Source organism: Copadichromis virginalis, linkage group LG23, assembly GCF_057382275.1.
Source record: "Copadichromis virginalis isolate Kocher_CV1m ecotype Utaka linkage group LG23, C_Virginalis_male_GT1.1, whole genome shotgun sequence".
Taxonomy (NCBI): Eukaryota; Metazoa; Chordata; class Actinopteri; order Cichliformes; family Cichlidae; genus Copadichromis; species Copadichromis virginalis.
In genome coordinates, this window is record NC_140639.1 from 45823664 (window position 1) to 45964929 (window position 141266).

At 42.8% G+C, this 141266-nt stretch overlaps 4 protein-coding genes and 25 non-coding genes across 32 annotated transcripts; 2 read left to right on the forward strand and 27 right to left on the reverse strand.

Annotated features, from left to right (window-relative positions):
* Positions 1–418: 418 nt before the first annotated feature.
* On the reverse strand, positions 419–32796 carry LOC146681736 (copper-transporting ATPase 2-like). Of its 3 annotated transcripts, XR_014918174.1 has the most exons (7): positions 32279–32796; positions 30144–30365; positions 29904–30067; positions 29630–29791; positions 29448–29540; positions 24912–24967; positions 23931–24744 (listed from the first exon to the last, which is right to left on the reverse strand). XR_014918174.1 is itself a non-coding variant. In XM_085449316.1 (6 exons), exons 1-5 carry the CDS (start codon positions 32727–32729, stop codon positions 29472–29474), a joined length of 1068 nt encoding a protein of 355 aa, XP_085305442.1. In that variant the 5' UTR covers positions 32730–32796; the 3' UTR covers positions 419–961; positions 29448–29471. The 3 variants fall into 3 exon arrangements, 2 of the variants coding, with proteins under 2 accessions (XP_085305442.1, XP_085305441.1); XM_085449316.1 differs by lacking the exons at positions 23931–24744; positions 24912–24967 and adding an exon at positions 419–961; XM_085449315.1 differs by lacking the exons at positions 23931–24744; positions 24912–24967 and adding an exon at positions 26881–27365.
* On the forward strand, positions 557–1788 carry LOC146681737 (interferon-induced protein 44-like). Its single transcript, XM_085449324.1, has 4 exons — positions 557–655; positions 748–919; positions 1051–1151; positions 1347–1788. The coding sequence occupies exons 1-4, from the start codon at positions 572–574 to the stop codon at positions 1521–1523; spliced, it is 534 nt and encodes a 177-aa protein (XP_085305450.1). The 5' UTR covers positions 557–571; the 3' UTR covers positions 1524–1788.
* Positions 32797–36809: 4013 nt separating the features above from the next.
* Positions 36810–36881, reverse strand: trnam-cau (transfer RNA methionine (anticodon CAU)). Its single transcript has one exon. It is a non-coding gene; the product is annotated as a tRNA-Met (tRNA).
* Positions 36882–36887: 6 nt separating this feature from the next.
* Positions 36888–36960, reverse strand: trnar-ccu (transfer RNA arginine (anticodon CCU)). Its single transcript has one exon. It is a non-coding gene; the product is annotated as a tRNA-Arg (tRNA).
* Positions 36961–37637: 677 nt separating this feature from the next.
* On the reverse strand, positions 37638–37709 carry trnam-cau (transfer RNA methionine (anticodon CAU)). The gene has a single exon. It is a non-coding gene; the product is annotated as a tRNA-Met (tRNA).
* Positions 37710–37715: 6 nt separating this feature from the next.
* trnar-ccu (transfer RNA arginine (anticodon CCU)) lies at positions 37716–37788 on the reverse strand. The gene has a single exon. It is a non-coding gene; the product is annotated as a tRNA-Arg (tRNA).
* A 3961-nt stretch (positions 37789–41749) lies between these two features.
* trnar-ccu (transfer RNA arginine (anticodon CCU)) lies at positions 41750–41822 on the reverse strand. The gene has a single exon. It is a non-coding gene; the product is annotated as a tRNA-Arg (tRNA).
* A 755-nt stretch (positions 41823–42577) lies between these two features.
* trnar-ccu (transfer RNA arginine (anticodon CCU)) lies at positions 42578–42650 on the reverse strand. Its single transcript has one exon. It is a non-coding gene; the product is annotated as a tRNA-Arg (tRNA).
* Positions 42651–43399: 749 nt separating this feature from the next.
* Positions 43400–43472, reverse strand: trnar-ccu (transfer RNA arginine (anticodon CCU)). The gene has a single exon. It is a non-coding gene; the product is annotated as a tRNA-Arg (tRNA).
* Positions 43473–44227: 755 nt separating this feature from the next.
* On the reverse strand, positions 44228–44300 carry trnar-ccu (transfer RNA arginine (anticodon CCU)). The gene has a single exon. It is a non-coding gene; the product is annotated as a tRNA-Arg (tRNA).
* Positions 44301–49083: 4783 nt separating this feature from the next.
* On the reverse strand, positions 49084–49156 carry trnar-ccu (transfer RNA arginine (anticodon CCU)). The gene has a single exon. It is a non-coding gene; the product is annotated as a tRNA-Arg (tRNA).
* A 753-nt stretch (positions 49157–49909) lies between these two features.
* On the reverse strand, positions 49910–49982 carry trnar-ccu (transfer RNA arginine (anticodon CCU)). Its single transcript has one exon. It is a non-coding gene; the product is annotated as a tRNA-Arg (tRNA).
* A 755-nt stretch (positions 49983–50737) lies between these two features.
* On the reverse strand, positions 50738–50810 carry trnar-ccu (transfer RNA arginine (anticodon CCU)). Its single transcript has one exon. It is a non-coding gene; the product is annotated as a tRNA-Arg (tRNA).
* A 749-nt stretch (positions 50811–51559) lies between these two features.
* trnar-ccu (transfer RNA arginine (anticodon CCU)) lies at positions 51560–51632 on the reverse strand. The gene has a single exon. It is a non-coding gene; the product is annotated as a tRNA-Arg (tRNA).
* Positions 51633–52387: 755 nt separating this feature from the next.
* trnar-ccu (transfer RNA arginine (anticodon CCU)) lies at positions 52388–52460 on the reverse strand. The gene has a single exon. It is a non-coding gene; the product is annotated as a tRNA-Arg (tRNA).
* A 3961-nt stretch (positions 52461–56421) lies between these two features.
* On the reverse strand, positions 56422–56494 carry trnar-ccu (transfer RNA arginine (anticodon CCU)). Its single transcript has one exon. It is a non-coding gene; the product is annotated as a tRNA-Arg (tRNA).
* A 753-nt stretch (positions 56495–57247) lies between these two features.
* Positions 57248–57320, reverse strand: trnar-ccu (transfer RNA arginine (anticodon CCU)). Its single transcript has one exon. It is a non-coding gene; the product is annotated as a tRNA-Arg (tRNA).
* A 755-nt stretch (positions 57321–58075) lies between these two features.
* On the reverse strand, positions 58076–58148 carry trnar-ccu (transfer RNA arginine (anticodon CCU)). The gene has a single exon. It is a non-coding gene; the product is annotated as a tRNA-Arg (tRNA).
* Positions 58149–58897: 749 nt separating this feature from the next.
* trnar-ccu (transfer RNA arginine (anticodon CCU)) lies at positions 58898–58970 on the reverse strand. The gene has a single exon. It is a non-coding gene; the product is annotated as a tRNA-Arg (tRNA).
* A 755-nt stretch (positions 58971–59725) lies between these two features.
* On the reverse strand, positions 59726–59798 carry trnar-ccu (transfer RNA arginine (anticodon CCU)). The gene has a single exon. It is a non-coding gene; the product is annotated as a tRNA-Arg (tRNA).
* A 3961-nt stretch (positions 59799–63759) lies between these two features.
* trnar-ccu (transfer RNA arginine (anticodon CCU)) lies at positions 63760–63832 on the reverse strand. Its single transcript has one exon. It is a non-coding gene; the product is annotated as a tRNA-Arg (tRNA).
* Positions 63833–64587: 755 nt separating this feature from the next.
* trnar-ccu (transfer RNA arginine (anticodon CCU)) lies at positions 64588–64660 on the reverse strand. Its single transcript has one exon. It is a non-coding gene; the product is annotated as a tRNA-Arg (tRNA).
* Positions 64661–65408: 748 nt separating this feature from the next.
* trnar-ccu (transfer RNA arginine (anticodon CCU)) lies at positions 65409–65481 on the reverse strand. The gene has a single exon. It is a non-coding gene; the product is annotated as a tRNA-Arg (tRNA).
* Positions 65482–66236: 755 nt separating this feature from the next.
* On the reverse strand, positions 66237–66309 carry trnar-ccu (transfer RNA arginine (anticodon CCU)). The gene has a single exon. It is a non-coding gene; the product is annotated as a tRNA-Arg (tRNA).
* Positions 66310–67058: 749 nt separating this feature from the next.
* Positions 67059–67131, reverse strand: trnar-ccu (transfer RNA arginine (anticodon CCU)). Its single transcript has one exon. It is a non-coding gene; the product is annotated as a tRNA-Arg (tRNA).
* Positions 67132–67886: 755 nt separating this feature from the next.
* On the reverse strand, positions 67887–67959 carry trnar-ccu (transfer RNA arginine (anticodon CCU)). The gene has a single exon. It is a non-coding gene; the product is annotated as a tRNA-Arg (tRNA).
* Positions 67960–68714: 755 nt separating this feature from the next.
* Positions 68715–68787, reverse strand: trnar-ccu (transfer RNA arginine (anticodon CCU)). The gene has a single exon. It is a non-coding gene; the product is annotated as a tRNA-Arg (tRNA).
* Positions 68788–91693: 22906 nt separating this feature from the next.
* On the reverse strand, positions 91694–111592 carry LOC146681763 (rho guanine nucleotide exchange factor 7-like). 2 transcript variants are annotated; one of them, XM_085448249.1, is made up of 22 exons: positions 111140–111592; positions 109706–109789; positions 106172–106256; positions 105914–106038; positions 105523–105727; positions 103701–103792; positions 102437–102531; positions 101840–101935; positions 100956–101078; positions 100714–100852; positions 100480–100539; positions 100055–100201; positions 99673–99759; positions 99456–99534; positions 98112–98242; positions 97775–97996; positions 97523–97616; positions 96857–96946; positions 96293–96451; positions 94703–94799; positions 94356–94410; positions 91694–93725 (listed from the first exon to the last, which is right to left on the reverse strand). In XM_085448249.1, exons 1-22 carry the CDS (start codon positions 111302–111304, stop codon positions 93603–93605), a joined length of 2553 nt encoding a protein of 850 aa, XP_085304375.1. In that variant the 5' UTR covers positions 111305–111592; the 3' UTR covers positions 91694–93602. The 2 variants fall into 2 exon arrangements, with proteins under 2 accessions (XP_085304375.1, XP_085304376.1); XM_085448250.1 differs by lacking the exon at positions 96293–96451.
* Positions 111593–119728: 8136 nt separating this feature from the next.
* LOC146681764 (protein-tyrosine kinase 2-beta-like) lies at positions 119729–140299 on the forward strand. The gene is made up of 30 exons (XM_085448705.1): positions 119729–119972; positions 120069–120400; positions 120804–120982; positions 121539–121626; positions 121699–121778; positions 121867–121929; positions 122337–122391; positions 122486–122626; positions 122850–122921; positions 123101–123202; positions 123537–123651; positions 124217–124256; positions 124521–124552; positions 124653–124700; positions 127021–127115; positions 127268–127349; positions 128799–128899; positions 128988–129103; positions 129343–129443; positions 129563–129652; positions 133807–134011; positions 134112–134217; positions 134631–134678; positions 135122–135241; positions 135408–135440; positions 136271–136295; positions 136542–136576; positions 136701–136835; positions 139423–139503; positions 139800–140299. Exons 2-30 carry the CDS (start codon positions 120197–120199, stop codon positions 140046–140048), a joined length of 2841 nt encoding a protein of 946 aa, XP_085304831.1. The 5' UTR covers positions 119729–119972; positions 120069–120196; the 3' UTR covers positions 140049–140299.
* The last annotated feature ends 967 nt before the right edge of the window (positions 140300–141266 follow it).

Genomic DNA, 141266 nt, shown 5'->3' on the forward strand with positions numbered 1-141266 from the left:
ATATTAGATTACACACAGGTGCACTCTATTTAGTCATTAGCACTCATCAGGCATGTCTATGGGCAACTGACTGCACTCAGACCAAAGGGGGCTGAATAATTACGCACACCCCACTTTGCAGTTATTTATTTGTAAAAATGTTTGGAATCATGTATGATTTTTGTTCCACTTCTCACGTGTGCACCACTTTGTGTTGGTCTTTCACCTGGAATTCCAATAACATTGATTCATGTTTGTGGCTGTAATGTGACAAAATGTGGGAAAGTTCAAGGGGGCTGAATACTTTTGCAAGCCACAGTATCTATTCTTATGGCATTTGCTGTTAGAGCATTACATGAAAAAACAGATTTTCTAGCACTACACACTGCAGTGGTAACTGCCATATAGACACTGAACTAGAAAAAGTAAGATAGTAGGTACAACTAGACTGTAAATTATTTGGTAAACTTTTTAGGGTCTCTAGTATCCTGAACTAATGTAACAACACTACATTTTTTATTTACAGTTCAGGACATATAAAATTCAGTAAGGAGAGCCAGGAACGTTTTACCCTTTTGTCTTCAATGACACCATGGGCCTTCAGTCCAGTGACAAAGGAATTCATGTGGAAGACATCAAACTTGCCATTAGAGGACATGTAAACGAAGATTACAGGGTATGAAATCTTCATTCAGATGCTTGTACACAGTGCTGTGATACAGAAACTGTATCATGCAAAAAGGTTTCAGTGACTTTGCTTTTTTCCAGTTCAATCCCACATCTCCGTTGCCTGAAACAAATTCCAGCTACAACAGTTTTCCCACTTTAGATGACAAAGTCCACATTCTGGTTTTAGTTATTCCTGCTGACACAGTGAGCATAATGAATGATGAAACTGTCAGGAAGATGAAAGATGTCAGATCAGCAGCTCGTGACAAAGGTGAGAGCAGTTGTCGTTCATATGATGTACAATTTCAAATACCTGAAAAACATGAGATAAGAATTAATCAACATACTTTATTAATCCCTAAGAAATTATGTAATTGATTGCATTGGTTTCTGTATTGGCAGGGATCCCACAAATAGCTATCATGACTAAAATTGATGAAGCCTGTCCTGAAGTCAAAAAAGACATAAAGAACGTCTACAAGAGCAAGTACTTGAATAAGCAGGTGAAGTAACTTTCATGCATATGTAGACAGTTTACACATGAATATAACATCTCTAATTTAGCTGTACATTTCAGTATATTTGTACAGAAACCTCAGCTGGAATCAGTACAAATAATTCAAGAAGTAATTTATAATTATGTCACTAGTGCAACAATACAGTTTCAGTTTTTAAAATGTAATTTTGTTTAAACTTAGATGGAAACAGTGAGCATGAACCTGGGTATTCCACTGAACTGCATCTTCCTCGTGAAGAACTACCACACAGAGATTGAGACGGAGAACGATGTGGATTCACTTATACTGAGTGTACTGAAAAAGATCATTGACTATGGAGAGGACTACCTGAATGACCAGGATGATCCTGACCTATAATCAGTGTGTGAGGGGGATAGAAAATGAAAATGTTATACAAAAAAGTCACACAAAAAGTTAATTTCATGAGAAATCTAATCCTACTGAATTTTTGTCTTGTTCTTGTTTTCTTTAACTTATTTTCTTTTGCAAATTAAATCCAAATAACCTTCCTGGAAAATCAATACAGCTACTTTTTGTTCTTTACTGTATAATCAAAAATGTTAACTGCAGGAAGAATGACAGATATATGCATGTAACCTGTTGTCTGCTGTGTAACTCAAATAAATCATTGTAAGGCTGTCCTCTGTGAATCAGTGCATTAACACAGTGAATCCTAATTTTGCTAAGAAAATTAAAAAGCTAAAAAGATACACATGCACAGATGGAAGGTAAATGGAGGTGTGCTGATTTTGGTGGTGGTGACTGTGATCTGTTGAGTTGATTTCTTGTTTTCTGAACTGTAATTACATCTGCATCTTCTGCATCCACACCCATTTTCACACCTTGGCTCGTGTGATTAGGTAGAGGATCAATAAGGGGTCTGTTGGCTTAAAATCTGGGACCTTTACAAATGTTGACATATTACACGTGACTAACATAAACGCAACAGTTGTGTCACAAATAAACATCTTACTTTTCTAACAACATATAAAATACAAATTGCATGCTGCATTAACTTGAAGGGGTTAATCAAAACACATCTTGCAGTGCACACTCTTTAACCACAGCTGGAAAACTTCACTGCTGTCAGGAGCCTGGGTCTCCTGACCCAGCGTTTTTAGTTCTTTGTGATTCTTGTATTTTGTACTTGTGTGATTTATTCTATGGTTTCTAGCTTTGATCCCTTGCCCTTCATGTTTCTCTGTGCCCCCTCTGTTCTGTGTACGTCTGTGTCTTTGCATGTTTGAGCTTCTTGTTTTCTGTCACTCTGCAGTGGCGTGTCTAGAAAATTTTTGTTGGGGGGGCCAGGTAGGGGCACAGATTTGGAGAAGGGTGGCAGATGTAATTGTCAGATAATGTTTAAAAAAAATTCTACCAACCGTTAACCATAATTCAATAACCCTATAAACCTAATAACCAAATGCGCTTTTAACTCTTATTAGAATGAGATTTTAACCACTACGGTGCAAAGTTTTTAGATACTGCGTTGATAAAGTACAAGAGATACAATCAGTCAGTGTTTATTCAGCAGTCAAGGACATCAATATTTGCATAGTATTTTTACTGACATGTAGTGCACATATGTTTTGGGCAAAAACATTTTTTAATATTAAAATACGAACATTTTAACATACAATTGGCAAATTAGCCAATGCCAATGCAAAACCAATGCCTATTAAAAAAAGAAGATAATCTTCTCACAAACTGGTGTTTGATTTTGAAACAGGAAAAAAGTGGGGAAACAACTGAAAAGACTAACATTTGAATAACACCTGAAAGCAAGTAAATACTTTCTATGCTGCCTTATGGTAAACTTTGGTAATATTGATGTATAAAGAACAACACTGGCTGATGATGAAATACAGTCAGCTGGCATGGTGACACTGCCAGTATTAACCTGCAGGGCTGGACTGGGACAAAAAATTGGGCATTTTCACTACAGACCAGCTCACCAGGTATTAAAGCCATAAAGCCTTTGAATGAAAACAAACGCTGTTGTGACAGTGATGTACACTGTCTTTTTGGTATATGTATGATCTCTATACATTTTACGTCAGATAAAAACTTTGTTCGCAAGATTCAGATAATTATTTAATAAAAGCTAAATATTTGAAATGAGAATAAGAAAGAAAAGTATTTCTTTGTGCCCCCCTCTCCCTGTTAATGCCCTACCTGGCCCCCTGGCAACACTTTGCTAGATCCGCCCCTGCACAGTTACCAGCTGTCAGCTACTTAGAAAAAGGATGCTGGTGTTATTTGTCTCTCAGAAACAGTTCATAACTTCCCTTCAACTCATTCATGTCACCTAAAAGGTAAACCTGTTTCTCCATCACTGTTCTGCTCTGATGATTCAGTAAGGACATCTCCTGGTTTCATCTTCATGTTTCCCTCTCACCACATATACGACCCATAGTAAGACCACATCTGGATCCCCTTCAGTTCGCTTATCAGCCTCGTCTCGGAACTGAGGACGCCATCATCTACCTGCTCAATCGTGTCTACACCCATCTGGACCAGCCGGCGAGCACTGTGAGGGTCATGTTTTTTGACTTTTCCAGTGCTTTCAACACCATCAGGCCGACCCTCCTGGGTGATAAGTTAGCAGCGATGCAGGTGGATGCTTCTCTGGTGTCCTGGATTGTTGATTACCTGACAGGAAGACCACAATATGTACGTCTCCCACAGTGTGTGTCTGACAAGGTGATTAGCAACACAGGGGCACCACAGGGGACTGTCCTCTCCCCCTTCCTCTTCACCCTCTTCACCACAGACTTCAGCCACTGCACAGAGACCTGCCATCTTCAGAAGTTTTCTGATGACTCTGCGGTGGTTGGATGCATCAGCAGGGATGATGAGACAGAGTACCGGGCTGTGGTCGACTCCTTTGTCACGTGGTGTGAGCAGAATCATCTGCAGCTCAACGTGGCAAAGACCAAGGAACTGATCGTGGACTTCAGGAAGACCAGGAAACACTTGACCCCTGTTTCAATCCAGGGGGTCAGTGTTGACATTGTGGAGGACTATAAATACCTTGGAGTACACATTGACAATAAACTGGACTGGGCTAAAAACACCACAGCACTTTACAGGAAGGGCCAGAGTCGTCTCTATTTTTTGAGGCGACTGAGGTCTTTCAACATCTGCCAGAAAATGCTGAGGATTTTCTATGAGTCTGTTGTGGCCAGTGCGATCCTCTATGCTGTTGCATGCTGGGGGAGCAGGCTGAGGGTCGCAGATGCCAACAGACTTAATAAACTGATCCGTAAGGCCAGCAATGTTGTGGGGATGGAGCTGGACTCCCTCAAGGTGGTGTCGGAGAGGCGGATGCTGTCCAAGATAAAGACAATGTTGGATAACACCTCCCACCCACTCCATGACATGCTGGTCAGTCACAGGAGCACGTTCAGTGAGAGACTGAGATTACCGAAAAGCACCACTGAACGACACAGGAAATCATTCCTGCCTGTGGCCATCTCCCTGTACAATGCATCCACTTAACACACTGTTTGCTGCTACAGCTACACATGTTTCTTTTCCAACTATTTATTTATAAGTGACTTATGTATGTATGTATGTATATATATGTATATATTGTACTATTCTTAGTTAGCGTATTGTCTGTCTTGTCTTAATGTTGGTTTAAAATGGAGCACTGTAACAAAAAATAATTTCCCCCAGGGATCAATAAAGTATTCTGATTCTGATTCTGATACAAACCGATATCATGACCAGCAGCTTTACAGCTGTGGCTCCAGCAAACATCAGCTGATACTAGAAATTAATATTAAATAAATTCTAACAACAGCTGATCAAGCTTAAACGTGCTGCTGTTGTTTAGCGTGACATCCGCTGGTTTCCTGTTTCTGGCGCAAAGTGGGAGATAAATAAACAAGAGAGAAAAGCCGATCAGCTGATCATTGATCAGTTTCATGATCAAAGTAGCAACAGAAGAGGGAGGGAGGGGGGGGGGGGATAAGAGAAGAGGCAGCTGTGCAGCGTAAAGACAGAATAACTCCAGCTTTTTGTCTTTTCCCATTCTAGCTAAAGTACGGGACAAACTGTGTCTCTTCTCAGCTCAATACAAAACACATAATATTTTCTCTGAATGAGGGACCATTCCATTTTTTAAGGAGCCGTTGGCAACTCTACTAACTAACCTTATGAATAAAATAAAGTTCACTATCAGTAACATCATAGCAACAGAACAGCTGTATAGAAACTCCTTCATGCTAGCTCACGCAGTACGAGTTATTGTAACTGACTGTAAAAAGTCAGCACAACGAAAATAAACTCCACCTAAACTTGGTTTATATCTGACCCAGATAGACTGCAGGTCATAACTTCTTACCTGAAGTTCAGTTCACCGCCTCCGGCCTCTGCTCCTCCTGCCTTTCCATCATCCACCTGCCAGCGTGTTGCATCTGCTGGCCTCCACCACTTGCTAATGTTACTGAATCTGTGGAAGCTCCGCAATAGCCACCACCAAACAATTGAATTATTTTTACACATCTCCCAGCATCTGGCCAATCCACCACCTTTCAGTGTTTATACTGTTACGGGGAAAAAATGAAAAAAAAACCCATTGGCCCATAAAAACGAAAAATCACCATCGGCCCACCGGGCAAATGCCCAGTATGCCCGATGGCCAGTCCAACTATGTCCTCTGGGCTGGAGGGTGGCGGATTAAAAGCTTTGGTGCATTACCGTGAGGCGAAGGCCATCCATCACAGCTTTTTTGGGTTAGATAAATGAAAACTATGTTTTTGTAATAATTCCTGTGACTCCTCCTGCTTTTTCAACTCAGCCCATCACACGTCTATGTCTCTCCTTGTTTCGTCTTTTATTATGAAAGGGTTGTGTTTCCATGTTCAGTGTGTTTCATTTTGCTTCCCCTGTGGTGTCAGGTTCATTTGTGTCAGCTGTGTTTCCACTTCCCCTTTTATTTTCTGTGTATTTAAGTCTGCTGTCTTCCTCTGGTCAGTGCTGGTGTGTCTGTTTTCCTCCGTTCACGTTATTCCGGGTTTCAGGTTATCTCCTGATTCTGTTTAGGTCCATGTTCATGTTCATGTTTTTTCATCAGAGTTTCTCGCATGCACCTCCTCGGATTCATGTTCATGTTTTTCCTGTCATAGTTGTCATAGTCATACTGAGTTATTCCCAGTGTAGGTTTTAGTTTTAGTTGTCGCCCCTGTTTGCTGGGCCTTGTTTTGTGTTCATGTTTTTTCAACCTAATAAATGGTTTGCTTTTTGTTAAGATTCAGTTCCATCTCTCCCTTGTCTGCTTCCGGGTTCATATTGCAATCACATCAGCCACCGTGACAATAAACTTATTTTGATTTTTAACTTTCTTTATTTTTTCAACAATATTATGTATATATAAACGTTTTGCATCTTACAATATAAAGCCTGGATCCTGCACATATTGCACTTTGAACTTTAACTGTGTTGTCTGTTTATTGGAGATTGTACTACTTGAATTCATTATCCTGGTGATATAACACATTAATTCTCCATTTGGAATCAATATAGTATATAATACAGACATCTGTTTGGCACTATATGAAGAGAATTAAATAAAATTTGAATAAAAATGATATTAACTGTATTTATACATTTTCTTTTTTTGGATGAGACACTGTCAGTGTGCTGTTATATAACTCAGGTATTTTTAAGGCCCAGTGGCGTGTCCAGCGGGGTGGCCTGGGGGGGCACAGGCCACCCCCCCAACCAGACTGGCCACCCCAAAGGCAAAACAATAAAATTCAATCAAATATCAAATGTCCGATTATGTTTTCACGGTGAAGTTCAGATATCCGAGTGTAAGTGAATGCAGCATCGGCTTCTGCGCTATGTGCATCACGTTAGCAAAGGTAGGAGAGCCAAGCACGAAAGACGGCACCGCAGGAAACAATTTTTCGGTGAAAGAAAATGAGGACAGAATAAATGTCTCGGTAAGTAATATTAAGTTTGTTGAGTTTAGTAAACTTCGGTGAAATTAGAATACCAAGGAAAAAATAACACTTATTATTGCAGCCGTCGAATATTTCAGGCAGTATGCTACTGAGGGGAGCTAACATAAGAGTTATGAGTTATAAGATATAATCTAAGTCGTAACATTGCTGTATGGAGCTGCAGATTTGGTTGCAGGTTAACATACCTGGACTGGCCATCGGGCATACCGGGCATATGCCTGGTGACTTATTTTTTTTTGTAAGGGCATGAACAATGAGAGGTGGTGGATTGGCCAGATGCAGGTCGATGTGTAAAAATAACTCAGTTGTTTGGTGGTGGCTATGGCGGGGCTTCCACAGAGGCCAGCAGGTGGATGAGGGAAGGGGAGGCAGGAGAAGAGACCCGAGGCAGCCGCCAGTCCGAGTGTCAGGTGAACTGAACTTCAGGTAAGAAGTTATGACCTGCAGTCTATCTGGGTCAGATATAAACCAAGTTTAGGTGGAGTTTATTTTCGTTGTGCTGACTTTTTACTGTCAGTTGCAATAACTCGTACTGCGTTCTAGCCAGCTTGACGGAGTTTTTATACAGCTGTTCTGTTGCTATGATGTTACTGATAGTGAACTTTATTTTATTCATAAGGTTAGTTAGTAGAGTTGCCAATGGCTCCTTAAAAAATGGAATGGTCCCTCATTCAGAGAAAATATTACACGTTTCGTATTGAGCTGAGAAGAGACGCAGTTTGTCCCGGACTTTAGCTAGAATGGGAAAAGACACAAAGCTGGAGTTATTCTGTCATTACGCTGCACAGCTGCCTCTTCTCACATTCTCTCCCCCTCCCTCTCCTGTTGAAACTGATCAATGATCAGCTGATCGGCTTTTCTCTCTTGTTTATTTATTGCCCACTTTGCACCAGAAAGAGAAAACCAGCGGATGTCGCGCTAAACAACAGCAGCACGTTTAAGCTTGATCAGCTGTTGTTAGAATTTATTTAATATTAATTTCTAGTATCAGCTGATGTTTGCTGGAGCCACAGCTGTAAAGCTGCTGGTCATGATGTCGGTTTGGATATGTGGTGAGAGGGAAACATGAAGATGAAACCAGGAGATGTCCTTACTGAATCATCAGAGCAGAACAGTGATGGAGAAACAGGTTTACCTTTTAGGTGACATGAATGAGTTGAAGGGAAGTTATGAACTGTTTCTGAGAGACAAATAACACCAGCATCCTTTTTCTAAGTAGCTGACAGCTGGTAACTGTGCAGGGGCGGATCTAGCAAAGTGTTGCCAGGGGGCCAGGTAGGGCATTAACAGGGAGAGGGGGGCACAAAGAAATACTTTTCTTTCTTATTCTCATTTCAAATATTTAGCTTTTATTAAATAATTATCTGAATCTTGCGAACAAAGTTTTTATCTGACGTAAAATGTATAGAGATCATACATATACCAAAAAGACAGTGTACATCGCTGTCACAACAGCGTTTGTTTTCATTCAAAGGCTTTATGGCTTTAATACCTGGTGGGCTGGTCTGTAGTGAAAATGCCCAATTTTTTGTCCCAGTCCAGCCCTGCAGGTTAATACTGGCAGTGTCACCATGCCAGCTGACTGTATTTCATCATCAGCCAGTGTTGTTCTTTATACATCAATATTACCAAAGTTTACCATAAGGCAGCATAGAAAGTATTTACTTGCTTTCAGGTGTTATTCAAATGTTAGTCTTTTCATTTGTTTCCACACTTTTTTCCTGTTTCAAAATCAAACACCAGTTTGTGAGAAGATTATCTTCTTTTTTTAATAGGCATTGGTTTTGCATTGGCATTGGCTAATTTGCCAATTGTATGTTAAAATGTTCGTATTTTAATATTCAAAAATGTTTTTGCCCAAAACATATGTGCACTACATGTCAGTAAAAATACTATGCAAATATTGATGTCCTTGACTGCTGAATAAACACTGACTGATTGTATCTCTTGTACTTTATCAACGCAGTATCTAAAAACTTTGCACCGTAGTGGTTAAAATCTCATTCTAATAAGAGTTAAAAGCGCATTTGGTTATTAGGTTTATAGGGTTATTGAATTATGGTTAACGGTTGGTAGAATTGTTTTTAACATTATCTGACAATTACATCTGCCACCCTTCTCCAAATCTGTGCCCCTACCTGGCCCCCCCAACAAAAGATTTCTAGACACGCCACTGCTCGTTTATGGAGGGTGCAAAATGCGGCAGCTTGTGTTTTAACTGGCACTCGAAGGTTTGAGCACATCTCCCCTATTTTGGCTTCACTTCACTGGCTGCCCATTTCTTTTGGCATTCATTTTAAAATTCTTTTATTTGCCTTTAAAGCTCTCCATGACCTAGCTGCATCTTAACTCTCTGAGCTGCCACAGTCTTATAAACCCACCCGCTGTCTCAGGTCAGCTGATCAGCTGTTCCTGAATGTTCCCAGGACTGAGCGCAAACTTAGAGGACATCGTGCTTTTGCTGTAGCATCTCTGAAACTGTGACACGATCTGCCTTTAGAGATTAGACAGGCTTCTTCTCTGCCTGTTCTTAAATCACTCCTGAAAACTCATCTCTTCACCCTGACCTTTGACACCTTGTAAGATGTTGGTTTTTAGTTTGAGTTTTTTAGTTTATTTTTGCTGTTTTATCTTGTTTTTAAATATAGGGCTGTTTAAATTTTTTATGTATTATGTATTTTATTTTTTTACTGTTATGTTTTATTCTATTGTTCTTAACTCATTTACTGTACAGCACTTTGGTTTTGTCCTGGGTATTTTAAAGTGCTTTCTCAATAAAGATGGATTGGATTGGACTGGAAGATAAACACTTTAGTTTGCAGTACTGTGGTGAGTTCACAGTAAAGCACTGTGTTGGACTGGCGCACAGTGATTGTGGCGTTCATGGTCAGTGTTAGGTTACCTTAGAGCTGGGCGATATAAGATTTTTTCATATCACGATATGTTTTTTTCATTTCAGGCGATAACGATATATATCACGATATAAGCCAAATAACTATATTTGTAAGATTTAAATGTGCCGTTGCTCACAAGTAAAATGTGAAATAATCAGCAGCTTGTTTTTATTTAAATATTTATTTCCCATAATAAGTTCAACAGGGTAGATGTACTTAAGGAACATGAGACTTTTTCAGATAAATAAAGGCAAATATTGCAAACTACACAAAAGGCAGCCGTTAAAGCGTTTAAGTTTCAAAATAGAACAAACGAAACAGACGACTAAATTGTCAATTCCACTTAGAAACAAAATATTAATTCTAAAAATAAATCTTAGTTTGTTTTACAGAAGAACAGACAAAACTCACTAACTTTTGTCAATATCAAATAAACTGAGAACTAAAAGGAAATTCTCAATCTGTCCTTGTTGTATAGCTTAGCTTTTCAAACAGTTGTAACAGTTACTTTAGTCTGACAAAAGCCGAATGACGAATTAGCGCTTCCAGTCAGAGACTGAGGCTACGTCCACACGTACACGGGTATTTTTGAAAACGGAGATTTTCAGTTTTCGTTTTAAAAAATAATCCCGTCCACACATAAAGGAAGAAATGAAGGAAAACGCTGCTATGAACATGCCAAAGCAGCAGGTGGCGCTAGATTCCTAACCATGCAGAAATGTTGGCCAATCTGGGGCCTGTTCTTCGTACGTCGCTTACTACATCCAAGATCAAATGACACATCCAAGACCAAACCATCCCGCTAACCGTGAGCTCGCTAATCCGGTTCCCCGAACACGCCTGCTGTTGACGATTAGTACAGCTGGACGCAGTAATGTGACATCACTGGGTGTCGTAAAAGGGGCTACGCATCGATAGTAGAAACATTGATCGGCAACCCGCTGATTGGTCGGCGAAAATGTCGAAGGGGCGTGCTCGGTATTTTCCGGCAGCAGAGCAAGAACTCATGAGTGAGGGATTTCAGGAGTTTCAGAGTTTAATTAAAACGCAAGAGAACACTGCAAAGGCTGCAAAAGCAAGGAGAGAGGGCTGGCAGAAAGTTGCTGACAAATCCAACTCGTAGGTAATTTAATAATAATACTAATAATAATGGATTGGGTTCATATAGCGCTTTCCAAGGCACCCAAAGCGCTTTACGATACCACTATTCATTCACTCCCACATTCACACACTGGTGGAGGCAGCTACGGTTGTAGCCAGGCTGCCATATCGCGCCATCGGCCCCTCTGGCCAACACCAGTAGGCGGTAGGGTAGATCTATCATATGACACTATATTGTCCAATATCATATGGCATTATATTATATTATAATATGTTATATTATATCCCCTTTCACATTAGAGCCACAACAGGACCCACAAGAACATGGGAACAAGTAAAAGTGGAATACAGGAGTATTCTACAGAATGGTAATATTTATCTCTTAGATTGCTTTTCGTCTCTTGGCAAGGTAATACTGGCCTGTAATACTCTGTTAGTTTGTTCATAACAGCAACCAAGAAAAGGGCAGAGGAAAAAAAGACAGGTGGTGGTCCTGCACCCCCTCGTCAACAAGTTGGTTAAGTAAATAATACCCTCACGGGAATATCGATATCTCTCAATGAGCACACTGTCGCGCTGAGCTAAAGGATCCTGTCTATCCCGCAATATACGCTGGATTCTGAGGACTCTCCTTATCAATCTTGCACCTTCCGCAATGGGTGGCTCGCGTATACGGACAGGACATGGCTGCGACAGGCTTCCCAAATCCACTTTCGCTTTTATAGCCGTGGTCTCTCATCTTGATTACACGAAGTAATTTACAATTACTACTCTGAAATATGAATTACATCTGTAATAATCACATACATGTAATAGAATGTTAATAGTTCATTTCCCTTTTTTAGGAAATGACCTGTATGTATCTGTGTGACATCATTAAAAGGATCAAGTGCTGCATTATCTTTAGTTACATTGATGTTATTTATTTATGGTGAAACAGTGGTGGAATATCGCTGTTGCTTTCGTATAAATGAAGCGGACATACCTGCGTGGCCGCGATCTAATCCTGTTTACATAAAGTAAACCTGCTCCCCAGCAGGTTTACGCTTACGGCTCTGTTGCTAATGACAGCAAGTCCCGGATGAGCTTCGGGGAACCGAACGATCCGGGATCACGCGAAATCGTCAACAATCTAATCCAGCTAACTTACTTAGCGAGGTACGAAGAACAGGCCCCTGAAGTCTAGAAGCCTCGGTGGGAAAAAGTAAACAAAGCTGGGGCATAGAAGCAGAACCGAGTCGTATGTGTGGAGGGACAGTAACTGTGTGTATATGTAAGCATTTAAACACTGCAGAGAGTAGAATTAACAGTAACAGTATTGTAGAAATTCATTTCACCGAAACAATAACGTGGCGCACAGTGTGACGTCAAAAAATGCGCACACCTTTGACGCTGCGTTTTCTCCGTTTTTCTAGTCCACACGTAAATGCAAAAACAGAGTTTTCAAAAATCTTCGTTTTCAGTGACCAAAAACGCCGTTTACGTGTGGACGAAAGGTGCAAACGCATAGAAAAATCTGCGTTTTCAAAAATACCCGGGTACGTGTGAACGTAGCGCATGCACCAGTTTATTGTATTTCCAGACTTGCTTTCGGCACAATTTACAGTGCACGCTACTCTGTTTTTTGTCAGACTTGAAATAGCCGAAATACCTTCACACTACGGAACTTCTATGGCTCTTCTGTTCGACAATCTCTCCGGCATTGGAACCATCATCTGTTTTTTCTTCGGTCACGCTCGGTTGATTTTTCTAGTCGGCACACTCATTTCCTCCATTACCCGGGGGGTACGGTGGCTGGCTGCTTCCTAAACAAATACACATGTGCGGCTTGGCACTTGTGCTGTACGTAACAAGTCACGTGACGTGACGCTGCGGCTGTGATTGGTTCGGCTCTGCGCTACTTAATTTGGATTGGCTGTTCTCTTTTTTTTTAAGAGGACAAGAGCGGCGAGGTCTATCGCGATAGTTTAATTTTTCTATCGAGAAAAAGTTATATCGCGGTACATATCGTTATCGTTCTATCGCCCAGCTCTAGGTTACCTCAAGTACAGTGGATTCATTTGCATTTAAGCTGATGATGCTTAGATTAAGTCATCAAATTTCACCTTTATATCAGCTGTATAAGACAATTCTCAGGATACCGTTAGTGTAGGAAATGGAAAGACAACCAAGATATCTGTGAAACGTCTGCTTACATCTTGAATTCAGCTCCGGCGTATGTGGTAAGTTGTTAATGAGTGACTTTAATTTATTCTTTCTTCAGATGTGGCTATACACTCTACTGAGAATAAGCATACTGTCACGATATGAGTGGATCTTCAAAATAGACATCAAAATAGTTCATGGAGAAAATAAGTAGAAAAAGTAAAGATCTTATTAGGAATAATACTGTTTGGATAATTATAACCATCATAAGCAACCGAATTATCTCAACATGTATATGCTCAAAAATTAATTTATTACTACAAACACGTATTTAATTATCAACACAAGGAAAGTCAACAGTTTCTAGAACTCCAACAGGGGCAGGACTTGGAGGTACTGGGATTTCAGGAGGCAGCAGAATGGTACACTGGTCAGTGTCATTATTATTGACCGGTGATGGTGGATGGCCTTGGGGGGAGCTGAGAGGTAACTCAGACCTCTTATCTTCAGGACACGGAAAGCAAACATACTTCTTTTCAGCAGCTGGAGACTTAGAGACATCCCAAGTCATCAGCCTCATGCGTTTAGGCTGAGGCAAAGGTTCCTCTTCATCCTCCACAGAAAAAACAGCAGAATATCTGCGCTTTCTGCCCAGACCTAACTCTGCAATGGGTGGAGGTGTCAGAGGCAGAGGAGACATTAAAAAGGCCAAATCATCATCCAGGGATGAACAATCATATTTAAAATCTGGATGCATGATCTTGTCTGTGTCCTTTGACTGAAAGCTGGCATCAGCAGGTGGTGGACTTGAAGAAACTGGAACATCAGAACTCATCAGCCTCATGCGTTTAAGCATCAAATGTTCCTCTTCATCCTCCACAGAAAAAACAGCAGAATATCTGCGCTTTCTGCAGAGACGTAACTCTGCAGTGGGTGGAGGTCTCGGAGGCAGAGGAACATCAGTAGGACACATGAAAAACGCCACTTCATCATCCAGGGATGAACGATCATTTTTCAAATCTGGATGAATGATCTTGTTTGTGTCCTTTGAATGAAAGCTGTCATCAGCAGGTGGAGGAACTGAAGAAACTGGAACATCAGAACTCATCAGCCTCATGCGTTTAGGCATCAAATGTTCCTCTTCATCATTAACAGAAAAAACAGCAGAATATCTGCGCTTTCTGCAGAGACGTAACTCTGCAGTGGGTGGAGGTCTCGGAGGCAGAGGAACATCAGTAGGAAACATGAAAAACGCCACTTCATCATCCAGGGATGAACGATCATTTTTCAAATCTGGGTGAATGATCTTGTTTGTGTCCTTTGAATGAAAGCTGGCATCAGCAGGTGGTGGACTTGGGAGCTCACATGCAGGTGCACTGATAGGTCTGAACATGAAAGCGGGAACTTCATTGTCCAGAGCACAACGGTCTGCATCGGATGAGTGTGGGAGCTTCTCCTTTGCCTGTGGAGGAAGCAGACTTTGAGCCAAAGGGATCTCGTGTTGCAGAGGAACATTCAAGTCATCTGACGTTTTGCTCTGTTACATATTATTGTTGTTGTTGTTGGATTTTTCTTTAAAAATTCACACGATTTAATGTTTAGAAACAGACACAGTGAAGGGTAACTTACCACAGCTCGAGCCATTTTAGGCGTCTGTCAAGGCAAAGACGCAGGATTTGGTTTCTCTGTGTAAGATTACAGGACAGTTGTCAGTTTCATTTTCAAGTCAGTTGGATAAATTCATATCAAACTTCTCAAACTGTATCATTAAAGCATTGTTTAGGTGGACAAATATGAAAGATATGAAGATAAAAACAGTAACAGCTGGCAATCAAGGGAAAACAACCTTATGAAAAAGGTCTTAATCATTATTGTTTAAAAGTAAATCTTTCAGTCCTTACTTCAGTGATTGTTTGAAGTCTCTGTGCTTGTTGTCAGTCGCAGATTTGTGTAAAATAGTTGCAGTTTGTGAATAAAGTTTGCAGGAGCTCCAAGGTTTGTCTGTTCAGTACCAAAGTAATGAGGAGACTGAGTGCAGGTTTGGAATCCTCAGTGACAGAAGAATGCAGCAATGTTTGAATTTGAATTTGTTATTGTTTTATTAACAACAACTACCAGGATCATGCCATAGCAACACAGTGATGCCCAGTCAAATGTCAGGTACAAGGGATAGCCCACATACACATCCAACAGCACAGTAAAGCAATGGGCACCAATGCCACCAGTCAGGCCTTAACAGTGGCGTGTCTAGAAAATTTTTGTTAGGGGGCCAGGTAGGGGCACAGATTTGGAGAAGGGTGCCAGATGTAATTGGCAGATAATGTTTAAAAAAAATTCTACCAACCGTTAACCATAATTCAATAACCCTATAAACCTAATAACCGAATGCGCTTTTAACTCTTATTACAATGAGATTTTAACCACTACGGTGCAAAGTTTTTAGATACTTCGTTGATAAAGTACAAGAGATACAATCAGTCAGTGTTTATTCAGCAGTCAAGGACATCAATATTTGCATAGTATTTTTACTGACATGTAGTGCACATATGTTTTGGGCAAAAACATTTTTGAATATTAAAATACGAACATTTGTAACAAACAATTGACAAATTAGCCAATGCCAATGCAAAACCAATGCCTATTAAAAAAAGAAGATAATCTTCTCACAAACTGAAGTTTGATTTTGAAACAGGAAAAAGTGGGGAAACAACTGAAAAGACTAACATTTGAATAACACCTGAAAGCAAGTAAATACTTTATATGCTGCCTTATGGTAAACTTTGGTAATATTGATGTATAAAGAACAACACTGGCTGATGATGAAATACAGTCAGCTGGCATGGTGACACTGCCAGTATTAACCTGCAGGGCTGGACTGGGACAAAAAAATTGGGCATTTTCACTACAGACCAGCCCACCAGGTATTAAAGCCATAAAGCCTTTGAATGAAAACAAATGCTGTTGTGACAGTCCCATATGGAAAAGAAATAGTAAAAACTTATATGATTTACTCATGAAAGTGGCCACTTTCTCATTACTTTCATATATTGTTTTAGTAAGTATCCAAAACATACAAGATTCATTATATAATCTTTCAAGGGATCTTATATCTGTTTTTACTCTTGTATGCTTTTCATACAAGTTTCACACAAGACATTTACAAACTTTATAAAATTTATATATATCTTTTCCATATGTACACTGTCTTGTTGGTATATGTATGGTTTCTATACATTTATGTCAGATAAAAACTTTGGTTGTAAGATTTAGATAATTATTTAATAAAAGCTAAATATTTGAAATGAGAATAAGAAAGAAAAGTATTTCTTTGTGCCCCCCTCTCCCTGTTAATACCCTACCTGCCCCCCTGGCAAAACTTTCCTAGATCCGCCCCTGCACAGTTACCAGCTGTCAGCTACATAAAAAAAGGATACTGGTGTTATTTGTCTCTCAGAAACAGTTCATAACTTCCCTTCAACTCATTCATGTCACCTAAAAGGTAATCCTGTTTCTCCATCACAGCTCTGATGATTCAGTAAGGACATCTCCTGGTTTCATCTTCATGTTTCCCTCTCACCACATATACAAACCGACATCATGACCAGCAGCTTTACAGCTGTGGCTCCAGCAACCATCAGCTGATACTAGAAATTAATATTCAATAAATTCTAACAACAGCTGATCAAGCTTAAACGTGCTGCTGTTGTTTAGCGCGACATCTGCTGGTTTTCTCTTTCTGGTGCAAAGTGGGCGATAAACAAACAAGAGAGAAAAGCCGATCAGCTGATCATTGATCAGTTTCAACAGGAGAGGGAGGGGGAGAGAATGTGAGAAGAGGCAGCTGTGCAGCGTAATGACAGAATAACTCCAGCTTTGTGTCTTTTCCCATTCTAGCTAAAGTCCGGGACAAACTGCGTCTCTTCTCAGCTCAATACGAAACGTGTAATATTTTCTCTGAATGAGGGACCATTCCATTTTTTAAGGAGCCATTGGCAACTCTACTAACTAACCTTATGAATAAAATAAAGTTCACTATCAGTAACATCATAGCAACCGAACAGCTGTATAGAAACTCCGTCAAGCTGGCTAGAACGCAGTATGAGTTATTGCAACTGACAGTAAAAAGTCAGCAACATGAAAATAAACTCCACCTAAACTTGGTTTATATCTGACCCAGATAGACTGCAGGTCATAACTTCTTACCTGAAGTTCAGTTCACCTGACACTCGGACTGGCGGCTGCCTCGGGTCCCTTCTCCTGCCTCCCCTTCCCTCATCCACCTGCTGGCCTCTGTGGAAGCCCCGCCATAGCCACCACCAAACAACTGAGTTATTTTTACACATCGACCTGCATCTGGCCAATCCACCACCTCTCATTGTTCATGCCCTTACAAAAAAAAATAAGTCACCAGGCATATGCCCGGTATGCCCGATGGCCAGTCCAGGTATGTTAACCTGCAACCAAATCTGCAGCTCCATACAGCAATGTTACGACTTAGATTATATCTTATAACTCATAACTCTTATGTTAGCTCCCCTCAGTAGCATACTGCCTGAAATATTCAACGGCTGCAATAATAAGTGTTATTTTTTCCTTGGTATTCTAATTTCACCGAAGTTTACTAAACTCAACAAACTTAATATTACTTACCGAGACATTTATTCTGTCCTCATTTTCTTTCACCGAAAAATTGTTTCCTGCGGTGCCGTCTTTCGTGCTTGGCTCTCCTACCTTTGCTAATGTGATGCACATAGCGCAGAAGCCGATGCTGCATTCACTTACACTCGGATATCTGAACTTCACCGTGAAAACATAATCGGACATTTGATATTTGATTGAATTTTATTGTTTTGCCTTTGGGGTGGCCAGTCTGGTTGGGGGGGTGGCCTGTGCCCCCCCAGGCCACCCCGCTGGACACGCCACTGGGCCTTAAAAATACCTGAGTTATATAACAGCACACTGACAGTGTCTCATCCAAAAAAAGAAAATGTATAAATACAGTTAATATCATTTTTATTCAAATTTTATTTAATTCTCTTCATGTAGTGCCAAACAGATGTCTCAAGTCGTCACTGTTACAACATAGACAAACATGAACATGAAATCCATTATTTAATTCTCTTCCATTCACTCCAGTTCAATTCAATAGCTATATAGATGGATAGACAGATACTGTATTATATACTATATTGATTCCAAATGGAGAATTAATGTGTTATATCACCAGGATAATGAATTCAAGTAGTACAATCTCCAATAAACAGACAACACAGTTAAAGTTCAAAGTGCAATATGTGCAGGATCCAGGCTTTATATTGTAAGATGCAAAACGTTTATATATACATAATATTGTTGAAAAAATAAAGAAAGTTAAAAATCAAAATAAGTTTATTGTCACGGTGGCTGATGTGATTGCAATATGAACCCGGAAGCAGACAAGGGAGAGATGGAACTGAATCTTAACAAAAAGCAAACCATTTATTAGGTTGAAAAAACATGAACACAAAACAAGGCCCAGCAAACAGGGGCGACAACTAAAACTAAAACCTACACTGGGAATAACTCAGTATGACTATGACAACTATGACAGGAAAAACATGAACATGAATCCGAGGAGGTGCATGCGAGAAACTCTGATGAAAAAACATGAACATGAACATGGACCTAAACAGAATCAGGAGATAACCTGAAACCCGGAATAACGTGAACGGAGGAAAACAGACACACCAGCACTGACCAGAGGAAGACAGCAGACTTAAATACACAGAAAATAAAAGGGGAAGTGGAAACACAGCTGACACAAATGAACCTGACACCACAGGGGAAGCAAAATGAAACACACTGAACATGGAAACACAACCCTTTCATAATAAAAGACGAAACAAGGAGAGACATAGACGTGTGATGGGCTGAGTTGAAAAAGCAGGAGGAGTCACAGGAATTATTACAAAAACATAGTTTTCATTTATCTAACCCAAAAAAGCTGTGATGGATGGCCTTCGCCTCACGGTAATGCACCAAAGCTTTTAATCCGCCACCCTCCAGCCCAGAGGACATAGTTGGACTGGCCATCGGGCATACTGGGCATTTGCCCGGTGGGCCGATGGTGATTTTTCGTTTTTATGGGCCAATGGGTTTTTTTTTCATTTTTTCCCCGTAACAGTATAAACACTGAAAGGTGGTGGATTGGCCAGATGCTGGGAGATGTGTAAAAATAATTCAATTGTTTGGTGGTGGCTATTGCGGAGCTTCCACAGATTCAGTAACATTAGCAAGTGGTGGAGGCCAGCAGATGCAACACGCTGGCAGGTGGATGATGGAAAGGCAGGAGGAGCAGAGGCCGGAGGCGGTGAACTGAACTTCAGGTAAGAAGTTATGACCTGCAGTCTATCTGGGTCAGATATAAACCAAGTTTAGGTGGAGTTTATTTTCGTTGTGCTGACTTTTTACAGTCAGTTACAATAACTCGTACTGCGTGAGCTAGCATGAAGGAGTTTCTATACAGCTGTTCGGTTGCTATGATGTTACTGATAGTGAACTTTATTTTATTCATAAGGTTAGTTAGTAGAGTTGCCAACGGCTCCTTAAAAAATGGAATGGTCCCTCATTCAGAGAAAATATTATGTGTTTTGTATTGAGCTGAGAAGAGACACAGTTTGTCCCGTACTTTAGCTAGAATGGGAAAAGACACAAAGCTGGAGTTATTCTGTCTTTACGCTGCACAGCTGCCTCTTCTCTTATCCCCCCCCCCCCCCCCTCCCTCCCTCTTCTGTTGCTACTTTGATCATGAAACTGATCAATGATCAGCTGATCGGCTTTTCTCTCTTGTTTATTTATCTCCCACTTTGCGCCAGAAACAGGAAACCAGCGGATGTCACGCTAAACAACAGCAGCACGTTTAAGCTTGATCAGCTGTTGTTAGAATTTATTTAATATTAATTTCTAGTATCAGCTGATGTTTGCTGGAGCCACAGCTGTAAAGCTGCTGGTCATGATATCGGTTTGTATCAGAATCAGAATCAGAATACTTTATTGATCCCTGGGGGAAATTATTTTTTGTTACAGTGCTCCATTTTAAACCAACATTAAGACAAGACAGACAATACGCTAACTAAGAATAGTACAATATATACATATATATACATACATACATACATAAGTCACTTATAAATAAATAGTTGGAAAAGAAACATGTGTAGCTGTAGCAGCAAACAGTGTGTTAAGTGGATGCATTGTACAGGGAGATGGCCACAGGCAGGAATGATTTCCTGTGTCGTTCAGTGGTGCTTTTCGGTAATCTCAGTCTCTCACTGAACGTGCTCCTGTGACTGACCAACATGTCATGGAGTGGGTGGGAGGTGTTATCCAACATTGTCTTTATCTTGGACAGCATCCGCCTCTCCGACACCACCTTGAGGGAGTCCAGCTCCATCCCCACAACATTGCTGGCCTTACGGATCAGTTTATTAAGTCTGTTGGCATCTGCGACCCTCAGCCTGCTCCCCCAGCATGCAACAGCATAGAGGATCGCACTGGCCACAACAGACTCATAGAAAATCCTCAGCATTTTCTGGCAGATGTTGAAGGACCTCAGTCGCCTCAAAAAATAGAGACGACTCTGGCCCTTCCTGTAAAGTGCTGTGGTGTTTTTAGCCCAGTCCAGTTTATTGTCAATGTGTACTCCAAGGTATTTATAGTCCTCCACAATGTCAACACTGACCCCCTGGATTGAAACAGGGGTCAAGTGTTTCCTGGTCTTCCTGAAGTCCACGATCAGTTCCTTGGTCTTTGCCACGTTGAGCTGCAGATGATTCTGCTCACACCACGTGACAAAGGAGTCGACCACAGCCCGGTACTCTGTCTCATCATCCCTGCTGATGCATCCAACCACCGCAGAGTCATCAGAAAACTTCTGAAGATGGCAGGTCTCTGTGCAGTGGCTGAAGTCTGTGGTGAAGAGGGTGAAGAGGAAGGGGGAGAGGACAGTCCCCTGTGGTGCCCCTGTGTTGCTAATCACCTTGTCAGACACACACTGTGGGAGACGTACATATTGTGGTCTTCCTGTCAGGTAATCAACAATCCAGGACACCAGAGAAGCATCCACCTGCATCGCTGCTAACTTATCACCCAGGAGGGTCGGCCTGATGGTGTTGAAAGCACTAGAAAAGTAAAAAAACATGACCCTCACAGTGCTCGCCGGCTGGTCCAGATGGGTGTAGACACGATTGAGCAGGTAGATGATGGCGTCCTCAGTTCCGAGACGAGGCTGATAAGCGAACTGAAGGGGATCCAGATGTGGTCTTACTATGGGTCGTATATGTGGTGAGAGGGAAACATGAAGATGAAACCAGGAGATGTCCTTACTGAATCATCAGAGCAGAACAGTGATGGAGAAACAGGTTTACCTTTTAGGTGACATGAATGAGTTGAAGGGAAGTTATGAACTGTTTCTGAGAGACAAATAACACCAGCATCCTTTTTCTAAGTAGCTGACAGCTGGTAACTGTGCAGGGGCGGATCTAGCAAAGTGTTGCCAGGGGGCCAGGTAGGGCATTAACAGGGAGAGGGGGGCACAAAGAAATACTTTTCTTTCTTATTCTCATTTCAAATATTTAGCTTTTATTAAATAATTATCTGAATCTTGCGAACAAAGTTTTTATCTGACGTAAAATGTATAGAGATCATACATATACCAAAAAGACAGTGTACATCACTGTCACAAAAGCGTTTGTTTTCATTCAAAGGCTTTATGGCTTTAATACCTGGTGAGCTGGTCTGTAGTGAAAATGCCCAATTTTTTGTCCCAGTCCAGCCCTGCAGGTTAATACTGGCAGTGTCACCATGCCAGCTGACTGTATTTCATCATCAGCCAGTGTTGTTCTTTATACATCAATATTACCAAAGTTTACCATAAGGCAGCATAGAAAGTATTTACTTGCTTTCAGGTGTTATTCAAATGTTAGTCTTTTCATTTGTTTCCACACTTTTTTCCTGTTTCAAAATCAAACACCAGTTTGTGAGAAGATTATCTTCTTTTTTTAATAGGCATTGGTTTTGCATTGGCATTGGCTAATTTGCCAATTGTATGTTAAAATGTTCGTATTTTAATATTAAAAAATGTTTTTGCCCAAAACATATGTGCACTACATGTCAGTAAAAATACTATGCAAATATTGATGTCCTTGACTGCTGAATAAACACTGACTGATTGTATCTCTTGTACTTTATCAACGCAGTATCTAAAAACTTTGCACCGTAGTGGTTAAAATCTCATTCTAATAAGAGTTAAAAGCGCATTCGCTTATTAGGTTTATAGGGTTATTGAATTATGGTTAACGGTTGGTAGAATTGTTTTTAACATTATCTGACAATTACATCTGCCACCCTTCTCCAAATCTGTGCCCCTACCTGGCCCCCCCAACAAAAGATTTCTAGACACGCCACTGCTCGTTTACGGAGGGTGCAAAATGCGGCAGCTTGTGTTTTAACTGGCACTCGAAGGTTTGAGCACATCTCCCCTATTTTAGCTTCACTTCACTGGCTGCCCATTTCTTTTGGCATTCATTTTAAAATTCTTTTATTTGCCTTTAAAGCTCTCCATGACCTAGCTGCATCTTAACTCTCTGAGCTGCCACAGTCTTATAAACCCACCCGCTGTCTCAGGTCAGCTGATCAGCTGTTCCTGAATGTTCCCAGGACTGAGCGCAAACTTAGAGGACATCGTGCTTTTGCTGTAGCATCTCTGAAACTGTGACACGATCTGCCTTTAGAGATTAGACAGGCTTCTTCTCTGCCTGTTCTTAAATCACTCCTGAAAACTCATCTCTTCACCCTGACCTTTGACACCTTGTAAGATGTTGGTTTTTAGTTTGAGTTTTTTAGTTTATTTTTGCTGTTTTATCTTGTTTTTAAATATAGGGCTGTTTAAATTTTTTATGTATTATGTGTTTTATTTTCTTACTGTTAAGTTTTATTCTATTGTTCTTAACTCATTTACTGTACAGCACTTTGGTTTTGTCCTGTGTATTTTAAAGTGCTTTCTCAATAAAGATGGATTGGATTGGACTGGAAGATAAACACTTTAGTTTGCAGTACTGTGGTGAGTTCACAGTAAAGCACTGTGTTGGACTGGCGCACAGTGATTGTGGCGTTCATGGTCAGTGTTAGGTTACCTCAAGTACAGTGGATTCATTTGCATTTAAGCTGATGATGCTTCGATTAAGTCATCAAATTTCACCTTTATATCAGCTGTATAAGACAATTCTCAGGATACTGTTAGTGTAGGAAATGGAAAGACAACCAAGATATCTGTGAAACGTCTGCTTACATCTTGAATTCAGCTCCGGCGTATGTGGTAAGTTGTTAATGAGTGACTTTAATTTATTCTTTCTTCAGATGTGGCTATACACTCTACTGAGAATAAGCATACTGTCATGATATGAGTGGATCTTCAAAATAGACATCAAAATAGGTCATGGAGAAAATAAGTAGAAAAAGTAAAGATCTTATTAGGAATAATACTGTTTGGATAATTATAACCATCATAAGCAACCGAATTATCTCAACATGTATATGCTCAAAAATTTATTTATTACTACAAACACTTATTTAAATTTAAACACAAGGAAAATCAACAGTTTCTAGCACTCCAACAGGGGCAGGACTTGGAGGTACTGGGATTTCAGGAGGCAGCAGAATGGTACACTGGTCAGTGTCATTATTATTGACCGGTGATGGTGGATGGCCTTGGGGGGAGCTGAGAGGTAACTCAGACCTCTTATCTTCAGGACACGGAAAGCAAACATACTTCTTTTCAGCAGCTGGAGACTTAGAGACATCCCAAGTCATCAGCCTCATGCGTTTAGGCTGAGGCAAATGTTCCTCTTCATCCTCCACAGAAAAAACAGCAGAATATCTGCGCTTTCTGCCCAGACCTAACTCTGCAATGGGTGGAGGTGTCAGAGGCAGAGGAGACATTAAAAAGGCCAAATCATCATCCAGGGATGAACAATCATATTTAAAATCTGGATGCATGATCTTGTCTGTGTCCTTTGACTGAAAGCTGGCATCAGCAGGTGGAGGAACTGAAGAAACTGGAACATCAGAACTCATCAGCCTCATGCGTTTAGGCATCAAATGTTCCTCTTCATCCTCCACAGAAAAAACAGCAGAATATCTTCGCTTTCTGCAGAGACGTAACTCTGCAGTGGGTGGAGGTCTCGGAGGCAGAGGAACATCAGTAGGACACATGAAAAACGCCACTTCATCATCCAGGGATGAACGATCATTTTTCAAATCTGGGTGAATGATCTTGTTTGTGTCCTTTGAATGAAAGCTGGCATCAGCAGGTGGTGGACTTGGGAGCTCACATGCAGGTGCACTGATAGGTCTGAACATGAAAGTGGGAACTTCATTGTCCAGAGCACAACGGTCTCCACTGGATGAGTGTGGGAGCTTCTCCTTTGCCTGTGGAGGAGGCAGACTTTGAGCCAAAGGGATCTCGTGTTGCAGAGGAACATTCAAGTCATCTGACGTTTTGCTCTGTTACATATTATTGTTGTTGTTGTTGGATTTTTCTTTAAAAATTCACACGATTTAATGTTTAGAAACAGACACAGTGAAGGGTAACTTACCACAGCTCGAGCCATTTTAGGCGTCTGTCAAGGCAAAGACGCAGGATTTGGTTTCTCTGTGTAAGATTACAGGACAGTTGTCAGTTTCATTTTCAAGTCAGTTGGATAAATTCATATCAAACTTCTCAAACTGTATCATTAAAGCATTGTTTAGGTGGACAAATATGAAAGATATGAAGATAAAAACAGTAACAGCTGGCAATCAAGGGAAAACAACCTTATGAAAAAGGTCTTAATCATTATTGTTTAAAAGTAAATCTTTCAGTCCTTACTTCAGTGATTGTTTGAAGTCTCTGTGTTTGTTGTCAGTCGCAGATTTGTGTAAAATAGTTGCAGTTTGTGAATAAAGTTTGCAGGAGCTCCAAGGTTTGTCTGTTCAGTACCAAAGTAATGAGGAGACTGAGTGCAGGTTTGGAATCCTCAGTGACAGAAGAATGCAGCAATGTTTGAATTTGAATTTGTTATTGTTTTATTAACAACAACTACCAGGATCATGCCATAGCAACACAGTGATGCCCAGTCAAATGTCAGGTACAAGGGATAGCCCACATACACACCCAACAGCACAGTAAAGCAATGGGCACCAATGCCACCAGTCAGGCCTTAACAGTGGCGTGTCTAGAAAATTTTTGTTAGGGGGCCAGGTAGGGGCACAGATTTGGAGAAGGGTGCCAGATGTAATTGGCAGATAATGTTTAAAAAAAATTCTACCAACCGTTAACCATAATTCAATAATCTTATAAACCTAATAACCAAATGCGCTTTTAACTCTTATTAGAATGAGATTTTAACCACTACGGTGCAAAGTTTTTGGATACTGCGTTGATAAAGTACAAGAGATACAATCAGTCAGTGTTTATTCAGCAGTCAAGGACATCAATATTTGCATAGTATTTTTACTGACATGTAGTGCACATATGTTTTGGGTAAAAACATTTTTTAATATTAAAATACGAACATTTTAACATACAATTGGCAAATTAGCCAATGCAAAACCAATGCCTATTAAAAAAAGAAGATAATCTTCTCACAAACTGGTGTTTGATTTTGAAACAGGAAAAAAGTGTGGAAACAACTGAAAAGACTAACATTTGAATAACACCTGAAAGCAAGTAAATACTTTCTATGCTGCCTTATGGTAAACTTTGGTAATATTGATGTATAAAGAACAACACTGGCTGATGATGAAATACAGTCAGCTGGCATGGTGACACTGCCAGTATTAACCTGCAGGGCTGGACTGGGACAAAAAATTGGGCATTTTCACTACAGACCAGCCCACCAGGTATTAAAGCCATAAAGCCTTTGAATGAAAACAAACGCTGTTGTGACAGCGATGTACACTGTCTTTTTGGTATATGTATGATCTCTATACATTTTACGTCAGATAAAAAATTTGTTCGCAAGATTCAGATAATTATTTAATAAAAGCTAAATATTTGAAATGAGAATAAGAAAGAAAAGTATTTCCTTGTGACCCCCTCTCCCTGTTAATGCCCTACCTGGCCCCCCTGGCAACACTTTGCTAGATCCGCCCCTGCACAGTTACCAGCTGTCAGCTACTTAGAAAAAGGATGCTGGTGTTATTTGTCTCTCAGAAACAGTTCATAACTTCCCTTCAACTCATTCATGTCACCTAAAAGGTAAACCTGTTTCTCCATCACTGTTCTGCTCTGATGATTCAGTAAGGACATCTCCTGGTTTCATCTTCATGTTTCCCTCTCACCACATATACAAACCGATATCATGACCAGCAGCTTTTTTACAGCTGTGGCTCCAGCAAACATCAGCTGATACTAGAAATTAATCTTAAATAAATTCTAACAACAGCTGATTAAATGTGCTGCTGTTGTTTAGCGCGACATCCGCTGGTTTCCTGTTTCTGGCGCAAAGTGGGAGATAAATAAACAAGAGAGACGATCAGCTGATCATTGATCAGTTTCATGATTAAAGTAGTAACAGACGAGGGAGGGAGGGAGGGGGGGGGGGATAAGAGAAGAGGCAGCTGTGCAGCGTAAATACAGAATAACTCCAGCTTTGTGTCTTTTCCCATTCTAGCTAAAGTACGGGACAAACTGCGTCTCTTCTCAGCTCAATACGAAACCCGTAATATTTTCTCTGAATGAGGGACCATTCCACTTTTTAAGGAGCCGTTGGCAACTCTACTAACTAACCTTATGAATAAAATAAAGTTCACTATCAGTAACATCATAGCAACCGAACAGCTGTATAGAAACTCCGTCATGCTAGCTCACGCAGTACGAGTTATTGTAACTGACTGTAAAAAGTCAGCACAACGAAAATAAACTCCACCTAAACTTGGTTTATATCTGACCCAGATAGACTGCAGGTCATAACTTCTTACCTCAAGTTCAGTTCACCTGATACTCGAACCGGCGGCCGCCTCAGGTCTTTGCTCCTCCTGCCTCCCCTTCCCTCATCCATCTGTTGCCTCTGTGGAAGCCCCGCCATAGCCACCACCAAACAACTGAGTTATTTTTACACATCGGCCAGCATCTGGCCAATCCACCACCTCTCATTGTTCATGCCGTTACAAAAAAAAAAAAAAAAAAAAAAGTCATCAGCCCACTGTGCAAATGTCCGATGGCTAGTCCAGCTATGTTAACTTGTTAATCTTTCGCTGAAAAAACGTTTTCTGTGGTGCCGTCTTTCGTGCTTGGCTCTCCTACCTTTGCTAACATGATGCTCATAGTGCAGAAGCCGGTGCTGCATTCACTTACCCTCAGACATCTGAGCTTCACTGTGAAGCCATAATCGTACATTTGATATTTCATTAAATTTTATTGTTTTAGCTTCGGGGTGGCACCTGGGGTGGCCAGTCTGGTTGGGGGGGTGGCCTCTGCCCCCCAAGGCCACTCCGCTGGACACGCCACTGTAAACGAGTAACGTATGAAGCACTGATCCCTATATAAAGTGCATTACAGTAATCCAGCCGAGTGCTAACAAAGGCGTGGATAACTGTCTCAAAGTGCTGCTGTGAAATAAATGTCTTTATTTTATCAGCTGCCTGAGCTGAAAGAAGCTTGATTTTACCACTGCCTTAATCTGGCTGACAAGCTTCAGGTCAGAGTTCACTTTGAGCTCCAGGTTTGTCACAGCTGGTTTAACGTACTGTGTCAAGGTATCTAAATACACATTGGGGGTCTCAGTAGGGCTGCCAAGAGATTTGAACCCTGGTGGAGGAGACCTTCTCAATAAAAAAGTGTTTAAAAAAACGTTTACAGGCTGCAGTCAGTATGTGGTGCACTAAGAACAGAGTTAATGGTTTTAAATAAAACATGCAGGTTGCGACAGTTTGATGAAATAATGTCAGATAAGTGTTGTCTTTTGGTATCTTTTACAGTTTTTTGATATTGATGCCAACAGTCCTTTAGCATCTGGAATGACACTTGTAGCTTGTTTCCATTCACGCTCAGCTCGACAGCACTTGCGTCTGACAGCCTTCAGCCAGGGGTCAGATTTAGTTTTAGGCTGCCTGGTTCTTAACGGAGCCACAGTGTCCAAAGCAATCTGGTAGGTGGAATAAAACCATGAGCTCAGTTCCTCAGTCTGGCTGCACAAAAACTCCGGGATTTTACAGTTCTGCTTAAAAACTGTTAAAAACTGCTCAGCAGTGGACGGGTCAAAAATACGACAGCGGCGAGCAGCAGCGTGGTTTAACTGAGGTACGGGCAAGAGGAACTTGAAGCATCACAGGACTGTGGTCAGAAAACACAGCATCACAAATCTCTACGTTAAAAACAGAAACAAACAGAAGAACTATGAGATAAAACAAGATCAAGTGTGTGTCCATGTTCATGTATGGGACTGACTGAATAGCACAAAGTTAGAATGCTTAGTCTGTTTTTTAGGCTATTTCACAATATGAAAATAAATAACTTATTAAAACAGATCATATACACATCCAATAACTAAGTGAAAATGATTGTTTTTGTTTTTTTATTTGCTAATCAAAGTGTCAGTGCAGTCAACCATCGTTTTTGTCCTCGTGCATTAGTTTTGATTTAGTTATCAAGTAAAATTTAATAGTAATTTTTTTACTTTGATTTTTGGGATGTAGGATGATCATTTTCATTTCTGTCTAACGCTGTGACGTCTTCTTGTTCCAGCATGATTTCTTTCTCATTGACATTTGATGGGTTTTCAAGGTGTTCCATTAACATTACATCTTATTTATTTTAATTTTATATGTGCGTGACTTGGAGCATGAACCAGAAATATGCAAGCCTCGTGGAGGTTTTTTTGTCTCTAAATGATCGAAATTAAAAATCTCGGTATCATCGGGACCTCATCCATCTAGTCGAGGAGCTGACCGCGGTCTAGACTACACTAAGCAGCAGCAGTGTACTCCTAGTATGTACAATGCATCACTATGAGACATAAATGCACACTTAGTGTGATGTATTCTTAACAACTTTGAATGATGGGGTATGAAGTGAGAGGCATTTAATGAACTGGAAGTGCTTCTCTGAGCCCTCACACGCCCAAGACAGATTAGGAAGAGAGGGGAACCACCTTGCTGCATGAGTAGCTACGCGGTCAGGTTGACTTCCACATGGTTTGCTGGGGACGCTGCCATGTAGCCAGCCTGGCCTCAAATCCAAGACCCTGAAATGAGGAGAAACTCCAAGGTGTGAAATTGCATGTGTAAAAAATTGTAGGTTTAAGATAGCTTTTAAAAGTCCTGTGATAAACACCTGGATGAGCTTGATAATATCCCGAGGTCCGAGCACCTCTGGGTCAAACTCAACCTGAGCTTTGTTGGTTGCCAGTGCGACCGAAGCCATGAGGATCCCTCTGGTTAAGTTGAGCTTGGACTCGATGTTGTGGACACATGATGCGCACGTCATGCCTGTTATCTGCATGTGAAATACATGTGATGTGGAATTTGCACAAAATTCTGCATTATCAATAAAGATCAATAAAGTATTCTGATTCTGATTCTGATTATATGGTGTCCCGCAGACTTACAGTGAGGTCCAGCTTTCCATGTGCTACTGCATTATCCTCAATCACTTTGGCACCAAAGCCCAAGTCTTTGATGAGCTCAGTCACTGCAGTAGCATCCAGGACATGTGAATCATACTTCACCTCTGCCTTACCGGCCATTAGCGACACCAACACTGAGAAGATTCCTGGTTAACAAACACAGTACACTTTATCAACAATCTTCATCTCAATTCAAATGCCTCATCCCTGGAAGTCGCTCACCTCTGTGTTTGAGCAGGTTCCTCTCGATGTTGGACACACAGGAGGCACAGGTCATCCCCGTAACGCAGATGAAGCATTTCTGTGCTTTTATCTCAGGCGAACTTGCAGATGGTGCCTGTGAACCCGTCCCATTGCTGACTACAGGCCTGTTTGTTGACATGTCAGAAAGTCCAAAGCTTACAGGCTGGGACTTTTCATGACTCTGAACACTCTTTATAGGTTCTGAAAGGACAAAAAAATATGGAGGCGCCATATAAGTTTGTAGCTCTACAGATTTATGAGGCTCAACTTAGAATCTTCAATCACCATAGTCCAACTAGAAATTTTAAAAACTCATCCTATTCTCTTCCTGAAGGGAGGGAGGATATAATCTCTTTCATTCATTTTTTTTGTCTGTTTGTTAGCAGTGTGGCAACCAGAGTTTTCGAATTTTGTGTGATGGTAGATAGCAATAACCAATAGATACCAATAACAGCTCAAGGTGATTAAATTTTCAAGAAAATCGGTCAAAGTCAAGGTCATACCAGATGTGAAAGTTAGTAAAATCTTTATATCACCCATAATTTTTCAGATTTCACAGCAATATACTAGGCCCTGTGGGACATGAGTACCTAGGTTGGCTAAGTATTTAACATTGACATTTATTGTTTAAGGTCAAAGTTGACCTTGGAAAAAACACTTCAAGGAATAATATCAAGTAATATATCCTGTGAAAAGGCCTGGAGAGGCATCACAGTGATGCCATAAAGTTTTGCAAAATCACGCATGCATGAATATATCTTAAAATGTCAAACTTTCACAACTTATAGAAGACAAGGGTAAAGATATAAAACTTTAGTATGTAATGCTTCAAGGTCAACGGTCAGGTTCACACAAATTAGGAAAAAGCCTTATTTTCCATGGGTCATCTCCAAACTTTAAAGCAATAGGAACATAAGTTACTTGTTTGCTTGAACTCTTTAAAACATTGTATGCCTTCACAGTGAAACAAATGGATTAATGGATTGGATAACATGGTAGGAACTAACAACTCGGTCGTCAGAGAACATCTGCAGGCTGTTTCTGCAATTAAAGCCCTGGTAAGGATAAGGGCTCTCAGAGTTTCACTGAGGAGTACAGTTGTCTGGTTCCCAGAGTAACCGTTGAGTTTCTGGTTTACTCTAAACAACATACCTCTTCTAAGAAACCCTTTAGATAGCATGTACACGATTTTACGGTTAATGGCAGACATTTCCTAAATGAAAGCAAACCCCTCCAAGGACATCAAACAATGAGTGCTTTTATACCTCGGGTGTAAAAACTAGTTCAAAGATACTTGAGTTCCCAACTCACTCCTTGCCTGACAGAAATACCAGATGAAGAGATGAGGTGCCACTGAGGCATGAGAGTTGTTTTTCATGTTCATCCCATTGGTCTGTGTATGCCTTTAATAATAATAATAATAATAATAATAATAATAATAATAATAATAATAATAATAATAATAATAATAATAATTATTATTATTATTATTATATTGCATAAAATGTAGACTTTACTTTTTTACTTTTTACCTCTTGTTTCTGTCTTGCCCTGACACCTGAGATCAGCCAATACAGCAGTGGGCCATAACAAATTAAAAATTGGTCAGATGATCCAGCTGTGCTACTGTTCTTGCATCTCTGGTGAGAGGCACTGAGACCAGATGAGAGGATTTGGGGAAATGATGTACAAACTCAGAAATGGAAAGATAGGGATAGGGAAAAAATGCACCAACCTGTGCCAAATTCTACCCAAAATAAATTAAAATGCACAACTTCTTGTCCAAGCCTGATCAGCTGGAGTCAAGCTAACACCTGCTACCATGTGAACTAATGGGTAAGGTATCTAGTTCCTGAGTGTTTGTGTCCCTTTATGTTGGAGAAGTTTTGGGATCTTTAGGTTGTGATCTGGACCAAGTGCTGCGGAGCTCAAGTAAGATGTTAAAGAAAAACAGGATGGCAAAAACAAATGCTAACTGTTCCCTGGATGTTCAGTCAGTTGTCACCCTCACTATTTATTAAGATTTGACACACTGAAAAAGAAAACTGAAATAATCCTAAAATAATATATTTTTTAAAAGCTTCATTAAGCAAACATTTATTTTTGTTACCTACCTTTAAGTGAGGCGTCAAAGCCCATGTCCTCAATAGCTGCCCTGAGCTGCTCTGGCTCTGTCAAATAGGGATCAAAGGTTATTGTTCCCTTTTCCGCCTCCAGGGACACCGCTATGAACCGCACTCCAGTCATCTGAGAGATCCTCCCTTCTATTGTCTGCACACAAGAGCTGCAAGTCATCCCTCCAATCAAAATGGTTACAGTCTGGGTGGAGGCATCCACCTCCTTTTTCTGCCAGAAACTTAAATCTTCTACTGATGGGTCCTCAGATAACAAAGCAGTATCAAAGCCCATGTCCTCAATTTTGTCTCTCAGCTCTTCATGTGTGACTAGAAGAGGCTGAAAAACAATCAGCGCTGCTTTGTCCTGAAGAGACACCTGAATATGTGAAACCCCCTGCAGCTCCCCGATCTGTCCCTGAATGGACTGCACACAGGACTGGCAGTGCATACCATCCACCCTGATCTGCACCACAGACTCCACGCTGTATCCCAAGGTCTGTAGTTCCAGGGCAATCTCTTTGGTTGGAATAACTGAAGCATCATAGTCCACCTTGGCCAAACTGTTGGGTACAGACCATGTGACAGTAGAGCTGGGCGATAGAACGATAACGATATGTATCGCGATATAACTTTTACTCGATAGAGAAATTAAGCTATCGCGATAGACCTCGCTGCTCTTGTCCTCTTAAAAAAAAAAAAAAAAAAAAAAAAAGGTCAGCCGATCCAAATTCAGTAGCGCAGAGCTGAACCAATCACAGCCGCAGCGTCACGTCGCGTGACTTGCTACGTACAGCACAAGTGCCAAGCCGCACGTGTGTTTGTTTGGGAAGCAGCCAGCGGGTAATGGAGCCAGCGCATAATGGAGGAAATGAGTGTGCCGACTAGAAAAATCAACCGAGCGTGACCGAAGAGAAAACAGATGATGGTTCCAATGCCGGAGAGATTGTCGAACGGAAGAGCCAAAGAAGTTCCGTAGTGTGAAGGTATTTCGGCTATTTCAAGTCTGACAAAAAACAGAGTAGCGTGCACTGTAAATTGTGCTGAAAGCAAGTCTGGAAATACAATAAACTGGTGCATGCGTCACACTGTGCGCCACGTTATTGTTTCGGTGAAATGAATTTCTACAATACTGTTACTGTTAATTCTACTCTCTGCAGTGTTTAAATGCTTACATATACACACAGTTACTGTCCCTCCACACATACGACTCGGTTCTGCTTCTATGCCGCAGCTTTGTTTACTTTTTCCCACCGAGGCTTCTAGACTTCTGATTGGCCAACATTTCTGCACGGTTAGGAATCTAGCGCCACCTGCTGCTTTGGCATGTTCATAGCAGCGTTTTCCTTCATTTCTGCCTTTATGTGTGGACGGGATTATTTTTTAAAACGAAAACGGAAAATCTCCGTTTTCAAAAATACCTGTGTACGTGTGGACGTAGCCTCAGTCTCTGACTGGAAGCGCTAATTCGTCATTCGGCTTTTGTCAGACTAAAGTAACTGTTAAAACTGTTTGAAAAGCTAAGCTATACAACAAGGACAGATTGAGAATTTCCTTTTAGTTCTCAGTTTATTTGATATTGACAAAAGTTAGTCAGTTTTGTCTGTTCTTCTGTAAAACAAACTAAGATTTATTTTTAGAATTTATATTTTGTTTCTAAGTGGAATTGACAATTTAGTCTGTTTCGTTTGTTCTATTTTGAAACTTAAACGCTTTAGCGGCTGCCTTTTGTGTAGTTTGCAATATTTGCCTTTATTTATCTGAAAAAGTCTCATGTTCCTTAAGTACATCTACCCTGTTGAACTTATTATGGGAAATAAATATTTAAAAACAAGCTGCTGATTATTTCACATTTTACTTGTGAGCAACGGCACATTTAAATCTTACAAATATAGTTATTTGGCTTATATCGTGATAGATATCGTTATCGCCTGAAATGAAAAAAACATATCGTGATATGAAAAAATCTCATATCGCCCAGCTCTATGTGACAGCAATTATTCCATTCAGGCTGCAGATTCTGGTTTGGATGATGTGGACCTCATGCTCAGAGGTGATCCGCTGAAGTTTAAAAGATGCTCTTGAGGCAGCTTTAGGTGGAGGGCAGAGCTCAGTTTGGCTCCCATACTCGTAGGCCAGGTTTTCAAAGCCTTGTTTCTCAATGTCATGGTCATTCTCCTGGAAGGACAACAGAAGAGCATATCAATTCAGCATTTTTTTTTTTTTTTTTGGAAATGTAGGGAAAATAATTATTACAATTTATCTTAAAATTACAATATCTTAGGTCATATTTTAAGAATAAAGGCCGTCTTTACAGAATGCTATTATTAAGATATGTAGTAAGACAGAAGGATAAGATCCAGAAACCGCAGTGTAAGGTAATTCTATCAGGCTTCTGCTATTTGACGTCTGTGAGCATCAGAACTGGAACATCACAGCAACTCTGACCTAAATTATTCAGATGACACAAAGCTCTACATATAAGCGTCACCACACATTTAAAAGCCCCTAAAAAGTGCTTTGCACATATCAGATATATATATATATATATATATATATATATATATATATATATTAGGGGTGCAACGATACACAAAATTCACGGTTCGGTTCGGTTCGATACTTTGGTGTCACGGTTCGATATTTTTTCGATACAAAAAAAATGTTCATGCATTTTTAATTTGTCATTTATTAAAATTATAAATATATATTTTAACTCAAAAGTACAGTTTTTAAATTTAACCCTAACCCTTGTGCGTGTTTTTTATTTTGACAGCGAATGCGCACCTGCGGACCACTTATGTGCAGCCCTGGTTATTTAGCTCGTCATATTGCAGCCACAGAAATTATTTTGTCCATGAAACCATAAAGCTGCACTTTCTTTTTGCCTTATAGTCTGATTTGTCATAACTTCTCTGTTTTGTGGTAAGCTTTTCTTTGGCTGTCACTTCTTCACCCTGACCTGTCTTGTTTGGCTCAGCAGAACTGAAATGCTTTTACACACTCACTCACATAAGCTCAGCGATTCTCTGCGCGATCAACCTCTCACATGTTTAAGCTGCGGGAGATTTCACTTGTCATGTTTGCATAGTAAGCTAACGATTAATAAGACGATGTCAGAGGAATTGGTGCACAAATTATCATCACTCACAGATCAGTGCTGTCGCTCTCTATACACAGTTCGCACGATTGCAAAGTGAAAGCAAAAAAACAAGCGCAAATTCAAACGCGATTTCAATATGTCACATATTGACAGTGGCTCACCGATGCCAATGACATAATTACCCAGCTACATTTCTGAAAGAATGCAAAAGCATTGACATATATTTTTCCTTCCTACAATAGCCCGACGGGCAGGGAAGAGAAAGATTTTGGTAGCCCGACTGAAAAAATCGCTAGCCCCAGGATGTCAGGCTAGCGATATTGCAAGCCCTGTATCTGATTGAGGAATCACTCATCTTTGGAAAAGAGAGTTTATTACAGAGAAATGTCTCTTTCCAAAATAAAAGCTATACTATCCGCTTCTTCTGGGCTATATTCTCAGCAGCATAAGGAGAATCATGTGCTAACAGCTGTCTAAATGACTCGGCTAAAGTTAGTAGCATGCTTGTTGTTTTTGTCTTTGCACTAGGATGATGTCGGAGTAAATGTGCAGTCATATTCGTTGTGTTCCCACTAGTGCTTTCAGGTTAATCTCGTTGAAATGACCTTAACACCACAACACGGCAAATCTCCGTTAACGAGCTACCGCCGATCGCCCCGTGCATGGGGCTAGACGGCCAACACGTTAACGAGCTAACTGCACTAACACACTAGTTCCCACCCATGTAATTGAGCATTGCATGGCACATCCAACATACTGTTTTACTTTAGTCCATGACTCGCTTGTTTCGGGGTTCGAGTGAGAGCCATGGTTTCAAGCTGGTTTTTAGTTCAAAGATGAAGCTGTATTTAAGAACATTTGAGAAACGCTGAGAAAATAAATTACATTCTGGGCAACTCAGTGTCCAGAACTCTGGCCAGCCAACACGCTGTACTTATTGCTCCACTTTATTTGGGGGCGTTTATGTTGTCTGTTGAGACTTGTGAAACCACATGAAGACCAGAGAGTACCAACGATTTGAATCACTGAATCTAGTTCCACTAAAAGAGGGGGAGTAGCAGGAGCATGTGTGACGTGCTCAAACACAGCTGGATCAAATGCCTGAATTAGCTCTTCAGCATGGCATCAAGTTTGGCAAAGGCCTGACAACAAGCCATTCATTTGATTCAGGTGTGTCAGAACAAGGATGCGTCTAAAAGCTAAAGAAAAAAAGAACAGTGCCTCTCCAGGACTGGACTTGGAATCCCTGTGCTAGGCTCTATGTAGACATAAGAAGTGGCCTTTGGTGATCGGGGGCAGTTATGGTACATGACTGACTCACTCGGTGCCTGTACTACAGGGTTACTTGTCTGCATTTTTGGGGGGAACAGGACCTGACTGTCGTCTGTTTTTGGACACAGTTCAGAGAATCGGGCCATCCAAAACACATAGCAGAGGATGGTTTCGATCCATCGACCTCTGGGTTATGGGCCCAGCACGCTTCCGCTGCGCCACTCTGCTGGACAGCACCCCAGATGGGACTCGAACCCACAATCCCTGGCTTAGGAGGCCAGTGCCTTATCCATTAGGACACCGGGGCAGATGAGCGCTTGACTTCCTTTCTTTGGCGGTTGTTTCGGGGTTCGAGTGAGAGCCATGGTTTCAAGCTGGTTTTTAGTTCAAAGATGAAGCTGTATTTAAGAACATTTGAGAAACGCTGAGAAAATAAATTACACTCTGGGCAACTCAGTGTCCAGAACTCTGGCCAGCCAACACGCTGTACTTATTGCTCCACTTTATTTGGGGGCGTTTATGTTGTCTGTTGAGACTTGTGAAACCACATGAAGACCAGAGAGTACCAACGATTTGAATCACTGAATCTAGTTCCACTAAAAGAGGGGGAGTAGCAGGAGCATGTGTGACGTGCTCAAACACAGCTGGATCAAATGCCTGAATTAGCTCTTCAGCATGGCATCAAGTTTGGCAAAGGCCTGACAACAAGCCATTCATTTGATTCAGGTGTGTCAGAACAAGGATGCGTCTAAAAGCTAAAGAAAAAAAGAACAGTGCCTCTCCAGGACTGGACTTGGAATCCCTGTGCTAGGCTCTATGTAGACATAAGAAGTGGCCTTTGGTGATCGGGGGCAGTTATCGTACATGACTGACTCACTCGGTGCCTGTACTACAGGGTTACTTGTCTGCATTTTTGGGGGGAACAGGACCTGACTGTCGTCTGTTTTTGGACACAGTTCAGAGAATCGGGCCATCCAAAACACATAGCAGAGGATGGTTTCGATCCATCGACCTCTGGGTTATGGGCCCAGCACGCTTCCGCTGCGCCACTCTGCTGGACAGCACCCCAGATGGGACTCGAACCCACAATCCCTGGCTTAGGAGGCCAGTGCCTTATCCATTAGGACACCGGGGCAGATGAGCGCTTGACTTCCTTTCTTTGGCGGTTGTTTCGGGGTTCGAGTGAGAGCCATGGTTTCAAGCTGGTTTTTAGTTCAAAGATGAAGCTGTATTTAAGACGATTTGAGAAACGCTGAGAAAATAAATTACACTCTGGGCAACTCAGTGTCCAGAACTATGGCCAGCTAACACGCTGTACTTATTGCTCCACTTTATTTGGGGGCGTTTATGTTGTCTGTTGAGACTTGTGAAACCACATGAAGACCAGAGAGTACCAACGATTTGAATCACTGAATCTAGTTCCACTAAAAGAGGGGGAGTAGCAGGAGCATGTGTGACGTGCTCAAACACAGCTGGATCAAATGCCTGAATTAGCTCTTCAGCATGGCATCAAGTTTGGCAAAGGCCTGACAACAAGCCATTCATTTGATTCAGGTGGTTAACAGGCTTTCAAGATGGCGGCGCACGTAGTTGCAGCAGCTCAGTGTTCTACCGATCGATGCTATGTTTGGATAATTTTGTACGCCTTATGTTTGTTTTTGTGTTCTACCAGCCAAGCGAATAACATCTATAGCCGACATGATCTCCTCAAGATTGGAGTAAGCTACCGCGAGAGCGTGACTAGCAAATTTGTCCGCTTACACAAGATACCGGTGGAAATAGCGAGGAGTCCGGGCTCCCCATGGATTGTTATCCCTTCGGGGTGGAGGCGCAGGCGGCGTCGAGAGAGAAGGAGACGGCGAGGCTGCAGGGCCGGCGCGCTAGCCAGGCTACGGAGGCAGCCACTCAAACCACCGCTCCCCAGCCTATTCATCACAAATACCAGATCCCTCGCGAACAAGTTGGACGAATTGAGATTGCAAATAGCAGCAAATAACTTCATCAAAGACTCATGCATCCTTCTTATCACTGAATCCTGGCTACATCAATCCATTCCAGACTCTGCTATTGAGCTAGCAGGCTATACCACACAGCGACATGACCGAACCGTGGACTCCGGTAAGCGCAAAGGAGGGGGGCTCTGTATGTATGTGAACAACAGCTGGTGTACCAACACTGATAATAGACCGTCACTGTTCACCGGACATTGAATAGCTGACTGTTAAATGCAGGCCCATCTACCTACCTAGGGAGTTCACCGTTGTCATAATAACAGCTGTTTACATACCACCAGATGCTAATGCTAACTCTGCGATCGCACTCCTGCATACAAACATCAATAATAAACAGAGCACTTACCCTGACGCTGTACATATCGTAGCAGGGGACTTCAATCACGCAGACTTAAAAAGAGCAATCCCCAAATTCCACCAGCACGTCAAGTGTGCCACTAGGGGTGACAAGATTCTGGACAAAGTTTATTCCAACATCAAAATGGGCTACAGGGCCAGACCTTTGCCACATCTGGGTCAGTCTGACCACTTGTCACTGTTTCTAATCCCTGCATATGCCCCCCTCAAGAAAACTGCTCTTACCATCACAAAGAATATTACCATATGGCCAGAGGGTGCCTCTCAGCAGCTGCAGGACTGTTTTGACAGGACTAACTGGGATATCTTTGAACATCAGGACTTGGAAATGTTCACAGACGGTGTCCTCTGCTATATAAAACACTGCATAGACACTGTTACAGCAGTCAAACGGATCCGGGCTTATCCCAACCAAAAGCCCTGGATGACCCGGGAGGTCAGGCAGCTGCTGAAGGAGAGGAACATTGCGTTCAGGTCTGGCAACAGGGATTACTACACCACAGCCCGATCCAACCTGAAGAGAGGCATCAGAGAGGCAAAGGGGGACTATAGGAGGAGGATCGAGGACCATTTGAAGAGTAATACCAGCCGGCAGGTGTGGCAAGGCATCCAGCACCTAACCAACTATAAGATCAATCTCGGAGCTGCGGACGGTGACCTGGAGCTGGCAGAGGAGCTGAATATCTTCTTTGCCCGCTTTGAGACCAGGGTACCGGAGGTATTGGAGCCACAGCAGCAACACGCCACCCGTAGCAGCACCACCCTCACCCTGGAAGAGCACGAGGTGAGGCGCATGCTGCAGGCTGTTAACCCGAGGAAGGCGGCGGGTCCTGATGGTGTGCCAGGTCGAATATTGAGGGATTGTGCAGGACAGCTGGCTGGGATCTTCACCAGGATTTTCAACAAATCCCTCGCACAGGCGACTGTCCCACTCTGCCTGAAGTCCTCCACCATAGTCCCCTTGCCTAAGAAGCCCCACATCACCGGCCTGAATGACTACAGACCGGTGGCACTCACCCCAGTGGTAATGAAATGCTTTGAGAAGCTGGTCCGCAGACACATCACAGCAGCCCTGCCCCGCAGCCTGGATCCACACCAGTTTGCCTACAGAGCAAACCGATCCACGGAAGATGCTGTAGCCACAGCACTCCATGCTGCATTAACTCACCTGGAAGAGCATGGTAGCTATGTGCGGATGCTCTTCGTGGATTACTGCTCAGCTTTTAACACCATCCTTCCACACAAACTGGTGGCCAAGCTACAAGACCTGGGGCTTCCATACAGCACCTGCATGTGGATCAATGGCTTCCTCTCGGGCCGTAGACAGAGAGTCAGAGTTGGCCATCACACATCCTCAGCCCTGAGTCTCAGCACTGGCTCACCCCAGGGCTGTGTGCTCAGTCCACTGCTCTACTCTCTCTACACACACGACTGCACTCCTCGCCACCACAGCAACATCTTTGTGAAATTTGCAGATGACACCACAGTGGTGGGGCTCATTTCCAAGGGAGACGAGTCTACGTACAGAGACGAGGTGGAGCAGCTGACGTCATGGTGTAAGGCCAATAACCTCCTCCTCAACACTTCAAAAACCAAAGAACTCATAATAGACTTCAGAAGGAAAAAGGCAGAGATCCAACCACTATTCATAAATGGGGACTGTGTAGAAAGGGTGGCAAGCTTCCGCTTCCTGGGAGTCAATATAGAGGAGAACCTTTCCTGGAGTGTGAACACCTCCGAGCTGCTGAAAAAGGCCCAACAGAGACTGTAATTCCTGAGAATTCTCAGGAGGAATAACATCACACAGAGACTGCTGGTGTCCTTCTACAGAGCCACCATTGAGAGTGTTCTAACTTACTGCATATGCATCTGGTACACTAGCTGCACAGGGGCTCAGAGGAAAGCACTCCAAGGGATCATTAACACCGCCCAAAAGATCACTGGCTGCCCTCTCCCCACACTGGAAGTTCTACACAACGCCCACTGTTTTAAAAAGGCCCAAAACATCATAAAAGACACCTCACATCCTGGCCACTCCCTGTTCGAACTGTTGCCCTCAGGCAGACGGTACAGGGCAATCAGAGCAAGGACTAATAGACTCAAACACAGCTGTTATCCAACTGCAATAACACATCTGAATACTACAAAAAAATGTCCATCACGCCACTCTTGTGTTAATCTATGCACGGTCTGAAGCATGTGTGTGGAAATGTATGTGAATGTTTTACTGTTATATCTTATTAGTATTTTAAGTATTCTATCTATTTTATTTATTGAATTTTATTGTTTTATTTATATTTTGATATTGCTAGGGATGATGCAATGATCGGGGACCATTCTTAATTTCGTTGTTCTCATGACAATGACAATAAAGTTTCTGATTCTGATTCTGTGTGTCAGAACAAGGATGCGTCTAAAAGCTAAAGAAAAAAAGAACAGTGCCTCTCCAGGACTGGACTTGGAATCCCTGTGCTAGGCTCTATGTAGACATAAGAAGTGGCCTTTGGTGATCGGGGGCAGTTATGGTACATGACTGACTCACTCGGTGCCTGTACTACAGGGTTACTTGTCTGCATTTTTGGGGGGAACAGGACCTGACTGTCGTCTGTTTTTGGACACAGTTCAGAGAATCGGGCCATCCAAAACACATAGCAGAGGATGGTTTCGATCCATCGACCTCTGGGTTATGGGCCCAGCACGCTTCCGCTGCGCCATTCTGCTGGACAGCACCCCAGATGGGACTCGAACCCACAATCCCTGGCTTAGGAGGCCAGTGCCTTATCCATTAGGCCACCGGGGCAGATGATTCCTTGACTTCCTTTCTTTGGAGGTTGTTTCGGGGTTCGAGTGAGAGCCATGGTTTCAAGCTGGTTTTTAGTTCAAAGATGAAGCTGTATTTAAGAACATTTGAGAAACGCTGAGAAAATAAATTACACTCTGGGCAACTCAGTGTCCAGAACGCTGGCCAGCCAACACGCTGTACTTATTGCTCCACTTTATTTGGGGGCGTTTATGTTGTCTGTTGAGACTTGTGAAACCACATGAAGACCAGAGAGTACCAACGATTTGAATCACTGAATCTAGTTCCACTAAAAGAGGGGGAGTAGCAGGAGCATGTGTGACGTGCTCAAACACAGCTGGATCAAATGCCTGAATTAGCTCTTCAGCATGGCATCAAGTTTGGCAAAGGCCTGACAACAAGCCATTCATTTGATTCAGGTGTGTCAGAACAAGGATGCATCTAAAAGCTAAAGAAAAAAAGAACAGTGCCTCTCCAGGACTGGACTTGGAATCCCTGTGCTAGGCTCTATGTAGACATAAGAAGTGGCCTTTGGTGATCGGGGGCAGTTATCGTACATGACTGACTCACTCGGTGCCTGTACTACAGGGTTACTTGTCTGCATTTTTGGGGGGAACAGGACCTGACTGTCGTCTGTTTTTGGACACAGTTCAGAGAATCGGGCCATCCAAAACACATAGCAGAGGATGGTTTCGATCCATCGACCTCTGGGTTATGGGCCCAGCACGCTTCCGCTGCGCCACTCTGCTGGACAGCACCCCAGATGGGACTCGAACCCACAATCCCTGGCTTAGGAGGCCAGTGCCTTATCCATTAGGACACCGGGGCAGATGAGCGCTTGACTTCCTTTCTTTGGCGGTTGTTTCGGGGTTCGAGTGAGAGCCATGGTTTCAAGCTGGTTTTTAGTTCAAAGATGAAGCTGTATTTAAGACGATTTGAGAAACGCTGAGAAAATAAATTACACTCTGGGCAACTCAGTGTCCAGAACTATGGCCAGCCAACACGCTGTACTTATTGCTCCACTTTATTTGGGGGCGTTTATGTTGTCTGTTGAGACTTGTGAAACCACATGAAGACCAGAGAGTACCAACGATTTGAATCACTGAATCTAGTTCCACTAAAAGAGGGGGAGTAGCAGGAGCATGTGTGACGTGCTCAAACATAGCTGGATCAAATGCCTGAATTAGCTCTTCAGCATGGCATCAAGTTTGGCAAAGGCCTGACAACAAGCCATTCATTTGATTGAGGTGTGTCAGAACAAGGATGCGTCTAAAAGCTAAAGAAAAAAAAGTAGTTCTCCAGGACTGGAGTTGGAGTCCCTGTGCTAGGCTCTATGTACACATAAGGAGTCGCCTTTGGTGATCGGGCGCAGTTATCGTACATGACTGACTCACTCGGTGCCTGTACTACAGGGTTACTTGTCTGCGTTTTTGGGGAAAAGGACCTGACTGTCGCCTGTTTTTGGACACAGTTCAGAGAATCGGGCCATCCAAAACACATAGCAGAGGATGGTTTCGATCCATCGACCTCTGGGTTATGGGCCCAGCACGCTTCCGCTGCGCCACTCTGCTGGACAGCACCCCAGATGGGACTCGAACCCACAATCCCTGGCTTAGGAGGCCAGTGCCTTATCCATTAGGCCACCGGGGAAGATGAGCGCTTGACTTCCTTTCTTTGGAGGTTGTTTCGGGGTTCGAGTGAGAGCCATGGTTTCAAGCTGGTTTTTAGTTCAAAGATGAAGCTGTATTTAAGAACATTTGAGAAACGCTGAGAAAATAAATTACATTCTGGGCAACTCAGTGTCCAGAACTCTGGCCAGCCAACACGCTGTACTTATTGCTCCACTTTATTTGGGGGCGTTTATGTTGTCTGTTGAGACTTGTGAAACCACATGAAGACCAGAGAGTACCAACGATTTGAATCACTGAATCTAGTTCCACTAAAAGAGGGGGAGTAGCAGGAGCATGTGTGACGTGCTCAAACACAGCTGGATCAAATGCCTGAATTAGCTCTTCAGCATGGCATCAAGTTTGGCAAAGGCCTGACAACAAGCCATTCATTTGATTCAGGTGTGTCAGAACAAGGATGCGTCTAAAAGCTAAAGAAAAAAAGAACAGTGCCTCTCCAGGACTGGACTTGGAATCCCTGTGCTAGGCTCTATGTAGACATAAGAAGTGGCCTTTGGTGATCGGGGGCAGTTATCGTACATGACTGACTCACTCGGTGCCTGTACTACAGGGTTACTTGTCTGCATTTTTGGGGGGAACAGGACCTGACTGTCGTCTGTTTTTGGACACAGTTCAGAGAATCGGGCCATCCAAAACACATAGCAGAGGATGGTTTCGATCCATCGACCTCTGGGTTATGGGCCCAGCACGCTTCCGCTGCGCCACTCTGCTGGACAGCACCCCAGATGGGACTCGAACCCACAATCCCTGGCTTAGGAGGCCAGTGCCTTATCCATTAGGACACCGGGGCAGATGAGCGCTTGACTTCCTTTCTTTGGCGGTTGTTTCGGGGTTCGAGTGAGAGCCATGGTTTCAAGCTGGTTTTTAGTTCAAAGATGAAGCTGTATTTAAGACGATTTGAGAAACGCTGCGAAAATAAATTACACTCTGGGCAACTCAGTGTCCAGAACTATGGCCAGCTAACACGCTGTACTTATTGCTCCACTTTATTTGGGGGCGTTTATGTTGTCTGTTGAGACTTGTGAAACCACATGAAGACCAGAGAGTACCAACGATTTGAATCACTGAATCTAGTTCCACTAAAAGAGGGGGAGTAGCAGGAGCATGTGTGACGTGCTCAAACACAGCTGGATCAAATGCCTGAATTAGCTCTTCAGCATGGCATCAAGTTTGGCAAAGGCCTGACAACAAGCCATTCATTTGATTGAGGTGTGTCAGAACAAGGATGCGTCTAAAAGCTAAAGAAAAAAAAGTAGTTCTCCAGGACTGGAGTTGGAGTCCCTGTGCTAGGCTCTATGTACACATAAGGAGTCGCCTTTGGTGATCGGGCGCAGTTATCATACATGACTGACTCACTCGATGCCTGTACTACAGGGTTACTTGTCTGCGTTTTTGGGGAAAAGGACCTGACTGTCGCCTGTTTTTGGACACAGTTCAGAGAATCGGGCCATCCAAAACACATAGCAGAGGATGGTTTCGATCCATCGACCTCTGGGTTATGGGCCCAGCACACTTCCGCTGCGCCACTCTGCTGGACAGCACCCTAGATGGGACTCGAATCCACAATCCCTGGCTTAGGAGGCCAGTGCCTTATCCATTAGGCCACCGGGGAAGATGAGCGCTTGACTTCCTTTCTTTGGAGGTTGTTTCGGGGTTCGAGTGAGAGCCATGGTTTCGAGCTGGTTTTTAGTTCAAAGATGAAGCTGTATTTATGAACATTTGAGAAACGCTGAGAAAATAAATTACACTCTGGGCAACTCAGTGTCCAGAACTCTGGCCAGCCAACACGCTGTACTTATTGCTCCACTTTATTTGGGGGCGTTTATGTTGTCTGTTGAGACTTGTGAAACCACATGAAGACCAGAGAGTACCAACGATTTGAATCACTGAATCTAGTTCCACTAAAAGAGAGGGAGTAGCAGGAGCATATGTGACGTGCTCAAACACAGCTGGATCAAATGCCTGAATTAGCTCTTCAGCATGGCATCAAGTTTGGCAAAGGCCTGACAACAAGCCATTCATTTGATTCAGGTGGTTAACAGGCTTTCAAGATGGCGGCGCACGTAGTTGCAGCAGCTCAGTGTTCTACCGATCGATGCTATGTTTGGATAATTTTGTACGCCTTATGTTTGTTTTTGTGTTCTACCAGCCAAGCGAATAACATCTATAGCCGACATGATCTCCTCAAGATTGGAGTAAGCTACCGCGAGAGCGTGACTAGCAAATTTGTCCGCTTACACAAGATACCGGTGGAAATAGCGAGGAGTCCGGGCTCCCCATGGATTGTTATCCCTTCGGGGTGGAGGCGCAGGCGGCGTCGAGAGAGAAGGAGACGGCGAGGCTGCAGGGCCGGCGCGCTAGCCAGGCTACGGAGGCAGCCACTCAAACCACCGCTCCCCAGCCTATTCATCACAAATACCAGATCCCTCGCGAACAAGTTGGACGAATTGAGATTGCAAATAGCAGCAAATAACTTCATCAAAGACTCATGCATCCTTCTTATCACTGAATCCTGGCTACATCAATCCATTCCAGACTCTGCTATTGAGCTAGCAGGCTATACCACACAGCGACATGACCGAACCGTGGACTCCGGTAAGCGCAAAGGAGGGGGGCTCTGTATGTATGTGAACAACAGCTGGTGTACCAACACTGATAATAGACCGTCACTGTTCACCGGACATTGAATAGCTGACTGTTAAATGCAGGCCCATCTACCTACCTAGGGAGTTCACCGTTGTCATAATAACAGCTGTTTACATACCACCAGATGCTAATGCTAACTCTGCGATCGCACTCCTGCATACAAACATCAATAATAAACAGAGCACTTACCCTGACGCTGTACATATCGTAGCAGGGGACTTCAATCACGCAGACTTAAAAAGAGCAATCCCCAAATTCCACCAGCACGTCAAGTGTGCCACTAGGGGTGACAAGATTCTGGACAAAGTTTATTCCAACATCAAAATGGGCTACAGGGCCAGACCTTTGCCACATCTGGGTCAGTCTGACCACTTGTCACTGTTTCTAATCCCTGCATATGCCCCCCTCAAGAAAACTGCTCTTACCATCACAAAGAATATTACCATATGGCCAGAGGGTGCCTCTCAGCAGCTGCAGGACTGTTTTGACAGGACTAACTGGGATATCTTTGAACATCAGGACTTGGAAATGTTCACAGACGGTGTCCTCTGCTATATAAAACACTGCATAGACACTGTTACAGCAGTCAAACGGATCCGGGCTTATCCCAACCAAAAGCCCTGGATGACCCGGGAGGTCAGGCAGCTGCTGAAGGAGAGGAACATTGCGTTCAGGTCTGGCAACAGGGATTACTACACCACAGCCCGATCCAACCTGAAGAGAGGCATCAGAGAGGCAAAGGGGGACTATAGGAGGAGGATCGAGGACCATTTGAAGAGTAATACCAGCCGGCAGGTGTGGCAAGGCATCCAGCACCTAACCAACTATAAGATCAATCTCGGAGCTGCGGACGGTGACCTGGAGCTGGCAGAGGAGCTGAATATCTTCTTTGCCCGCTTTGAGACCAGGGTACCGGAGGTATTGGAGCCACAGCAGCAACACGCCACCCGTAGCAGCACCACCCTCACCCTGGAAGAGCACGAGGTGAGGCGCATGCTGCAGGCTGTTAACCCGAGGAAGGCGGCGGGTCCTGATGGTGTGCCAGGTCGAATATTGAGGGATTGTGCAGGACAGCTGGCTGGGATCTTCACCAGGATTTTCAACAAATCCCTCGCACAGGCGACTGTCCCACTCTGCCTGAAGTCCTCCACCATAGTCCCCTTGCCTAAGAAGCCCCACATCACCGGCCTGAATGACTACAGACCGGTGGCACTCACCCCAGTGGTAATGAAATGCTTTGAGAAGCTGGTCCGCAGACACATCACAGCAGCCCTGCCCCGCAGCCTGGATCCACACCAGTTTGCCTACAGAGCAAACCGATCCACGGAAGATGCTGTAGCCACAGCACTCCATGCTGCATTAACTCACCTGGAAGAGCATGGTAGCTATGTGCGGATGCTCTTCGTGGATTACTGCTCAGCTTTTAACACCATCCTTCCACACAAACTGGTGGCCAAGCTACAAGACCTGGGGCTTCCATACAGCACCTGCATGTGGATCAATGGCTTCCTCTCGGGCCGTAGACAGAGAGTCAGAGTTGGCCATCACACATCCTCAGCCCTGAGTCTCAGCACTGGCTCACCCCAGGGCTGTGTGCTCAGTCCACTGCTCTACTCTCTCTACACACACGACTGCACTCCTCGCCACCACAGCAACATCTTTGTGAAATTTGCAGATGACACCACAGTGGTGGGGCTCATTTCCAAGGGAGACGAGTCTACGTACAGAGACGAGGTGGAGCAGCTGACGTCATGGTGTAAGGCCAATAACCTCCTCCTCAACACTTCAAAAACCAAAGAACTCATAATAGACTTCAGAAGGAAAAAGGCAGAGATCCAACCACTATTCATAAATGGGGACTGTGTAGAAAGGGTGGCAAGCTTCCGCTTCCTGGGAGTCAATATAGAGGAGAACCTTTCCTGGAGTGTGAACACCTCCGAGCTGCTGAAAAAGGCCCAACAGAGACTGTAATTCCTGAGAATTCTCAGGAGGAATAACATCACACAGAGACTGCTGGTGTCCTTCTACAGAGCCACCATTGAGAGTGTTCTAACTTACTGCATATGCATCTGGTACACTAGCTGCACAGGGGCTCAGAGGAAAGCACTCCAAGGGATCATTAACACCGCCCAAAAGATCACTGGCTGCCCTCTCCCCACACTGGAAGTTCTACACAACGCCCACTGTTTTAAAAAGGCCCAAAACATCATAAAAGACACCTCACATCCTGGCCACTCCCTGTTCGAACTGTTGCCCTCAGGCAGACGGTACAGGGCAATCAGAGCAAGGACTAATAGACTCAAACACAGCTGTTATCCAACTGCAATAACACATCTGAATACTACAAAAAAATGTCCATCACGCCACTCTTGTGTTAATCTATGCACGGTCTGAAGCATGTGTGTGGAAATGTATGTGAATGTTTTACTGTTATATCTTATTAGTATTTTAAGTATTCTATCTATTTTATTTATTGAATTTTATTGTTTTATTTATATTTTGATATTGCTAGGGATGATGCAATGATCGGGGACCATTCTTAATTTCGTTGTTCTCATGACAATGACAATAAAGTTTCTGATTCTGATTCTGTGTGTCAGAACAAGGATGCGTCTAAAAGCTAAAGAAAAAAAGAACAGTGCCTCTCCAGGACTGGACTTGGAATCCCTGTGCTAGGCTCTATGTAGACATAAGAAGTGGCCTTTGGTGATCGGGGGCAGTTATGGTACATGACTGACTCACTCGGTGCCTGTACTACAGGGTTACTTGTCTGCATTTTTGGGGGGAACAGGACCTGACTGTCGTCTGTTTTTGGACACAGTTCAGAGAATCGGGCCATCCAAAACACATAGCAGAGGATGGTTTCGATCCATCGACCTCTGGGTTATGGGCCCAGCACGCTTCCGCTGCGCCATTCTGCTGGACAGCACCCCAGATGGGACTCGAACCCACAATCCCTGGCTTAGGAGGCCAGTGCCTTATCCATTAGGCCACCGGGGCAGATGATTCCTTGACTTCCTTTCTTTGGAGGTTGTTTCGGGGTTCGAGTGAGAGCCATGGTTTCAAGCTGGTTTTTAGTTCAAAGATGAAGCTGTATTTAAGAACATTTGAGAAACGCTGAGAAAATAAATTACACTCTGGGCAACTCAGTGTCCAGAACGCTGGCCAGCCAACACGCTGTACTTATTGCTCCACTTTATTTGGGGGCGTTTATGTTGTCTGTTGAGACTTGTGAAACCACATGAAGACCAGAGAGTACCAACGATTTGAATCACTGAATCTAGTTCCACTAAAAGAGGGGGAGTAGCAGGAGCATGTGTGACGTGCTCAAACACAGCTGGATCAAATGCCTGAATTAGCTCTTCAGCATGGCATCAAGTTTGGCAAAGGCCTGACAACAAGCCATTCATTTGATTCAGGTGTGTCAGAACAAGGATGCGTCTAAAAGCTAAAGAAAAAAAGAACAGTGCCTCTCCAGGACTGGACTTGGAATCCCTGTGCTAGGCTCTATGTAGACATAAGAAGTGGCCTTTGGTGATCGGGGGCAGTTATGGTACATGACTGACTCACTCGGTGCCTGTACTACAGGGTTACTTGTCTGCATTTTTGGGGAACAGGACCTGAGTGTTGTCTGTTTTTGGACACAGTTCAGAGAATCGGGCCATCCAAAACACATAGCAGAGGATGGTTTCGATCCATCGACCTCTGGGTTATGGGCCCAGCACGCTTCCGCTGCGCCACTCTGCTGGACAGCACCCCAGATGGGACTCGAACCCACAATCCCTGGCTTAGGAGGCCAGTGCCTTATCCATTAGGACACCGGGGCAGATGAGTGCTTGACTTCCTTTCTTTGGAGGTTGTTTCGGGGTTCGAGTGAGAGCCATGGTTTCAAGCTGGTTTTTAGTTCAAAGATGAAGCTGTATTTAAGAACATTTGAGAAACGCTGAGAAAATAAATTACACTCTGGGCAACTCAGTGTCCAGAACTCTGGCCAGCCAACACGCTGTACTTATTGCTCCACTTTATTTGGGGGCGTTTATGTTGTCTGTTGAGACTTGTGAAACCACATGAAGACCAGAGAGTACCAACGATTTGAATCACTGAATCTAGTTCCACTAAAAGAGGGGGAGTAGCAGGAGCATGTGTGACGTGCTCAAACACAGCTGGATCAAATGCCTGAATTAGCTCTTCAGCATGGCATCAAGTTTGGCAAAGGCCTGACAACAAGCCATTCATTTGATTCAGGTGTGTCAGAACAAGGATGCGTCTAAAAGCTAAAGAAAAAAAGAACAGTGCCTCTCCAGGACTGGACTTGGAATCCCTGTGCTAGGCTCTATGTAGACATAAGAAGTGGCCTTTGGTGATTGGGGGCAGTTATCGTACATGACTGACTCACTCGGTGCCTGTACTACAGGGTTACTTGTCTGCATTTTTGGGGGGAACAGGACCTGACTGTCGTCTGTTTTTGGACACAGTTCAGAGAATCGGGCCATCCAAAACACATAGCAGAGGATGGTTTCGATCCATCGACCTCTGGGTTATGGGCCCAGCACGCTTCCGCTGCGCCACTCTGCTGGACAGCACCCCAGATGGGACTCGAACCCACAATCCCTGGCTTAGGAGGCCAGTGCCTTATCCATTAGGACACCGGGGCAGATGAGCGCTTGACTTCCTTTCTTTGGCGGTTGTTTCGGGGTTCGAGTGAGAGCCATGGTTTCAAGCTGGTTTTTAGTTCAAAGATGAAGCTGTATTTAAGACGATTTGAGAAACGCTGAGAAAATAAATTACACTCTGGGCAACTCAGTGTCCAGAACTATGGCCAGCCAACACGCTGTACTTATTGCTCCACTTTATTTGGGGGCGTTTATGTTGTCTGTTGAGACTTGTGAAACCACATGAAGACCAGAGAGTACCAACGATTTGAATCACTGAATCTAGTTCCACTAAAAGAGGGGGAGTAGCAGGAGCATGTGTGACGTGCTCAAACATAGCTGGATCAAATGCCTGAATTAGCTCTTCAGCATGGCATCAAGTTTGGCAAAGGCCTGACAACAAGCCATTCATTTGATTGAGGTGTGTCAGAACAAGGATGCGTCTAAAAGCTAAAGAAAAAAAAGTAGTTCTCCAGGACTGGAGTTGGAGTCCCTGTGCTAGGCTCTATGTACACATAAGGAGTCGCCTTTGGTGATCGGGCGCAGTTATCGTACATGACTGACTCACTCGGTGCCTGTACTACAGGGTTACTTGTCTGCGTTTTTGGGGAAAAGGACCTGACTGTCGCCTGTTTTTGGACACAGTTCAGAGAATCGGGCCATCCAAAACACATAGCAGAGGATGGTTTCAATCCATCGACCTCTGGGTTATGGGCCCAGCACGCTTCCGCTGCGCCACTCTGCTGGACAGCACCCCAGATGGGACTCGAACCCACAATCCCTGGCTTAGGAGGCCAGTGCCTTATCCATTAGGCCACCGGGGAAGATGAGCGCTTGACTTCCTTTCTTTGGAGGTTGTTTCGGGGTTCGAGTGAGAGCCATGGTTTCAAGCTGGTTTTTAGTTCAAAGATGAAGCTGTATTTAAGAACATTTGAGAAACGCTGAGAAAATAAATTACATTCTGGGCAACTCAGTGTCCAGAACTCTGGCCAGCCAACACGCTGTACTTATTGCTCCACTTTATTTGGGGGCGTTTATGTTGTCTGTTGAGACTTGTGAAACCACATGAAGACCAGAGAGTACCAACGATTTGAATCACTGAATCTAGTTCCACTAAAAGAGGGGGAGTAGCAGGAGCATGTGTGACGTGCTCAAACACAGCTGGATCAAATGCCTGAATTAGCTCTTCAGCATGGCATCAAGTTTGGCAAAGGCCTGACAACAAGCCATTCATTTGATTCAGGTGTGTCAGAACAAGGATGCGTCTAAAAGCTAAAGAAAAAAAGAACAGTGCCTCTCCAGGACTGGACTTGGAATCCCTGTGCTAGGCTCTATGTAGACATAAGAAGTGGCCTTTGGTGATCGGGGGCAGTTATGGTATATGACTGACTCACTCGGTGCCTGTACTACAGGGTTACTTGTCTGCATTTTTGGGGGGAACAGGACCTGACTGTCGTCTGTTTTTGGACACAGTTCAGAGAATCGGGCCATCCAAAACACATAGCAGAGGATGGTTTCGATCCATCGACCTCTGGGTTATGGGCCCAGCACGCTTCCGCTGCGCCACTCTGCTGGACAGCACCCCAGATGGGACTCGAACCCACAATCCCTGGCTTAGGAGGCCAGTGCCTTATCCATTAGGACACCGAGGCAGATGAGCGCTTGACTTCCTTTCTTTGGCGGTTGTTTCGGGGTTCGAGTGAGAGCCATGGTTTCAAGCTGGTTTTTAGTTCAAAGATGAAGCTGTATTTAAGAACATTTGAGAAACGCTGAGAAAATAAATTACACTCTGGGCAACTCAGTGTCCAGAACTCTGGCCAGCCAACACGCTGTACTTATTGCTCCACTTTATTTGGGGGCGTTTATGTTGTCTGTTGAGACTTGTGAAACCACATGAAGACCAGAGAGTACCAACGATTTGAATCACTGAATCTAGTTCCACTAAAAGAGGGGGAGTAGCAGGAGCATGTGTGACGTGCTCAAACACAGCTGGATCAAATGCCTGAATTAGCTCTTCAGCATGGCATCAAGTTTGGCAAAGGCCTGACAACAAGCCATTCATTTGATTCAGGTGGTTAACAGGCTTTCAAGATGGCGGCGCACGTAGTTGCAGCAGCTCAGTGTTCTACCGATCGATGCTATGTTTGGATAATTTTGTACGCCTTATGTTTGTTTTTGTGTTCTACCAGCCAAGCGAATAACATCTATAGCCGACATGATCTCCTCAAGATTGGAGTAAGCTACCGCGAGAGCGTGACTAGCAAATTTGTCCGCTTACACAAGATACCGGTGGAAATAGCGAGGAGTCCGGGCTCCCCATGGATTGTTATCCCTTCGGGGTGGAGGCGCAGGCGGCGTCGAGAGAGAAGGAGACGGCGAGGCTGCAGGGCCGGCGCGCTAGCCAGGCTACGGAGGCAGCCACTCAAACCACCGCTCCCCAGCCTATTCATCACAAATACCAGATCCCTCGCGAACAAGTTGGACGAATTGAGATTGCAAATAGCAGCAAATAACTTCATCAAAGACTCATGCATCCTTCTTATCACTGAATCCTGGCTACATCAATCCATTCCAGACTCTGCTATTGAGCTAGCAGGCTATACCACACAGCGACATGACCGAACCGTGGACTCCGGTAAGCGCAAAGGAGGGGGGCTCTGTATGTATGTGAACAACAGCTGGTGTACCAACACTGATAATAGACCGTCACTGTTCACCGGACATTGAATAGCTGACTGTTAAATGCAGGCCCATCTACCTACCTAGGGAGTTCACCGTTGTCATAATAACAGCTGTTTACATACCACCAGATGCTAATGCTAACTCTGCGATCGCACTCCTGCATACAAACATCAATAATAAACAGAGCACTTACCCTGACGCTGTACATATCGTAGCAGGGGACTTCAATCACGCAGACTTAAAAAGAGCAATCCCCAAATTCCACCAGCACGTCAAGTGTGCCACTAGGGGTGACAAGATTCTGGACAAAGTTTATTCCAACATCAAAATGGGCTACAGGGCCAGACCTTTGCCACATCTGGGTCAGTCTGACCACTTGTCACTGTTTCTAATCCCTGCATATGCCCCCCTCAAGAAAACTGCTCTTACCATCACAAAGAATATTACCATATGGCCAGAGGGTGCCTCTCAGCAGCTGCAGGACTGTTTTGACAGGACTAACTGGGATATCTTTGAACATCAGGACTTGGAAATGTTCACAGACGGTGTCCTCTGCTATATAAAACACTGCATAGACACTGTTACAGCAGTCAAACGGATCCGGGCTTATCCCAACCAAAAGCCCTGGATGACCCGGGAGGTCAGGCAGCTGCTGAAGGAGAGGAACATTGCGTTCAGGTCTGGCAACAGGGATTACTACACCACAGCCCGATCCAACCTGAAGAGAGGCATCAGAGAGGCAAAGGGGGACTATAGGAGGAGGATCGAGGACCATTTGAAGAGTAATACCAGCCGGCAGGTGTGGCAAGGCATCCAGCACCTAACCAACTATAAGATCAATCTCGGAGCTGCGGACGGTGACCTGGAGCTGGCAGAGGAGCTGAATATCTTCTTTGCCCGCTTTGAGACCAGGGTACCGGAGGTATTGGAGCCACAGCAGCAACACGCCACCCGTAGCAGCACCACCCTCACCCTGGAAGAGCACGAGGTGAGGCGCATGCTGCAGGCTGTTAACCCGAGGAAGGCGGCGGGTCCTGATGGTGTGCCAGGTCGAATATTGAGGGATTGTGCAGGACAGCTGGCTGGGATCTTCACCAGGATTTTCAACAAATCCCTCGCACAGGCGACTGTCCCACTCTGCCTGAAGTCCTCCACCATAGTCCCCTTGCCTAAGAAGCCCCACATCACCGGCCTGAATGACTACAGACCGGTGGCACTCACCCCAGTGGTAATGAAATGCTTTGAGAAGCTGGTCCGCAGACACATCACAGCAGCCCTGCCCCGCAGCCTGGATCCACACCAGTTTGCCTACAGAGCAAACCGATCCACGGAAGATGCTGTAGCCACAGCACTCCATGCTGCATTAACTCACCTGGAAGAGCATGGTAGCTATGTGCGGATGCTCTTCGTGGATTACTGCTCAGCTTTTAACACCATCCTTCCACACAAACTGGTGGCCAAGCTACAAGACCTGGGGCTTCCATACAGCACCTGCATGTGGATCAATGGCTTCCTCTCGGGCCGTAGACAGAGAGTCAGAGTTGGCCATCACACATCCTCAGCCCTGAGTCTCAGCACTGGCTCACCCCAGGGCTGTGTGCTCAGTCCACTGCTCTACTCTCTCTACACACACGACTGCACTCCTCGCCACCACAGCAACATCTTTGTGAAATTTGCAGATGACACCACAGTGGTGGGGCTCATTTCCAAGGGAGACGAGTCTACGTACAGAGACGAGGTGGAGCAGCTGACGTCATGGTGTAAGGCCAATAACCTCCTCCTCAACACTTCAAAAACCAAAGAACTCATAATAGACTTCAGAAGGAAAAAGGCAGAGATCCAACCACTATTCATAAATGGGGACTGTGTAGAAAGGGTGGCAAGCTTCCGCTTCCTGGGAGTCAATATAGAGGAGAACCTTTCCTGGAGTGTGAACACCTCCGAGCTGCTGAAAAAGGCCCAACAGAGACTGTAATTCCTGAGAATTCTCAGGAGGAATAACATCACACAGAGACTGCTGGTGTCCTTCTACAGAGCCACCATTGAGAGTGTTCTAACTTACTGCATATGCATCTGGTACACTAGCTGCACAGGGGCTCAGAGGAAAGCACTCCAAGGGATCATTAACACCGCCCAAAAGATCACTGGCTGCCCTCTCCCCACACTGGAAGTTCTACACAACGCCCACTGTTTTAAAAAGGCCCAAAACATCATAAAAGACACCTCACATCCTGGCCACTCCCTGTTCGAACTGTTGCCCTCAGGCAGACGGTACAGGGCAATCAGAGCAAGGACTAATAGACTCAAACACAGCTGTTATCCAACTGCAATAACACATCTGAATACTACAAAAAAATGTCCATCACGCCACTCTTGTGTTAATCTATGCACGGTCTGAAGCATGTGTGTGGAAATGTATGTGAATGTTTTACTGTTATATCTTATTAGTATTTTAAGTATTCTATCTATTTTATTTATTGAATTTTATTGTTTTATTTATATTTTGATATTGCTAGGGATGATGCAATGATCGGGGACCATTCTTAATTTCGTTGTTCTCATGACAATGACAATAAAGTTTCTGATTCTGATTCTGTGTGTCAGAACAAGGATGCGTCTAAAAGCTAAAGAAAAAAAGAACAGTGCCTCTCCAGGACTGGACTTGGAATCCCTGTGCTAGGCTCTATGTAGACATAAGAAGTGGCCTTTGGTGATCGGGGGCAGTTATGGTACATGACTGACTCACTCGGTGCCTGTACTACAGGGTTACTTGTCTGCATTTTTGGGGGGAACAGGACCTGACTGTCGTCTGTTTTTGGACACAGTTCAGAGAATCGGGCCATCCAAAACACATAGCAGAGGATGGTTTCGATCCATCGACCTCTGGGTTATGGGCCCAGCACGCTTCCGCTGCGCCATTCTGCTGGACAGCACCCCAGATGGGACTCGAACCCACAATCCCTGGCTTAGGAGGCCAGTGCCTTATCCATTAGGCCACCGGGGCAGATGATTCCTTGACTTCCTTTCTTTGGAGGTTGTTTCGGGGTTCGAGTGAGAGCCATGGTTTCAAGCTGGTTTTTAGTTCAAAGATGAAGCTGTATTTAAGAACATTTGAGAAACGCTGAGAAAATAAATTACACTCTGGGCAACTCAGTGTCCAGAACGCTGGCCAGCCAACACGCTGTACTTATTGCTCCACTTTATTTGGGGGCGTTTATGTTGTCTGTTGAGACTTGTGAAACCACATGAAGACCAGAGAGTACCAACGATTTGAATCACTGAATCTAGTTCCACTAAAAGAGGGGGAGTAGCAGGAGCATGTGTGACGTGCTCAAACACAGCTGGATCAAATGCCTGAATTAGCTCTTCAGCATGGCATCAAGTTTGGCAAAGGCCTGACAACAAGCCATTCATTTGATTCAGGTGTGTCAGAACAAGGATGCGTCTAAAAGCTAAAGAAAAAAAGAACAGTGCCTCTCCAGGACTGGACTTGGAATCCCTGTGCTAGGCTCTATGTAGACATAAGAAGTGGCCTTTGGTGATCGGGGGCAGTTATGGTACATGACTGACTCACTCGGTGCCTGTACTACAGGGTTACTTGTCTGCATTTTTGGGGAACAGGACCTGAGTGTTGTCTGTTTTTGGACACAGTTCAGAGAATCGGGCCATCCAAAACACATAGCAGAGGATGGTTTCGATCCATCGACCTCTGGGTTATGGGCCCAGCACGCTTCCGCTGCGCCACTCTGCTGGACAGCACCCCAGATGGGACTCGAACCCACAATCCCTGGCTTAGGAGGCCAGTGCCTTATCCATTAGGACACCGGGGCAGATGAGTGCTTGACTTCCTTTCTTTGGAGGTTGTTTCGGGGTTCGAGTGAGAGCCATGGTTTCAAGCTGGTTTTTAGTTCAAAGATGAAGCTGTATTTAAGAACATTTGAGAAACGCTGAGAAAATAAATTACACTCTGGGCAACTCAGTGTCCAGAACTCTGGCCAGCCAACACGCTGTACTTATTGCTCCACTTTATTTGGGGGCGTTTATGTTGTCTGTTGAGACTTGTGAAACCACATGAAGACCAGAGAGTACCAACGATTTGAATCACTGAATCTAGTTCCACTAAAAGAGGGGGAGTAGCAGGAGCATGTGTGACGTGCTCAAACACAGCTGGATCAAATGCCTGAATTAGCTCTTCAGCATGGCATCAAGTTTGGCAAAGGCCTGACAACAAGCCATTCATTTGATTCAGGTGTGTCAGAACAAGGATGCGTCTAAAAGCTAAAGAAAAAAAGAACAGTGCCTCTCCAGGACTGGACTTGGAATCCCTGTGCTAGGCTCTATGTAGACATAAGAAGTGGCCTTTGGTGATAGGGGGCAGTTATCGTACATGACTGACTCACTCGGTGCCTGTACTACAGGGTTACTTGTCTGCATTTTTGGGGGGAACAGGACCTGACTGTCGTCTGTTTTTGGACACAGTTCAGAGAATCGGGCCATCCAAAACACATAGCAGAGGATGGTTTCGATCCATCGACCTCTGGGTTATGGGCCCAGCACGCTTCCGCTGCGCCACTCTGCTGGACAGCACCCCAGATGGGACTCGAACCCACAATCCCTGGCTTAGGAGGCCAGTGCCTTATCCATTAGGACACCGGGGCAGATGAGCGCTTGACTTCCTTTCTTTGGCGGTTGTTTCGGGGTTCGAGTGAGAGCCATGGTTTCAAGCTGGTTTTTAGTTCAAAGATGAAGCTGTATTTAAGACGATTTGAGAAACGCTGAGAAAATAAATTACACTCTGGGCAACTCAGTGTCCAGAACTATGGCCAGCCAACACGCTGTACTTATTGCTCCACTTTATTTGGGGGCGTTTATGTTGTCTGTTGAGACTTGTGAAACCACATGAAGACCAGAGAGTACCAACGATTTGAATCACTGAATCTAGTTCCACTAAAAGAGGGGGAGTAGCAGGAGCATGTGTGACGTGCTCAAACATAGCTGGATCAAATGCCTGAATTAGCTCTTCAGCATGGCATCAAGTTTGGCAAAGGCCTGACAACAAGCCATTCATTTGATTGAGGTGTGTCAGAACAAGGATGCGTCTAAAAGCTAAAGAAAAAAAAGTAGTTCTCCAGGACTGGAGTTGGAGTCCCTGTGCTAGGCTCTATGTACACATAAGGAGTCGCCTTTGGTGATCGGGCGCAGTTATCGTACATGACTGACTCACTCGGTGCCTGTACTACAGGGTTACTTGTCTGCGTTTTTGGGGAAAAGGACCTGACTGTCGCCTGTTTTTGGACACAGTTCAGAGAATCGGGCCATCCAAAACACATAGCAGAGGATGGTTTCGATCCATCGACCTCTGGGTTATGGGCCCAGCACGCTTCCGCTGCGCCACTCTGCTGGACAGCACCCCAGATGGGACTCGAACCCACAATCCCTGGCTTAGGAGGCCAGTGCCTTATCCATTAGGCCACCGGGGAAGATGAGCGCTTGACTTCCTTTCTTTGGAGGTTGTTTCGGGGTTCGAGTGAGAGCCATGGTTTCAAGCTGGTTTTTAGTTCAAAGATGAAGCTGTATTTAAGAACATTTGAGAAACGCTGAGAAAATAAATTACATTCTGGGCAACTCAGTGTCCAGAACTCTGGCCAGCCAACACGCTGTACTTATTGCTCCACTTTATTTGGGGGCGTTTATGTTGTCTGTTGAGACTTGTGAAACCACATGAAGACCAGAGAGTACCAACGATTTGAATCACTGAATCTAGTTCCACTAAAAGAGGGGGAGTAGCAGGAGCATGTGTGACGTGCTCAAACACAGCTGGATCAAATGCCTGAATTAGCTCTTCAGCATGGCATCAAGTTTGGCAAAGGCCTGACAACAAGCCATTCATTTGATTCAGGTGTGTCAGAACAAGGATGCGTCTAAAAGCTAAAGAAAAAAAGAACAGTGCCTCTCCAGGACTGGACTTGGAATCCCTGTGCTAGGCTCTATGTAGACATAAGAAGTGGCCTTTGGTGATCGGGGGCAGTTATGGTATATGACTGACTCACTCGGTGCCTGTACTACAGGGTTACTTGTCTGCATTTTTGGGGGGAACAGGACCTGACTGTCGTCTGTTTTTGGACACAGTTCAGAGAATCGGGCCATCCAAAACACATAGCAGAGGATGGTTTCGATCCATCGACCTCTGGGTTATGGGCCCAGCACGCTTCCGCTGCGCCACTCTGCTGGACAGCACCCCAGATGGGACTCGAACCCACAATCCCTGGCTTAGGAGGCCAGTGCCTTATCCATTAGGACACCGAGGCAGATGAGCGCTTGACTTCCTTTCTTTGGCGGTTGTTTCGGGGTTCGAGTGAGAGCCATGGTTTCAAGCTGGTTTTTAGTTCAAAGATGAAGCTGTATTTAAGAACATTTGAGAAACGCTGAGAAAATAAATTACACTCTGGGCAACTCAGTGTCCAGAACTCTGGCCAGCCAACACGCTGTACTTATTGCTCCACTTTATTTGGGGGCGTTTATGTTGTCTGTTGAGACTTGTGAAACCACATGAAGACCAGAGAGTACCAACGATTTGAATCACTGAATCTAGTTCCACTAAAAGAGGGGGAGTAGCAGGAGCATGTGTGACGTGCTCAAACACAGCTGGATCAAATGCCTGAATTAGCTCTTCAGCATGGCATCAAGTTTGGCAAAGGCCTGACAACAAGCCATTCATTTGATTCAGGTGGTTAACAGGCTTTCAAGATGGCGGCGCACGTAGTTGCAGCAGCTCAGTGTTCTACCGATCGATGCTATGTTTGGATAATTTTGTACGCCTTATGTTTGTTTTTGTGTTCTACCAGCCAAGCGAATAACATCTATAGCCGACATGATCTCCTCAAGATTGGAGTAAGCTACCGCGAGAGCGTGACTAGCAAATTTGTCCGCTTACACAAGATACCGGTGGAAATAGCGAGGAGTCCGGGCTCCCCATGGATTGTTATCCCTTCGGGGTGGAGGCGCAGGCGGCGTCGAGAGAGAAGGAGACGGCGAGGCTGCAGGGCCGGCGCGCTAGCCAGGCTACGGAGGCAGCCACTCAAACCACCGCTCCCCAGCCTATTCATCACAAATACCAGATCCCTCGCGAACAAGTTGGACGAATTGAGATTGCAAATAGCAGCAAATAACTTCATCAAAGACTCATGCATCCTTCTTATCACTGAATCCTGGCTACATCAATCCATTCCAGACTCTGCTATTGAGCTAGCAGGCTATACCACACAGCGACATGACCGAACCGTGGACTCCGGTAAGCGCAAAGGAGGGGGGCTCTGTATGTATGTGAACAACAGCTGGTGTACCAACACTGATAATAGACCGTCACTGTTCACCGGACATTGAATAGCTGACTGTTAAATGCAGGCCCATCTACCTACCTAGGGAGTTCACCGTTGTCATAATAACAGCTGTTTACATACCACCAGATGCTAATGCTAACTCTGCGATCGCACTCCTGCATACAAACATCAATAATAAACAGAGCACTTACCCTGACGCTGTACATATCGTAGCAGGGGACTTCAATCACGCAGACTTAAAAAGAGCAATCCCCAAATTCCACCAGCACGTCAAGTGTGCCACTAGGGGTGACAAGATTCTGGACAAAGTTTATTCCAACATCAAAATGGGCTACAGGGCCAGACCTTTGCCACATCTGGGTCAGTCTGACCACTTGTCACTGTTTCTAATCCCTGCATATGCCCCCCTCAAGAAAACTGCTCTTACCATCACAAAGAATATTACCATATGGCCAGAGGGTGCCTCTCAGCAGCTGCAGGACTGTTTTGACAGGACTAACTGGGATATCTTTGAACATCAGGACTTGGAAATGTTCACAGACGGTGTCCTCTGCTATATAAAACACTGCATAGACACTGTTACAGCAGTCAAACGGATCCGGGCTTATCCCAACCAAAAGCCCTGGATGACCCGGGAGGTCAGGCAGCTGCTGAAGGAGAGGAACATTGCGTTCAGGTCTGGCAACAGGGATTACTACACCACAGCCCGATCCAACCTGAAGAGAGGCATCAGAGAGGCAAAGGGGGACTATAGGAGGAGGATCGAGGACCATTTGAAGAGTAATACCAGCCGGCAGGTGTGGCAAGGCATCCAGCACCTAACCAACTATAAGATCAATCTCGGAGCTGCGGACGGTGACCTGGAGCTGGCAGAGGAGCTGAATATCTTCTTTGCCCGCTTTGAGACCAGGGTACCGGAGGTATTGGAGCCACAGCAGCAACACGCCACCCGTAGCAGCACCACCCTCACCCTGGAAGAGCACGAGGTGAGGCGCATGCTGCAGGCTGTTAACCCGAGGAAGGCGGCGGGTCCTGATGGTGTGCCAGGTCGAATATTGAGGGATTGTGCAGGACAGCTGGCTGGGATCTTCACCAGGATTTTCAACAAATCCCTCGCACAGGCGACTGTCCCACTCTGCCTGAAGTCCTCCACCATAGTCCCCTTGCCTAAGAAGCCCCACATCACCGGCCTGAATGACTACAGACCGGTGGCACTCACCCCAGTGGTAATGAAATGCTTTGAGAAGCTGGTCCGCAGACACATCACAGCAGCCCTGCCCCGCAGCCTGGATCCACACCAGTTTGCCTACAGAGCAAACCGATCCACGGAAGATGCTGTAGCCACAGCACTCCATGCTGCATTAACTCACCTGGAAGAGCATGGTAGCTATGTGCGGATGCTCTTCGTGGATTACTGCTCAGCTTTTAACACCATCCTTCCACACAAACTGGTGGCCAAGCTACAAGACCTGGGGCTTCCATACAGCACCTGCATGTGGATCAATGGCTTCCTCTCGGGCCGTAGACAGAGAGTCAGAGTTGGCCATCACACATCCTCAGCCCTGAGTCTCAGCACTGGCTCACCCCAGGGCTGTGTGCTCAGTCCACTGCTCTACTCTCTCTACACACACGACTGCACTCCTCGCCACCACAGCAACATCTTTGTGAAATTTGCAGATGACACCACAGTGGTGGGGCTCATTTCCAAGGGAGACGAGTCTACGTACAGAGACGAGGTGGAGCAGCTGACGTCATGGTGTAAGGCCAATAACCTCCTCCTCAACACTTCAAAAACCAAAGAACTCATAATAGACTTCAGAAGGAAAAAGGCAGAGATCCAACCACTATTCATAAATGGGGACTGTGTAGAAAGGGTGGCAAGCTTCCGCTTCCTGGGAGTCAATATAGAGGAGAACCTTTCCTGGAGTGTGAACACCTCCGAGCTGCTGAAAAAGGCCCAACAGAGACTGTAATTCCTGAGAATTCTCAGGAGGAATAACATCACACAGAGACTGCTGGTGTCCTTCTACAGAGCCACCATTGAGAGTGTTCTAACTTACTGCATATGCATCTGGTACACTAGCTGCACAGGGGCTCAGAGGAAAGCACTCCAAGGGATCATTAACACCGCCCAAAAGATCACTGGCTGCCCTCTCCCCACACTGGAAGTTCTACACAACGCCCACTGTTTTAAAAAGGCCCAAAACATCATAAAAGACACCTCACATCCTGGCCACTCCCTGTTCGAACTGTTGCCCTCAGGCAGACGGTACAGGGCAATCAGAGCAAGGACTAATAGACTCAAACACAGCTGTTATCCAACTGCAATAACACATCTGAATACTACAAAAAAATGTCCATCACGCCACTCTTGTGTTAATCTATGCACGGTCTGAAGCATGTGTGTGGAAATGTATGTGAATGTTTTACTGTTATATCTTATTAGTATTTTAAGTATTCTATCTATTTTATTTATTGAATTTTATTGTTTTATTTATATTTTGATATTGCTAGGGATGATGCAATGATCGGGGACCATTCTTAATTTCGTTGTTCTCATGACAATGACAATAAAGTTTCTGATTCTGATTCTGTGTGTCAGAACAAGGATGCGTCTAAAAGCTAAAGAAAAAAAGAACAGTGCCTCTCCAGGACTGGACTTGGAATCCCTGTGCTAGGCTCTATGTAGACATAAGAAGTGGCCTTTGGTGATCGGGGGCAGTTATGGTACATGACTGACTCACTCGGTGCCTGTACTACAGGGTTACTTGTCTGCATTTTTGGGGGGAACAGGACCTGACTGTCGTCTGTTTTTGGACACAGTTCAGAGAATCGGGCCATCCAAAACACATAGCAGAGGATGGTTTCGATCCATCGACCTCTGGGTTATGGGCCCAGCACGCTTCCGCTGCGCCATTCTGCTGGACAGCACCCCAGATGGGACTCGAACCCACAATCCCTGGCTTAGGAGGCCAGTGCCTTATCCATTAGGCCACCGGGGCAGATGATTCCTTGACTTCCTTTCTTTGGAGGTTGTTTCGGGGTTCGAGTGAGAGCCATGGTTTCAAGCTGGTTTTTAGTTCAAAGATGAAGCTGTATTTAAGAACATTTGAGAAACGCTGAGAAAATAAATTACACTCTGGGCAACTCAGTGTCCAGAACGCTGGCCAGCCAACACGCTGTACTTATTGCTCCACTTTATTTGGGGGCGTTTATGTTGTCTGTTGAGACTTGTGAAACCACATGAAGACCAGAGAGTACCAACGATTTGAATCACTGAATCTAGTTCCACTAAAAGAGGGGGAGTAGCAGGAGCATGTGTGACGTGCTCAAACACAGCTGGATCAAATGCCTGAATTAGCTCTTCAGCATGGCATCAAGTTTGGCAAAGGCCTGACAACAAGCCATTCATTTGATTCAGGTGTGTCAGAACAAGGATGCATCTAAAAGCTAAAGAAAAAAAGAACAGTGCCTCTCCAGGACTGGACTTGGAATCCCTGTGCTAGGCTCTATGTAGACATAAGAAGTGGCCTTTGGTGATCGGGGGCAGTTATCGTACATGACTGACTCACTCGGTGCCTGTACTACAGGGTTACTTGTCTGCATTTTTGGGGGGAACAGGACCTGACTGTCGTCTGTTTTTGGACACAGTTCAGAGAATCGGGCCATCCAAAACACATAGCAGAGGATGGTTTCGATCCATCGACCTCTGGGTTATGGGCCCAGCACGCTTCCGCTGCGCCACTCTGCTGGACAGCACCCCAGATGGGACTCGAACCCACAATCCCTGGCTTAGGAGGCCAGTGCCTTATCCATTAGGCCACCGGGGCAGATGATTCCTTAACTTCCTTTCTTTGGAGGTTGTTTCGGGGTTCGAGTGAGAGCCATGGTTTCAAGCTGGTTTTTAGTTCAAAGATGAAGCTGTATTTAAGAACATTTGAGAAACGCTGAGAAAATAAATTACACTCTGGGCAACTCAGTGTCCAGAACGCTGGCCAGCCAACACGCTGTGCTTATTGCTCCACTTTATTTGGGGACGTTTATGTTGTCTGTTGAGACTTGTGAAACCACATGAAGACCAGAGAGTACCAACGATTTGAATCACTGAATCTAGTTCCACTAAAAGAGGGGGAGTAGCAGGAGCATGTGTGACGTGCTCAAACACAGCTGGATCAAATGCCTGAATTAGCTCTTCAGCATGGCATCAAGTTTGGCAAAGGCCTGACAACAAGCCATTCATTTGATTCAGGTGTGTCAGAACAAGGATGCGTCTAAAAGCTAAAGAAAAAAAGTAGTTCTCCAGGACTGGAGTTGGAGTCCCTGTGCTAGGCTCTATGTACACATAAGGAGTCGCCTTTGGTGATCGGGGGCAGTTATGGTACATGACTGACTCACTCGGTGCCTGTACTACAGGGTTACTTGTCTGCATTTTTGGGGAACAGGACCTGAGTGTTGTCTGTTTTTGGACACAGTTCAGAGAATCGGGCCATCCAAAACACATAGCAGAGGATGGTTTCGATCCATCGACCTCTGGGTTATGGGCCCAGCACGCTTCCGCTGCGCCACTCTGCTGGACAGCACCCCAGATGGGACTCGAACCCACAATCCCTGGCTTAGGAGGCCAGTGCCTTATCCATTAGGACACCGGGGCAGATGAGTGCTTGACTTCCTTTCTTTGGAGGTTGTTTCGGGGTTCGAGTGAGAGCCATGGTTTCAAGCTGGTTTTTAGTTCAAAGATGAAGCTGTATTTAAGAACATTTGAGAAACGCTGAGAAAATAAATTACACTCTGGGCAACTCAGTGTCCAGAACTCTGGCCAGCCAACACGCTGTACTTATTGCTCCACTTTATTTGGGGGCGTTTATGTTGTCTGTTGAGACTTGTGAAACCACATGAAGACCAGAGAGTACCAACGATTTGAATCACTGAATCTAGTTCCACTAAAAGAGGGGGAGTAGCAGGAGCATGTGTGACGTGCTCAAACACAGCTGGATCAAATGCCTGAATTAGCTCTTCAGCATGGCATCAAGTTTGGCAAAGGCCTGACAACAAGCCATTCATTTGATTCAGGTGTGTCAGAACAAGGATGCGTCTAAAAGCTAAAGAAAAAAAGAACAGTGCCTCTCCAGGACTGGACTTGGAATCCCTGTGCTAGGCTCTATGTAGACATAAGAAGTGGCCTTTGGTGATTGGGGGCAGTTATCGTACATGACTGACTCACTCGGTGCCTGTACTACAGGGTTACTTGTCTGCATTTTTGGGGGGAACAGGACCTGACTGTCGTCTGTTTTTGGACACAGTTCAGAGAATCGGGCCATCCAAAACACATAGCAGAGGATGGTTTCGATCCATCGACCTCTGGGTTATGGGCCCAGCACGCTTCCGCTGCGCCACTCTGCTGGACAGCACCCCAGATGGGACTCGAACCCACAATCCCTGGCTTAGGAGGCCAGTGCCTTATCCATTAGGACACCGGGGCAGATGAGCGCTTGACTTCCTTTCTTTGGCGGTTGTTTCGGGGTTCGAGTGAGAGCCATGGTTTCAAGCTGGTTTTTAGTTCAAAGATGAAGCTGTATTTAAGACGATTTGAGAAACGCTGAGAAAATAAATTACACTCTGGGCAACTCAGTGTCCAGAACTATGGCCAGCCAACACGCTGTACTTATTGCTCCACTTTATTTGGGGGCGTTTATGTTGTCTGTTGAGACTTGTGAAACCACATGAAGACCAGAGAGTACCAACGATTTGAATCACTGAATCTAGTTCCACTAAAAGAGGGGGAGTAGCAGGAGCATGTGTGACGTGCTCAAACATAGCTGGATCAAATGCCTGAATTAGCTCTTCAGCATGGCATCAAGTTTGGCAAAGGCCTGACAACAAGCCATTCATTTGATTGAGGTGTGTCAGAACAAGGATGCGTCTAAAAGCTAAAGAAAAAAAAGTAGTTCTCCAGGACTGGAGTTGGAGTCCCTGTGCTAGGCTCTATGTACACATAAGGAGTCGCCTTTGGTGATCGGGCGCAGTTATCGTACATGACTGACTCACTCGGTGCCTGTACTACAGGGTTACTTGTCTGCGTTTTTGGGGAAAAGGACCTGACTGTCGCCTGTTTTTGGACACAGTTCAGAGAATCGGGCCATCCAAAACACATAGCAGAGGATGGTTTCGATCCATCGACCTCTGGGTTATGGGCACAGCACGCTTCCGCTGCGCCACTCTGCTGGACAGCACCCCAGATGGGACTCAAACCCACAATCCCTGGCTTAGGAGGCCAGTGCCTTATCCATTAGGCCACCGGGGAAGATGAGCACTTGACTTCCTTTCTTTGGAGGTTGTTTCGGGGTTCGAGTGAGAGCCATGGTTTCAAGCTGGTTTTTAGTTCAAAGATGAAGCTGTATTTAAGAACATTTGAGAAACGCTGAGAAAATAAATTACATTCTGGGCAACTCAGTGTCCAGAACTCTGGCCAGCCAACACGCTGTACTTATTGCTCCACTTTATTTGGGGGCGTTTATGTTGTCTGTTGAGACTTGTGAAACCACATGAAGACCAGAGAGTACCAACGATTTGAATCACTGAATCTAGTTCCACTAAAAGAGGGGGAGTAGCAGGAGCATGTGTGACGTGCTCAAACACAGCTGGATCAAATGCCTGAATTAGCTCTTCAGCATGGCATCAAGTTTGGCAAAGGCCTGACAACAAGCCATTCATTTGATTCAGGTGTGTCAGAACAAGGATGCGTCTAAAAGCTAAAGAAAAAAAGAACAGTGCCTCTCCAGGACTGGACTTGGAATCCCTGTGCTAGGCTCTATGTAGACATAAGAAGTGGCCTTTGGTGATCGGGGGCAGTTATGGTACATGACTGACTCACTCGGTGCCTGTACTACAGGGTTACTTGTCTGCATTTTTGGGGGGAACAGGACCTGACTGTCGTCTGTTTTTGGACACAGTTCAGAGAATCGGGCCATCCAAAACACATAGCAGAGGATGGTTTCGATCCATCGACCTCTGGGTTATGGGCCCAGCACGCTTCCGCTGCGCCACTCTGCTGGACAGCACCCCAGATGGGACTCGAACCCACAATCCCTGGCTTAGGAGGCCAGTGCCTTATCCATTAGGACACCGAGGCAGATGAGCGCTTGACTTCCTTTCTTTGGCGGTTGTTTCGGGGTTCGAGTGAGAGCCATGGTTTCAAGCTGGTTTTTAGTTCAAAGATGAAGCTGTATTTAAGAACATTTGAGAAACGCTGAGAAAATAAATTACACTCTGGGCAACTCAGTGTCCAGAACTCTGGCCAGCCAACACGCTGTACTTATTGCTCCACTTTATTTGGGGGCGTTTATGTTGTCTGTTGAGACTTGTGAAACCACATGAAGACCAGAGAGTACCAACGATTTGAATCACTGAATCTAGTTCCACTAAAAGAGGGGGAGTAGCAGGAGCATGTGTGACGTGCTCAAACACAGCTGGATCAAATGCCTGAATTAGCTCTTCAGCATGGCATCAAGTTTGGCAAAGGCCTGACAACAAGCCATTCATTTGATTCAGGTGTGTCAGAACAAGGATGCGTCTAAAAGCTAAAGAAAAAAAGAACAGTGCCTCTCCAGGACTGGACTTGGAATCCCTGTGCTAGGCTCTATGTAGACATAAGAAGTGGCCTTTGGTGATCGGGGGCAGTTATGGTACATGACTGACTCACTCGGTGCCTGTACTACAGGGTTACTTGTCTGCATTTTTGGGGGGAACAGGACCTGACTGTCGTCTGTTTTTGGACACAGTTCAGAGAATCGGGCCATCCAAAACACATAGCAGAGGATGGTTTCGATCCATCGACCTCTGGGTTATGGGCACAGCACGCTTCCGCTGCGCCACTCTGCTGGACAGCACCCCAGATGGGACTCGAACCCACAATCCCTGGCTTAGGAGGCCAGTGCCTTATCCATTAGGACACCGGGGCAGATGAGCGCTTGACTTCCTTTCTTTGGCGGTTGTTTCGGGGTTCGAGTGAGAGCCATGGTTTCAAGCTGGTTTTTAGTTCAAAGATGAAGCTGTATTTAAAAGCGAGACATTTTAAATAAGAATAAGAAAGAAAAGTATTTCCTTGTGACCCCCTCTCCCTGTTAATGCCCTACCTGGCCCCTGGCAACACTTTGCTAGACCCGCCCCTGCACAGTTACCAGCTGTCAGCTACATAAAAAAAGGATCTTGGTGTTATTTGTCTCTCAGAAACAGTTCATAACTTCCCTTCAACTCATTCCTGTCACCTAAAAGGTAAACCTGTTTCTCCATCACTGTTCAGCTCTGATGATTCAGTAAGGACATCTCCTGGTTTCATCTTCATGTTTCCCTCTCACCACATATACAAACCGATATCATGACCAGCAGCTTTACAGCTGTGGCTCCAGCAAACATCAACTGATACTAGAAATTAATATTAAATAAATTCTAACAATAGCTGATCAAGCTTAAACGTGCTGCTGTTGTTTAGCGTGACATCCGCTGGTTTCCTGTTTCTGGAGCAAAGTGGGAGATAAAAAAACAACAGACAAAAGCCGATCAGCTGATCATTGATCAGTTTCATGATTAAAGTAGCAACAGAAGAGGGGGGGGGGGATAAGAGAAGAGGCAGCTGTGCAGCGTAAAAACAGAATAACTCCAGCTTTTTGTCTTTTCCCATTCTAGCTAAAGTACGGGACAAACTGCGTCTCTTCTCAGCTCAGTACAAAACACGTAATATTTTCTCTGAATGAGGGACCATTCCACTTTTTAAGGAGCCGTTGGCAACTCTACTAACTAACCTTATGAATAAAATAAAGTTTACTATCTGTCACGGTCTGGCTGGCAGACCGTGGGGATGTGTGGTGAAGGAGGACCCAGGCGCGGTGCTCTATGTATAAACAGTGTATTTATTTACAGTGTGCAACAAAGTAACAATAAATCCCCGTGTTTTCCCAGACTCCCGTGTTGTGTCTCTCCGTGAATAGTCCGTGTCTTTGTGCTCTCCGCTCCCGTGTCAGCACCCCCCGGTGCTCGCTGCTCTCGTGTCTTCCACGCTCCTCCTGCGGGAAACAATAGACGCAGCCGTCAGGACACATACAACTGCGGGCATACACGCACACTAACTTAACTGAACAGAAGACTAACGTGGAGTCTCATGCAATGATCCCGCGTCGGTGGGAGCTCCAAGACTCTCTTAAGTAGCTCCCCCGACGAGGCCTGATCAGCAGCAGGTGTGTGGCTTCGGGTGTGGCCAGTCCCCTTGCAGGGCCACACCCTCCAGGCCTGACGCCGCCTATAAACAAGTGCTCAGCCACCCACACACACATATACACAAGCACAGGGAAGGGGGAGCAACACCAAAATACACAACAATAATAATAATAATATAATACATAACTGCTCAGGGACCCTGGGCCACTCAGTCCCAAGGACCCTGACACTATCAGTAACATCATAGCAACCGAACAGCTGTATAGAAACTCCGTCATGCTAGCTCACGCAGTACGAGTTATTGTAACTGACTGTAAAAAGTCAGCACAACGAAAATAAACTGCACCTAAACTTGGTTTATATCTGACCCAGATAGACTGCAGGGCCCTGTTTCAGGAAGCCGGTTTGGAAAACTCAGAGTGAAAAACGACACTCACGGTTGAGTAACCCCGAACTGTCCAACTCGGAATATTCCGTTTCAGAAAGGCTGATAACAATTAGTTCAGTCAACGCGGAGTTGCTTTAACCCCAAGTGAAGCGCGCGGACGAGGATACATAAAGCCCTGATAAGCGGAGCACAGATTAAGCGAGTCACCATGGAGACGGAGGGAAAGAAGGCGCGGTCAATGTATTTCACAGCGCTTGAGGCCGAAATTCTGATGGCAGCATATGCCGATAACATGCAAATTCCGCGGAAAAAAGTAACACAGCCACAGCTGCAAAAGACAGGGAGCATGCATGGCAAAACATAGCCAACAGAGTCAATGCGTGAGTGTTTATTTAAACATTGATCGAGGGATTTCCACCCATTTAACACGTTATTTTATCATATGTTATTTTATTTGTTATTTTATACATTTTATTTTGTGATGTGATGTGAGCGCAGGTGCAACCCAACAGGCCCCAAACGTGCCTGGCAGCAAGTAAAAATGAAATATAAAAATATAGTCCAAACAGGTAAGGTGTAATTGTATTATGAGCCATAGTGCTTGGTCTGTTTGTCCCATGTAAATCAATTGCAGTTAGAGGCTACATTAATTTTCTTTCTGTAAGCACTTATTGAAATTATCTGAGCACATTACAAGTACATATTTGCTTACTCTGTATGCTCAAATGTGGCCCGTTATAGCCAACAGAAAAAAAGCGGAGGCCCGAAAAACAGGTGGGGGTCCTCCACCACCACCACTCACAGAGGCTGAGCAGTTGGCCCTCAGCCAAAACAGTGGGCGCCCTGTGGCCGAAGGCATCTCTGCGGGGACATCCTCTGAGGCAATAACCCCGCAAGACACAAGTGCCTACATAGGGGGTAAATTCAAAATAATACATGATGTGCATACATCCTTTCGTCACCTTTGCAGTGCTACTCATTCATTTGATAAACTCTTTACCATAATGGATTATTTTGTAGTGAAGTTATTTTCCGACTGATTTTGCCTTCCCTCAGTCTTGGTTGTCTTTGAGAGCATAATGACAATGAAGTGTAAGGTGCTTGGTATGTTTGTTAATTGCCATTTGGTCCCTTGTAAGTTATAAGTGACCTGTACAAACCTCATATTCTATCAGTTGATGGTGATGGTGTACTGCATCTGGTGCAGCCTCCTGTTGAGCCAGACCAACATGCAGTTGTGAGTAATACTCCACAGATTATATGAGTTTACAGTAGAACAGCAATGTTGTTTATTCCTTTACTACAGGAAAATAATGAAGAAACATTGACAGCTGTTACAGAGGAGGAAGCAACAGAGACACTTTGAGGTTTACATCTTTTAATACTTTGTGTACAGGAAACACAGGCGACCAATAAAGCCAGTTGAACAAAAAATCTGTTTATTCTTCTTTCAACATGTTGAGGTGATGGGTCAAAGGAAATGATTGTGACATATGGTGTCTCTGACTGCTCTTCCATCTTGTATGTCCGTGGGAGGGTCAGGATGTTCATGGTTTGGATCACTGCTGATGTTTGGTTCAGAAGGACAGTGTTCTCCTCTAATTGTGGCAATGTTGTGAAGAATCACACATGCCACAATAATGTCACATGCCCTTTCTGGGGTGACCCTGAGTCTTTGCAGGCACTGGAACCGGGCCTTAAGCATTCCGATAGTCATTTCAACTCTGGCTCTTGTCCTGCAATTAGCCAGATTATATCGCTGCTGTGGGCCCAGTTCAGGGTCAGGGTAAGGGGTAAGCAAATAGGGTAAACATGGATACCCCCTATCACCAAGCAAGTAGCCAGTGAACTCTCCTAAGACAGAAGGATACACTTCAGTTCAAATGTCCCTGAAGCAATTGGTCTTTATATATTTTAAAGTATTTTCAACTCACCATGTCCAAATTTTGTGCTCAGTGTACATTCACGGAATATTTGTGAGTCATGGACAGAGCCTGGCCACTTGGCTTCCACATTTGTGATAATGTTGGCAGCATCACATATGATCTTCACAGTGCAGAGAACACAAATTAGCATCCATTACTATGATGAAATAATTTGTTAGTTTGAAATGCTACAGGGAACTATGTACCTGTACATTAATGCTGTGGAAAGACTTCCTGTTCACATAGTCTCCTTCATTTACTGAAGGAGCAATAATTGGAATGTGAGTACCATCTATACAGCCAATCACGCCTGGGAACCCTGAAAATAAATGTAAAATTTAAGTAGTAGTTCAAGTATCACCACATCATGAATTAAGTTTTGGTCATCCTGATACCTGCAATTTTGTGGCATCCCTCTTTGATGAATCTTGTGGGTCTGTGACCGGGGAACACCACAAACGAGTACAGGAGACGTTTCAGTGCAACTGTAACAGTCCTGACTGCCCGACAGACGGTAGCCTTGGAAACGTGCTCAGCGTCACCAATATTATACAGAAAGCTCCCGTTTGCAAGAAACCGAAGTGCAATACAAATAATATGTACAGAACTGAGAGCATGTCCGCGATGTGTCACATGCGTAATATATGGCCTGAGGATGTTATCCAAATAACTTATAGATTGTGCTGAGAAACGGTAACGTTCGCACAGGAAATCATCAGGTAATGATAAGATGTCCAGACGCGCTCGAATCACTCTCTCCCGGCGGAGAGCTCTGCGGAGAATTTGGGCTTCGATATCTACCGGCTCTTCAAGGAAGGGACACGCCATGTCTGAGACTTCCTACTGTCAGGTTTCCGACAAAGGGGCGGAGACAGTCAGGGTTAGTTGTGGTAAACCTGCTAGGGGGCAGGTTAGCTTCACGGCGTGTGTCGTCATAGTGACTCACTCAGGCTGCAGCTGAACTCGCTTTGTGAAACCGAAAACCCAGAGTTTTCGTTAACTCAGGGTATACTTACTCAGTTTTTCCACTAAACTGGCTTCCTGAAACAGGGCCCCGGTCATAACTTCTTACCTGAAGTTCAGTTCACCGCCTCCGGCCTCTGCTCCTCCTGCCTTTCCATCATCCACCTGCCAGCGTGTTGCATCTGCTGGCCTCCACCACTTGCTAATGTTACTGAATCTGTGGAAGCTCCGCAATAGCCACCACCAAACAATTGAGTTATTTTTACACATCTCCCAGCATCTGGCCAATCCACCACCTTTCAGTGTTTATACTGTTACGGGGAAAAAAAACAAAAAAAACATCGGCCCATAAAAACGAAAAATCACCATCGGCCCACCGGGCAAATGCCCGGTGTATGGGCAGAAATCTGTGCCATCAGAAACTGAATTTGAATAAGTTAAATTTGAATTTGAATTGCTCAGATTGAATCTGAATTGTAACTTGAATAAATGCTTTTGAAAACTGAATTTGAATTAGTCTAATTTGAAATTGAATTTATGGTTTGAAAATGATCATCACTAAATTGAAATTGAATTTTATATTTTGAAAATGAATTGATTTGCTTTGAAACTGCATTTTATCCTTTAAAAATTCAGCTCTCGAATAATTTCAGTTTCACTTCTCACCATTCAGTTTCAGTTCTACAATTCAATTTCAGTTCCAAAATTCAGTTTTTTGGAACTTACATCCGGTTCTGGTTCAAGCGCAGATTAATAGAACTACGTTTTACTAGCGGACCGAAAGTGTTACTGACGGGAATCTACAGCATCTTGAGCTGAATTAAGACTTCAGAAGTCATTCATCATGTTGAATGACCAGCGGATAAACTCTCAGGTTGGTAATAAATGTATTACATGTATAAGAACAAGCGTCATGTTAACAAATGATAGCCGTAAGGTAACTTTTATGCTTATTGTAGCTGCTAGCTAAAAACGCTAATTTAGCGTAGTTTGCCCTGAATTCAGCTTTGACAAACAAATATGATCGACTGTTTCTAGTAGAATTCCAAAGTTGTCATCTTGTACCCTCTCAGAGTGCCCCTCTGTATGCTTGCAGAGACCCCTACAGTAGGGAAACATGCAAAACGCTGTCCAAACCTTTGTATTTTAGCTTTATTTATGTCTTACACAGCATCCCAACTCTTTAGCTAACTTAATAACTTTAGCTAAAGTGAATAGTTAGTCTAATTCATTAGTGCAGCATTACTGGATCACCTCTGTTTGAAGTGATATAATGTGATATTCAACTATCACTGAAACAGCAAACTTTGTAAATAAGCAAACAACACTTCTCATTCTCTAAATGTTTGGCCACAGCTGTAGATTACACTATCAGTGCTTGTTCACTCTTGACAATAATTACATTTCAAAATTTACTTTGTGCATCTACAGGTAAACAATATCTAATATTTTATCTAAATGACTGCTTTGTCTTTGAAAAGGGTGAAGAGCCTGAGGCCGGTGACAGTCCAGTTCTACTCTAAGTACATCCTTACAGTGGCTCACAGGACAAGGCTACATTCCTGTCCTGCCAGAAGAGAAGAGAAACTTCAGAGTCTTCATGCAGTTCAACCACACCTGTCATATTCCGTATGACAGGGGTCTCAAACTCCAGTCCTCAAGGGCCAGTGTCATGCAACTTTTCCATGTCCTCGAGGACTGGAGTTTGAGACCCCTGCCGTATGGTGTTCATGCTGTTTTCTACCCCACAGTTACAGCATGTCTGACTGCCTGTTCAGCATATGCAAAAAATATATGATGAGTTTAAGCATGTGATGACTAAGGCCTTCCATTATGGTGTTTGTCATCACATGTCACAGACATCTGGATGATCATTTGGAATAAACAAAAAAACTAAAAACTTGTTACTTCATCTTTATTATTATTGTTGTTCTTATTTTACATTGTTAATGCCCTACCTGGCCCCCTGGCAACACTTTGCTAGATCCGCCCCTGCACAGTTACCAGCTGTCAGCTACTTAGAAAAAGGATCCTGGTGTTATTTGTCTCTCAGAAAGAGTTCATAACTTCCCTTCAACTCATTCATGTCACCTAAAAGGTAAACCTGTTTCTCCATCACTGTTCTGCTCTGATGATTCAGTAAGGACATCTCCTGGTTTCATCTTCATGTTTCCCTCTCACCACATATACAAACCGATATCATGACCAGCAGCTTTACAGCTGTGGCTCCAGCAAACATCAACTGATACTAGAAATTAATATTAAATAAATTCTAACAACAGCTGATCAAGCTTAAACGTGCTGCTGTTGTTTAGCGCGACATCCGCTGGTTTCCTGTTTCTGGCGCAAAGTGGGCAATAAATAAACAAGAGAGACGATCAGCTGATCATTGATCAGTTTCATGATTAAAGTAGCAACAGAAGAGGGAGGGGGGGGATAAGAGAAGAGGCAGCTGTGCAGCGTATAGACAGAATAACTCCATCTTTGTGTCTTTTCCCATTCTAGCTAAAGTTCGGGACAAACTGCGTCTCTTCTCAGCTCAATACGAAACCCATAATATTTTCTCTGAATGAGGGACCATTCCACTTTTTAAGGAGCCGTTGGCAACTCTACTAACTAACCTTATGAATAAAATAAAGTTCACTATCAGTAACATCATAGCAACCGAACAGCTGTATAGAAACTCCGTCATGCTAGCTCACGCAGTACGAGTTATTGTAACTGACTGTAAAAAGTCAGCACAACGAAAATAAACTCCACCTAAACTTGGTTTATATCTGACCCAGATAGACTGCAGGTCATAACTTCTTACCTGAAGTTCAGTTCACCTGATACTCGAGCCGGCGGCTGCCTCGGGTCTCTGCTCCTCCTGCCTCCCCTTCCCTCATCCACCTGTTGCCTCTGTGGAAGCTCCCCCATAGCCACCACCAAACAACTGAGTTATTTTTACACATCGGCCAGCATCTGGCCAATCCACCACCTCTCATTGTTCATGCCATTACAAAAAAAATAAAAAAAATAAGTCATCAGCCCACTGGTCAAATGTCCGATGGCTAGTCCAGCTATGTTAACTTGTTAATCTTTCGCTGAAAAAATGTTTTCTGTGGTGCCGTCTTTCGTGCTTGGCTCTCCTACCTTTGCTAACATGATGCTCATAGTGCAGGAGCCAGTGCTGCATTCACTTACCCTCGGACATCTGAGCTTCACTGTGAAGCCATAATCGTACATTTGATATTTCATTAAATTTTATTGTTTTAGCTTCGGGGTGGCACCTGGGGTGGCCAGTCTGGTTGGGGGGGTGGCCTGTGCCCCCCAAGGCCACCCCGCTGGACACGCCACTGTCACTCTGTATTGTGAATTATGTTCTCATGGTTGGTCTTTTGTTACTCCCTCGAGTCTAGTTTCTTGTGTTCCAAGCTTAGTATTTCCCTGTGTGTATTTTGGTTCTTAGAGTCCTCTGCCTTATGGTTTATGTCTGTATTTCTTAGGTGCTGTCTCCACCGTGTCAAATGGAGACAGCACCTATGTGTTATACTTCCTGTTTTACTTTGAAGGTCCGTGTCTTATGTGAATGTGTCCTGCTTTGCTTCCTTGTCTCATCAGTTCTGATTTCTCCCAGCTGTGCCCTCCTTCTGTGTCTCATCCCCCTCGTTACTTCCCAGTGTATTTAAACCCCGTGTTTCTCTGAGTCAGTGTCGTGTTGTCCCTCAAGCGGTGTTTTTCCTCGTGTGCCTCTCTGTAAAGTGTGAGTTTATATTTTCTTAGTTTAGTATGCTTTTCTAGTGATGGGCAGATGAAGCTTCATGAAGCACTGAAGCTTTTCATCCAATTGGTTCACCCCAGCACAAAGCTTCTTGAAGCTTCATTTGCTCTAGCAGGACACCTACTGGACGTAAAAATATTAGTTGGCATGAATTTGAAGAGTGTGGCCTTTTGCACACAGCCTGTAAATGTCAACAACAAAAGGAGTGTGTAAAACATGTATATTGTAGTGATGGCAGTATACTGTGTATATTTATACTGGCAGTATGGAAAATGATTATTTGGAAATGCTTAAAATGGAAATGATCATTTACTGTGAGGTGAGGTGTGGTTAGGTGTGGACAGTGGTTGTGCTCTTTAATGTTGAGGTATGGACAGCTACACACTGAGGCCTCAGTCCTGCCCATATTTTATTCAGTAAAAACTAAATATTCACTGCTTTTATAACCTTTAGTGGGGAGAACATAGCTAGGATTTAATGATTTAACAAATCTTTTGAATCCTTTCCTCCACAATGCTAAATGGCTGGGAGTCCTCAATCACCATGCTAACCAGGTCTTCATCTATTTGAGATTGTTCTCCTGAGGAAAGACAATAAAGACAAAGCACAAATATAAATATCACACACGTAACTTATTACAGCTGTATAATATTGTTATATCATTTAGTAACATTACTGCATGCTATATTATCATGGCATTTGATAGCTCACCTGGTCTTGCTCCACAATCGCTGTTCCCCTTATTCTCATGCAAAGCTCTGTAGTGCCTAAGCATGGATGAGGTGTTGTTGTTATATCCCAGCTCCCTGGCACATAGCAAACACTTCACCTTGTACAAAAGTAAAGCCGCGTAACATAAATTGTATTGCACCATCAGTGTTATGAAAATACATCTTCTGTAGAAATTTACATACCTTGTTGGGAGGAATAAAATCAAAATGTTCCCACACAGGGGAGGACATCCTCCTCTTCTTAGCTGCCTCCATTCTCTCCTGACTTTCTCTCCTCACTCTCATAAACCTCCAAACTGTCTCCAAACTCTCACTAACCGCAACTCTCCATCAAACACCCACATTTTGATTGAAGTCTGAGGGGTTTGTATCGCTGTCATAGCTCGCGGCAAAGTTCGAACCGCTTTATGAACCAGTCACGTGGTACAGCCGGGCAGCGAGGCTTCGGACGTCATCATTTTCAGCTCCTCCCATAAATGAAGCAAGCCTCGATACGCGCGTCGCGGAAACGCCCCCTCAATTACTCGACACACGCTTCGAAGCCTCGATACAGAACTATGCTTTTCCCCTGTCAGCAAATAAAGCTGAGTTTTTTGAGTTTTTTGAGTTCATCCCTCGAGTCTGCCTGCATCTTGGGTCCAACTCCTGCCTGCCACACAGTGATTCATGACAACTGCATGTGTCTGCAACTCTCTACCACCAACTGAGAGAGGAAAGCATGCTGCCCTTTACCAAATGTAGCGTGTAACTGAAAATATCGTCAACCCTAAACTACAGACTGGTTGTTTAGGGTTGACGATTGGTTGGTTCCACCCTGGAAACATTTTGTAGAACCTTTAAATGTGTGTTTTAAACCCAACAATGTGTACATTAAATCAGATTTATTAAAAATAAAGTATTTTACCATATTGTATTATTGCAACTTAAAACCATGAAATTACCTTAAACTGCATAACTGCTGCTGACAGCAGCCACAGAATGCAATGTGAACACTGTCTCCAGATGGAAACCAGAGGAGTGATGTTGGTGTGGTCTTTGTAGCGAACCCCCCCGAATGAAGGATGACACTTTACTGATGACGTTTTGAAGGTTTAATGGCAGTAAACCATCAATCTCACCATAAGAGCTGGGGATGTATACATAGAAACAGCGTGTAAGCAAAATAATCCACACTCTTACAATCGTAAACCTTATAACATGAAGTTCGTTTCAACGTAACATTTAACAAATGTAGCGACTGTCACAAAAACATCTAAACGTCTCCTTATTTACATCATAACCATACCTTGTGCCTCTATCAAGGGGGCTGCTAATGACAAAAGAAATCACCATAGGCTCCGTTAAGCCATCACTTTTCTAAACTCCCGCGACTGCTGCTGAAAACTGCGCCAAAAACAGTTTTACAGGAAATTGTCCCATCAAAATAAAAGCTTCTACACACGGACAGGAAGTTGGTAGTAGAAAACAGGAATGAGTGCCAAAATAAGGTGCAAGGAAAGGCATTCAGGGTTATTTACACTCCCACCAAAATTACGAATAATTGGTTTACATAAGAACCAAAATGAATCATTTTCCCAAACAAAATAACCCATGTAGGAGTTACCTTAGGAACTTTCTAACAACAATACAAGTTTTTGTACTGGACGCTCAACAACTGATAGTTTAGAAGAGCGTTGACCTTTATTATTGAGTCTCTTTTCTCCAAGTGAGATCTTTACCCTTCGCACAAGTCCATCTTTTCCACTGACAGTCTCTACAACTCTTGCAAGTCTCCATTCCCCTCTGGGTGCCAGTTCATCCATTTCCAACACAACATCACCTATTTTTAGATTCCTCTTTGGTGAGTGCCACTTTTGCCTTGAAATGATGTTGTGAATGTATTCTCGTCTCCAGCGGCTCCAGAACTGCTCTGCAAGGAACTGCACGCGGCGCCACCTCTTCTTGCTGTACAGGTCCTCATTTGAAAAGGCACCAGGTGGGGGCAACGGTGCATTGGATTTCATGTGCAGCAGATGATTGGGCGTGAGCGGTTCTAGGCTGTTGGGGCTGTTCAAGTTATCTATAGTCAGAGGTCTGCTATTGACTATAGCCATGGCTTCATAGAATAACGTCCGTAATGAAGCATCATTGAGTCTGTCATGAGCCAGTGACAGAGTGGTATTCAGCACACTTCTGACAGTCTTTATCTGACATTCCCACACTCCCCCTGTATGACTAGCATGGGGTGCGTTCATCACAAAGTCACATTGTTTTTCAGTCAAGTATGTATTTAGTCTCTGAGTGTCTAGCTAATTTAAAGCTGCTTTAACCCTTTACAGCCGATCGGAGCGGGCACGCTCTGTTTTGCGTAACTATTTTTAAATCCCAGTAGCTCTGCAACCACGTAAGCTAGCGCAATCATTTTTTTTGCATATGAAACCGGAGGAGTTGTACTTACATCTTATGCCATCAGCTTGTCCTAGGTCACGGTTTCCTTCCACATATAGCTTTGCAAAAACTGCATAAAAATCACTTGCAGCAACAAAAACATAATATTCCAGAAACACGCTTCGCCGATCCGATCAGCTGTTTGTAACACTTCCTACGTCCATCAGGCGAACTATCACATGACCGCATGACCTGCCCGAAACCGGAAGTGACGTCATTTTGCGGAAATGTAGTTTTTTACGATCGGGGCCTTATGAGCCTATACTTGTGTTTTAAAAAGTTATGTTTGAGTTTATGACTTTCTGTGTCGTTTCTGGGATGCTTAGGACTCATATTGCACTGCTGGAAATAGTTTATTTTGATGCATATGCTGTTATTTTGCAAATTTGCACTATAATATTTATTTTTGTTTTTCCTGCATTATATAAAAATTGGTGTATTTCAAAAATAAAACTATGAAGACACTCAAAATAAATTTCCTGTGGTGGGAAACTAGTTTGTGCAACTTTTTTGTATTTACAGTTTTGGGGGATGAGCCTCTTAAATTTCTCTAACTAGAAATATATGTTAAAAAAACAAAAACGATTTTCAATTTTTTTGTAGTTTATTGCACTTTTTTGCAATTTATGTAATTACTATGCACCTAATGCAGACATATTATTAAAGTTTGGGCTATAATGGTTGTATTGATGTATAGCAACTTGAAATGCTCCCAAAAATGGCTCCACAGCATGTAAAAATATAATATAAGCTCTGGCGGACTTGGTTCTATGGTAGGTCTTAAAGGGTTAAACTCATTCTGAGCACCAACAAAGTTCGTTCCCTGGTCACATTGGATGTGTCGAACTTCACCTCTGATTGAAACGAAACATCTTAATGCATTAATAAATGCATCAGTAGACAAGTCCTCTAAGAACTCGATGTGAATGGCACGAGAACAAAAGCAAGTAAGTAGGAGTCCATACCGTTTGTGTTGTTTTCTTCCCTCTGTTGTCACGAATGGACCAAAACAGTCCATGCCGCAGTGTGTGAAGGGAGGAGAGGGCTCTAAGCGATGTGGAGGTAGGTCACTCATCCTCTGACCCTCTGGAGCTTTGCGGAGTCTGCGGCAGATCACACATTGTCGGATGAATGAGGCAACTGTTTTACTCATTCCAGGAATCCAGTAGCCACTGGATCTGATTTCATTTATGGTGAATCCCTTTCCTTGGTGTTTTACTTTGTCATGACAGTGAGATATTATGAGTTTGGCTGCACAATGTTCTTTTGGGATCACGATCGGGTGTTTGAAGGTGTCACTCGTTGCATGCTGGAGTCTCCCTCCCACCTTGAGGAGACCATCTGTATCCATGAAAATGTCCAATTTAAACAGTTTGTTATGATGTGGGAGCTGTTCTCCTTTCTTCAGCTGTTTTATTTCCTGTTCATACGCTTGACTTTGTACATGTCGAATGATCACAAGTTCAGCATTTTTCTGCTCACTCACTGTAGCTGATGCATTTGACTTGATGTGTCTAGCCCTTCTTATGAGACGTGCTACAGCCTTAATTGCTTTGGACCAGGAGGAGAACTTACTTAGACATTCAGCAAGACTTACAGTGTCTGTGACTTTGGTTAACATTGTCTGTACTTTTCTGACTTCTGGATCTCCTATGGTCAGATCCAGCTCGACAGGTTGTGCTGTGGGCAGTTCATTTTTCCACAAAAAGGAGGGGCCAGTGAACCAGATAGACTTATTTAACTCATTGACAGTTACACCTCTCGAAGCACCGTCAGCTGGATTCAGTTCTGATGGCACGTAAAACCACTGCTGAGGGCTTGTACTTTCCCTGATCCTCTGAACCCTGTTAGCTACAAAGGTGTGGAAACGACGTGCATCATTGTTTATGTAGCCCAGCACCACCTTTGAATCAGTCCAGAAGTACTCCTTTGCACCATAACACAGTTCTTCCCGTAACATGTTGCTGACTGAGACTGAAACTACAGCTGCTGTTAGTTCAAGTCTGGGGATTGTGGTCAGTTTAGTTGGAGAAACTCGAGCCTTTGCTATTACCAGAGAGCAGTGAACTTCACCTTTAGCGTTCTTTGCCCTCAGATAGCTACATTGTCCATAACCACTTGAGCTTGCATCCGAAAAGTGGTGCAACTCTATTTCTTTAGTTTCACCAAAGTTAGCAGGCAGGTAACAGCGAGGTATGTTTAGCTTGTCTAGATTTACAAAGTCACTTTGCCAACTCACCCACCTTGGCTTGAGTGCATTAGGTATGGGGTCGTCCCACCCGACACCATGCTGACACATTTCTTGCAAGATTTTCTTTCCATTCAGCACATATGGCGCTAAAAATCCAAGTGGGTCGTAGATTGACGCGACAGTGGATAGAATACCTCTGCGTGTGGCTGGCTGGACTTTCAGTGTGTTGTCAAATTTGAAACAGTCCTTTTCAATGCTCCACTGGATGCCTAGTGCTCTTTCTTGAGGCATGTCTTTGAATGTCAAGTCTCTTATGTTAATGTTTACAGCACACTCTGATGCAGGTATACTTTGCAAAACAGTGTGATTGTTAGAAACAAACTTGTGGAGACGCAGGTTACCTTTGTGGCAGATTTCTCTGGCTTCTTGTGCCAACTGCATTGCTTCTTTCACTGTGTTTGTGCTCGTAACTCCATCATCGACATAAAAGTCTTTCTCAATGAACTGTGAACCTGCTGGGTGCGAGTGGCAGTGCTCTTTGGCTAAGTACTTCAGTCCATAATTTGCACAGCCTGGAGATGATGACGCACCAAAAAGGTGTACCTTCATTCTGTATGTTTGAGGTTGTGTGCTTGCATCACCGTTTTTCCACCAGAGGAAACGTAGATAGTCCCGGTCCCTCTCACTGACGTGGAACTGGTGGAACATCTTTTCTGTATCGCACATTAAGGCAATAGGATGTTGCCGGAATCTCAAGAGAATGCCAGTCAGATTGTTTATTAAGTCTGGCCCTTGGAGGAGATGATCATTGAGACTTGTTCCATTGTGTTTGGCTGAACAGTCAAATACGACACGCAGTTTTGTGGGCTTTTTGGGGTGGTAAATCCCATGATGGGGGATGTACCATTGTTCACCTTGTGTTCCTTCGTTGTGTACTTCTTCCACGTCTCCTCTTTCAATTATGTCATTCATGTATGCAACATAATCATTTTTGTAGTTCTCATCCTTGTTCAACCTTCTCCTTAAGTGTTCCAGTCTGATCTCTGCAAGCCTTTTGTTGTCTGGTAAGTTTGGCCTTTGCTTGAATGGAAGAGGCATCTCACAGTATCCTTGTTCATTTTTCTTTATCCCTTCCTTAAGTTTTTCCAGAAAAACGAGATCCTCTTGTGAGACCGTTTTGTCACATGCCTTTGTGTCCTTGAAATCTGATTCAAGAACATTGATCATGTCCATTGGTGTTACAGCAGGCATTTCCTTTACCATGACCCTATGGCACAGACTTGTTTCAGTTTCATTTGACTCTGATGAGCCACCAACAATGCTCCACCCTAGGTCTGTCTGTATGGCAAATGGCTCATTGTCTTTTCCGAGTAGAACCTGTTTTGGAGCTAGAGTTCTGGGACAGTTAAATCCAATGAGTGGTCCAACATCAAAACTCAGGAGAGGGGGTATCTGATCAGCGATCTCTGACAGATGGGGCCATTGCCTTGCAGTTTCATTTGTGGGTATGTTGTCATAGTTAAATGGGATGTAGTCCTTTGTGTAGGAGGGTGGAAGGTCAATGTGAACATCTGAATTATAACCTCTCACACGTAACCCCGCTACTCTCTGACTTTTGACTGTCATGTGAACTCCCAGCATCGTGGTTAGTTTTAGCTTAACTGGATGGGATGCTGCTTGTAACTGGTTAGTTATCTCCTCACTGACAAATGTGTTGTCACTTTGTGTGTCTAATAAAGCGTACACAAGCTGCTCTTTAGATGGACTCTGAGTAGTGGAAACCCACACAGGAACAATCATGGAGGTACTACCTGATTGACCCACCTTAGTAACATTCAGAGCTGTGGCTGCCATGGTATCATTTTCTGTGGTTGAAGCGACGTTTGTAGAGCTCTGAGGCCTTTCATTTGCCATGTGACTCTCATTGTGCAAACAGGTGGGGTGTCGTCCTTTGCAAGTGTCACATTTGTGGCGATGACGACAGTCTCTGGCATTGTGGCCCACCTTTAAGCACCCGTAGCACAGTTTATTTTCCTTCACAAATGTCCGTTTGTGGTCTAGTGACTTCTCTGAGAAGCTTGGGCACTTTGACAACTGATGACTTTCATCTTTGCAGAACATGCAGGCCACCTTTAACCTTGTGTCATTTGACTTAGTTTTTTCTCCTTGTACTGTGGCTTGTGTAGTGAAGACTTGAGTCACAGATCTGTTTGGTTTGGTCTCCCTTACGTATCTTTTCTCCAAGGATGAGCTGCATGAATAGAGTGCATATGAAGAAGTCACAGGATTACATGCAATTTCTGCCTCGAGTGCTACAAACTCTGCAAAATCCTTGAAAGAGGGAAAATCTTTGCCTTTCATGAGAGCAACTGTGACTTGACGATTCCAACGCGTTGCAAGCCATTCTGGAATCTTATGCAATAACTTTTGGTTTTCCTCACAGTCACTTAGTATCTCTAAGCCCTTTACATGTGGTGTTGCCTGCAGACAAGTTGTGAGAAAATCAGAAAAGGCCTGTAGACCTTCTGCATCTTTTGAGTGGATTTTAGGCCACTTTGACAGTTTGTCTCTGAATGCCTTTTGAACAACAAATGGCTGACCGTAGCGTTGGTCAAGTCTTTTCCATGCATCTTTGTATGCCTCTTCATCACTGCGGTAGAACGTGCCCTCAAGACACTTAAGAGCAGGACCAGTGATATACCTTTTTAACAAATGCAGTTTTTCAGCTGGAGATATACCTTTGTGGCCCACCAGTGAGATGAAGGAAGCCTTCCATTCGATGTAGGTGATGGGATCTCCGCTGAACACGATGGGCACAGGCACTGGAATTCTGCTTACTGCTATGCTGTCTTGAATAGCTTTAGCCAGCTGCAATACGTCTGTGGGAGGCGATGGAGTGACAGTTTGTGAGTGCAGTTGTTGTAGAGGATTATTGACAGGGATGGATGCATATTGTTCCACATGTGGGTGATATGAACCTGTAGAGAGCTCTGAGGCTGGTTGTGCAAAGCTTTGGTTGATAACAGACATCCCATTGCTCTGTAACATTAACTGACTGTCCATATCAACTTTAAACTCTTTGTCATAAATCTCTAATTTTGCATGTGCTGCTTGCCTTTCCTTTTCTGCTTGTAAACGCTCTAGTTCAGACCTTTGTGCATCCAATTCCCTCCTGTGTTTCTCTTTCATTTCTCTTATTTTTTGTTTTTGTTTTATTTCCTCTTGTGTGATTTTATACTGAGCTTCTTTTGCAGCTAATTCTGCAACAGCATCAATTCTTTTGGCTGCAATGCTTGCTTCAGATTGGTAACTTGACTGTGATGCAGTACCAAATATGGACTTAGCATGTTCATATGCTAAGAGCTGATGGAGGTGCTGCCTTTCTCTATCTGCATCATACTCGTCTATAGCTGCTAAACGCTCAGATATGATTTTCATAATGTCCTTTGTCACTGATTCACAAGAGTCCATTTTGCGCCTTATGACATGGGATGGTTCATTACGCTCTCTATATTCACTGTATGCTCTTGTCATATCATTTACTGTCCTTTCAATATCATCAGCCATTTCTGCTAACCGTGAATCTGATAAATCAATTTTCAGGTCTTCTCTGTATACTCTGACCTGACTTTTCCAATGTTCATAAATGGTTAGCAGTTTCTTCTCTCTTTTATTCTGTTCATCCCTTTGATATAAGAGCATTTTCTCTGTGGGCGCACTGGGCCGTTCTGACCGCCTTGGGAACGTTTAATTAGCTGTTTCATCAGCTTCGCATGTTAATTCCTTTCGTTGTTCCTTTTCGTTTAACTGACCTCCTTCTATATTTTCCATTTTGAGAGCAATTGCTTGTTACCGGACCGCTGCTGTAGCTTGCTGCTCCGTGCCGTGCCGTTACCGTTCCGATCGCAGGAAGCTCTCTCTCTCGCTGCTCCCGGAGGCAAGCTCTTACTGCTCCCGGAGGTAAGCTCTTACTGCTCCCGGAGGTAAGCTCTTACTGTAGCGAACCCCCCCGAATGAAGGATGACACTTTACTGATGACGTTTTGAAGGTTTAATGGCAGTAAACCATCAATCTCACCATAAGAGCTGGGGATGTATACATAGAAACAGCGTGTAAGCAAAATAATCCACACTCTTACAATCGTAAACCTTATAACATGAAGTTCGTTTCAACGTAACATTTAACAAATGTAGCGACTGTCACAAAAACATCTAAACGTCTCCTTATTTACATCATAACCATACCTTGTGCCTCTATCAAGGGGGCTGCTAATGACAAAAGAAATCACCATAGGCTCCGTTAAGCCATCACTTTTCTAAACTCCCGCGACTGCTGCTGAAAACTGCGCCAAAAACAGTTTTACAGGAAATCGTCCCATCAAAATAAAAGCTTCTACACACGGACAGGAAGTTGGTAGTAGAAAACAGGAATGAGTGCCAAAATAAGGTGCAAGGAAAGGCATTCAGGGTTATTTACAGTCTTTCTCCTCCGTCTTGTGGAGGACAAACAAATTTTGTCATCTTATTGTGACATCTGACTGTTCTCTCATTTTCGTTATACTAGCATTTTAAAATGGTTGTACCAAAAAAAAAATGCCAGATGCAGTGGCTGCATTTTTAGTAAACAAGTGAGATATTTACCAACCTGTCTGTGCTGGATTACTTCCTGCATTATTTCTCCTCTGTTGCAATATCTCTGATCACCTCTCCCGGTCACCTCCAGTTTTCCCTGTCGCTGTGTCCCCACACTTGGATCTCTTTTCCTGATATCTAGCTTTAGCGTAAATGCCATAGCATCTTGCCCTAGAACCATAGCTCTGTCTCATGGTCTGTGATAGTGTAAATAATCACAGCATCTTGTTGTATGATAATCTATTTTCACAGAGTGACTTAGTGTTTAGCAGCGCACAGACATAGATGTAACATTGTGTAGATAGATTTAGGAAATAAGTGCTTAAGTTTTTAAAACATGTTTAGTGGCATCTTGTGTCAGTACAGAATGTGACTTCATTGGGTGAGTAGGTGGGTTGGTTGCAGTCAAGACTTACTATAGCTTTAGCTAATTAGCATTAGCATGTTACATATTGGCTAACTAATAGCAGAACCAATAACTCAGGGGAAAATAAAGAAAAACTAATAATCAGTTTAAAGGCGTAATTTTGCCCTGAGATTTATGTTAAAAAGTCAGATTTTTCCTCGTGTGGCCAGATGTACTGAGCGGTGCAATCTGTGATATTTTATGGAATAAATTAATCTCTCTTTTCCTAAGCACACAGGAGTTAGTGCGTGAGGTTGAGAGGTACCGGCTAGATATAGTTGGGCTCTGGAACCAGTCTCCTGGAGAGGGGCTGGACTCTGTCTCAGTCTGGAGTTGCCCCTGGTGAGAGGCGGTGGGCTGGGGTGGGTATTCTAATATCCCCTCGGCTTTCTGCCGGTACGTTGGGGTTCTTCCCGGTGGATGAGAGGGTTTGTTCCCTGCGCCTTAGGGTCGGGAAACGGGTCCTGACTGTCATCTGTGCTGGAAGGTCCTCCACCTGTTGTCCTACTGGGAGACATCAATCCTCATGTGGGTAACGACAGCAAGACCTGGAGGGGCGTGATTAGGAGGAACGGCCTCCCTGAGCTGAACCCGATAGTTTTGCTATTGGACTTCTGTGCAAATCACAATTTGGCCATAACGAACACCTTGTTCGAACATAAGAGTGTCCATAAGTGCACGTGGCACCAGGACGCTCTAGGCCACAGGTCGATGATGGATTTTGTAATCGTATCACCAGACCTGCGACCATATGTTCTGGATACTCAGGTAAAGAGAGGGGCTGAGCTGTCAACTGATCACCACCAGGTGGTGAGTTGGATCAGGTGGCGGGGGAGGACGCTGGACAGACCCAGTGCACCTAAATGCATAGTGAGGGTGTGCTGGGAATGCCTAGCAGAGGTCCCAGTCCGCGAGATCTTCAACACACACCTCTGGCAGAGCTTCAACAGCATTCCGAGGGAGACTGGGGACATTGAGTCCGAATGGACAATCTCCATTGCCGAAGCTGCTCCATTGAGCTCTGGCCGCAAGGTGGTTGGTGCCTGTCATGGTGGTAATCCCCGAACCAAATGGTGGACACCAGAGGTGAAGGGAGCCACCAAGCTGAAAAAGGAGTCCTATCGGGCTTGGTTAGCCTGTGGGACTTCGGAGGCAGCTGACAGGTATCGACAGGCCAAGCGGAATGTGGCTCGGGCAGTGGCTGAAGCAAAAACTCGAGTTTGGGAGGAGTTCGGAGAGGCCATGGAAAAAGTATAGATCTGGTATAGCGCTGCTGACGTCGACTGAGAAAATTGTCGGGCGGTGGAAGGAATACTTCGAGGACCTCCTTAATCCCACTGACACGTCTTCCGAGGAGGAAGCAGAGTCTTTGGATGAAGGGGATTACCCGCCAATTTCCGGGGGCAAGGTCACTGAGGCAGTTAAACAACTCCTTGGTGGCAGAGCCCCTGGTGTGGATGACATCCGCCCCGAGTTCCTGAAGGCTCTGGACGTTGTAGGGCTGTCCTGGTTGACATGCCTCTACAATGTTGTGTGGAGATCAGGGGCAGTACGCCTGGACTGGCAGACTGGGGTGGTGGTCGCCATCTTTAAGAAGGGGGCTGGAGGGTGTGTTCCAACTACTGGGGATCACACTCCTCAGCCTCCCTGGGAAAGTCTATGCCAGGGTGCTGGAAAGGAGAGTTTGTCTGCTAGTCGAACCTCAGATACAGGTGGAACAATGCGGTTTTCGTTCTGGTCACGGAACACTGGACCAGCTCTTTATCCTCTCGACGATACTTGAGGGTGCATGGGAGTTTGCCCAACCAGTCTACATGTGTTTTGTGGACTTGGAGAAGGCATTCGACCGTGTCCCTCGGGGTGTCCTGTGGGAGGTGCTGCAGGAGTATGGGGTGTGTGGCCCATTGCTACGGGCCATTCGATCCCTATACAGCTGTTGCAAGAGCTTGGTTCACATTGCCGGCAATAAGTCGGACTCGTTCCCAGTGGGTGATGGGCTCCGCCAGCGCTACCCTTTGTCACCGATTCTGTTCATAATTTTTATGGACAGGATTTCTAGGCGCAGCCAAGTGGCGGAGGACTTTAACTTCGGTAGCCTCAGAATCTCATCTTTGCTTTTTGCGGATGATGTGGTTCTGTTGGCTTCATCGGGCGATGGCCTCCAGCTCGCACTGGAACGGTTCGCAGCCAAGTGTGAAGCAGCGGGAATGAGGATCAGCACCTCCAAATCTGAGGCCATGGTTCTCAGCCGGAAAAGGGTGGAGTGCCCACTCCGGGTCGGTGATGAGTTCCTGCCCCAAGTGGAGGAGTTCAAGTATCTTGGGGTCTTGTTCACGAGTGATGGGAGAAGGGAGCGGGAGATTGGACAGACGGATTGGTGCTGCGGCCGCAGTGACGCGGACGCTGTACCGGTCCGTCGTGGTGAAGAGCAGAGATGGGCAGTAACGCGTTACTGTAATCTGATTACTTTTTTCAAGTAACAAGTAAGGGATTACTATTGCAAAAACGGTAATTAGATTACCGTTACTTTCCCGTAGGAACGCTGCGTTACTGCGTTACTAAAACCGTGAGTTTTTTGCGAGAATGTCTCATGACAGTGACGTAAGCGAGTGCGACATTCGTGACAACAGCTGTGTGCAGATCAACAATGGATCATATGAGTGCGGGAGAGAGTATGAGCGTGCAGCTTTTAAAGCGTGGAAGTACTGACCTTACTTTGAGTTTGATTCCATAAAAAGTGACAAAAACATTAGTGTCCGTTGTGCGTGGGAAGAAAACTTCTTTTTACAGCGAAAAAAACCTCTAAACTTCCGAGTAAGCACTGAGTGCGCTGCGATGTAATGGGAAATTCACAGAGAAACTCTGGGATTCTTCAACTGACCGCGGCACACCTGCACCAGGGTAAACCTCCGCCTACCCAAGTCCTGCTTTACAGGTGAAAATAGAGCAACAGGACCGCTGAGTCTTTGACTTTATTTTCTGCTGTGTTTTACTTGCATCTATTTGAAAGACTGAGTGTAAACACAAAAAAAAATTATTTTATGTGCTGGAATGTGCAGAAAATAGGTTTAAATGTTAAACTAATTTATTCAAGTCAGAGAATGTTGCATATAATTTAATTTTTGCTTGATGCATAAAGTTAAAAGATTAAAACTGATAAAACAAGTTAAAAAAAGAGACTTTTCCATTTGATTACATTTTGTATGATGGATTATGCAGAAAAAGTAGAATTGGGCTGAAAGAAAGCTGAAAGAAAGCTTTATCACCTATTCAGGTTGTAAATCGTGTTTTTAAAAAGTAACTAAGTAACTAAGTAATTAATTATTTTGAAAATAAGTAATCAGTAAAGTAACGGGATTACTTTTTGGGGAAGTAATCAGTAATTAGTTACTGATTACTTTTTTCAAGTAACTTGACCAACACTGGTGAAGAGGGAGCTGGGTGAAAAAGCGAAGATCTCAATTTACCGGTCGATCTACATCCCTACCCTCACCTATGGCCATGAGCTGTGGGTAGTGACCGAAAGAACAAGATCGCAGATACAAGTGGCGGAAATGAGCTTCCTCCGAAGGGTGGCTGACCTCTCCCTTAGAGATAGGGTGAGAAGCTCAGCCATCCGTGAGGGGCTCAGAGTAGAGCTGCTGCTCCTCTACATCGAAAGTAGCCAGCTGAGGTGGTTCGGGCATCTGACAAGGATGCCTCCTGGGTGAGGGGTTCCGGGCATGTCCCTCTGGGAGGAGGCCCCGGGGCAGACGCAGGACATGCTGGAGAGATTATATCTCTTGGCTGGCCTGGGAACGCCTTGGTGTTCCCCCGGATAAGCTGGAGAGGGTTGGTTGGGGAGAGGGAGGTCTGGGCTTCTCTGCTTAGGCTGCTGCCCCCGGATAAAGCGGAAGAAGATGGATGGATGGATGGATGGATGGAGTTTCACATTTATGTTTTAGGTTTTTGAAGACCTTATTATGAAATGATGCTATATTTATAATTTAGTTTAAACCATCTTTCCTTTTTGATCATCTGTCCCTTACTGTAGTATAACTGTGTTAGGAAGATGTCACAACATGCCCAGCATGGGGCTCCTAAAAAACATAAAACTGTTCAACAAAAGAAATATTAATGTGGTGCTGGCCTTACACAGGAAGGCATTCATCAAAATGCGAACAGCAGAAAAACATCAGCGCACAACAGGCAAAGAAACACCAATCAATCACAATCAATGATAGAACTTATTATGGAGACTGAGATCCACGATTGGTTCAATATTTTATTCACTCAGAGAAATGGGTGAAATAAATAGGGGGGGGGGGGGGGGGGGTGATTGTTGTCACAGTAACTACTGTAATCGTCTTCACTGCTATAACATCTGAACACACAATGCATTTACATTAATCACGTTCAGTTAAATACATTAGCTAGCGCCAAAAAATGGCATACTGTATTACATAGCTTACATTAATGTGGTTCTGGTTTCAGTAATATGTCATTTGTAAGTGAAGTTTTAAAGATAAAAGCTTTAACAAAAGATTTTTTTCTCCCAATGGCACGAGAAAAGCGTAGCTTTTCTGTACAAATCACCTTTAGCGTGATCGACGAGGTCAAGTAGAAAACAACGAGTGTTACAAATCAAAGCCAGAATAAAAACATAACATCAAACATATATATGTATATATATAAAAAAAACATTGTACAATAAGTTGCGTACTGACATCATAAAAAAGATTTTCCAGTGTTGTATTGCTTTGCCTTTGGTATTGATAAAGAAGGAGTGCAGATCCGTCACTCTGAGTGTTTCGTTTACCTCTGAAAAAATTGTTAGAACTGCATGAAAACGAATGTGGGAGCTTTTCTGAGCATCGTTTTAGTGTACCGGCGCTTATGTGGAATAAAATAAAAACCTAATTGTTTTCTTAGTGTTCATATTGTTACATGGTTTCTGTTGATATTTTGAATTACATTGGGGGTTTTTAGGGTTAGACTATTTCCTACACTCTGGACTGTTCCCTGACATTTTTATTACTTTTATTTTACAGTGTACATATGATAAATAATGTGTTGCCACAAGTTAAGATGTGTTTTTAAAGGTAGCTTATACATTTTATTAATTTCACAACCATAAGATTGATCAGGAGCAAAATGCTGTTTCTTTACTTCAATGCTATCATCTAACTTTTTCCTTTTATTTTATCATTACAAAAAAAAGGAGTAACCCTGCATTACAATTTCAAATCAATTTTTTTGAGATATTGCTTTGGATGTGAAATTTGAAATGGATTTGAATCTGGAACTCCCTGATGGTCATCTTAATTCCTGAGAAACCTTTTGACATTAACTACTGTTGATTTATTTTCAGCAACTACCCTTTTCTATGATTTCTTGTTTATTATTTGACAAGTTTAAGCACAATTGTCTAAACCCAGAGGTGGATAAACTGACACAGTAGGTCCAAGCAAATATCAGTAAGGCTATGCACTTATATGGATCATTTTTGTATTAACACGACACTAAAAATGCAATTTAATCCCGTAAAACCTGTGAGGTCTCTTATAAGTGCTGGTAGACTTAGATTGCATTTAAAAAGTTTGTAGTTTTTTTAAGTTCAGAAATCAGTGAACCAAAGTGATTATATTAAAATCAGAAAATGAGAAATAAAATGTGGAGTGTGGGAATAAAATTCAAGTTTCAAGGAGGAGTTTCGTCCACACAGCTCAAATATCTGTGAAATATATATGCCCATGTAGAGCTAGTGTTCATGCCCAAGGCCAGTCAGTAAAATAATTTCCTAGCAATTGTGAAATGTTGCACTAAAAAGGAATGAGAGAGAAGTACACAAGTACAGGGAAAAAAAAAGTCTTGATTCTCGTGTCAGTGTTTCAAAGATGGCTAATCAGCTCGCCTGCAGGCTAGTATGGCTTCACAGCTTTAAGGTCAGTTGGGACAGCTTTGCCAACAGCTGGCAGGTGTTTTACATTGGTCCACAGTTTGGCACACAGGTCACTGTGAAGGTCAAAGCTAGTGGAAATGGAGACATGCTGCAGTGGAATTAACTATGAGCAGCTTGTTGTCCACACAGGTTCAATGATTTCCAAGTCATTAAAAAGTCAGGAACTAATCTCATCCTTCAGTGTCTGACACAAATCTCAGAGGTTTGTTTCGTCCCAGGTCGGGTCGTTCATGTTCTTCAGAACTCTCCTCACAATCCTCTCCAGCTCTTTCCTTGCCCGCTGTTCCTCTTCTAGCGTCCTCTTCATCCTCTTGTTGTCCTGGAGGAAGGGTGAAAGGATAAGGAGAAAAAAATAGATGAAAATAAATCAAAAGAGAGACAATAGATATCAAATTCATCGCCAAAAATAAAGTGAACCTGCAAAGGCAGAAACAGGCAGAGAAAAGGTCAGGTCAAAGCCACCACAGTGATCTAGGTCATAAATAGCATCGATGCACAGAAAAGGCTTCTTTCAGCTGCTCCGTTACACCAATATGGAACTTTTGTCTTGAAACCAAAGTAAAAAACCCATGACACTGCGCTGTGCTCCACACTAAGTATATTTTTACTCATTCAGGACCTGATCTCTGTTTAGAAACAGCCTCCATCCCTACTTTGTAGCTACTACAAAAATACTCCAAAGTATTAATGATCTGCAGTAATTCTGTCAGTAGAACCAAAACCCTAATTTCTTTTATTTGTATCAGGATAAAGGATCTGCCAGTACAGCATGTGTCCTTAATTAAACATGCAGGCATGCATTCAAACACACTGCCAGCAACTTCTTGGAGACCATCTGTGTTCTTGGACCTAATTTTGAACCTTTTATGTAAAACACGAGCAATAAACTGGTTACAGTAAGAAGATCTTGGCAGCAATAACTTTGTTTCTAAAAGAACTGGAGACAGACCTGTTTGAGTTCCTGGACTTCGTCTCTGAGGCTGTACACAGTGTCCACCAGACTCCTGCAGGCACAGAAAACAGTTCTTATTTATTTAGCTTCACCAGCACTGACTGAATATGCACAGTTTCACATGTTTAAGTCTCTGCATGAGTGTTGATGTAGGATTTATATACTTTGAGATTCTGTTTAGTATCCTCCACTTTCATTAAGCATATTTATGCCTTCGATTTTTAAAACGTTTCTTTTTATTTATTGCCATAATAACTGCATGCCCACAGGGATGACAAAGGCAGTATCAGTTTTCTGTATGTAAGCATTATAGCAAACATTAAAAAAAAATCTTTGTCTCTCACCTCTCCTCTACTACAGTCTGTCCATTGCTCCTTGTTTCCTCCACTATAATCTTCTCCTCTTCTGGGAACAACACCTGGACGTCCTTCCTACTGGAACCTGATTCGACATCGACAACAGTCAGGTTATTATAAAAAATATAACCTGTGTGACAAATGCACAAACCTCTTATCATTTCAACTTGTAAACATACAGTTCAAAGAACAATATCAGAGGCTTTAACAGGTGATGCCTTACAAACTACAAGCAAGCAAATGATATAATATTACCTTCACTGCTGGCAGATATAAGATAATGAAATGTGGCACTTTCAAACACAAACCTCTGACAGACGTCTGTTCCATAAGTGCACACTGAGAAATCTGTTTCATTTTACCTGGAGCCTGACTGAGGCTATATGCACTTAATCTCCTAGGACTTGGCATACACATATGTGGACGTCACATTTTGGGTTGTCTAGAGTCCAAAATACTAAATTTTGCTCTACAAGGGAGTGATATCCACTTACGAGGACATTATACTGTCTCTGTTTTATCGAAATCTAAAAAGAATATCCTCATATGTGGCTCTCATTTTTCTTAGAAACAAAAATCAGATAAAAAAAAAAAGATAATCTGGTGATTCCTTGTTTTTACATTCACTGGGTCATAATATGCCCAAATATCAAAGAGAAATTAAAAATGCATGCCATAGAAGAGTTCAGGTCTTAGGAGGTTAAACCTGCAGTGAAAGGCAATCTGTATGGTTGTCATGAACGTATCACCAGTTATTATGTTACTGTACTTGTCTACTTGCTTGTTTTGTTTGTATACATTTCAAACAGCAATAAACATACTTTACTATCAGGTATATTAGCAGACTGCTGTATGCTAATGAGAATACACACAGGGTAATACACAGAGATAACTACTGTGTACATATTATACAGCACAGATACACAGTACACAGGTATACGGACAGCAAGGGGAAGGTTTGAATCACTACACTAATATATAAAATGCTTTGAAGAAATATCTGCCCCCTTCCTGATTTCTTAGTGTTGTCCATATTTGTCACATTTAAATATTTCTGATTATCAAACAAATTGTAATATTAGACACAGATAATGAAAGTAAACACAAAAAATCTAAACTTAAATCCGATTGAGATGCTTTGCCATGACCTTAAAGAGGCAGTACATGCTTGAAACCCTCCAGTGTGGCTGAATTAACATGAATCTACAAAGACGAGTGGGCCAAGATTCCTCCACACTGATGTAAAAGACCAATTTCCAGTTATCACAAATGCTGGATTGTAGTCCTTTCTACCAAGAGGGGAAACAATCAGTTTTTACGGGGCAATTCGTTTTGGACACAGGGCCAAGAAGGGTTTGAATAAAAAAAATTTTACCATTTAAAAACTGCATTTTGTAGCTACTCGGATTATCTTTGTCTAAAATGTGTTTTATGATATGAAACGTAAGTGTGACAAATATGCAAAAACCTGGAAATCAGGAAGTGGGCAAATACTTTTCCACAACACTGTACATATCGATCACTATGTAAACCAGCTGGTTCAGCATCATGTCGGGGTTTGCAACATCGATATCTTACGGGAAAATGAGGCAGTCCTGTAACTATGGGCAGTCCAGATACTGTCATAATCCGAGTCCTCTGATTGGTCAGAACACGGAGGGTTGCCAGGCAAGCCAGCCACTGTGAGGCTGTTGTCAGCGAGTACGTGGTTGTGCATGAGGTCAGTTCCTTGCCAGGCTTTACAGAACCAGCAATGGACGGCATTTGAAAAACCAAATTGAATGTTTGGGGGATGAAGGAAGGAATATAAACCAAAGTGAAAGTGTAACCGATAATTTATAAAACCAGAAAACCAGGTTGTATGGGATAAAAAATATAAACATAGTGATGACAAAATTAACAAAATAAATGGATGATGTTAATAAAACCCAGTAGCACAATGTGTATGTTAACAGTTAATACAATAATTGGAGCATGAGGAAAACAGAGGAAGTGAGGTAAGACATAAAAGGAGAAGAGAGAAAAAACTGTTAGAGCCAAAAGCAGAAAACAAACAATGGTTTCCAATAAGACACAGCAACTATGTAGTTCTACGCATGATGCGTTTACATATGTTGCGCTGATGGATGTGTGCGTACTCACTGGAGTTAAGAGTCTGTCGTGTCTTGGCACTGGTACAATAAGCTTCAATGACTTTGAGTATCTGAGCATCCTCCTCTAGAGCTGCTGTACCTGAGAGACAAGGGCAGACCAGGGAACTGAGCTGATGAGACTGCACCTACACGCCCTCTGGTGGACATTTCTTCACTGTACAGCTTTCTAAAAGATTCAATAAAGGCTGACTCCAACTTCAACCACATATCAAAGTTAAAGTGATCACCAAAGAAAATCTACACAATTTGGATTTCAGCAGAGGTGAGGACTATGCATTGTTTTTATTAAAAACTGGGTTTCTGCTAATGAAATGAATATGCTGGTTTACTCTCTTAGAGAGAACTCCTTCCATTCATAAAATCTGATAGAAATGTACTTAATGGGCTGTCACAATGGACGAGTTACTTTCTTGAGTCTAAGACACTTCAAAAACTATTCCAGTTTTATTCAGTGTTACACTGCTGTCCAGCTGGAAGTTTAGCAAAATGCGTGACTCTGACAGATTAAAGATTATAGTACTTAAACATTATCTAATAGAAGCAACTGAAGAAATTTAGATTCACTACTAATAATATTATTAGTTATGTTGCTATGAAGTAATAGAAGTCCCCATGGCAACATTTTATAGTTGAAAGTTCAAGTTTCTGTTCTTACTTTTTCTGACAGTGAAGTCCTCTTCTGATGGTTTCCTCTCTGGCTTCCTCTTCGGGAGGAGCTTCTTCACATTCTTAGGACTCCTACTCATGTCCTTCAAAAAAAGATAAAAAATAAAATTCAGATTTCACTTTTTCAGTCAAGTCTTGGATTATATCACGCAATACAACAGAAGTGAATTTAGAAAAATGTTTGCAAATAAAGGACACCAAAAGCAATATCTATTCTGTAATAAACTATAAAATCGAGCACCTCCTTGTAGCAGAGAGCAGCAGAGGGCCGGAGTGGAGGAGCAGGGCGAAGGCAGCTTAAGCTCCAGGGTTTGGGGGTACTCGGTGGCTCCAGGGGTCCCCACATAGGGCTGCTGATTCCCATTCCATGCAAGGAGACATGGGGAAGGGTGTGGTAAGTGCTCACACTGCTCCCTCCACGAGACTCCGAGTTTCTAGAGGGAGTGACAGGGTGAGAGGGCAGCTGGGAGGAGGTGGGTGAAGTGGAAAAAGAGGAGGAATCAGAGGAGAGGAAATTAGAAGGAAATGACGTGGATGAGCTGTAATTCATTTATTTTGTAGAAAATGTGCCGACTTACTGTGTGACAGACAGACAGAGTCTTGTGTGTGGATGCAGCCGGAGCGTGGGTGTGTTTAGTGAGAAGGTCCAGCCATTCCTGCAGATCGTGCTGACTGTTACATGCTACCTGGATGCGCTCACCCTGGCTGCCTGCACAATGACCCACACAAAGTGGAAGATGTTAATATTGCAGACAAGCACACACATCATACAAATACAAAAGAAACCTGACCTTCCTCTCCCCAGTCAGTCATTCTTATATTTTCCAAATTATGCTGAATGTGCTACTTGTGTTTTGTACGACAGCCCTTACTTTTTATCCATAAGCAAAACTGACTATTTTTTACTATATACAGATCAGTTCAAATCAAGGCTTTGTGCAGGCCAGTCTGTAACATTCATTTTGGGTTTCTGGCGGGAGGCGTGTTGGATGACAAAGCGAAGAACCAGACTCAGTTTTGCTTTCTTGAGGGTTTCTTTCAGAATCTTCACAAATCCGTCGTTCTTCATGATTCCTTCCATATTGACGAGATTCTCAGCAGCAGATGCACTGAAGCATTCTCACAGCATAATACTCCCACCACTGTTTGGCCTTTGGGTTGTACACCTCTTCCTGCTTTCTCCAAACATAAGCAACGTCTCTGCCCTAGAGCCCTAGTTTTGTCTCATCTGACCAAAGGACGCAGTTCCAGTGTGAACGACTGTGTGACGACTTCTCCAGGTCGTCTTTAGCATATTTCAGTCTAGCTTGAAGCTGTCTTTTCTGTAGAAGTGTTTTTGTTTTCTTGGACTGCAAACTTGCAACCAACTCCTGTGCAGGATTCTAACAATTACAATACCAGACTTGGCTGACTCATTCATGGGTGTCCTGATAGTTGTTCTGGATAGATCTCTCAGTAGTTTAATTTCCATAGTCTTTGGAATAATATTGTTTCACAAAAAAGAAGAAGTGTAGGTAAAACATAATAAAAAAAATTCTGAATTTTCTAAAATATTTTGTGAAGATAGTTTGTATACATGTTAAATTTTTAAATATGTCCTCAAAAAAGCAAATTATACTTGAGGGTTAAACTGCAACAGTAATCACTTTATGCTTTTCAGCATGTCCTGCAAGGAGTGTATCTTCTGGGTTCTTATTATTAATGAATTTATGCAAAAACAATCCCTGAATCTCAGAGTTTTGGCGAAAATGCCCGGACTCCCAGTGTTCCTGCCTAATGTAAATATGAGATCATCAGGAGCAAACTGTCTGTGAAACCCCATATTTGAAACAGGCCATGAGTGTAAAGATGCTGAAATCAAGTGAGATTCTATAAAAGAGCTAAGCTGAAATGTCTTGTAGTAAATGAAGAAAGGGGCTGACCAGATATTTCAAAAGCATTCTTCAAGTTTTCTCCATCCTCTATCCTGGAAATAAGCATTCCTGATAATGGTATCCGCCCCTGCAGACACAACCAGAAACAGTGTTCATCAGTGCACCAGATAAGCTAGTAATGTTTGACACCTCAAAGAAATACATGCATGTTAGTGACAGGAACATTACTGTGGAAATTACAGCGATCAAATCAAGTGTGCCATACCTGATAGATGAATCCACTCATTCTCAGGCTGGCAGAGACCATGAGCAGAGTGTGATGGAAGAGAAGGAGGTAGCATTCATTTGACTCCTGAAAAATAGGATGTTTTATTGGATTATTGCAGGGGTTTACCTTGCACTATAAAAGTGCCAAGTGCTGTATAAATAAAATTGAATTGAACTGTGAACTGAATGGTGTTCATTGTGGGAGTGAATATAAATTTCTGGTACATTCACACGGCACAGTTTGTGTAAACGCTAAGTTTAACAAGTATGCTCAGGTTTTTCTGGCTAATCAGTAGCTGGCCTGTGAGTATGCCTTTCATTTCAGAAAGACAACAACAGGTTCTGTGTGTTGTTAAGCTCTTGCAGGTCGTGATAAGTACCGGACAGTTCTGTGAGTGAACTGCGGCCTGGGACATGTGAAGGACAGGGCCAAGAGTTCGGATATCATCTCCCTCCCAGTTTCTGATCGGCTCTGTTAAAATCTGCAACACCAGTTCCTTCTTCTTCCTGATTTCCTTACACTGAGCCTGAGGACACAGAAACACAGAACAGGCATTCAAAAGCTCCGTGACATCATTTCTGATTGATACAGTGAAACAGAGGTTAAATGTACAAAAAACAGGTCATAAAATTACACTCAAACTCAAAAAATGTAACATAAGACACCATTAGTCGCCTCTTATGGGTTACTTTCTGCAGGTTGAGTAGTTTGATACACTTTGTACCCCTCATTTCTGGGCTACATTAGCATGCACATTACGTTTGACTAGCTTAATGTTTAAGGACTGATAAGCATGTGTCTTACAGAGAGGTTTTTAAAGGCTGTCATAGAAGCCTGTAGATCAGCTCTGTCAGGGTGTTGGTCCTAAAAGACAGACAAGATTCAAGATTTAAGCACATGAAAACAAATAACCTTTTTCCCTCTTGTCAACATTCTCTGCCCCAGTTATCATCATTCGATAAAATGATTCAATTAAAGTTTGCAGGACTTGAGTATACTAGCAGAGATGCAGAAAGACAGGGAGCAATTCAAGCTTACTTCCATATGTCTGTCCAGTTCTTTCAGCAGGGTTGGGTATCTATCCAGTCTGATGAAGGGTTTACTTAGGCTAGTGGTCAGTGCCAAGATCCCAGGGGGGGGTGCTCCTTTTGACTCCATGTACTCTTTCAGCTCCTCACTGTGATACACACACACAGACAAAATATACAAAATACAGCACATGAGCTTACTCTTTCGGGATAGAAAGTTTTTTTCTGTGGATTAAAATGATCAGACAGTACCTGTGTTGTGTCAGTACATTGACAGCAGAAGGGTGATTAGAGCAGTAGGTCAAATAGATTTTCTTCATCTGGGGGATCAGGCCCAGGAAGAACCCTCCAATCCTCTGCTGGCTCTCAGGAAGTCTACACACACAAATGACATGACAATACCAGTCTGGATAAAAGCAGAATCCTAGTATACTTGCTGCACATAAAGATAAAAGTTTCACTCTGTGGTAATTATGGGTGTTAGCCAGCCTTCAGCCTTAACATAAAACAGAAGTGAAAACTGATGGGAAAACAACATTTCAAGACCAAACTTTAAAACTATAATGTCTTCTGTTAAAGAGATCATTTAGTGACACACAACCAATCGTCATCTATACGAATGAAACACAGGCTCAGCTGCTGTTGTTCATCAGGTTTAAGATTTTTATTACCCCCCAAAAAATCATTATCATCATTGTGTACTTGTCCAAACTGGAAAAACCGGTTGTATGACTTCATATGACCAATAGATGTCGCTGTTGTTACAATAATCGCCAACATGAAGGTCCATTCAGGACAGCTGCTGGTCTGAGTAATCTTAGTGCAACAGGATGTGAACATGGGAAGTTCATCTGAGTATTGTGCATGTTTTAGAAAGGCTATAGAGAAGTTATATGATAGTCAAAGTTCAGAAAAACATATGCTACATGTGTAATTAACAACCTGCAAATACAGCAGTCAAACTTTATTCAGTAAAACAAGCAAGGTTCAGAGAAGAAAGAAATGTCTGTCACTAACAAACTGACCAGTCAGTCCAAACTCCGTCCATGCATCCATCCAGTCTATCACAGGTCATCAGTCAAAACTCAAAAATATTACATGCACAGTAAAGACTAAGAAAATAAATATATACTGACTTGGTGTGCTCTTCCAAAGACTGAACCAGCATTTGCTGAAAGGTTGAAATGTCTTCCAGGTTTGCCTGAATGTGACCGATGTCAACACTGCTGAGTCTGCAGAAGAGAGGAGAGAGCAGAGCATTAACTCTGATCGTGTGTCAGAAAATATCTAACACACAAGTGTGACACACCACACTGTATATATACAGACAGATATACAGATAACCTGTCAGATCGATCCAACTATTTCATGAATTATATTCAGCCAAGTACTGTTAAAACCTGACTTGTAATTTCAAACATTTATACCCTATAAGGATAATACAGAAAAAGTATATTAAGGAAAATGTATTCAAGGTAAAGGCACTGTAATTTAAAGTACATGTCTGATGTGGATCTACCTGAAATATATAATAACAGTATGCCTGGCTCCAGAATGTACAGGGACAGCAAATAATATATTCTGTCATATGTGTGTGTAAATATTAGATATATGTGTATACATATTCAATTTAGATTTACGACAGTGTAATAGATATGCCTGTGTGCGTTTCCTCCCCCTCTAAAATCTGACTCTGTTGAATAAAACAACGAAAGGTGTAAAAATAACTCTACCTGTCTGTGGGATGAAGTGGGCGAAGGTATGAACCCAAGAGACTCTGTAACTCCCTTGAATATTCAGTCTCTGCTTCCAGGATGTTCTGTAGGACCTGAAAAAGCCATCACACACACACACACACACACACACACACACAACATTTTCCATTACTTATGTTAAGTGATACTATTAAAATATAAAAGAAAAGAGTGAAAGAGTGAAAAAGTGCCAGGCCATTGAGTTTCCTATCACTGTAAACGTCTATCTTCAGGTTTTGGATAATTGTACAGCGTTATATGAGTTTATAAGGAAACAGCTTTTCAGTGGGAAGTGCATTTGCCACAAACTAACAGGGAAAGTCACTGGAGCCTTCGGGAACTGTAGTGTTGTCCTGGCTCGATTAGCTTTCCAAGGGTCTGACTCCGCAGGCTAACTGGCTAATCTCGCCATGACATCAGAAACCTCACAGTAATGAGGTTAATGAATTGCACGGTGACAGATAAGACAGCGCTGTGTCTCCCCTCAGGCCAGGAGCCAGTATATGTTTACCAGCATTTTAAGCAACTGTAAATTATATTTTTGTATATATTATTTTATATATTATATTTTTTTTATTTAAAAATGATCTATAAGAGGAGATGGAGACGATGCCAGTGTGCAACCAATCATGAAAAAGCACACAAACAGATGAAAAGCATGCATCTTCTACTTTAAAAGCTTCTGTTCTAAGGCTTTGGGGGATTCTTTTATGAGAAAAAACACAATAACTTTTATCTATGTCTTCGTGTTTTTGAATTTCTTTCTTAGGAACAGCTTTGACTTCAGGCACGTCTGTGTGTGTGTGTGTGTGTGTGTGTGTGTGTGTGTGTGTGTGTGTGTGAGAGACACACTCAGGTAAACCACCCAATGATGGATAGTCTTGTGAGGTTTTGCAGCTTGTTGCATTATTGAAACACTCACAAACACTCACGCAAGCATCAGCAGTAGCCAACCCTGAGGCAAGGCTGCCCCAGAAACCAGTGGAATGGAAGAAATAACCTACATTACATCTGCGCCACACTCACACACACACATATGCACGTACACACAAGGATGACACACGTAGGGGTGCTATGCAAGCTCCACAATTACATGCTACACAATCATTAAATAGATGTGTGGAAAAGAACAGATTGCAACAGTCCACAAAAGCCCACACACTTAAGAAATCCATCCATTGGCACAATGTAGGTGAGCAAACACTCACACACAAATAGAATTTCTTAAGATTGTGATACTTACCACATTGTAATAGGTCTTGTTGATGATAGTGGTATCAAAGCCTTTAGGCGGACTTTTGAGCGTCCCAGACTTTGGCTTGTCTAACGTTTTGTCTAAAAATATCAACAAAAGAAAAAAAAATGGAGAAAGAGGGTCACTGGCTTTAAAATAGAGATAAAAACAAAATACAAGCTACATACAAATGTTGTCAAATAAAAATAAAAGTGATGTGCTCATATAACAACACAACACATTCTTAAGTCACTGTGTGTTTTACTTTACCAACTTAACTCCCTACAGTTTTCTTTCTAAGAATTTAAGACAAACTTGATCAAAAGGCAAAGGTCAACAACCAAAAAGTAACAGTTCTGATCGCTCACACAGCAACTAAAGCAATAAATCTTCCTTTCACTGTGGCGCACTGATACCGAACGTCTCATCTAGTAAAAAAAGATCAACAGTCGCTGCACAAGAGCACCCAGAAAATCTCCCTCAGAAAATGTCACATAGAAACAAATTTTTTGGGATGAAAGCTCCAACATTCTCCAACTGCAGGACAATGTTGTGGCTGATCCAGTATGTAGGTCAACCAGTGATTGAATGCTATAACTCATTGACTCGACAATGTCATGTCATTTCATTGTCCAGGCCACTGTTATTACAGCCCTGGGTGGCCCATAACAGAAACCTTCTCGTATTCTTCTCTTCACTATTTGTAGACACTGCAAAGTAAGGCAAGACGAGCGACAACAGCACAAAAGTATGTTCCAGATAATGGTCACCTTAATGCACTTTTTAAACTCACCCGACAGACTGCAGAAACTAAAGAGCAACCTAAGGAAGCTATGAAAGACACTTTCCTAGATCTTGGTTCATTGCTCTCAAAAAGAATGCTTTATGTCATCGCTGTTGACTCTACAAACAGGCACAGCAATCACAAGTATAAGCCTGCTATCTCACACATCAAACAACTCCCACTGGACATTTGGATTTACTGCCATTCCTCAGAGTGTTGTTATCACGGTTGAAGTTTTCTGCTGTGATGTTAAAGTCAGGAAGTTTCTTTTTATACAGCAGTTCTGGAACTTCCTTTCTTTGTGTTATTGCAAAGCTTTCTTCCTTCTGTCCTGCCTTTCCTCCCCCAAAAGCAACAAAACTAACCAACAAATTTAACCTAAGATGTCAAAAAAAGAAACACCATGTTAGTATTAAAATAAAGGCAGAAAAAGCTCATATATGTTGATTATTGTTGAATTCCAGGGTGAAGAAACCTAACTATGCAACTATGTTAAAGAACGGCGAGGAATGAGGGGAATTTCTGAACAAAACAAACAAACCCAAAAAGAAATATGACATATGAAATAAATCTCAATTACAGTACGTGCCAAGGATATCTTGTCCAGTCCTTGAGAAATCATTCAACTAAAAGAGGTCAGGAAGTTATAATCAGTAAGAACAGACATGCAGGAAGTCTGTTTGTGTGTATCTGGTTGTGTGTCTTTGCTGCTGCTTTGGGGGAAACAACCCTCACTTTAAATTGATATTAGCAGTGTTTTTTTTTTTCAATTCCAATGTTTATTTTACTGCATTTTAAAACTTGAAACTGTCATATAATATTAATGGCTCATATCGTGCACGATGGAAGCAAAATGTTCAAAATATTTTATAAGCAAGCTGCTCTAAATCTGCTGACAGGCTTGAAGATGGGAATATGTAAAGTCAAACATCTTAACATGAGGCCCATGTGCAGAAAGGTATCAAACTGTCCTCTGTGACCAAAGCAATAAGGAGTTATTTCTCCTCAGTGGTGCACAACATCTGAAGCAGTAATAGTTTAACCCACCATTTCCTTTCAGCTCCCGTACATAGTTACTGGGGAACCACCCAGTCTTGTCCTTCAGCGTGCCTTCCCACCAGCCCCCCTCCTCCTGCCTGGTCACAATAATGAGGTCACCCTTGGAGAAAGACAGTTCGTCCTCATTGGTCTGCTGGAAGGGGAAGCGTGCCCTGACCAACAGCTGGCCACACCCACTGCCCTCTGACATGTCCTGTGAACGAGAGGAGCGGAAAACAACGTGAAAACAGAAAGCTGTTATTTATTAGTCGTGTTCAGGCAGGCACCACCTTCAGGGGACTTTAGAGGATTAAACTTTTTCACAACACAATAATATTTCTAACCCTGTTGCTGTTTGTTTGCTGTTATTACCGTTCTTATCTTTGACGTGGTTACTCACCAGGCTGCGGTACTGAGGCTGCAGCAGTTTCAAGGAGCGACTCTGAGTGTTCAGAGAGTCAAAGGACTTGATCCTTGAGGTTGAGGAGTGTGCCACACATACGGTGTCCCCAGAAACACTCAAATCTGCAAATGCATGATGCAACTGAATACATCTTAAATTCATGTGGTGGCCAAACAGGAAGATGCTCCAAAAAAGTCCAAATGTTTGCAGAGATGGAATAAATACTGCTCTCACACACACACACAGTGATCTTACCTTCAGTAGCTTTGTTGAGGGCAACCAAGGAGTTTAGCACCTTAGAGAAGTTCAGTCCCTGCAGCAGGTCATTGACCTCGAAAGGCTTCAAGGAGAGAAAACCAAATAAAGAATATGAAGGGAATTTTAGAACAGCAATAAACCATAGAGAGGTTTGACGTAAAGTGGGGAAAATACACATTCATAATAAATTCATAGAGCATGACATCAAGAATCACACAAACTGCCTTCCTGAAATAGCTGTGCATGTATCTCACATAGAAATGTGGAAGCAAATAAAAGGGGTTTGAAAAACAAAGGGCAACAAAAAACAAGACTACAAGAAAATATCTTCTTCCTATTTGGTTCACTTCAATAATTGTAAATGTACATAATGAAGAAGTATGTCTGCCTAAAAAATTAAGAAACACAAGTAGTTAGTGGGGGGCTTACATCCCTACTCCAACTACAGTCTGGACCAGGATTACTTAAAGTCTGAGCCCCCCCCCCCTCATTAATCTCCACATTACACACACAGACACACAAAACCATAATCAACATACTTGTGAGGCTCCTAATCTTGTGTACACCACACACACTGAATGACTTCTAAATTCCCAAGCCGTGAAGGTGGGGCGATACTGAGGCATAAAAATCAGCTTTGGAAAATAGAGCTATTTAAAAAGAAAGAACATCTGTAATCTTCATTCTCTGTTTCTGCGCAGACTGAGTCGCTTTGATCTAATAAATAAAACCACACTGTCCTTTTATGTTGCCTTTTTCGGAAAGTGCTCTGGTTTGATTTATGCATACAAGCTTGACTGGTAGTCAAGAGCAGCGTGGACCCAAAAGTTAATTCACACGTTCACCTCTCCTACTGGCACTGGCCCAAGACACAAAATGAGACTTAGCAACAGTGCTACAGCTGCATGTGAACACATTTTAGCAGTTTAATGCAGGCCCCTGATCAATCTGACACCTGACACAAAAAAAGCACTTTAACTAATGAAGGAAAATGCATTTGACACAGACATCCTACGTGTTACATTTGGCAGTTACTGACAAATGTTCTTACTTCTGTCCAACCAGAGTCCTAAGATTTAGGCTAGGATTACTTTAGCTCCACTGAAGCATATTAGGCTGAAAGAAAAAATGTACTACAATTACAAATTCAGACAATCCTTAAAAAAAAAAAATCAAGCATGCAATATGCTTGTCTTACACTTTGCCCTGTAGATTTTCTCGCCTGCATCTGTAGACGAGCACCTACCGTCACAACTCACTTACAACAAACACCTGTCATAGGTCAAACAGCTTACCTGATTATAGGCAGCACTTGATCTACTGTTGCAGCGAAGGCACTCAAAATGCACAGGATCACTGTCCCACCCTGGTCAAGTTTAATTAACAGCAGACGCCAATCTATGATCACGACTGTTTTTTGGGGGGGTTTTTATTAACTGTGCAGCTCTTCTTAATCACGTTCAGCGTTCGTCCACGCTCAAGCCGGCACTTATTGCCCGCTCTCTAATCCTCTTGTGCTGGACACACACAGTCTGGCTCGCCCTCTTCTTGACCCGAGGACTGTCTGAGAGAATTACAATGCTGATGTCAGTCAGACTGCTAGTAATGGAGACCTTGGCTTCCAGCAACATGGCTGGCATGCCTCTAATCAAGCTGATTGGAAAACCCACTGGCTCGGGCTGCCTGGCGTGCAGCATTACATCAGCCCACTCTTTTACTCTCCTTCATTTCATCTTTTCATGCTCCTTCCATTCCTCTTCTAAAAGCCCACAGTTGTTTTCCAAGTCCTGAGCGAAACCACGCTACACGTCTAGAACCTTGACTCTTGTGTTGCGTAATCTACTCTTCTCAATTATGACCCCATGGCTTTTTCCACGGCTAAGATCAATAGTGTGTACATGGGTGTGTGTGTGTCACATCATACACTATTTACTAGCTTTCTCTTCACACTCACTGTGAGCCAGGATATAACCTGGATCCTGGGCCTGCCGTTGTGCAAACACAGACAGAAGCACACACCCTAATATGCGATTCTGAACACTGAGAGCGGTATGGATATTTTTAGCACAGCATTTTATAACAAATTCAATATCCAGCTTCATACTTAACCCTTTCTTTGCCAAACAACTGCTTATTCATTCCCAAATATTAACGGCAGTAGTTGAAACAGCATTCAGATCAGCAGAAAAGTCTGCTCCACCTCCAACAACACACTCCCTTTGACTTAAAGCACGCCCCAAATGAGAACTATGGTAATGATCAAGTCACACATTAACTACCTGTGTTTTTCTCTTATTCCAAATGGGATCACCCACAACTCAATGGTATCGACCAGCAACGCACCAATATAACCGACAGACATTGATGTCATTCTCTGTCATTATAAAGGATATTAACCTGTGGTGATGGCCTGTGTTTAGCTGTTGTGTCCCACGTGGAAGCAAAGAATAAACAAGTGATAAGAAAAATGACAAATAAATAAAAAAACATAAAAATGGATCACTCCTAGCATCAGCTCTTTTTATTTTAGACCCTAGTATGGGCCCAGAATTTCACATTTGGTGCATCTTTAGTCTGGACTATAGTCATCCTGAAAACAAACATACCCAATTATTGATCTGTTGTGCAGTCTGAATACTGCTGCCAAGTCAGAAATGAAAACAGAGCATCCACGCTTATCTCTGCTTCTTGTTTCCATAACTACAAATGGTCTACAGGCAGCAACAGCCATACAAGCCTGTGGGCTCGAAACATCTTTGAGACAGACTGAAAATCAACTCATTTTGGCCTACTTTTACTGGCTCTGCTCCTCACAGTCAACACCACAGCTGGTGCTTTTCAGCATGGGTAGAGGAGTGTATCATATGAGGATACGCCCACCTTGTCTAAATAAAAGCAAAACTGTGCAACTTTTATATAAAGCACCACGCATGTAGGCGTTTGCTAAAGACTTTATCAATGACTAACTAGTAAAAACTATAACTTTCGAGTTTATTTTTATGAAAAATCATTCCCAAGTTTGCCTGGACCACATGAACATCACATAAACCGCACACCTGATGATATAAAGCCTCATATTTACAGATTATTATACAGTAATAAAGCTTAAAAGTGTCTGAATACCCCAAAATGGCTCATATAGGTATGTACAAAGCTTTAGTAAGCATTAATAAAGCTGAAAAGGGCTTCCATTAGGATCTATTTCTTATGAGGTCACCTTCTTCCAGTGTTTTTCAGTGTTTATAAATATGTAATTAACGAATTGAATTAAAACAAGTGGACACAATTGTGTCGTTGTGTTTTAATGCTTCCTCGAGGAGAAATAGCCACAGGTATTCACTCATTAACGACACACTTTCAGCTCGTGAGTACTGTCTCGTGCCATTAGCAGCTACTATAACAAATGCATTTTTTAAGTAAAAAAAAAAAAGAGGGTCCATTCAAACAATGAAACTCTCTGTGAAACCACAGGACACGCTGCACCCGAGGCTTCCCGCAGTTAATGGGCACATTACGGGTGCATTAACTCACCTCCACACCGAAAGCCCCGCAGCCTTTAACAAACTCGGTTATGTTCCTCTGACACTCGCTGTCGCCCCTCGGCTCCTGGAAAAACTGTGCACGAAGAAAAAAACACAACAACACCAAATTAGCCCAAATTGTCAACTCATAATAGACACAGAAGAGTTCCTGAAGGTGTCTAAGGTTTCGTCCGCTTGAAAACAATCTTATTCCAGCCGTTTGCTGCCTATGCACTTGCTGCTTTCCAGGATCAAGCCAGCTCGGGTAATCAGTCAAACTTCCGGGTTTAACTTTCAGAGTAAAAGCATTATTTTCATACCTTTAACTGCCTGCTTTCGTTAAACAATAATAAGAAAGTAGCCAACAAATACACAGAGCTTGTACTATAATGTAATTTTTCAGCTAGTTCATCGGGTTTTAATGTTATCATCATACACTACTTATCACAAAATGTGCTTAACAGAAATAAAAAAAACAACATATATCGTCTAACTTAAAATAAGCGCATAGTCTTCACCGAAGACAACTAGCTATGAGCTATCCTCCTAAATAAGAAAAATAATAATAATAATTCTAATGAGCAACAAGCCGTAGATAATGACATGGTTCGTGCCTTTATTTTGATAGGACGACTCCCTCCCCTCCCAGGGAGGTTGGATAAGTAGGATATGACGTTGACTGGTTCATGGTCCACTGTGTGTGTGTGTGTGTGTGTGTGTGTGTGTGTGTGTGTGTGTGTGTGTGTGTGTGTGTGTGTGTGTGATGAGCTGATAAGCCTGTACATTAAAGCAGTAAGCTTCCTAAACTCTAGAACTGGCTCTGACTTCCTATGAAGCAAAACACATGTAGTGTCATAGTTGAATAATGATGATATAAGTAGCGTGCATTAAGCATAATTGGCAGTTAGAAGTATTTCTGCTGGTATTAGGTGCGTTTCAGTAAAATATTATATTATTAATGCAGAAGTCGGGTCACATTTACATATAACTTCACAAGCTGCCTCCTGCTTTTATATTCCCATAGACATGAATATTTTTTTAATTGTGAAATGAAAATAACACTTGAGGGGAAAAAAGAAGCCTGTACTGCAGTGGTGAGTATCAAATTGTTTGTATTTTCAAGTAGCAAGAACTGATTTTAGATTTTCCTCACAATCAACTAAAAAAAAATGTAAGAGAAAAAAATCTTATATTCTGCAAAGTGATTGGGGTGGGGGTTTTTTTGTTTTTGTTTTTTAAGATTGTTATTTTTGAACCCTACACATCCAGGGATATTTAATTCCGCAGGATGAAGCTTAATTGGTCTCATGTAATATTTATCATGAAGCTCTTATCATGAACACTTTTAACACAGTTTTCCTTTCTTTTGCTTCCCCATATTATATCGATTTCACTGGGTTATTATTAGTCAGTTGTACCTCTTTCTCCCCTTGCATTTACTTACTTTGTCCACCGTCCCGGGTCTGAGTCGCTCCAGCAGCCTGCACAGCACCGCTCCATCCTGCAGGGACGCCTGGAGGAAAGCCTCTGGATCCGAGATGCTTTTCTTGGGAGACTCCAGGACTCCGAGCGTTATGAGCCACGTTACCGTCTGTTCGGCTGAATTCATGCTTGACTTTCAGATGTCATAAAAAACAACAAAAGCAGCGGCGGGGGGTAGCAGCAGCACTCTCCCCTGTTAGTGTCTGCGCTAACCTACTTGTGGTTTGTCCAAAATCAGACGGCGGCGTCAGCCCCGCCTTGTTTTGAACACTACAATCAGCGCGCACTGGCTGGATCCTCTGCGCTGTTTTTTCCTGCTATAGAAAAAATAAGGTGGAAGTGAGAAATACCGCTTTTCCTTCCTCTAACAGCCCCTCATTGTCTGCGCTCTGGCTCTCCCTCAGCGGATGTTGGCATCACCTTTGCTCAAACACAACTGTAGCAGCGGCATTATTGTCAAACCAGCTGCTCCAAGAAGCAACTTCCTTTAATGGTTTACAAATTAAAAGTCTAACGCAACAACAACAAAATGAATCTGATACAAAGTAACTACAGGGCCAGTATTGCTTATACCGATACTGATCCCGATACTTTTAATCTATAAAAGCAGCTTATTTAGGGGAGCTCAGTGTTTCATAACTTTTCGAGGAATCAATTTTTGGGGGAAAGCTGGACTCTTTGCACTTAGGGTCAGTATCTGTTGTTTAAAAATTCTATAGGTAATAAAAAAATACAATTGACAGTCAACACAAAAGAATTCAAACATTTTTTTTAGAATTCATGTTTGATTTATACTTTTTTATTTACAAAATTTAATTTACTGTCGATATTTGGCAACAAGACACAGGCTGAGCTGGCTGACATAATAGTGTGCATGTGGTATTGCTAAAGCAGCATTTCTGTATAGTACCACTGAAAATTCAGTTTAGAGGACACAGTAAAGTGTCAAGTCTGTTGTTTAATTAGAGAAAGCACTAAGACAGAATGAGGCCATGGTCTTTTCCATGGTGGAGTGACTTTTCGTTTGGTTCTTGGCAAAGGCGGCCGCACGTTTCTCCTCTCCTCCTTTCCCTTATCTTCCCTGCTTAGCTTCTTGTGTCCTTGTCTTGTCTTGTGTTTTTTGTATTACTTTTCCCTGGAACACTCTCTCACAGTCTGTTCTCTAAAACCTAAAGAGAATTATGGATTTGATCAACTGGTCTCTGAATGCTATTGACACCCTTTTCTCAACGAGAACTCTGGGCTCGGGAGAGCCCGAGTGCCCTGGAGGTACTTACCCTGGACGTACACGATGGACGGGTGGCAGAAATGGAGGATCGTGTGCCTGGCGGGACTGTCGATTAAGGACGCTGAAGATATCTACCTATTTGGAACCATGATAACAGGGTTCTTGCTGATTGGAGCTGGCTTGGCCCTGGCTTATCGAAGAATTAAGAAAGCGGAACCGGCTGGAGAGACGGCGCAGTGGCAGGACAGTCCGTTCTCACTCCCGAGGCATAACATGTCGACGTTTTGTCATGTCCCGCGGCGTTCCTGAGGAACGCGAAAGGAGACCTTCGGCGTTCTTATGGTACGCGGCGGGTTATGGCTGGAATCCAGTGCAATGACGCTCCCGCGGTAATAGACGTTCCAGCCCTGTTTTCCAGCCCTAAACCTAACCTTATTCCTGATCTTAACCAGGACTATAATGATGTTAAATAGCGTGTTTCTAAGCGATTTGAAGAAAAAGAGCGAACATGTGTAGATGGAGTCCAGAGGGTTCTCATATTTCCTCTTTTTTTCCGAGGTCGTCATTTAGGAACGTGGTGGGTAGCCGAAAACGTAATATGTTGACGATTTGTCACCTAGCGTAAAATGTTACGCTTTGGGAGTGAGAACGTGTTGGGCAGGATGGCTGCTGTGTTTGTCTAGGATTACTCCTCACCCCCTACCAACCCTGTTGCTGGTCACGTGCTCCATAATGTTATACTGTGGACATTTATGTGCTTTCTGTGCAGAGTTTTTTTGTTTCCTGTTCTCATGGTGTCCTCCCATAGGAGCCCAGCATGAGTAGAGGTCTCTTTTTTCCTCTTGTACTTTCCCATTGTAGTGTATATTTCAGTGGTTTTCTGTAATGCAACCGTTCACTGACTTGTATCCCCATGTGATGTCTGTGTCGTGTGTGTAAGGTCAGGGGGCGGGTTCATTCCACTGCAGGGCAACCTGCATGTGGCGAATAAAATTTGAACTTGAACTTGAACTTGAACTTGCCCACTCAGGGCACGAGACCCTGCCCCAAGTGGATGAGTTTAAGTATCTCGGGGTCTTTTTCACGATTGGTGCAGCAGCCGCAGTGACGCGGACGCTATACCAGTCTGTTGTGGTGAAGAGCGAGCTGAGTGTAAAAGCGAAGCTCTCAATTTACCAGTCGATCTACGCCCCTACCCTCACCTATGGTTGCGAGCTGTGGGTAGTGACCGAAAGAACAAGATCGCGAATACAAGCGGCAGAAATGGGCTTCCTCTGAAGGGTGGCTGGCCTCTCCCTTAGAGATAGGGTGAGAAGTTCGGCCATTCGGGAGGGGCTCAGAGTAGAGCCACTGCTCCTCCACATCAAAAGGAGCCAGTTGAGGTGGTTTGGGCATCTGGCAAGGATGCCCCCTGGGCGCCTCCTGGGCGAGGTTTTCCAGGCATGTCCGACTGGGAGGAGGCAGACCCAGGACACGCTAGAGAGATTATATCTCTCAGCTGGCCTGGGAACGCCGTGGTGTTCCCCCGGACAAGCTGGAGGAGGTGGCTGGGGAGAGGGAGGCCTGGGCTTCTCTGCTTAGGGTGCTGCCCCCGCGACCGGGCCCCGGATAAGTGGAAGAAAATGGATGGATGGACTAAGACAGAATACATAAAGGATGGGTGTAAATTTACTTTATATTTTCTTTATATTTACACCCAAAAAGATGTCATAAATGCTGTCATTTTGTTTTAGTAAACAAATCAGAAAGTGGAAATAAATCTATTTTAATCACTGATGTTAAGGGCCAAGCTGTCTTAATTTACCTGCTAGACAGAAATTTTTTAATTATTTTTTTTTCTTGGTGTACCCTTTATTTTGAAGGTAAACTCTCCTGACTTCCGTTTTAACCTTTACCCTCCTCCAGTGTTTTGACAGCTGCACGTCACAGGACCGTCCCATTGATGACTAACAGGCTAATTAAAGCACACAGAGCAGATTCCCCGCGTTGTTGACAGATACGTGCAGATGTGGTGATTTATCCACGCGGTAACGTACTCATAAAATATTGTGTCTTCATTGTATGGCCTTAAATGACTAGCTGGCTTTTACAGCGACAATTTTGTAAGAGGCTTGACTGTCATCAGTTAGCAGTTAAGGAAATGCACTTAATGCTCATCAGTCAGTAATGAACCATAACTCGACTGGGAAAACCCTTTCCCATTAACTGCGCTAAACTGGACTCTGTCGCCTCCTGCCGGACAGCATGGTTCATGGGTTATTTCTGATTCCTAACTGCTGTTTGTTTATAAATAAACAATAGAATCTAAATTCCTGCAATAACAGCAGCTACACGGTGGCTTTAAAACACAATGGCATAGGAAAATGTAATTATATTGTCACATAGCTATCTGACTCTTTGGAGGAATTATGCATGAATTAATGAGTATCTTGTAAAACTCAAACAGAAAGCTGTCAAACGTTTGACAGCTAATTGTGCTAAACTGTTTGCATTTGTATTTAAAGTTTAAAAGTTTTACAATAGCTTCATTTTCAACCTCAGTGCCTCCTCATTACAAATGACCCCGTGTTGCAAACCAGGAAGGACCGCTGTGTCCAAACCCTATTCTACTTTAAGCCCAGAGAGGCTATTAGATAAGATAGATAAAAATAATATACAGAAGAAAATTGATTCATAGCATAATTAAGTAACAAGTGTTCACTTTAGATTAATTATGAACACAATACAAATTACTACAGGAAAAATCCATTTGGAAATGTTGCATATGCATAGCAACTCCATGAAATTTTCAGGAGACTCACCTACAAACAGCACTAATAAACAAACGCCAAACGTACACGGCTCATAGCATTTAAAGGAACATTTGCACAAGGCACGCAGTAGTTTGTATGGCCCCCACATGCTTGTATGCATCCCTGCTAACATCAGAGCCTGCTCTTAATGAGATGACTGATGGTTTCCTGGACGATTGGATGGAAACATAATGTCCCAGAGGTGTTCTGTTGGATTTAGTTATGTCGCTATATGGATATGCCCCCCACAGACCATCACTGACTTACCACCAAACTGGTCATGCTGAATGATGTTACAGACAGCGTAACATTCTCCACAGCTTCTTCAGATCCTTTCACGTCTGTCAGATGTGCTTAGGGTGAATCACAGGGCACCAGTGGTGGTCCTTCCAGTTCTGGTATTCGATGGTAAGTCCCAGTCGGGCTCCACGGTGCTGGGCTGGGAGCACAAAGCCTACTAGAGAACACCAGGCCCTCAGGCCACACTCATGAAGTCTGATTGTTTGGTCAGAGACATTCACGCCAACGTCCTGCTGGAGGTCATTTTGTAGCTCTGGCAGTGCTCGTCCTGTTCCTCCTTGCACAAAGGAGCAGATACCGGTCCTGCTGATGGGTTCATGACCTTCTATGGCCCTGGTTAGCTCTCCCACAGTAACTGTCTCCTGGAAACTCCTCTATTTTCTTGGAGACATAGCAAACCTTGTGGCAATGGGACATATTGATGTGCCATCCTAGAGGAGTTGGACTACCTGTGCAACCTCTGTTGGGACCAGGTAAATGGTAAACGACTGGTTCTTATAGTGCTTTTCTCTTTTAACTGAGCACTCAAAAGGCTTTATATAACATGCTTCATTCACCCATTCATACAAGCACTTTTTTCTTTGCTTAAGTGTTCAGAGAGGAACTTGAGGTTAGTATCTTGACCAAGGATATTTGACATACAGGCTGGAACAGCCAGGGCTAAAACCTGTAGATGACCTGCTCTACCACATCACCTCATGCTACCAGTAGTGACACTGGCCTTAGTCAGATAAAAAACTAGTGGAAAAAACAGTCAGAAAAGATGTGGAGGGAAAAAATATCTGTAAAACCATTCCTGTTTTGAGGGTTGTCTCATTGTTGCCCTTCTAGTGCACCTCTTGTTAGTTTCATTAACACCAAAGCCAGATTAATATCCCACAACTTTATCTGACTGCATCTCTGCGTTTTCATCTGCAAAAACAGCATCTTGTAGTTTAATGATCGATAACTAATTGTTTCAAATAAAGTGTAAAATGTTAAATGACTGCACCTCTAGAAAAGTGTGACACAAATGCACTGATCTTAGACTTCAAAGCAAACTGGGCTGGGTCATGTTGGGTGTGAAAAAGAAAATTGACAGATCACGCTAAACAGGATGTCACACTAAGAATTTATATATTCCAAAAGCTTTAAGTTGCTTCAATGTGTGACTTTTTTCTGCCGCTGCCAGTAGCTGATGATATTTACAACTCGCATGTCTTCGATTCATTTGAATTTTATTTTGTTGCTGCACAAGCCTTCATTTCATCTGTTATTATGAGTCCCACGCAGGGTCTGAGCAGAATGCCACTAGCTACCATCCTCCATAAAGTAAACCCCAGATCTCAGTGACCAGCCAGGCCAGAGCTGATAGTCAGCATGCTGACTTACTGCTTCTGAGTCTGCAGAGGAGAAAACACAGGCACAGATGCTGAGCACGACACACCCAGTCTGAAAAAAGTAACTGAATCTTCCATCTTCCATCCCCCTATTTTTATAAATATGTTATAAATTATGTTCAAATACATAATTTAAAAATGTAGATTATGTAAATTACTCCATATTGTGAGACTATTCAGTGCATGATGTTCTTAAAGCTGCTGGCCTACAGTCAAATTCCACTTGGCATATTCCTTTGGCTTGGCTGCTGTACAGATAGAAGGCATTTCTACCGATTGAGTAATTAACAGACTAAAGAAGAAAATCAAAATCAAACAAGTAGGGAAACAAATGCAAGTTGAATAGTTGGAATATCATAAAAATCACCTGATAAAGGTTAACCTGGTACAACATGGCGAGCTTCATCACCAACAAAACGCCAACTGATATCTTTTGGAAGATGTTGTCTACATCCACAGATCCATCTCTCCAATCGGTTGGGTGTGATTTTCAGGTTGTTGTGCAGTTCACTGTGGAGATGATTTCACATCAAAAAACTGTAGAACTAGCACCGCCTACTCTGCCTTTAAGCTGATTGGCTGTCTCTGGCAAACAGAAGGCTTAAACAGCAGGTGGGCGGGGCTTCTGTGCTTGAGATGACCATATTGAGTGTATCCGCTATCTAAGATATCACTTAGAATCAAGAGCAAACACAAATGTCAGCAGTCTGACCTGGGCCTACTTAAGACACTGCTTGGAGTTATAGTAAATTCACCGTGCCAAATTTCTTAAGTGTTCCCGAGGTATCACTCAAACTTATCACTTTATTATTTATTACCTCATCCGCTCTGTCCAACTCTGCTTGGATAAGCAGCTGCTTGTTGTTTTTGTAACACTGCCAAAAGAGAAGTTGGTGAATAAACTATGCAAAGTCAACACTCATAACACGTTATCTTTTTTCAACTGCTGTAAATGTAGATACCAATAGATAGGCAAATAGTTAATGTCAACCAGTCAACATCGGGCAGAAATATGCACTTTATGTAGCTTTTCAAGAAGTATTATAAGACAATGTCAGACAAATGTACATTTTCTTGTGTACTTTGTGTACTTTGTGTTGGCGTCTGCTAGAAAATGCAAAAAGGTTACACTCGTACTTGCATGTACATATTCCATATGCATATGTGATCCAACCCACACACGTCCATATACTCATTTAGAGAACCACCTAATTCATTCTCAAAGTCAACAGAGGTAAAGCAAAACCACTGAGGTAGAACCTGAAACCAGGAGGCTAAAGAATTTTCCATCATGGCCACCACAGGGTACGCCTTGCCTCTAAACACATTTGCAAACTGTCCAGTTGCATCTTTAAATAAATCCTCTATTTAGGACAAACATTTTTGTTATGTAAAACAAGAGAACTCCATAGATAAGCTGAACCTCTTATAACAGGATGAGATATACAAAACTGTCAGATGTACTTTTGGTCATTTTAAGGTGGACAGCTCTTAGTGTACTCCACAGTAAGTTAGAAGTTCAATAAAAACCTATGCTAAAATGGTGACTTACAGCAGGTTCAGATATGCTGACACTAAACATAGTGCAGTTTAAGCTTAATTACTGCTCACAGAAATGATGACCTTTTGATGGTGCTAGATGAAACATTAAGACACCATCACGGTTATCCAAGTTTTTTTGTCCCTAAAGTCAAGCTGGTGATTTAAGCAGTTTAAAGGGACGTATTCTGTTCATTCTAACACTGATTCTATTACAGTAGCTTTGAATGATTCATAGTTAAAAAAAATAAAATCCTTATTTATCTTACACTGGCCCTTTTTGTAGCCCCAAAATACAGCTGGGGCTGTGAGCACTTCTACATACAGGGCTGTGCAAAAGTCTTGAGCTATATTTAATTTCTTTATATTTTGCAGAAAAATCAAAAGTTGGTGCCCCTATTTATTAAAATATGTGAAAACATATATGGAAGTACAATATATAAGGCAAAAAGACTGTTTGTACAACCACCTTTATTCTTCAGCATAGTCTAATCTGACATTGCTTTAAGTAGTCTTCAGGAATAGTTATCCAGGCTTCTTGAAGGACATCCCAAGCTCTTCTTTGGATGTTGGCTGCTTATCTTCTGTTCTCTATCAAGATAATCCCACATTGCTTCAATGTTGAGTCACAGACTCTGGGGAGACCAATCTGCGACTGATAGTGTTCCACTCTGTGCTTTGCTATGTGCTTCTTTGTCAGGTCTTTGTCTGACTTTTTCCCGTTTCTTAAGGACACGACTTTCAGATACTGTTGATCTGCTGAATAGAGTATTTAAGCCTGCCATTTCTTCTTTTGTCCTCCACTTGTCCAGTTTCCTCACATTTTTCAAGGATACACTGCACACCATGCTAAGATATGTGGGGATCATCTTTTTTGTATCTTTGTATCTTTTCATATATTCAACCAAAGAAATGGGAAGGAGTTATGTGTTTTTGTGACAGGCTGTCACCAGAAAAGTTCCTAAAAAACAATTGAAAATGGTTCTTTTGCTGATTTATCCCTTGAGATAGATGCTTTTTCTATTTTTAGCTTGCTTAACAAGTGGAGGAAAAAAGAATTGGTAGCCATATCTACATATGTGTCTAGATTTAAAATTCATGCAAGTTGTTCCTTTTACATATCGCCTGTTTAGTAATCAGGCCACACTTTCCAATTTCACCTGCGAGGTACTTTTGCTGACTTTTTGAAGAGGAAGCAAATGTCCCGTGGGCTATGCCACTTTTGCACAGCAGTGACTTGCGGTTGTGGACTGTGCCATTGCATGTAAGATGGGGGGTGACACCGCGGTTTCATCAGTCCTGTCAGTTTTTCTGTAGCTGCACTTCAACTTCCTCATTGGCTCGTCAGTGCTGTTTCCTCTTTCGCGAACTGATATGATTCTTGTTCAGCAGACAACTTCTTATAGGTCTGCTCTTTTAATCTCCAGAAGAACACAAACAACACAAACCTTTGCTTTACAAAGTAATAGGTGTGCGCTCTGTCGCTGGGTTTGAATAGTCTTCGTTTTTCAAAGGCCGCATGAACATTGAGCCGTACGTGAAGCTTGTGCAAGACTGGTGAGTACAGAGACATCGCAGCAGAATTTAAGCCATTTACTGACACATGAAAGCTCTTTAAGTCTAACAACACGGTGATCTCTTACATGTCCCCAGCTTCAATGCGCCCCTACCTGTTTTCTGTGTGAGGGAGAAAGAAGCAGCAGACTGAAAACTTGGACAGTCATGGATGTCTAAGTGCAGTAGCTGTTTGTGTGTCTGTGTGTGTGTCGAGTGAGTGCGTGATGTCGGGAGACACCAGCACCCTTTCCTGGAGGAGCATGTCTCTGACCAGCCAGTCAGATTCCTCGGACCTGTCTCCAACAGCGGGTGTCCACAGGGATGTCCTCTCCCAGGTGAAGATCATCAAAGTGTGTTTCCTCAGCAACAGCCCCAACCTGGGCAAGAACTTCAAACTCATCCGCTGTGAGGAGGGATGGACTGTCAAGGTAGACCTTTTTTTACTCTTACTTCATACTCTACTCTAAAACTATAAAAGCTTTACTCTGCTGTGCTTATCAGATAGACTGAAATGCTTTAATAATGTTCTGCCGCCCTGCTTTCAGCTACTCTTCTCTAAGTTTTCCTGACTTTATTGGCATCACTGCACTCAGATGTATTCTTCATACCTTCTTCTAAGACAACAAGGAAGTCTGTTTTGGATTTCTGATAACAGGATGCACACACTGATAAACAAACCTTGCGCTGGCATTTAGCCTTCGCTTGAGTTCTCTAAACCTACATCAGAACGGAATTTATTCACATGACACAGCACGCGTTGTAAAGTTGATATCAAGCTTATACTGGAAAGCTAAAATTCAATATGCTTCTCTGTAATTATTTCAATCCCAGAATCTGATCAGCACGGTGCTGTCCAGCGGCTGCGTTGGTCCAGAGATAAAATACACCCAATGCTACGGCCTCCTTCTCAAACACCTCAAATCCTCAGAGATACACTGGCTGCACCCTGATCTCACTGTGGCTGAGCTCACCCACCGCTACGAGCAACAGCACCTAGAAGCTGAGTGGAGGTTGGTAAACCTGTCACATCGCTGAATATTTTGTTTTGACTGGTTTTGACTGGGCGGTACACTCAAAAACACAAAAAAAGGATTCTTCGGCAAACATGAAGCGATATTTTTGAGTAAAATGCAGCTGAAATGTATAAAATCAAAACTTTATTTATTCATATGATTAATCATTAAAGAAATGTGCTTGGTATGTACAATCTTAAAATACAGTAAAGATATTTTTTTTTAGCCTTTTTTGGATAGGGACAGCTTAGAGAGACAGGAAAGTGGGGAGAGAGAGAGGGGAAGACAAGTGGCAAAAGTCCACAGGTCAGACTTGAAGGCAGGCCTCTCCAGCCATACAGCATTTGGTCGCCTGTGCACCCACTGAGCTAAGCATCCCACACTGAAAATATTCAAATAAAGTGTACTCTGTCTATCTAAATCTAACAAAAGTATCGATACTAAGCCAGGAATCTGATATCTCACAAATAACCAGCTGACATTATTGCTATTTGTGATATCTCAAAAATAATATAAAGTTTATGACCGTGAACTGTGATCTTTATTTATTCAGATATGACTTGAGGATCAGATACATCCCATCAGACTTTATGAAAAAATTCCAAGATGACAGAACCACCATGCTCTACTTTTACCAGCAGGTCAGTAAAATTGTCAGTGTTTTTGCACCTTCGTCTTAGCGGTTTAATTTAGGTTTACACGTTTACCCTCAGGTACGAAGTGATTATATGCAGCAGTATGCCTCAAAAGTAAGCGATGGAATGGCTCTACAGCTTGGCTGTCTGGAAATCAGGTAACATCTCATGGACAAAAGAAAAACTGGGCAATAATTGTGCATACTTTCATGGAAAACTGATGAATGGTACTGTTACTACTTACAGGAGGTTCTGCAAAGACATGAATCCAAACGGATTGGAGAAAAAGTCAAACTTTGAATTTCTGGAGTAAGTTTAGCATGCATAACCTTCCTACTTCTCATGCTACTGCCTGTTTACCTTTTACCTCAGGCCTTTCATGCCTTTGTGGTACATGCGTGTGTACCACTTTATTGTTTTTGTTAGTTGTTTTTTTTTAAATAGGCCTGCGCCACCTATTTAATCAGCATTTCTCAGAAATAGAAGGGCTTTCTATTTCTGAGAAATGATATGTGGATATGTGGTGAAAGGTGGATGAAAAGGAAGAGTAAAAATGACCAGATGCAGTCTCCGGTTAACACAAAAAGCTACATAAAGTGCATATTTCTAAAAGTGAAAGTTTCACATTACATATTGTTCTAAACTAGAGAGATGCGGGGTTGCATCAAGTTTTTGTTTCATTATAGCTGTCTGACTTCCCTTTATTCCTCCATTAGGAAGGAGATAGGACTCGACCTCTTCTTCCCCAAAGAGCTCATTGACAGCATGAAGGTATGGAGCCAGAACATTTCGATACAATTTCTGCCTAAAGTTACAGGATGAAATAAAATGTGCCTGATTGTCTCCGTCTGCATCTGTGTATCAGCCCAAGCAGCTGCGTCGCATGATCCAGCAGACATTTCAGGGCTACTCGGCTCTGAATCAGGACCAGTGCATGGCGAAGTTCTTCACCACTCTGTCTCAGTGCTGGTGCTTCACACAGGAAAGCTTCGCCTGCCAACTAGTGGTGTGTATTTGATGTGTGCACTGGTTGTCACGTATACTGGCACTGAATAAAACAAGTGGTGACTGAATTCTAACAGTAAAAACTTGTTTTGTTTGAAGATAAAACGCAGTGCAGTGCTTTATATATTTATGTTTTTCATTTCTTTGTGTTCACAAAAATGGGATCTCTTCTCTTCTCAGAGAGGTTTCAAAATTATTAATGTGTGTGCTTTGTGTCTCTGTAGCAAGGCTGGAGCTTAACAATAGACTTAGTTATTGACCCTGATGGGATTAGTCAGCACACTGAGAACTCAACGGTGAGTTTGAACTTTCTCTTACTTCTATTAATTTTTGTTTGATCTCTTAAAACAAATCTGTCATGGTGTGTGTGTGTGTGTGTGTGTGTGTGTGTGTGTGTGTGTGTGTGTGTGTGTGTGTGTGTGTGTGTGTCTATTTATATATAAATATATTGTCTAAATCTTTTAAATCTTTTCAGCCCATCTGTTTGGCCAAGTTCTCTCAGGTCCGCAGCATCTCCTGTACTGCAGAGAGTGATGGGCGAGCTCTGCTCAAAGCGCACATTGAGGGAGCCAAACAGGTAGCACTGAACTTCCTGATTTGTTTAACTGCTGTGTTTTGTTTCATTTCTACCTTTTTCATCAGTTCCCTGGAGGCGTCAAATTGTCAAAGACTTCCAGGGAAGTAATGAAAAAGAACTGATGAAATTTTGAAGTACAGTAGGTATCGGTATCATTGTCCCCATCACCGGGGGAGAGTGATAGGGTTTATGATCTGGATTTTTTTTTTTTTAAATCACACTGCTTTTACAAACAGTAGTTGTGTTGTAGAAGTCGCATTGACTATATCTTAATGCACCCAGTGTTTTTTAGTTCTTAGTGCAGATTAAATATCATGTATCTTCCACCCTCCAGCCGCTGTCAGTGAACACCTCCTCCCTGGCAGTAGCAGAAAACCTGGCTGACCTGATTGATGGCTACTGCCGACTGGAAGGCGCTGAACGTTCACTTATTGTCAGCCCCAACAAAGGTAAAAGTAATGTCCATCCATGCAAAAAGTAAGGGTCTTGAGATTAAAAAATGTCTTTTACAAGCGTGTCCTGGCCAGAAAAACAGCTGTATAATGGAGTTGCATAAGCTGGTATCACATGCATACTGGAGACTTTACGAGATATTCATTCTGCAGCTCATTCCAGGGGGAAGGAATGCCTTTCCACCCATCTTCTTAACCACTTATCTAGCTAAGAGTTGTGGGAGGGCTCAAGTACGTCCAAGCTATCATAGATTGACAGGTCGGGTATAGTTTGGACAGAGTGCCAGTCTATTGCACTCTTTTTTTCTTTTTTTTACATGATAACATGTGACATTTCCATGTAACCCACTCATCCTGCTTAATCCTGGCACTTACTTTTGGCCTCTTGGCTCTCACTTTCCATGAATTTGATATTACATTTGACATTAAAAAATAAAATTAAGCCATGTTTTTCCCACTTATTGCAGTAAGGTTTAGTATAACAGAGCATGAGACTGTGGAAAGAACCTTTAATTGCCTATTCCTGCCACCTATGCCTTAACCAGATATCTGACTCTTACAGGGAGAGATACGCGAATGAAACTTCCTGACATCCCAAAATGGTGAGCGTGATGAGTCAATTTGGAAAGTTGTGGGTTTTTTTTAAATGTTATTAAAGGTGACACATTGTTTTCCCTCGGTGGGGATAATTTAGTAGAAGCATAACGTATGTGGGTGTAGTTTATTTTAAGATCTTCCTCCTCTGTGTTCATTTTTTCATATGTCTACCGCTCACAGCTGATATGTCACAGATGTTTGCTGAAACGTTTGCTTGTATACAAAATGTTACAGAAAGAAAGAAACATTTTTCTCTCTTCTTCTTCCAGTGCTGGTTCCAGTGCTCACAGTAAAGGTTTCAGTAAGTACTAATCCAGCCTCTAGAATTTTACTTTTAACTTTAAAAGCAATGTATGTATGTATACTAATAATGTGTTTTTCTTTTATTCGTTTAACTTTAGATTCTGATATTTATGCTGAAATCCCTGAAGACGGAGCTGACATTAGTGGTGAGTAGCATTTTACTTTAAATCAAAATTGATCCTGAAGCTCACGCAGATTGTATCGCTACCAATGAGCCAAAACCATCTGTCAGTTAAGGTGTTTGTGTTATTGCGATGGCCAGTTGTGGGGATTTTGTTATATAATCCCCTGCTGCTCTCTTCCTTATTGAGAAAGAATGAAAATGTTAAAACACTGTTGCAAAACAGCAAACTAAGAAAAGCTGGAGTATTCAAAGTGAGTAAGTGGAAAGTTAAAAATGTACATGTAAAAACTTCCCCGGGTTTAACCAAAATTATACAGTACTGTGCAAAAGTCTTGAGCCGCCCTCATTTCTGTATATTTCCCTTCCAAAAAGACTGAATCTAGTTTTGTTTTTTTTTTAGGTTTTTTTAACGTAACCTTGAGCTTCCTGAAAGTCTTTTAATGTTTTTCCTTGGACATTGACTGCTCTATACCAGTTCTATAACTTGGTTTGGGGTTTTTGTTTGCTTCTTTGTTGTTAAGGTACTTCAAACTTATGAATCATTCAAACATAAAAAGGCACCTAACTCAAGGGATGAGCCAGTGTTCTGTTTTCACATAATAACTTGGCAAAGAACCAATTTCTTTAGTTGAATCTATTAAAAATTATTTAGATAACACAGTTTGGCAGACAGGCACCGGGAGGGGCTCAGAGTAGAGCAGCTGCTGCTCCACATCGAAAGGAGCCAGCTGAGGTGGTTCGGGCATCTGACAAGGATGCCCCCTGGGTGCCTCCTGGGTGAGGTGTTCCAGGCATGTCCCACCGGGAGGAGGCCCCGGGGCAGACCCAGGACACGCTGGAGAGATGATATCTCTCGGCTGGCCTGGGAACGCCTTGGTATTCCCCCGGATAAGCTGGAGGAGGTGGCTGGGGAGAGGGAGGTCTGGGCCTCTTTGCTTAGGCTGCTGCCCCCGCGACCCGGCCTCGGATAAAGCGGATGAAGATGGATAGATGGATGGATGGATGGATGGATGGATGGATGGATGGATGGATGGATGGATGGCAGACATACAAATAATATTTATGAACCAGTGAGGTGATCCCCAAAGAGCTGTAAGATGAAAGCTTGGGATTTCTCAACATTGTGTGCAGCGTGTCCTTAAAAAATCTGAAGAAACTGGACAAATGGAGGATAAAAAGAATAAATGGCAGGTGTGGGAGATGCATCTGGCTATTGATGGGTTGATCGATGTGTTCGCTGGAGCCTCATCAGAAATGGTCTTGGTTCAATGGCCAGCTGGTGTCAACAAGTACCATCAAATTTTGATCCACTATGAAATACTATCTGAAAAGCAACTGGTCGACAACTGCTTCATTTTTCAGCATGTCAGTGATCTCAAACACACTGCCAATTGTAAAGCTGCCTTTAGACTATGATGAAGAATAAAGGTGGTCATACCAAATATTGAATTGGAATTGTACAAACTCTGTTTTTGACTTACAGTATTTTTATATAGGTGCGCAGATGTTTCAATAAATAGCTGCACCTATTTTCCTGGTGGTATATTTTTGGCAAGACTTTTACATAGTACTGTATATTTATTTTGGTTTACACCTACGCAGGGAGTTTATTAGATGACAGCTGCAGTGAGGAGTTTACACCTTCTGGGTACTTGTAGTGGCGTGTATGCGGTACCTTTGGTGCAGGCTCTCTGTGGCTGGTGTCAAATACTTTCGAGTTGTAACATGGTCTGTTTCACCTCTTATCCATGTCCAGTTCCACCTCCATACTTTGGATGTCACTATTAAACACAGATATCAGGGCTTTATATATTTATAGAAGTACATTGACTGATAAATAATTTAGGGCATTTAGATCTTATTTACTTGTTTTCTTGGTGCACTACTAAAAACAAAGGTAGCTTTTCCTTTTTTTTTCTTTTATACTTGCTTGCTATGTTCCTTTAAATATCCAGGAGATGTGGGTAAGTAACAAAAAGTGCCTGGGTTGGAGAAAATTTTGCAATTGAATTAAGGTTATTATTATTAATATTTACATCAAATTATATGCATGAGCTGTTATCACAGCTCACATTGTAGTTTCACTTTATATGACTCAGAAAATGAACATACTGCTGCAAAGTGTGACACAGAGGATGTAAACGTGTCCCAGTAACATGTAAAGGAAGGAAGTACAAATAGTGGCAAACCACACATCCTGTTGTGTGTAGGCTTTTCTTTTTGTTTTTTTGTTTTGTTGTCTTGTCTTGTTTGAACAGCTTTACATTTACAGCATATCACCTACCTTTTAAAAGAGGGAAACGTGGAGTTTTCTCAACCTGTGCCTTTGTTTCTGTGTGCAGAAAGGCACAAGATCTCCAAGGAGGATTTCGTTGTGGGACGGATCCTGGGCGAGGGATTCTTTGGAGAGGTTCACGATGGAGTTTATAAAAGCCCAGTGAGTCCATCTGTTGTGTTGACTAACTAGCCTCATGCTAAGGCTCAGACATGCTTGATAAGAACATCCCACAAATATCCATCAAACCCAAAGCTGAAAATATGAAAAAGGTTTGCAAATGTAAACCACTGTGCGTGTGTGTTTGTCTGCAGACAGGGGAGAGGATCCGAGTGGCCATCAAAACATGTAAGGACTGTTCGGCTGATGTAAAGGAAAAGTTTCTCAGTGAAGCCGGTGAGTGCATTGCAGCTGCAGTGATTGTTTCCTTTTCTTTTGCACTACACATGTCAGCCAGCATGTGCAGGGGTTTGTGACGCAACTGCAGCACGTAGGAATTTATACAAAAAAAGCACTTTAGGGCCAAGTTGGGTCTTATATGGGTGGGTTCTTATACACTTGAAAATGAAAGTGTTGGCTAATTTTTGCTTAAAGAAGTAATGAGTAAAGTGTGACAAGCCAAGAGTGAAATGTGCTAGTTTAGATCATTTGAAGGTTTTTGCACCAGTAACGAGGCTGATGTAGTGAACTTCCTGTTGTCTGCTTGTGGTTTCATGTAATAACTCCGACGGCTAAATGTGGGAGTCTGGAAGCCGCAGGTTTTATCATCCATTGCAAAAACATCAAAGCTTGAGACGTAACAAACTTTGATGTTTTCTGTTCTGAGATAGACAAAACATTCCTGAGGTCCGGACCTTTGCTGATGGTTAAACTGTTTAAATCAAGCGTTACATTTTGAAATTTCATGGTCACAGGACGAAATAGCCGACATTTTTGTTACGCTTTTCCCCCAGAAATGCCCTGCTTCTTCTTCCATGATCATCAGCAACACTCTTCTTATTTTCTTTGTTTAATCCAGCATTCACATTTGCATTTCTATGTAGCACTCGTTTTGGTCTCAACCTTGTCCTGTTGCACTCATCACGCTTCACTAGCTGCAAATTCACCAGCTAGCCGCACGTTTCTTTGCTGGGCATGCAGTGGGTGTTAAAACAAAATGAGCAACAGAAACTCCTCTGGAATCAGGTTTTTAGAGTTAATCAAACATGCACTTTTGGGTGAAAACTGTATGACAGTAAAATATATAATAACATTCAATTAAAGAGCTGTGGGGTCTTTTAGGGGATGCCACATGATGGCTCTCCTCTGTAAAGTAAAGTTGAACATGTTTTATTTTTAAGCCTATCAAACATGAGCAATTGCCCGTGCTCATCTGATAGGAGGGGCTTAGAAAAGAGAGGGGAGAACTATCGATTTTGCTTCTGAAGAAAATAATTATAATCTTCCTCATAAAGTATGAACAAGACTTGCACGAAAAGCAGAAGTCAAATGTATTTTTAGATAAAGAGCTTAGGTTAGGCACAGTGGTGTGATGGTTAGCACCATTGCCTCATAGTGGGGAGGTCCTGGGTTTGAATCCACCACCTGCCTGGGGCCTTTCTGTGAGGAGATCGCATGTTCCCGGTGTTCTCTCTGAAGCCATGCAGTCAGTAGGTTTAGGTTAATCTGTGTAGTTGTCTGTCTGCCTAGGCTGGAGTAATGCTAAAAAAATTGTAAGCAGGACTTTGGGGCTAGTATGGCTTTTGTTATCTATAAACAAAAAGCCATAATATAACCAAGAACCATTGCTGCATGTAATCTCTGTCTGTCTCTACATTAATAAAGTCTGAATTCTCTCTGTTAAAGACTTGATGAAAAATCTGGATCACCCCCACATCGTGCGTCTGATTGGAGTCATTGAGGCCGATCCTGTCTGGATTGTCATGGAGCTCTATGAACACGGAGAGGTATGTTTTTGTGTTTTTATTCTAATGGTAAACCTAAAGTATCACAACCTAAACCGTGACTTGCAACTGTGCCTTGTTTCGCTCACAGTTGGGGAACTACCTCATAGAGAACCAGTACAGCCTGAGCACAGCGACGCTTGTCCTCTACTGTCTACAGATATGCAAAGCTTTGGCTTACCTAGAAGGTCTCAACATGGTGCACAGGTAGCACATTTTCCACAAGTAGTGTGCTTTCATTGCCTGCAGTGTATTTTAAGAAAGAAGCTCAGCAGGACTGAATAAAAACATTTTTATTTTGCAGAAACTTTAAAGCCTCTCTGCATGTTGTGCAGATATTAAGTGAAAATGGTTTGCATGCTGATTTCTTTTGGTGTGATGTTTCTTTATTCTTCGCGTCATCTTGTGGTTTCTATTTTCTCTGTCTGTCTGTCTGCGGGCCATAGAGACATAGCGGTGAGAAACATCTTGGTGGCGTCTCCAGAATGCGTCAAACTTGGTGACTTCGGCCTCTCTCGCTACGTAGACGACCAAGAGTATTATAAAGGTGCACACATCGACAAGTTTCGAATGTTTGTAGAAGTCAAAATAAATGTCATGTTTTTGCTTTGCCCGTTTAACTGCACCCATTAACTTATTGAATCTCAATTTCTCCTCTGTGTGCAGCTTCAGTGAGTCGTTTACCAATCAAATGGATGGCGCCAGAATCCATCAACTTTAGACGTTTCACCACAGCCAGTGATGTCTGGATGTTCGGTGAGAAAAAACAACAACAAAAAAATTCATTCTCTCAGTTACACATGTAGGTCTTTACTCCGTCTGAACACAATACAGGCTTTTATTAAACCAGGAACAGAAACAAGTAGTGCTTAAAGTTAGTTTCACCGCGGTACAGCTTGAGGTTTTCACTCAGTTGATTTGTAATTCCTCAGGCTGTAGACTGATGTGAACCATGTTATTTAGTCCTTCCATCTCTCATAGCACACAGTTTTTGGGCTGATGTTAATGCTTGAGGAGTCCACTTCAATTTTTTTTTTTTAAATTTAGAGCCAAATCACAACAACAGCCGTTTCACAGGAGCTGTTGTTTTGGCATCTTGAGGCATGTGAGGCTCTGCAGCTAGTGAGTCAGCCAAACGTTGGGAGTTTTTAAAGATAACCCACCTCAGCACTCAGCGACCCATCTGTGCAACATAATGTGGTCTGCCGCTTCATGCCTGAGTTACTGTGGTTCCCAAATGCTTTCTCTTTGCAGTAATACCTCTTACAGCTGGTCATGAAATATCGAGGGGGGAAGAAATTTCATGAACTGAGTTCATAAAGATGCAGATTGATTTCTGTAAAAGCAGACTGTGCCTGATTTTACACACCTATGTTGGGCTACAGCTATCGATTTTAGTGATCAAGTGTTCTACCGATTATTCCATTAATTAATCGAGTAATACCCAACAAATACTTATGTCTTATTAACTACTAAAACCAAGTATTCAAAAGAGAAAGAGGCAGGTCTTTAAAAACAGCTCATAGGTTTCCAACCTAAAATAAGTCATAAATTAAATGGGTTTAAGTCCTCTGAGAAGGCTTTCTTATGCTAGGCTTACACTGTGCGATTTTTGGCCCATTTTGAGCCGATTTTTCAGTCGTGCGACCGTTTTGGTGATCGGCCCGATTTTGGCCTTCATCGTACGTCGTGCATCATGTAGTATACGTGGGGTAACGAGAAGCGATTAACACCTCACGACCAGCTCCCAATCATCAATCGCTTGGTCGGGAGGAGGGTGTCACCGCAGCTGCTCACACTGCGCACGCGCAAACACATAAACGTCGGTGAGCACGGCAGTGCAGCGTGTGATCTGGACACAAGCGATGGAGGCACTTGTAGAACTTTGGAAAGCTCATCCGAACCTTTTCGATGTGGCCTCACAAAATCATCACAACCACAACAACCGTGACAATAGTTGGATTTACACTGCTGCTCAATCACAGCTGCTTGATCAATGTTTTTCGTTAGCAATTTAGCAAAGTTGATGGTGGTGTGTGTGTGTCTGTGTGAGTGAAAGACAGAGAGGGTGAGTGAGCGACAGATTTTCTGTTATAACCTTCATTTTTATGGACGCACAGTGTGAGCACTCAGGTCGCATCAGAGCATCGGGCCGTATAGTGTGAGACCCTGCAGACCCAGTTTGAGCAGGAGCGGAATCGCGCGACTGAAAAAATCGCACAGTGTATGCCCAGCTTAAGTATGTGTGTCTGTGTGCGTGTGTGTGCATATGAGCAAGTGTGAAAATGTGATTGAGTATGTTTGTCTGTAAGCCTTTGAAAGAGCATGTGGCAGCTACAATGAAGAAAAGTGAGCATATCAACTTCCTCAGAAGTGAGCACTTTGATGCAACGCTTCCTGCTGCCGAAAACAGGCGTGCTGGTGTTTGCAGCTGTCAGTAATTATTGTTAATAATATTTAAGTGACCCACCTAAAAAACCCAAGTCAGAGGCTCAGACTTTCCTGGAACATGTACACATTTTTGAAAAATATTTTTTTAAAATATTAAAATATTATCAATACAATACAATACTACGGAGCCCCGCAGGGGACATGGGAGAAAAAAAATTAAGACGGACTTTTGCGAGATCTCGCAAAACTATCTCGGGATCTCGCAAAAGTTTTGCGAGATCCCGAGATAGTTTTGCGAGATCTCGCAAAACTTTTAGCCGCATTCTTCGGACGCTGGCTCGAAGCTGACCGGGAGGTCGAGGCACAATGTGCCGGGAAAGCGGTGTTCCTCCCGGCTGTAGTAGATCTAGCTTCGAGCTAACGGGAAGAATGTTTTATATTAATCATTTGTAAATCAGTGAAACAAGTGAACCAGCCATCATCATTTTACATTGTGGGCTACAAAAAGCCCATAAGTGGGCCATACCAGACCACTGAAACTACGTTATGAATCGTAAAATCACCAAAAAAAGAAAATGCTCCTTGTTAAAAAAAACTGTAATTCCTGTAGTAGATGGTGTCAAAATAGGAATGTGTTTTTCATCGTTTATCTACCAATTAATTAAATAGATGTAGATTGAGGTGCTTTATATGGGACATAAAGACCGTACAATAATACAAATCAATCAGTAAGAAGAAAAGCTGTAAAACTTAAAGGTAAAAATCTATGCACTTCTTCACATTTTCCAAAGCTGTCCAATGTCCCACATTCTGGCCCCGGACCGTATGTTTGCTGTAAACTAATGTTACTAAAGCCTAGAATTGAATATAATTTAGTATGCATGCTGCATATTATGGGGCGCCGTTTTTAAAGTGAAACATGCTGAAATTAACGTCAACATTTTTTCACATTTAGCTCAAAACCTTACAAAAACATGTTTTTTCAAGTAATTTTTTACAACATTTAGTAAAATGTTTGTAACTTTTCATCAAATGTTAAATATTAAATCTAAATATTATATTTAAATCTAAATGTTAAATGTTAAATCTAAATGTTAAATGTTAAATCTAAATGTTAAATGTTAAATCTAAATATTATATTTAAATCTAAATGTTAAATGTTAAATCTAAATGTTAAATGTTAAATCTAAATATTATATTTCAATCTAAATGTTAAATTTGCATGTTAGCCTAAACATTTAGATTTAACATTTAACATTTAGATTTAGCATTTAACATTTAGAATTAACATTTAGATTTAGATTTAAATATAATATTTCGACTTAACATTTAGATTTAACATTTAAAATTGTGTTTTAACTATGAAAAGTTACAAATATTTTACTAAATGTTGTAAAAAAGGACTCGTTTTGAGCTAAATGTGGAAAAATGTTGCCGTTAATTTCAGCATGTTTCACTTTACAAACGGCGCCCCATAGCATGTTACTAGTAACAAGCGCTGCAGTTTTGGACATTTCCTGAGCTTGCCAGTAACAGCTACAGCTCCGGTAACAGTGTGCGTAGACAGACTCCTCTTTATTCTATTACAGCGTCATCTTCACTGCTGCTGTTGTTTCTCATGAGTCTTTTTGTTGAGATAAGTAGGGGCTGCTTGAGCTTAATGGTGTAAGACATTTTATTCACACGCGTGCTCCTAAATACATTTGTACTGGTTTTAGTCACAAATTTAGGTGAAAGGCTCACAACTGTGCAGTGGTCAGTGGCAGCTGAGTGCTGCATAGTCGTGGTTTAACAAAGCATCACAGTAAAGAATTTACATTAGGGATTTTTTTAGTAATCAAGTCTCTCAGTGAATAATTGCAGCCCCACACCTATGGGACTGAAGACATGCTCAGTACTTTTGTTCATGTGATGCAGAGATGTCAAACATACGCGGGCACCAGATTTGGTTGGGCAAAGACTCCAATCTGGGCCAATGGACAGCTTGAAAAATGTGACAGAATGCATAAATTTTCACATGCATTTTCATAAATTTTACAGCTTTTCTGATTAATAAAGACCCCTCCCTGCCACTGAAATTTATACTGCACCAAAGTAATTAAGTAGCAGATAAATGATGACAATAACGCTCCTGTTTTTAAAATATCTACTATAGAAATTAAATTGTTTTTCCCATTTTTTACAGTCAGGTCACAGGAAAAAGCATGATATAAAATTATTAATTTTGTTTCAAATCACCTTGTTTGATTTGAAACAAAATTAAAAGTGTCTAAACATCATGAGTGTGTCTCTCTAAAATCTGATGTTCAAGCTTAAATCAAGTTTCATGTCTGAAATAATAGTTTAGTTGGGAATCATCTTAGAGACAAATCTGCTGATGTATTTATAAACCGCATTTGCGTGATGAAAGTGTAAGTGCCAGTCTCAGTGTGAATAGATAAACATAGATTATTTTTAATATAGCTAATCGTGTGTGTGTGTGTGTGTGTGTGTGTGTGTGTGTGTGTGTGTTCAACCAGCTGTTTGTGTGTGGGAGATCTTCTCAATGGCCCAGCAGCCGTTCTTCTGGTTGGAGAACGGGCAGGTGATCACCCAGCTGGAAGCGGGCGTTCGACTCCACAAACCGCAGCTCTGCCCGCCCATCATCTACTCGCTGCTTACCCGCTGCTGGGCCTATGAGCCCAGTGGCCGTCCCAGCTTTGGCCAGCTTGCCTGCTCCCTCAGGTGCACACTCACCTAACTGAACACATGACCCCCAGTACATGCAGAAGAACTGATCCCACTATTCAAAGTTATATAAACTGATGATGCCTGTGTTTAATAGTGACGTCCACAGAATGGAGGTGGAGCTGGAGAAAGATGAGAGGCGAAACAAACCACGGTCCAACTCGATAGCATTTGATCCCAACCACACGGAGCCTCCACCAAAGGTACCAAAGGTGGCTCAAGACTTGCACAGCACTGCACACACATATATTTTTGTTGCGTTACAACGCATCTTGAAAGTGAAATACACCAGAGTTTCTGCTTATTAAATGTGTCAAACTTTTCACTTTGGTCTCATAAATGAAGCTGCATCTGCAGATGCTACATGCTAGTTCCTTCATATTCAGGTTCCTAGAAAGCTGGAGATAGTGTGGAAGTAAATGGGGAAAATCCAGTCTTTCATTAACTCACACAGATCACTTTCTTTTTCACAAGCAATTTTCAACCATTTATCTTTTCTATACGCTTATTGTGATTTTTAAAATGTCTTTTTTCATGTGTATGCAGTTTAAAGTTATGTGCAGAATGAATTATGTAAATGTTTTAACCTATATATTGTCCTCTTTCTTTCTCTTAGCCTTCCAGATCAGCAGGCAGCACCCTTCCCCAAGGCTCACACATACAGGTATCTAAACACACTTACACACACAGATATACAATAGTGTACACATACATGTATATTAGTGTCTAAATTCAGATTCAGTTGCGCGCGTCCCCTTACCCAGGAAACACATATTCAGTGAATGTTAATACAGTTTTGAAATTTTACCTTCACAAAACCGCTTCTTATCAGCAATTGCATTATTGATCTTTTCATATTGCTTAGAGTCACGTTCGTCGGTGGAAGCGCTTCTGCTAAAGGGGTTAAAATTGGATGACTGGAGGATATAGTGGAGGAAACAGAACACGTGACAAAATCATTGAAGGGGAAAAACTGTTTTACATAAGCAACTGAGAAAAAGTTACAAAAAACACATGAGGTTTTAAATAGCTATCTGCGCTGTATAATAAAATTAGTAACATGTCAAGGACGTGTGTGTGTCTGTGTGTGTGTTTGTGCATGTGTAGGTACCTCCAAAGGATAGCATCCCAGCATGGGAGAAAGAGAGAGTGGAAGAAACTTTGGAAAGACAAAGAAGAGAAATGATGATGGACAAAAAGTGGCTGGAGCAGGAAGAGAAACATCTGGTGAGAGATCACACACACAAACACACACATAATGCAGCCAGGTTTGAACCACAGGAGTTTAGCAGTGTAACAAAATGAAGTGATACATGTCTGATATTATTTCATGGGACTATAATTGATTACACATAAAGCACTAAAGCTTCTTTTTAAATGTGTTTTCCTGTAGGGTCCTGTTGTGGGACGAGATACACAGATCGAGGTACTTTCTTCTTCTTTTCCTCTTGTGCAAATCATGCTTTGATCAGCACGAGGCAGAAACCCAGTTGAAAATACAGCTGCTCGGCCATGCAAACCCATGCCGTGAAGCTCCTGATGCACAGTTTTTGTGCTGATGTTAATACCAGAGGAGATTTGGAGCTCTGCAGTGTTTGAGTCATTACAGTACTAGCTATAGCTATGCAACCACCTCAGCAGTGAGTAAACCCACTGTGCAACTTTAAGTGATTTCCCACTTCCTGGCGGAGTTACCATGATTCCTAAATGCTTCAGATTTTCTGGAATACTGCCAACATTTGATCGTGAAATATCTAGGTGGGAAGAAATTTCATGAACTTACTTCCAAGGTGCGAGGAGAAGGACAGAGATCTGGTGACAGATCTTCCTTAATGCTTCAGCAACACATGAAGCATTAAGGAACAACTTTATTGGTTGACCAGCGTGTTTCAGCTTATGGCTTTCATCGTGGTCACAAGTCGAAACACGTTGGTCTTTTGTCCATATAGTGTAAAACTATAAATGTTAAATTGATCTTCCATCTACAGTTCGAGCTGACAAAAATTCAGTGGTGACTTGTTTTCATCAACAGAGTTTAAACTTTTAAGACACAAACCTTGTTGTGCTTTAAATAACTCATGTGGTTAGCTTAATGACGAAGTTGATTTACTCAAAAATGTGGTAATGGTGTGGGGGTTGGGAGGGTGATTGGTTTAAACATATTAGTTTCCAAAGATTATTTAAATGCTGCTGGCTAACCGTACTCTGTTAAGTTGATAAAGAGTATCTGTGTCACTGTTTCTCTGTTATTTGCAGCTTCCTCACAACAGCTCAAAAAACGGTGAGTCCACTTTAAATTTTTAGGTGTCTTCAGCGTACATACACTTTTCTTAACTGCAGTGTAACGTACAAAATTAATTAATTAATTAACTAATTAGTACCTTTCAAATTTACTCCAACATTTATAATCCTTTTTTTTTTAAACTGTTAAGCATCAGCTGTTCATGGAGTGTGCAAAATCCTGTGCTGTTGGCATTACTAGTCTGATACATGGCTTTGATTTATTAGATTCTCTTCTGTGTTTCAGGTCCTCCACAGAAACCTCCAATGCCAGCTGCACAGGTAAAAGTGCACAATAAAGTTTTCATCGAAAATAGTTAAGAAAGGGTTGAAAAGGTTTAAATGTGGACATTTTAAAGCTTAAATGAAGCTACGTGTCAGTAAGAGCTTTCTTGTACTGCTGCAGCCTCGTCCCACAGCTGAGCTGGACCGATCAGGTGATCAGGTTTACACCAGCGTCATGGCGATGGTGAAACAGGTGGTCCAGCTGAAGAATGATGTCAACACACTGCCGGCTTCTGAGTATCCCAATGCTGTCAAGGTAGGTCTATGTTAGTATCTATGATACACTGAGGATCACCTTTTTTCAGAGCACACAGTACTGACAGCAGAGGGCGCCATTGGTTTAGCTCAAGCAGACATAAAGCTTTCTATCAGGTGTAGGAGAGTTTATACAACTAAACATAAGTTCCAGCATTTAAAACATGGGACATTTGTAGTGTTATTAAAATTAACAACAGGTGAACTAGAGGGGCAACAATGAGACAACCAATGTTCCCTCTAAGCTGCGCGCGTGCGCAATTGCGCACTGCTGGCACGGTCTCTGCGCACAGAAAATCTGTGTTGCGCACAAAAAAATCTAACCTGAATTGAAATTAAAACTAAAACTTTAACATTCCTGTTTTTCAGTGTTAGTCAGTAAGTGACTGGCTGCTCCCGTATGGGAATAGAACGATGCCACCTTATCCCATAGTCCAGCCAATGATGCGATTCACATTCGTATACACGCAGTAAATCAACGTCGTTGACAGGCTATGACAGTGTCCTTATGCGCCGACACCGGTGTTTTAGCTTGCAAAGCGGGCTGATGTGGAGTGAAGCCACGTTAATGACAACGTGTACAACCATTGGAGATGTGAGCAGGACAGATGGAACAATTGACGGAAAAAGTGTGGACTTTATACCAGTTTTTAAATTGTGTTGATCGGCCACGTAAAACCAGAGTTATGATAAAAATATATGCAATGTTTGGTTTTCTTCCTGAATACTGTCGTTGTTTATATTTACTGCGGGAAGTAGTGATGTGTCGGTCGGCTCTTAGAGCCGGATCTTTGATGTGAACGACGCGAGCCGTGGGGTTTTTTTTCTTTCTCTCACCCTCTCTCTCGCATAAAAACTGCAAAACACGTAAAAACTCAAAACACGTACAAAATACAACAGAAGTGCTCCAGGATGCTAGGGGCAGTGTTGAACTTTTGTTACCTAGAGGCTACACAAGCCAGCAAGTACCAACGACCAGATTTGGTGTGTGGTAGTAACAGGTAAATGAACATTTTTTAAAATTATTTAAATATATATGAGTGCTTGTGTATAAATACACAAACAATACACATATGCTTTCAATTGTGTAATTTAAGTGATCTAAGTAGCTCTGTTTTGGAAGTTCAGTTAATGCTAGTGTGTTTTGGAGTTTGTACGTGCTTTGTCTCTAGGGGCCACCGCATATATTTATATATATACATATATAAATAAATTCCTTTTGTGCATAATTTTATATTATTGTTAATAATAAATTAATTAAAGCAACAAAACAACCTGAAGAGCCTGTTCGGAGCCGAAAGAGCCGGTTCTCTAAAAAGAGCCGGAAATCCCATCACTAGCGGGAAGAAACAGTAAAAACTGCGAGAGTGCGTTTGAGGAAAACGCTCAAACGCACTCTCCGCCTATCAGCAAAAACAACACCAACCCCCCCCCCTCCCCCCTTCCTATTGGTGGAAAAATGTACCATGTCGACCAATCAAAAAACTATATATGGTAACAGATGTTTAGGAAGGGGGGAAGTTTTAGGAGTGACGGCGGTGTTTTGAGATGTGAGAGATTTGCGACGTTTAGCGCAAATCTTGTGTAGTTAGTGTGTAGTGTAGTGAGTAGTTTTGTTGTGTGTGTCAGAACAATGAGGCGACTGCTGAATATTACAGGTGTTACAGGAGTGATACATCTCCTGCTGTCAGGCCTGCAGGTATCAGGCTGTTGTTCTCCTTTATCTCATAGTGGACAGAAATTATTTTTTGGAGTGGCACACAAATAATTTTTGTGACATCAGATTTGATGCAGAACAGCTGATTGTTCTGTAAATAGTTTGAAATGTATATTTAAAAAAAACACCTTGGCTTCATTTTTAGGTAAACAGCTGCAAAAAACTTAGTTTTTTGCATAATCCAGTAACTTTTTTGAAGAAGTAACTATATAATTAATTGCCCAACGTTGGTCATTATATACTGTATTTTGCAGACAGAGAGTTACAGGACTCTCTCCCAGACCACAGACTCAGACTCATAATACAAGTCAGAGCTTTACAGAAAATAAAAACAAAGTTTAACTTATTTTAATTTTTAAGTCTTTTTAATTTTCATTGTAAGTGGGCTAAAGCAGTTAATTTAAAGTGGTCTAACATAAATGTAAATGCTGTAATTTGATTATTTTAATAAACCATGTAACTTGGATGGATTCGATGCTGGTGTGACCACAGTGCAAACGTCTGCTGCTGTCCAAGGGACCGCTCAGGGCGTTTGTGTGTTCGCTCAGACACGTGAAAAATTAGAGGGAACATTGGAGACAACTCCCAAACTCATCATGTCCATCATTAGTGCTGTAACTGTACGATACACGGACCTTTTTTCAGGAATAGTTTGAGCCACTGACAGTAGAGGGCGCTGTTGTTTTAGCTCATGCACACATAAAGCTCACTATCACGTAATGGAGAGTTTACACAACTAAACATGAGTTCCAGCTTTTAAAACAAGGAAGACTGTTTGTATTTGAGTAATTGATCATTTTATCCTTCCTCGTCCTTACTTCCACATCTCTCACTCCATTCATCTTCGCTTTTCTCCATCATCCACCTGCAGGCAGTGGGTATCTCTCTCCGGACCCTGATTCAAAGTGTTGATGAGATCCTGCCCTCTCTGCACTCCTCTGTCACCTCAGAGGTAGGTTTCAAATATTGTCTGCCTTATGTTTTGTGACAGTGTATGCATATCAGCCAGCAGACCAGATGCAGAGGGATTTTCTTTGAAGATTCACATAAACAGAAGTTATGTTGTGAAACAACGTTAAATACTCAGTGCAAAAAGGCTTTTTGGCTTCTATGTGTGTCAATATAGAGATTATTACCATTTGACACTTTATGCCATATATAAGCATACTAGATCATCTTTTCAGTCTTTATACTTTTTTTTACCTCCTGTTGTCTGTATGATCTGATCTTCCTTCTGGTCCATCCTAGATTGAGGGCACGAAGAAACTGCTGAACAAGGATTTGGCAGAGCTGATCAATAAGATGCGACTGGCCCAGCAGAACTCCATAACATCACTAAAGGAGGAGTGCCAGAAGCAGATGTTAGCTGCTGCTCACACTCTTGCTCTTGACTCCAAAAACCTCCTGGATGCTGTGGACCAGGCTCGAGTCAGGGCCAACCTTGCCAAGCCTAAACATGACTCAGAAGATGAAGAAGATTCTGGGGAAGACACATAGGTTCCCTGCTGATCAAACGAACTTGAAATTTGGCTTTAGTTATGAAAGGATCAGTTCTTTTCTTGAGGACATGTGGAGGCTATGTCCTTATGGTGCAGCTCTGTCCCGAGGGGACAGGGGTGTATCAGCTAATGAAAGATGTCATACTGTATTTGTATATGCGCTTAAACAACTGAACTGAAACGCTGAATGTATTAATAATATTTGTAGTGTTTATTCTATATTTTTACTATTAAAAATTATGACCTTTCTGTGTTGCAGTGGTCATTTTATGATATAAATTAATGATACATGATACACCTGTGGTATTAATGTAAAAATTCTATGTTGCTTTGTTCTCAAGTTATTGCATTCACACCTGTGACCTTGATCTTTAGGTCCAGATCACTTCAGTTTGAAGTCATTCAAAAAATTTTATTTTATTTAAATTTTGGTATCAATTTGAAAAACCTACATCGCCTCGTTCTGGAGTTATCCCAGTCACAAACTTGCTTGTCCACGCTGGCTACCCGCCCAGCAGTTTGACAACAATACATCTGAAAGGTAAAAAACTACACTGAAATGATGTACTAAAGTTTGTTCATGTGCTCATGTGATTACTGCAGCAAGCCATCAGCACACCCTTGAATATTGTACTTTTAACATCAGTCCTGTTAAATGGCTGTGGGGTAAACTCTCTAGCAGGTAATTTGCATAGCTGTTATTGTGCAATGACAACCTCGGGCAGCCTTGGGTGGGCTGTACAGACTTGAACTGCATTTATTCACAGTCGTTCACAGTAAAGAAAAAAGAAGACTATATTGTTGCTTCTAAGGAAAGTGGCCAACTAGAAATACTGTTTTTGACAAAACAGTTTAAAACTTTTTATTTTTCCTGTTTGTAATGTGAATAAATTGTTAAAATGTTAATATGTGTTGTTTCTCCAGACTTTAATCGTGAAATCCAACAAATGACACGAAACAGGTGTCGATAGCAGAACAAGCTGTTTGGCATTGACAGGGAAGATTTTATGAGTGGGCTTTAGGGACGTTGTTACTGAAACGCTCTCACACACTCTACTGAATATTTCACACACACACACACACACACACTAATGAAAACTGAGAAGATTTCAGTTGAACAGGAAGTTGAGAAAAACAAACAGTACATTTCAATACCGCGAAAACCACGCTGATGTCTACTCAACAGCTTGTTAGCAGCATAAGAGAACAATTTTTT

Excerpts from the sequence above, each read along its gene's own strand:
- LOC146681764 (XM_085448705.1), top strand. The coding sequence starts at position 120,197 with ATGTCGGGAGACACCAGCACCCTTTCCTGGAGGAGCATGTCTCTGACC. Across the intron at positions 121,779-121,866 it reads CTTGGCTGTCTGGAAATCAG|GAGGTTCTGCAAAGACATGA; the intron begins GTAACATCTCAT and ends TACTACTTACAG. Across the intron at positions 134,012-134,111 it reads CAGCTTGCCTGCTCCCTCAG|TGACGTCCACAGAATGGAGG; the intron begins GTGCACACTCAC and ends TGTGTTTAATAG.
- LOC146681736 (XM_085449316.1), bottom strand. The coding sequence starts at position 32,729 with ATGCACTGCCAGTCCTGTGTGCAGTCCATTCAGGGACAGATCGGGGAG. Across the intron at positions 30,068-30,143 it reads GAACCTGCTCAAACACAGAG|GAATCTTCTCAGTGTTGGTG; the intron begins GTGAGCGACTTC and ends TTTGTTAACCAG. Across the intron at positions 29,792-29,903 it reads ATGGAAAGCTGGACCTCACT|ATAACAGGCATGACGTGCGC; the intron begins GTAAGTCTGCGG and ends TTTCACATGCAG.
- LOC146681763 (XM_085448249.1), bottom strand. The coding sequence starts at position 111,304 with ATGAATTCAGCCGAACAGACGGTAACGTGGCTCATAACGCTCGGAGTC. Across the intron at positions 109,790-111,139 it reads GACCCGGGACGGTGGACAAA|TTTTTCCAGGAGCCGAGGGG; the intron begins GTAAGTAAATGC and ends CTTCGTGCACAG. Across the intron at positions 94,411-94,702 it reads CAGACTGTAGTAGAGGAGAG|GAGTCTGGTGGACACTGTGT; the intron begins GTGAGAGACAAA and ends CTGTGCCTGCAG.
- LOC146681737 (XM_085449324.1), top strand. The coding sequence starts at position 572 with ATGGGCCTTCAGTCCAGTGACAAAGGAATTCATGTGGAAGACATCAAA. Across the intron at positions 920-1,050 it reads ATCAGCAGCTCGTGACAAAG|GGATCCCACAAATAGCTATC; the intron begins GTGAGAGCAGTT and ends CTGTATTGGCAG. Across the intron at positions 1,152-1,346 it reads GCAAGTACTTGAATAAGCAG|ATGGAAACAGTGAGCATGAA; the intron begins GTGAAGTAACTT and ends GTTTAAACTTAG.